Genomic DNA, 144179 nt, shown 5'->3' with positions numbered 1-144179 from the left:
GTTAGGTAACAAGATAAGTTTATATATTTTCTTTTTTTTTTTTTAAAACTATGTTGTGTTCATTAACGATAACTATGTTCTACTACCATACTAATTTCCCTTACTCTGAATTGTCTACCCTTTTTTTTTGTACAGCTACTACTACTACGAGGATTTGGGCGCCCTGTGTTCCTCATCATCCCCCTCTTCTTCTTCTTCTGATGTCTCCCAATGTCATAGAATGGTAGTATTCTGCCTATGTGTACCACATCAGTTTTTTTGCCTCCCTCTTGCTTTACCTCGTAATTTACCTCGCTTATTTTTTTTGTAACTCTATATGGCCCAAACCACCTTAACAACAATTTCTCGCTCTTGCCCACTTTTCTTATTGGTATGAATATCTTTACTCTGTCCCCGACTTCATACTCCCCCTCTCTATGCTTAGAGTCGTAGAGCTCCTTAGGCCAATGCCCTTATTACCAACGCGTTTTCCCTTAGCTCCTTGGCATTCGTGCTCGTTTCTTTATCTAAGAGAGCTGCATCCAACGGCAGAGTCGGACTTCGTGCAAATATTAATTCAAAGGGCGTGAATTGCGTCGTCTCCTGTTTCGCTGTGTTGTACGCGAAGGTGACAAAGGGCAGGTATGAACACCAGTCCGTTTGTTCTGTGTTACAATACAGCGACAGCATGTCGGCTAATGTTTTGTTCAACCTTTCCGTTAGCCCATTGCACGAAGGGTGATATGCTGTGGTGAAGGTGCTTTGGACGCCCATTATTTGTTGAAGCTCTTGCACTATCTCAGACTGGAAAACTTTTCCCCTGTCGCTCAGAATAGTACGGGGTACACCGTGTATTAAGAGCACCTTTTCTAGCAAGAATTTTGCTACTGGCCCTGCCTTGCCGTTAGGTAGGGCCGCTGTTATCGCGTATCTCGTTGCATAGTCTGTTACCACCACAATGGTTGTTTTTCCCAGACTGCTTTTCCGAAAAGGACCCAACAGGTCTATCCCCAGCTGATCGAACACTTGTCCCACTTGAATAGGCTGGAGTAGCCCCAGGGGTTTCCTGTTTGAGGGTCCTTTTCTTGCTTGACAATCCCTGCATCCTTGGATGTATTTGTGCACGTCCTTCACCATGTTGTCCCAGTAGTATTTTGGGCTTAGTCTACTCACAGTTTTGGTCATGCCCATGTGTCCACTTGTGGGTGCGTTGTGGGCTTCCCATAGCACTTTCTCCCTTAGTGCCCGTGGTATTACGAGCGCATATTCTAAGCCGTCTTTATCTGTGGTGGCTTTGTATAATATGTTGTCCCTTAATCTGAAATTCTTTGCCTTCCGTCGTGTTATTGCGTCGCCGGTACTATTTTCAGGGTCCATGATTACTTCTTTTAGTTCCCTTAGATCCTTGTCTCTGTTTTGTAGTTCGTCTATCTTTACTGTCGAGATGGTGAAGGTGGGCACGTCATCTAACTCCTCGATTTCCATATTATCTATCTGTAGAGCGGGGTTGCGAGATAGACAGTCTGCGTCTTGATGCTTGCTGCCTTTCTTGTATACCACCGAGTAGTCGAACTCGGCTAGTTTTAGTGCCCACCGTGCTAACCGCCTAGAGTGGTCTTTTATGTTGTGTATCCAACAGAGTGCATGGTGGTCGGTGACTATTACCACCGGTCTTCCGTAAATGAGATGTCTCAAGTACGTCATCCCCCATACAGCGGCCAGCAGTTCCAGTTCACTTATAGAGTAGTTTTTCTCAGCTTTTGACAGTGACCTGCTTATGTATGCTATGGGGTGGTTTTGCTTGTCATCTCCTTCCTGCAATAGTATCGCCCCAATGCCCTCTGTGCATGCGTCTGTGTGGAGTGTGCACCCGATATTAGGGTTGTAGTGTTTCAACACCGGGGCTGTCGTCAGCCGTTCTTTCAGTTCCTGAAATGCCTTTTACTTGTTCTGTGCCCCAATGAAATTTGTTTTTCTTTGTGGCCTCATGCAGGGGCCGCGCCAACACTGAATAATTTTTTATGAATTTCCTGTAGAAGTTGCATAAGCCCAGGAAACTTTGGAGCTCTTTAGTTTTTCTTGGTGTCGGGAATTCTTTAATCCCTGTTAACTTCCCTTCTTCGGGGTATATGCCTTCCCCGCTTACTGTATAGCCCAGTATTCTTACTTGCTCCTGCAGGTACTCGCATTTGCTAGGTTTTAGCGTGAGGTTAGCATCTCTCATTCGCATGAATACTTTTTCCAGTTTTTCGATGTGATCATCTAAGTTTTCGGAGAATATTATTATATCGTCTAGGTATATCAGGATTTCCCTCCACTTAAGATCTCCAAAAACTTTATCCGCTAGCTGCTGGAAGGTGGCTGGGGCATTGCAGAGTCCGAAGCTTAACACGTTTAACTCGTAGGAGCCATGCCCTTGTGCCGTGAAAGCCGTATATTGCTTAGAGGTTTCCTCGATCGGAATCTGCCAATACCCTGAGAACATGTCTAGTGTCGTGAAATATCTGGCTCTCCCCAGATAGGTCAATATATCATCTATCTGCGGTAGGGGGTAGCAGGATTTTTTCGTCACCGGGTTGATGGTTCTCTTGTAATCCACACAAAATCTGGTGGACCCGTCCTTTTTCTTAACTAGGATTACAGGGCTTGCCCAGGGAGAATGGCAGGGTCTTATTACCCCACAGTCTAACATCTCCTGTATCTGGGTATCTATTATCTCCCTTTCGTTCTGTGAGACCTTGTATGGGCGGCATTTTACCGGCTTGTCCTCAGTTACCTCTATCTTGTGTTCGATAAGGTCTGTTTTTCCCATGAATTTGGGTGATTTGCAGAACACATCCTCGTAACTCGACAACAATTGTTTTAATTTTTCTTTAAAGCGTCCTTCTGGTATGTGTTCTAGCTTATGATACTCTAGGTTCACCCTTTCATCGTTTGATTGACGGACCGAGAATACCTGACTGGATGCCGCTTCTTTTTCAATTCTTGCTATGGTGTTGCCTTTATACACTATTCTTGGCGTTGGGCCGACGTTTTTGAGCTCTATCGTGGGGCTCTCTCCGTCTTGCCCGTAGTTGCCCAGCAGGTGGTTCCTGATTAACTAGTTTTCATTAGGTACCACGTGTGTTCCCTCTGTTGGGGTATTCTGCGGTCCTGTTGTTATTGTTCTTGTTTCGCCAGGCATGATGACCACGTCTTCCGCAGCCCTTAATTTAGTTTGTTCTGGCGGGATTTCCTCAAAGTAGTTAGGTAGGACTTCCCATCCTGTTTTTGCTTTGCTGGCGCGTGTTTTCCTCTTTCCTTTTCCTTTCGACATCCAGATTTTTATGTTAGTGCCCCTAAACGCGTCTGTTAGTATTTCCTTGCTGGTTAGCCAGCTTGTGGGATCGTCTCGTTGGCTTAATCTTGGTAAGGCGATGCTCCTAATCTCGTGTTGATTCGCCCATTGTTTCAGTGCCGTGCAGCATCTTCTGAAAGGTTCGATGGCGACTGAATGGGCGTTTTCCTCTTTGGCCGTCATCTGAACTATCTGTCGGCCGTTTTTTGAGAAGAAATCCAGTTCTCCCCGGTGGTAGTCATTTATTTTTTCTACCCCTGCGTGGCTTCTGATTACTCTAGCAATACCCCCGTCGTTGCAGGGTGTCGTGGACACTGTAAATGCCCATGCTGTGTTCTTGGGGAAGGAGAAAATCGATCTGGGCACCTCGTGTATGCTAGGCTCTGGTAAACGAGAATTTGCTTGCTTTTTCCTGTTTTTTCCTGCTTTTGCTTGCTGGGTTGCTTTGCTTGGGTCAGTTTTTTTGTTTTGCGGGTGTAAACGTGGGTTTTGTTGGGCTTGTGCTTTTTGCTTGATGGCTGAATTTTATGGTCAATCCTTCTTCTAGGGTTAACGTTTTCTTTGCCATGTCGATTGTCGCTTTTGTATCCACCAAAAATTCCATGCCCAAGATGAGTGGCTGTGGTGGGTTTCTTAGTATAGTTGCACGTATGTCCCATTTTCCTACGTAGCTCCCTACTATCTCAAGTGATGCTTTTGTTTCCCCCAGGCTGGGGATTTTCTGGCCCCCTGCCGTGAGAAGAAGTGTAGAGTGTCTTGTGCTTCTTTCCTTGTTTCTTATTAGGTGATCGCTTACTATGTTCAGCTCCGCCCCTGTATCTATTATTGCTGGTATGAAGAATCCATTTAGAATAACGTTGATTGTCAATACTGTATTGCGCGTTGGCCCCCAAGTGGAGAGGGTGACGGGACTCAATTTTGCCACCCTTCGAATTTTGGGTGATGCGGCCTGCTTCTGCAGACTGTGGCAAAGTGCCCAATTTTTCCGTGGCTCTGTAGGGGCGTTATCTATCGTGATGCATAGCAATTTAATTTCTTTTAATGATCTAGGTGGCTGATTGGGAAAATGCGTGAGCCAGTAGTACCTAGCCTTTGTTTCAGTTGTCAAACCGTTTTGAAAAATCTCTTGGAATTCCCCGAAATTGACTTCCCGCTTGTATTCTTCATAAAGGACCCTTAGATCGTAGAAATAGTTCTTCGTGGGTTCTAAGGGACCCTGTGTTCTTTCTCGAACCTTCGCAAGTAGTCGTAGGCTGCTGTTATCGTCGCAGAATTCATTTTTGAAGGCCTGACATATGAGGGACCAATTACTGTCAGGGTGGCCTTCCTTGTATTCTGTGTACCATATATTTGCAGCCCCCTGCAAGAAGGAGTGAAAGTATAGAATTTTTAGGCCATCATTCCAATTGTTGGCCACGGCCACTCGGTCGTATGTGGCTATGAATGATTGCGCTGAATCTGTGCAAGGGTTGTATGTCGGGGGGCTGATGAAGTGTGGCAAAGCGGGCGTTTTTTCTCCTGTTTCCACTGTGGAGATTGTGATGTTTGCCATTGTGCCGGTGTGCGCTTCTAATTCCTTGATTATCCTTTGTTCACGCATCGTTACGTTCTCTTCGTTTTCTGATTCTTCGTTTTCGCTTTGTCTTTCGTCTCTTTTTCCTGTTATGGTTGCGTCTTTTTGACGTACCAAGGTCAGGGTGGTATATCTCGGTGTTCCTTCTGTATCCTGACTCCGTATGTCCCCTACACTTGAGCTTCTGTGCCTTGGTGCAAATGGGCTGACAGTCTTTGCGGATCTCAAATTGTACCCTTTATTCATTCCCTTTTTCCTGCGCCGTTAACTGCGTCTGCGAGGGCGTGTCCACTAATGTGGGGATTAGCAGACGGGGATGAAACGAGGCGCCTCCACCATGTCACGTTAAGGGTTGGTTGAGGGGGAAGAATACACAGGATTCCACAAGTAACCCACTTTTATTAAGTTATAGAGCAGAGGGAAAACGGGGGGCGACGCTTTAGCGGTGATGAATGAACCCTAGACTTAGGTCCGAGGGCATTCACCGAGCCGGTAAAGTCGTTAAGTACCTAACAAATGGAGGTAAGTAGGAACGGCAACTTAAGCTGCTCGCCCACACTATTTCCTTTGCTAGGGCTGATCTAGGGTGTGGCACTTGGTCACCTACTGCTCCACGATACGTTACACAATAGGCATACCCAGACTAACCCAGAGATCAGTGATCTGTACGTGCTTTTGGTACAGTATTTATACTCATATCATGACCCCAATTCGCCAATCTTGCTGACACAAACATTGTACTGGGGGAGACCGGGGCAACTTAAGTTAACGGCACCTAGTGTAATCTTTATGTTACAATATAAAAGGAAGCTTACCTAGTACCGAGCTATAAAATTAAGCTGTCATTCTGTAAAAAAAATTTTTACAGAATGACAGCAGAATGCAAAAATTTCAACTCTTTACCTGCATTGTATAAGCGGTTGTCGAGCAACCGTATCAGCAACAATGACTTGTTTATCCGTTGCTCTACAACCGCTTTTACAATGCAGGCTAAAATATTACATTTTCTGATTTTTGTTCGTATTTTACGACGAAAGAGCTCAAGTTAGAGATTTGAAAAAAATCCAGAAAACTAGTCCGTGATAGGTAATACAACTTTCATTAATACCATTTTTCAATGAAATCAACTGTACAGGGTGCTGCATTTTCGATGGTTTTACGGGGTACAGAAAAAACGGTAATAGATAGAAAAAAAGTAGCATACGTGTTCTGATCTCTTTTTCTGAGCTGAGATGACTGGCGAAAAGTGGGCGGCGCAAACTTCTTTTGTTTCAAAGATACGGGGGGCTTTTGAAAATTGGTCATTTTGGAACCTCCTCTGTATTTCATTTGCTATTAAAGTTATCAAAAAAGGAAAAACGGTTTTCGGTAGAAGTTTTGACGTAGAATCCAATGGCGTAGTTTTTTTCTATTACGTTTAGTTTCTGACATATGAGAGTAAGTTATATTTTTTTAAATGGAACACCCTATATATTTTTAGTTAATTTAATTCTGTTGATTTTTACTTTTTCAACGGTGTATTAAAACATATAAGTTTGTAAACGTTAATCTTGGTAATTAGAAAAAAAGCGTTTTCTTAACAAAAGAGTACTAAATAATAAAAAAAATACCCACAGTCGAAACAAAATTTGGCTATGTTTTTATTAACATGTTACATGGGTTTATAAACAGTTTTTTCAACTTAACTACCTTAAAAATAGTAGAAAATAGAAATGGCCACTTTTCTTATTAACGTGACGGTAGAACTGTTTGTAACTTAGATTTTTAATAAGATTTATTAAAAATATTTAATTTTCTGATGGGTTAGTTTATATGATTTCCGATTTTGTTTGGTATTTTAGATATTGGCTTTTTTTCAGCTTAGCAAAGGTCTTTTTTTAAAATAACAGGATTAACCTCTACAAACTTATATGTTGTAATACACCGTTGAAAAGGTAAAAATCAACTGAATTAAATGACGTAAAAATATATAGGATGTTACATTTAAAAAAATGTAATTTACTGTCATATGTCAGAAACTAAACGGAATAGAAAAAAACTGACTACGCCATTGGATTCTACATGAAAACTACTACCGGGAACCGTTCTTCCTTTTTTGATAACTTTAAGAGCAACTGAAATACAGAAGAGGTTCAAAAATTACCAATTTTTGAAAACCCCCGGTATCTTTGAAACAAAAGAAGTTTGCGCCGCCCACTTTTCGCCAGTCATCTCAGCTCAGAAAAAGAGATCAGAACACGTATGCTACTTTTTTTCTATGTATTACCGTTTTCTCTGTACCCCGTAAAACCATCGAAAATGCAGCACCCTGTACAGGCGCAAAAAAATCAAAACCGATTTCCCATGTTAACCCTGCCTTAGTCTGGTGGAGTCTAGCAGACCCCAAGCTTTGAATATAGTGGCGCCCCCTTTTTATTAGACAATGCACTTTTCGCAATCTTTTCGCTCTATGTATTCCTGTGTCATGACACGAATTCACTGATCCAGTGTGTTGTGTACCGCTTTACTGTCCATATCGGTGTTATTCAGCGATATTGTCAGTTGAGACCCCAGCAGACTAAAGTCGATACTTGTTTTTACTACTAATATGTAAGTACATTTTCGCAAATTTGATAAGTACAATTCGTTATTAGATCGCTAACTTTTTGAATATTTTAAGTTTGCAGTTAAAACTTTTTTTCTGCTTTTATATATTGCTGAAATTTTACTTTTACATTTTCAAGATGTGCAGTGTAATAACTGCGACATTTTTTAGATTGAACATGGGCGATTTTGAACGGGAACAAGCAAGACTGTTAGCTCTTTATAAAGAAGTGGAATCGGAGACTATTAGCTCTACTTCCGAAATGGACGAAGATGAAAATTCTGAAATAGAACAATTAGAAGAAGATGAACTAGAAGAACGATTTGTCAAACACAGTAATTCGGGCGTAGAGCATGGTCGGACCGAAGCAGAAGAATATACTCATTATCCATTTTACTTAGAAAAGAACCAATCAACAAAATGGTTTAAAATTCCAATTTGTAAAACAGCCAAGACACGTTCTGAAAATATTACTCAACGGCCGGGTGTTCGAAAATCTTTCATAGACGCTAAATCACCTCTAGATTGTTGGAAGTTGTTTATTACTGACGATATGATGAGAGAAATAGCCTTGCAGACCAATAAAAAAATTCGAGGAAAAGCTTTTTTTTATGCCGAAAAACATAAATACAAAGTAAAGGATTCCGACCACCAGGAACTCTCTGCATGATTTGGTCTCTTGTATCTGGCAGGCTTTTACCGCTCCGGTCGACATAATCTGGACGATCTTTGGTCGACAGGAGTAATGATTTTTCGGAAGACTATGGCTCTCTACAGGTTTAGGTTTATATTGGCCTGCCTCCGATTCGATGACAGCGAAACTCGAGCCGAACGCAAGAAATTGGACAGATTGGCGCCTATTAGATCAATTTTTGATCAGTTTTTCTCTCACACAAAAGACGTTTATTCTCCAGGAGATTATTTGACTATCGACGAAAGATTGCCGTCATTTCGTGGGAGGTGCTCATTCCGTCAATATATTCCAAACAAACCTTCCAAAGATGGCCTAAATTTTTTGCATTACTGGATGCAAAATGTTTTTATACTGTCAACATGGAAGTTTATGTCGGACTTCAGCCTAACGACCCTTTCCAACAAAGTAATAAAAGCGAGGACAGAGTAATCCGTTTGATTTAGCCAGTATCTAAAACCGGGCGTAACGTAACATTTGACAACTGGTTTACCAGCTACAGCCTAATCAATAAACTTCTTACTGACCATCGTCTAACCGCTGTTGTTGCAAGTCGCAATACTCTTGTCAAATGTGAAAAACCCATATGTGTCCCGCACTCAGCTATGTTTTGCAAAATTGTATTAGTAACGGCTTGACTTCTGAATCTGACTAAAATAAGTAGTTAACGTAATTGTTGTTCTTTTAAATATATTTTCCACAGTTTCCTCTTTAGGCGAGTTTTAAATTTCAAATTTTTACACTTTTTTGTTTCCCAAAACTTGACTAGAATATTTTCCAATTTTGGCTTTGGAATCACCTAGGCTGATTGGGAAACCTGAATTGTATATTTAGAGAATGGCACCGCAAAATTAGGGTCGGCCAATTTACCTCCTTAGCACTTACCCATGAGCTGTATTCACCATAGTAGGTAAAGCGACTCCTAATTTAAATGAACCAGGTAAGCTAAACAGTAATCATAAAACCATTCGAAACGAGTTACATTTTTCCTAAGTAAACACGATAATGTATAGAATATGTTGCATCTGAGACGTATAGAAACTAATGTAGAATTGTATTGCTTTCAAGAATAAAGTACGAAAGAATATTACACAGCCATACCAGATAAACTGGACACAAAGTTATATACGGTAAACAACTATTAAAATAAATAGATCGGGCAGCTTGATCGACCATATAAAACCAAATTGAATAATTTCGTTTAGATACATTTGGAAACGATAAATTATTACCTTATTAAACCGGACATTCTATCCGAAATTCGGGATTCAGAAAACTGATAGAATACGATAAATATTTTTTCATCGTTTCCTATCTGTTTTTTTTTTAACAGGGATGATCTTGAGACAGGAATGAAACTTCCTACCGAGGTTTGTATACTATTTTATTTACAAACATCATATTTCTATCAAAATTAATAAATCTGTTTCGTTCTGAACATACCTAAAATATAACATACAATTATCGAAAAATTACCAAGCAGGCGTTTTTCTCAGAATAAACAAGTAGGTATATTGTTACCGTGGCTCTGGGGTAAACAACAGTCACCAATATAAATAATTATGAAATAAAGTCGGATGTTAAGTTGGTAAATATTCAATTAAAAGTGTCCTCCGATCAAGAATTAATGGATTGTTGTACACAAAATACCAAAGTAGTATAAAGTTGTTTCAGTTTTGTAAACGATATTATTCCTGTTCCGAATTAATCCAGATTATCAGGTCTTCACTCTGACGCTGACGTAAAGAACCAGCAAACAAAAAAACATCTGAAAATAAGTAGATTTGCATATTTGAATAACGACGGGAAATCGTGCTCGGCAAGAGTATTTGTCAAAATCCGCATCATCTAGTGACCAACTGACCGAGCATAGGAATTTGGTAAATGAGCCGCAGAGAAAGAAATTCCCCACAAATGTGAATACATCTCCGTCGTCATTTATGTATTGTCATCGCAGGATGAACCGGAATCGCTGCCATCTTAAGGGGTTTTTTGACTAAATTCCGGTGCAGATATGGGGTTGGATAAAACACGAAACCGGAATGATAAGTCGAAAGAGTCCTTTTTTATTTAGGGTCATCCCATCACTGTCTGATGGGCTATATAATGCATAATGCTTAAGACGTTAACTGCTGGTTTAAAACGCATCCCGAGAGGCCACTTTGGATGTCGCTTTAGATAACTGCCTACAAATAGCACTCACGTAACTGGGGAAATAAACTTTACTTGCTTTATTTGATATGGTTGACCCTCCGTTTTTCTTTGATTAATGCCTGATAAATATCGCCGCTATTTTTATTTTATTGTAATATTTTCAGCTTTAAATAAAAGAGAAATGCAATTAAAAAAATACAAAAATAATAAATTAATGGGTTGCGTAAAAAATGAAGGATTTACAACAGATTAGAGGATTATTCGTACCTTGTGATTTCGATGGTGTAAATTTTTTAAGCGGATAATTAATAAAAGAAACCGGGGGGCGAGAATTATAATGATTAAGATAGAGGGAAGCTATGTAGCTAGCAAGCATCAGAGAGAATTAAATATCATTTTTGTCCGAGAGCAAATAATGACGCGGCAAGAAGCCGAAATCATGATTTGTGAGAGATCTTAGAAACGCCCTTATCATGGATTTGTAATTAGTCGCTGTGTAGGTAGTCGATATAAAAAAGCGAACCGTCCACAAAGTGTCTACGGATTAAGGGTGACTTTTTTGACTTATGAGCTGGATCTTAATAAAATCGGTAGTACCTTTCCTTCTTCTTAGCTTTTTGGAGGAATAACGGGCAAACTTGAAAAAACTGAAAATCGTATCATATTCTAGATTGTTGTAGAATAGGTATTCGCATAATTACTATACCAAAAAATCATCTAGCAAGTGCAATATTAACTTCATTTTATTATGGATATGTATTTTTCATGTGGTAGAGAGAGCAAGATTTTTCAGCGGTTTTAGAGGAAGTTTTGAGCTCTTTCATTACATTTGCACTTGTAAACTCCAAATCTTCTAATTTGTGTCAAAATTACTTGCCAACTCCATACAGCCTCATCAGAAAAAGGTCCTAATAGGATGTGGTGCAGGCACGTTTTTGTATATTACAACCAGATCATAATTAATATTTTATCTCTCTCTAAATATCTGAGATTTTAGTGGTTGTTATGAGATGACAGTGACATTAACTGTCATATGAATTATTTAAATAATCTATTGATAATCAGCTTAATGAGACGAATTAAGCGGAAGTCTTACTTGTATGAAAAAAAATCGTTGCACGATACAGTTTGGGAAAAAACTTCGTTCTGTATCAGAATCACAAAAAATGTTTGCAGGGCAGTATTTGGTAAACGTAATTGTATCAAAAATGATTGAAAATAACTGATTATTACAATTTTTTCACACAACTTATAATTTGGGGTTATACCGCCAAGCCCAATTCAAATTGAAAACTCTTTATTGATCCTGCGGTTAAGTCAACATTTGTTTATCTGGGCAAGTGATTTTGGGGTAATGTTTAATTTAGATGGGATATTCAGCGAAGTGTTTGAAAACAGTGGTTTCGGGGTGCACCAGTTTCATCTATCTGATTTTCGTGGGAGCGTCAATTACAAGTCTTCTGGACCGTGACCCAATTTCGAAAACACCTGGCTCCTGCTTGTTTTCTTCTTGGTGTCCTTAATATGCAAGCCGTTTAATCAAGCTGGAAGTGACTAAAGTATTATCGACTCAGAATTGCGGAGAAAATGGTGATGATGTGTCCATTTAACCGCTAGAGGAACGAATGAAATATTTAAATATCGCTGGATTATGTAATTAAAATCCTAACGAAGTCGGCGCTGAGTTTATTGCTGATGAAGTTTTACTAATTCGACTTAAATGAGTCCCTTGCGGCCCTACTCGGATATTTAACAGTCCCCATTCTAAAGAAAGGATCTACTTTATATTTAAACCTATATACTAATAGGCTATTTATATGGCCAATAATGTCCAGTTGGTAATGTCCAGCACTAAGGACTGATATAGAGGGGGTCAAAGGGCTTAGAACAGGACGCTATTTGTTGAATATAATGCCATAGGGCTGATGTGGCGCTATCACTTAGGCAAACTGCCTTAAGCTTCGTCAATTTGCCGAACCATGAAGCAATCCGGGCAACACTGTGTACATAAGTTAACAGAATGCATTTGGCAGCATATATTTGATGCAGTTTGAAAATCAAACGATATCACTGCTAATTTAATTATTCATAAACTGTTCAATCGATTACAACAACATGAATTAAGCACTTTTTAAGCGCTATTAGTGAGGCACTTTGGATCAAGCTGCTTGTATTTACCGGGCGCTTTTAAAGTTAAATGAATCGTGGCAAATATACACAAAATCTATTGTATCTTATTTTGATACTCTTGTGGGTTCATCAATCACAATTTACACAAAGGCATTTTTATAATGGCCCCGGGCCATCTAAAAACGTTTTGATTTATTTCCTAAAGATCTAGCTAGCACAATGGAAAACGAAACATCATACAGATAAATTGACCAAATGATTCCTGTTTTGCACATTAGCTTCAATTTCGACGATGCACCAGACATAATAAACATGATGTACTCGAAAGTACGCATAGAATTACAATAAAAAAAAATACAATTTTATTGAGTACATTTTTTGGTTGGAATTGAGATGGATATACGAATTTTTTACGAAAAGTTTTGACAGTTTATTGTTGTTTTCCGCAATATTTACTAAGAGAAATATGGTTTCAAGTACAGGGTATTTTAGTCAAGTAAGTTGATATTTTAAGATCACATAGCTTGATTTGATATCAAGTAGTTTCATTCTAGATGGATATTTGAAATAACATTAAGAGGTTTTAAGTTATTTTGTTTGGATATAGTTACGAATACTCGATAGGAGCATCCTTTGTTATAAGAATAAAATAATACTAAAACTATATACAATTTTCCTTCTCAAAAAATGTAGAATCAAGGTCTCGCTATGTAGACAAATGATAGACATTACATACCACATGTAATTTGAAGACAAAAAACATAACAGAGTATCCTGACGTCAGGAAGTGATTATCTTTGTTTACAAAGCAATTGAATTTGGGCAGTCAAAATACTAAAATTATTAGGTTAATATAGTATGTAGGGCTAGATTTTTAATGGTTAGCAAAATAAGGAAGTATATAACAAAAGGGTACTACTATACAGGGTTTACTGACTGAAAATTGACATAGTCAGAAGTTCCTGACATCTTCCTCAATCTTTTAGGGACCTCAGACAATTTTAAAAATATTATTGAAGGTTTAGGACACTTTAAGAGGCATCTGAAAACTCTTAGAAGGTTTCAGTAGTATTTAGAGGTCTCTGCCAATTAAATAAAAATCTTTGAAGGTTTAGGATACTACTGGTGGCATCTGGCAGGTCTTGAGAGGTTTTTAGAGACCTTTGGCAATTTAAAAAGAAATCTTAAAGGTTTAGAACACTTTTAGAGACATCTGGCATCTCTTGAAAGGATTGCAGTTGTATTTGGAGACCTCTGACAATTTGAAAAAATTTTTGACACACGCACACACACAAGTTTAGGACACTAGTAAGGCATCTGACAACTCGTGAGCATATAGCATAAATTGGAATTACAAAATTTGTATCATCTAGCAAAGTAAAATAATTTTGGTTTAATTCAAAACAAACATACCCAACTGTTTTTGAAAATTATTTTCAAACTTATTGCAAGTCGGTCAATTGATTTAAATTTTGCATGTTAATAAGTTTCAATTTCGTTTGTTATCGCTTCTAAATTACATGGCAAATCTTATTATTAGTTTCAAGCCAATTTATACCCTGATGTATAAATCCTGTAGAGCATTAGTTAGGCGATTTGCTTCAAACAAATTTAAGCTAAAAAGATAATGTGTTTGCCGAATAATTTGTCATTAAGTGCAATTGGTAGGCAAATATAAAAAATACAAATTCAATTCAAAATAATTAACATTATCGAGGCTATGAAAGCAGGGAAACAAAATGGGTATTTATGTGTCCATTTAAGCTCGAATATTGTCACGAGGACGTGAAAGAATAAGCGCAAGTTAAAAAACAAAACGGGGTTTGTGTTTTATTATTAGAGCTGAGGGCGAATTGTCAGCAATCACTCCGCGGTGCGGTATTAAATTGCTTTCATTATACAAAATTTATGTCAATCATTACCATTGGATTTGACACCGGGATATGATATTTCACGATATATCGTGCGAAGGCAATGAACCACAGGTCAGATTAGGCAAAAAGGACGCATTGCAACGCCGAGTTTCTCCTTGTTATCGCCTGTTCCGGAATCCCGACATTTTGGTTTAATTCAAAACGAACATACCCAACTGTTCTTGAAAATTATTTTCAAATTTATTGCAAATCGGTCAATTGATTTAAATTTTGCATGTTAATAAGTTTCAATTTCGTTTGTTATCGCTTCTAAATTACATGGCAAATCTTATTATTAGTTTCAAGCCACTTTATACCCTGATGGCATATACAAATAAGTATATTGAGATACTGGTTTTCTTGAACCATCCTGTAGAGCATTAGTTAGGCGATTTGCTTCAAACAAATTTAAGCTAAAAAGATAATGTGTTTGCCAAATAATTTGTCATTAAGTGCAATTGGTAGGCAAGTATGAAAAATACAAATTCAAAATAATTAACATTATCGAGGCTATGAACGAATGGAAACAAAATGGGTAATTATGTGTCCATTTAAGCTCGAATATTGTCACGAGGACGTGAAAGAATAAGCGTCAGTTAAAAAACAAAACCGGGTTTGTGTTTTATTATTAGAGCTGAGGGAAAATTGTCAGCAATCACCCCGCGGTGCGGTATTAAATTGCTTTCATTATACAAAATTTATGTCAATCATTACCATTGGATTTGACACCGGGATATGATATTTCACGATATATCGTGCGAAGGCAATGAACCACAGGTCAGATTAGGCAAAAAGGACGCATTGCATTGCACGCCGAGTTTATTCTTGTTATCGCCTGTTCCGGGATCCCGACACCTGAGGCAGTCGTATACATCCCATAAACTGTCATTAAAAGCAGCCACTCTTGCAGCAAGACTGCTAATACTGTTTGCCGAAGCCCATCGAATGTCTTTTTATATTTATTTTTCACCAAGTTTTAAATTGCACCAGTTGAAATGAGCACCCCCTTGTTTCCTTGTTCTAATACCGGAAACATTTAATTTTAGCAGAACTCGTGGGGCACATTAGAACATATATCCTGACATTCCCCACACCCTAGCGGGTGTGGTGAGTATGTCACTCAAACTTGGCACCCAATAATATTGTCACGTTAAGGGGTAGCTCAGAGCGAAGAATACTCAGGTTTCCACAAGTACCCCACTTTTATTAGAACGTAATGAGTTAATGGCTAGACCATAATCTTACCCCCAGATCGCCAAGATGGCGGGGAGCATAATGTGGTCCGGTTTTAGGCAGGAAGAACAAGGGAGGCGACGCTTTATCGGGGATGAATGAACCCTAGACTTATGTCCGAGGGCATTCACTGAGCTGGTAAAGACGTGGAGAACCTAACAAAGGGAGGTAAGTAGGTACGGCAACTTATGCTGCTCGCCCACACTATTTCCTTTGCTATGGCTGATCTAGGGTGTGGCACTTGGTCACCTACTGCTCCACGTTGCGTTGCACAATAGGCGTACACAGACTAACCCAGAGATCAGTCAGTGACCTCCCTCTGGGGAAGACCCCAGAGTTCGGTGATTTAGTCGAGTTACGGTGCATCTTTTATATTCGTCAGCGACCTCATTATGCTAACCTTGCTGACTGTGCTGGTTACTGGGTGTGCACCGTAAAGTCTACATATGCTAATTTTAACCTTAAATGCTATAGGGTGTATGAAGGTGGTGGAACGAGTCCTTTATTTCTTCAGCAGATTACAATATGTTAGCTTAGTCCTATTCTTAATGCCTGCGAGAGATAGGGGTGTACTTTAAAACATCACAAATGTTACATTGGGTCACCTTTCAACCTTGCTGTTGCGACTATCTTATTGCCTTCCTTATTAAATTCACGTAAATTGCTCATTGTATCCTTCTTTGGCACCATCGTCTAAGTGGAAACGCTTCACCTAGGCTTCATCTCATCGTAGTGCCTTCTCTTGGCACTGTATTCTCTAAGGGGCAAACTTCATCGCTTAGCTTCATTTCTTCATACTGTGTCCTTTTGCGTGCTCCTTTAGCACACCTATCCTTGGACATGTATACTTCGTCCTAATTAACGTGAGCTCATTTGGAGATGCTTCTTCAGCCCGACTTATTAAAGACTTCGGGTGCACACGGGTGTAAGTAGAACCGTCCTGGCGGGACCCATCTGAAGATGTCAGCTTCTCCAAGACTTGCTGCTTTACTTCCTTAAAAGATATGGCAATTCGTTGATAGACGCAACAAGGTCGTCCGGTGGCCACTGAAATAAACAATATATATATTTTTTTAAATTAATAAACAAAGAATCCTATAACATGTACTTGCACTTGACCTAGTTTTAAATAAACACACGATACTTGCACTATTTTGCTGTCTCAGCAAAGAACCTAGGTCAGAAATAGCGTCACTGGCTTAGAAAATTGAGACAATGTTATTACTAAACTGCAACTTTATCAAATTAATACAAATATACATATTATTGTGCTCATCTGCACTGCATAGACTGTTGCTTTAGGGCGTCCTCCAGGTCGCTCTTGACTTTTCCCTACTCGATTCGGGCAAATGCGAGCCTGTAAACCGGTCCTTCAAAATCTTCAACATCTTCATTTTTCGGAGGGTCGTAGCGTCAGGGGCAGAGCTGGGGTGTGACTACTGATATGAAGATCAGTAGTCCGAGATCAAACGAGGCGCCTCCACCATGTCACGTTAAGGGGTAGCTCAGAGGGAAGAATACTCAGGTTTCCACAAGTAACCCACTTTTATTTAAAACGTACTGACTTAGTGGCTAGACAGTAATCTTACCCCCAGATTGCCAAGATGGCGGGGACAAAATTGATCACCGTAATTGAGGTAGTTTAGTTTGTTTAAGTATCAGATTGCTTCGTAATTAAAATTTGATTCTATATGTAATGTTACCCAACTTTGATGTTTTTAGCGTCAGCTTTCATATTGTGATTCAATTATATTCCCTAAATAGATAGTTGTGTAAAGGTACTACAAACTAAAATGGACTTATGACTTCTGAAACAGAAATCTAAGAATCTTACCCTTATATGGTCACTTTGTAAAGATACAACTTTAATTACTAGGAATATAAATTACATTCACAGGAACAATAGTTCAATGGTCTGAGGTTTTAAAATATTTCGCAACTGCGGTCAAGTGAACATGTTTATTTTACAGATCGGTGACCTTTTGGGGGCTACAAACCTTGGTACGCAAAAGTGCGAGAAAAACATGTAAGTCTTTTTATTAAACCTCCTGAAATGTTTCATAAAATTAATTTCGCTTGTTTTTTGTTCTCCGTTCAATTTCAGTAATCAGCTATTAAATTTACTTTTATATGCCTGCGGAAATGTAGACGATACGCAGAATTGCAGACTCAATTTCCGTGAGGCGGTAAGGGCTAACATTAACCAACCCTCTTTAAATTTACTGTCTTCATACAGTTCACAGTATTTTGCTGAAACAGAGTATAATGACTGTATAGACATGATCAATGTAAGTTTTTCTACTATCCATATTTATTACTTTTCAGACGTCAACAGTACTTCAAAATGCAGTTTGCGTGACAGGATATTGTAGCTTTGTTCGGTGTTTGCGAAGAATCAACTCGGAAAGATTAGTTAGTACCTTATATTTCTTGAATATAAAATCGATATTATTCACTCAGTTATGCAATTCGAGCTCGTGGCGAAAAAATCGTATATTGGTCGCAAATTTCACAGAAAATAAAAACATCATGTCAGACCAAACAACGATAGCCCAAAAATCTGAATATTTTATTACATAATTACAACACTTTGGTTAGCCGATGATAAGACACACATTTAGATATATTTTTGATTTCCTAATCGTTACTTGAATAACGCAAACATTTTAGAACGCGAATTCCCCAAAACACTAACTATGGCAGTGATAACAGAGCAATTCCGAACAATGTGATTTTCTTGGTAATTTCAACAAAACAGTGATTTTAGTATAATTTGTGTCAATGAAATTATCTTTGTGGCAACCTCTCAGAATTCTTTAGATATCGCTTTGTAACTTCTTTTTTTTCTTCTTTTCGTTAAATAGATCTGTTGATGTAGTCATTTAAAAACGTGATATTGCACTGTTTTTTTCTCTTAATGAAAAGAGTCAAAACTAGGGTTGACTATTAATAAGTTTGCCTGTTAAAGTACCGACATTCCCAAACATCGAAGAATCGTTATTTTTTGTGACATTTTCCAAATTTGGACACTTAATTAATTAGGATATTTATATGATACAATATTTTTTATTTAATTTATTTTAGACTTACACGGTAAGGATACAATGCCTACTTAACAAACACATTGATCAGACCGCAGTTAAACATTAATAATTACTATTATTAACGCTACTAATCATTAGTACATACGAATAATATACTTATCAAAAATTATGTATTACATAAATATGTAATATGTAAATTATCTTGTTTTCATAGCTTGACTGTTTTTATCATAATTTGTTACTTAAAATAATTATCAACCAAAAATGGTTGATAATTATTTTTATCAATCAAAAATGGTTGATTTTATCAACCAAAAATGGTTGAAAAAGTACCTAATCAATTTAATAATTAATGGAAATGTAAATTTTGCAGTTGGATGACTTATCGAAATTTACGGGTTTAATAAGGAATGTCAGTAAGGACGGGGATTTTCCTTTTTTTTGTTGAAAGTTTCCCTTTCATGGCGTGTAACTTCCGGGAAATTTTACAGTTGGAAAATTACCGCTTTTAGATCGCTGGTAATTAAAACCGGTTAACTGAACAATGAAGGAAGAATTAATTATTGTTTTTAAAAACTATGTTAATTTTATGAAAAGAACTTATGAAGAACTGGAGTAAATTAAAGCATTGATTTGAACAAAGCTTACTTAACATAACTCAACCACTCAAGCTTGTTGAGTGGTATTTAGATGCCCCTGGCATTTTCAATTTTTTTTTGAGGATTGTGGCAATTTTAGAAATTTCTTGGAGGGTTTAAAAAACTTCTAGAGACTTCTGGCAATTTTTGGGTGGTTTTCAGTAGTATTTAGAAGACTCTGAAAGTTCTAATATGATTTTATAGGCTTTTTATTTTGAAGGGTTACGTTGTTTTGAGTGGCTTACACATTTGCACTTTGTCAATCTTGCCAAGTTTTTCAGCTGTGACGTCATACTACTTTTGTTTGATTATCGGTATAAATTTAATAATTAAAAAAAACCGCCTTGTATATTGAACAAGAATGACATTGCAGCATGTTTGATGGTATTCTAATAATATCTTATCGCCTAGAATTAAATCCAAACAATACTCATGTTTCGTTAGTTTGTATATTATTATCTCTCTAATGCTTTCATTTTCAGATTAGTCAATGTTACTCTGAATCAAGCCAGGACAATCCTGCTGAAGAACAACAGGATCAAGTAATTCTTTATAAAAATATAAATTCGTGTATTTTGACTATCGCTAGATGCTCCTCTATCAACCCGATTACTGGTCAATCACAATCCAGTACTATCACTACGGTGAATTACAATTCGTATGGACAACCACGCTATTCAACTAGTTTAGTATCAAACGCTTTGCAGATTAATCCTTCAGGAGATTTAAGAATATTGGCTTTACCTGCCACAAGCACAATTCAAGACATTTATTTATGTCCATTTCAAGCTAATTTTAGAGAATCTACTTGGCCAGGGTACAACTGTTAATGTTTTATGATTATACATAAATATTAGGTCTTTGATTAGGGTTCGAAGGTGTAAACAACCCCAATCAAGGAACTGCTTTTGTGAGGTAAATTAGTTCAGATTTAGTAGAAAATCGAATGTACAGTGGCATCTACTGTTAAGAAATGGCGCTGAAATAAATACTTATTAATCTATACTGTATGGTGTTGTGATTTCCTATCTCAAAAGTATTAGATGTTCATCAGCTGAAGCTATCTACACTCAATAGATGGTGCCACGACTGGTTTTCTGTCCGTCCAGACGTCATTTTTACAACGCCATCTGTCACCCAGTACCCCAACATAAGATGGTGCTCTCTTTTCAGCTATCATATGGAGATGAAGATTGACCAATTGATCTTGACCATAGTTTTGACTATCGGTTTTGGTTTTTGGACTTTTGCGCATTTTTTTAGTTGGTGTTAGCAGTTAGCGCCCTTTTTTCGAAATAACGCAAACTACAACTTATTGACAGATCGATAAAACAGTTAATTTTAAAGAATATTTATTATTTGTAGGCTCCGCCCAGCTGCCTGCCAATGTGTCCAGATACCAACTTTCCAGCGGTTCACTTACTATATAGTTCATACATACAATAATAGAAGTTATTAAAAAAATATGAATGATCCTAAGAAATTTGTGAAAAATACTCTTTTTAGTCCTTCAGTGACTGGGAGTACCTACGAGGACTTCACACAACATGCTATTTTGCTCCCTGCTATGGAAAAACCACCACCAAAACCTGTAGTAAATATTGTTCCTGTAAATAATTTGAGTACTAATATTAAACTTTTTCGATTTAAATTAATTTTGCTATTTAGCTAGTTTTGTTTATTACTGTACTATGAGTAATAACAAGTTCCTGTGTGCCTTTTATGATTGCTCACTCAACTTGTCAAAGTTTTAATTTGAAAAGAAGAATCTTGAAACTTAGTATAACAATTCCTTGACTTAACAGGTGTTAAATCATTATTTCCATCAAAAGTAAAAGATTTGCAATTTATGGGTTCTTTGAGTTGCATAATCATCTCTTTCAGTATACCCTCAATCAATGCCATAGGAGATCATCATGCCATTATCGTGCTAGAGCAATATTTGTTAGAGAAATTAAGGTCATTGTAGAAGAAGTGAATAAATACTCTATATTAGAGATATTGATATTATTAATCAAATAACAAAATTATATTATTTATTTTCCAAAGTAAGATTCATTAGTCCTTTCACATAATTTTATTCAGTGACAGAAATTTTTGTAAAATACAACAAAATGCAGCTACAAATAAATGTGGAAATGTAATTATCAGGGTAACATGGATAACAAAAAAGCATAATTATTACTGTTTATTCTAATAATCTAGTATATTAGTTATTTGTACTAATGAGTAGTCAATGCAAGTCTCTTAGACCAACATCTCATCTTTTGTTGAAGGGATAATTGGTTATATTTTTGTCATTTCAAAAATGACCTGTGGTATATAATAAAAATATCCCACATCTAAGTAGCAGGCATGGTTAATACAAGAGCTAAGTGGAATAATCTACATGAAAAAACGGTTTTTTTTTTGCTTCACCAAAATGTCGGAATTTTGTAGGTAAATTTTGATTAAAACTACCCTTTTTTGATAGGGTATGCATTATTATATGCGTATGACCACCAAAACGTGCCACCCCCTCTTTTTGTTTGTTGTTTTCATTTTACTTACCACTCCCTTCCAACGTTTCAATATATCTTGGAAAACTGCCTATAATGCTCAACTCAGTGGTTTCAATTCTCAAATTAACATATGACCAATGAACCCTCTTACTTAGGTTGAAAGAATTATCATTTCTACCTTCTTTTGCCTTAAAATTAATCTAATTAAAGGGTAAATAATTTGTAATAAAATAAAAGCACCCAAGATTCTACAAATGTTATATCAAAGTAGTAAAATTTCTCCAAAAACATAAAACACATCGTCATTACGTACTGCTGCTACTTCTTCTAGCATTACTGGAACTGCGTAAACTATCAGAAAACTCCAGAACTAAAGTATCCCATAGATTCATCTGATTTTGCTCTGCTATGATAGTTTGAATTAATTGTCAGATCCTCCTCCCTCTGTAAGACCGCAATTCGTATGACCTTCTAGACTTGCACTTTTTTATTAGCACAATAATAAGCACTACTAGTAAAATAATGAAAAGTATTACTCCTAGTACTATGGCAGCTATTACTCCGATGCTTGGAAGAGTTTCTGCAAATGAAAACTGTTAAAATACAGAAGTTGGCTGTACAGGAAACTTACGATAAGCATTAACACTGTAGCTTTTCTGATTGCCTTGTCGATCAACTGCTATTAGTTGTAAATCAGGATTGCAGCAGGACTCACCTGCAATTGAATTTCCTGTAATTGAATTTTTAGTACCTACAGTGTATCCGTATGGGACGTATAAGCCTTTGGGGATTCTGTTTAGTCGCATTAAGCCTGCAGTAACAAAATCAATATTAACTGAAGTTTAAAAATTTAAAGTAATAAAATTTGAAAAACTTGAGTCTACATCTCTAGCCACAACCTCTATTGTCCAAATGCCTTTATAACACTGGGAAAAAAAGACTTCTGTGTAGTCACTTTTGTAATGATATTCCAATTCCGGAGCAGTATCATCCATTATTTGTACTCCCACATCTATCAATACTTTCTTTTGTACAGTTTGAAAACCGCTTTTTTACAATAAAACTGATTTCGTCTTGATAATTTCCTGAACGGGTTAGTATTGATAATATGACCATAGTGTGTCCCTGTGGCTCTAAATAGCTCCTAAGAACATGATGCATTTATTATTTATAATTACTAACAATTATAAGCTTACTGAAAGCTTGACAGTCTGTGTAAAATGGCTCTAGAATAAGTACATTGGTATGTAATATATTGAGCCGTTGTTCCATGGTTGGTGATTTCGAAATATATTTGGGCCCATGTTTGAGCATCTGTCGCAGTAAATAGTTTAGATCCCAGCCCAACTTCAATTGAAATTAACTGAAGTAGTGACCTGTGAATGTATTTATAGTTTCGACACTAATTTCGCTTTTAAAATACAGACCTTTAACATCTTTTCCTTTAATTAAAGTATACAAAGGCTCTGCGAGTCGCGATTTACTTAATATATCAATGGCATTTTTATTTCCAATATCCGTTGTGTTATCTCTATTTTCAGTGACATAGTTTAGATGGCCGTTGTTGAATTTATAACTTATATTTTTCAACAATGTCTCGCCATTACTATCTAACAAGCTGACGTCGGTTATATGACCTATATCGCCGGTAACGCCTAATTTCAACATATCCTTGTTTACTGAGTTATTCCCTAGAAAATATATTTATTTATTTCAAAATCTTTGCACTTTCTTTTATATACGCAGGGTACCAGTACAAAGTACATACTTTGTCCTTGACCGTGGAGGAAATGTTTGAAACCTATTTTTAAGTTTTTCACTACGCGGATCTATTCAAGTATTCAGCCTAAATTGCGCAACAATGTTTCGTCTGACACATTTAGAGCATTTTGATCTCGCAAGTTAAAGTAGTAAACAAAGCATTAACGCAGATTGTGTCTTTATTTTGTATATAACCCAAAGACTAAGTGCAAAGAGCAATAAGGTCGAGAATTTTTTCCGATCATTAGTTTGTGTTTGTGATGATGTGCTTACTAGTCAAAGTTAATATCATTTATTTAATATTGATAGTTCATTAATAGTCGTTGCCCTGGTAATCAAAGTGTTCCCTCAGTGTCTGTGGTTATTTCCATTGTAAGTTTTGTGCTTCCATTCACTTACTTACCTTTTTGATCATCAGGAAATCTTACTGTATCCAAGAACTTTTTAGTAAAAGCAAAAACAGTACATTATAAGCCTCTTGCTGGTTTTTCAATTTTAATCTCCAAGTTCCCGCAATTAATCTAGTAGTTGTCGAAAAATTCAAATGTATTTCCATACCTCCATCTATGTCATCAAAAAAAAGATCCTTTAGAGAATTTAATTGGGTTGCTAGTAGTTTCATTGACAAATAAGAGCCCGTAGCCTGTTGTAAAAATTATTAGGGCACAACCAAAGTATTGTTGTATTTAATTTATATTACCACCCGGAGATGTAAGCTCCCCTTTGATGTAAAATGAAGGCTTGATAGTGATGTGAATGACAGTAACAGCAGAATCTATAGGAAATGTGTACTTAACAAACACATTGATCAGACCGCAGTTAAACATTAATAATTACTATTATTAACGCTACTAATCATTAGTACATACGAATAATATACTTATCAAAAATTATGTATTACATAAATATGTAATATGTAAATTATCTTGTTTTCATAGCTTGACTGTTTTTATCATAATTTGTTACTTAAAATAATTATCAACCAAAAATAAATTTCCAGAAAAAGTACCTAATCAATTTAATAATTAATGGGAATTTAAATTTTGCAGTTGAATGACTTATCGAAATTTACGGGTTTAATAAGGAATGTCAGTAAGGACGGGGATTTTCCTTTTTTTTGTTGAAAGTTTCCCTTTCATGGATGAAGAAGGATGATGATGGACAGGTTCCGATCAGGGCTTCCTGAGGTTTTCTCTGTTGGTGTACCTAGACGATTTAATAGTAATATCGCCAAGCTTTGAAATGCATTTAAAGGACATCGAGGCAGTGTTTCAACAAGTTTAAACTTAAACTTAAGCGATCCAAATGCTCTTTTTGCTGTGTTTCAGTGCGATATCTTGGACATCGAATAACCCCACAAGGAATACGACCGGATGAAGAAAAAGTAGCTGCCATTAAGAACGTGCCACCTCCAAGAAACGTTGAACAGTTATTGACTTTTGTGCAGACCTGCTCGTGGTTTCGTTTCTTTATTGAGAACTTTGCACTGCTCTCACATGTTTAACTAAGAAAAATGCTAAATGGCTGTGGGGTCCTAGCCAATAAACTGATTTGGAGAAACTTAAGGAGCTGTTAAGTTCATCCCCAATACTCCGACAAGCAAATCCAAACCTGCCGTTCACACTTCGGACAGACGCAAGCAACTACGCTCTTGGTGCATGTCTGCTCCAGGGGGAGGGCACGGACGAACGACCTATCGAATATGCCTCCAGACTACTCACATCAGCTGAACGTAACTACAGTACCACGGAACGTGAGGCATTAGCAGTTGTCTGGGCAGTAGAGAAGTTCCGTGGCTATATCGAAAACTCTATGGTAAAAATTCAAAGCGATCGTCAACCACTGCGCTGGCTGATGAATCTGAAGACTCTAATGGGCCGTCTTGCCAGGTGGGCCCTTAGCCCGCAAGGATTTAACCTTCATATTGACTATATCTCAGGGAAAAGAAATGTCATAGCTGACACGCTATCGAGGCCACCACTCTCTGACATTGAAGAAACGGAGTTAGTGAACATGGTGTCTACGGACTTTCCAACCAAAGCAGCTAGCGACATCAGAAGAGAACAACTAGCAGACCCAGACGTAGAAAAGATTATCCTCGGATTAGAAGCCTTAGAAGAACCAGGTGTTGACCTTAAAACTTGGTGTAAACGTAATTATATTGTCACGAATGGAAAATCCATTAATTCAAAAGATGGACTTATTGACTTAAAAACATAAGAATATTTAAGGATTGCGAAATATTAAGCGCACGAGGCAAGGTCGCACCATGATGCACCGAGTGCATCATATCGGTGATGAGTTACCACCACCTGCTTTACAGGAATATGAAAAATAGGCGACGAACAATAACAAACAACGTCAGCCGATCAATCGGGTATAAAACACGCCGATTTCAGCAGTATAGGAGGAGTGTGAACCAATCGACAGTAGTGCGATCAGCTGAACCAGGAAGTCGAGATGTCGACTCTCCTCGGAAAAGAAGATCAAGTTAAGTAGTCCATTCTCCAGAATTGTTCCAACACGAAAGTGACCAAGCCAGACGCCAGAAAATGCTAAGTCCTTAGCTTATGAGTCTATGTAAGTACAATTGTTAAATTGTCAACTTTTAGTGTGTTTATGACCGTATTGTGCAGACCCATTTGTGTATACTATAATTAATAGATTTAAGTGTAATAGAAAACTCAGTGTTTGATTCCATCCTTAAAACTAAGATCCCGGCGCGACGTTTAACGTCGTGAGTCAGTTTAATTAATGAATCCAGAAGGGCTCATAAATTAAACGTGACATTTGGTGGAGGCGCCGGGTAGTTTTGAGATGGATGAAAAACAATAGTTGAGTTTTTTATTTTTATTTTCTTTTGGGGTATGATACAGATTGAGGAAAATAATGTGTGGGCTATAAAAGAAATTTTAGGTATTATTATCTTTTGGCTAGGGATAGTAACGTTAATGTATTTAATGATATTTTGAAAATTGAAGCGCTCATTTGATAAAATTTTGGTTTAATATGGGTGGTACATCTTTAAAAGAGGAAGAAATTATTATCTCTCAAGCAGGAAACAGTGGGGGATTATCAAATAAAAACAAAAACACTGTTAAAAAAAAAAAAGTGAATTTTTAAACCAGAAAAAATATTTTTGATTTTTCTCATCGTGGGTGAAAATTACCTCTTTAAAGCAAAAATATATATATTGTTACGATTTTCCCGTGGGTTCACACAAAGTCAGTTTAACTCAACTATTAATAAATTTATTACACTTCAAAACACTCCGTACAATAATTAACACAGCTACTAAAAACACTACTACAATTCCACAATTATTCCACTATTTAAACTTAACCGCGTTCCCAAATTCACTACTACACTACTACTACTAACTACGCCGTCGTCAACGCCGCTTCTTTTATATTCGCAAACCACGTTCTAGAATGACGGCGAAACGCTTCGCGATTTGCTTCGAACGTCCAAGATTCTTCCAGGTGGCGCCTGCTAACTGTGGCCTACTTTAACACGCGCCCGGCCAGATATTGCGGCGCATCGGTTTCATCCTGACTCGAGTATAGTAGGCCCAAACCGTAACACTGCCCCCCTCTTAAAGCTGATCGTCCCGATCTGCTTCATCTAGTCCCTGGTATTTCTTGAGTCTGTCCAGATGGACAATTTTCATCTTGCCTTTGGGGCTGCGTTGGACTCTGTACGCGACGTCATTTAACCTTTTTACCACATTGTAAGGTCCCTCCCAGTGTCGTTGCCATCTTTGACTTAATCCTTTGCTCCTCCTGGGTTGAAACATCCACACAGCATCACCTTCCTTATAATTGCCACCAGTTGGTCTGTGGTCCAGTGTCATCTTTATACGGTTGTTGTTTGGTTTCATCTTCTCTCTCTCAAGTTCCCGAATTGTGCTGGATCCCTTCTGTAACGAACACTGGTCACACCGTTTACACCATTCCTCAACGTCCTTTCTGAAGTTAATCCAGTAAAATCGATCTCTTATTCTAGCCAAAGTCTGGTTTACTCCAAAGTGTCCTCCTCCGCGACTGTCATGTAGTTCTCGCAGCACATTCTCTTTGCAGGAATTGGGCACTATTGTTTGGTAAACAAAGCGTTTTCCGTCTGGACTTTCCCATTTGCGAGTAATTAAGTCATCTCGCAGTCGAAGCGAATTCCACTGCAACCAGTAACCCCTTACTGTTGGTCCATATCTGGAAATCTGTTGCCAATCCGGTTTCAAATCCTTCTCCAACCATCTTCTGATTACTTTCAAATCAGAATCTGAGCGCTGTCCTTTTATTATGTCCTCCTTAGAAACGCTGCTCTTCATTCTTTTTGTAGCCTCTTTATCTGTCACCATCGCGATTTGACCAATCCTCCAACCATTATGAATTTGTCCTTTCCGGTACCTTAAGTCACTATCCAAAACTTGACGATCCTCTACATATCGCGGTAAATGTCCTTCCGGGTTCTTCATTTCCTGTTCGTGGTTACGCCAGTTCTGCGGGGTCGGTAAACGAGACTGCTGTCTGCAATTCCAGCGGTAATGTCCTTTACGTCCACAAATATAACACGTAATGTTTCTTTTAACAGAAGAGTTCCGGTGATTTGTTCTAATGTCCTGATTTCGTCGGCACTGTGGGTTTGGAGAACTAGACCGCTGTCTGCAATTCCTTCTAATGTGTCCTTTGCGTCCACATCGATAACATTCCACTCTAGTGATCGGACGTGACCGTTCTAACTGTCTGGACTGGCCATTTGCTGATGCTGCCATTTGTTGCACTAATTGGCCGACCATTGATTCAATTTTATTTATTGATGTAGCAACATGATCGGCTGGCGCTTCTCTTTCCTCTTGAATAGGCTCTGGCTTTAAATCATTGCACGCAGCTTCAATTTCCAGCGCTCGAACCAGTAATTCGCTGTTGTTGCTCCCTTTGAACATCTTCAGCCATTTCTTTACCTCCAGATCTCGAATCCCATCTACAAAATACTGTGCCACAAGTTCTTCTTGGATTTCATCCGTGACGGCTGGGTAAGCCAGATGCACAAGGCGACGAATTTCGGTTTCAAACTCTTCTAGATTCTCACCAGTTTTCTGCTGTCTTGCCATTAATTGCGTTCGATACAGTCCTTTCTTATGTTGATCCCCATAACGACGTTCTAATGCAGCTACTAATGCGTCATAGTTGCTTTGTTGGGCGATAGGCAGAGTCTGTAACAGCTCCAATGCAGGTCCTCGTAATGCCACCACCAGTGCTACAGCCTTTTCCTCGTTACTCCATCTATTTGCATTTGAAGCGGCCTCAAATTGGAGTTGGTACGTTGCCCATGAAGTTTGACCGTCGTATGTGGGAGGCTTGATCTTGTTGAGCCCGTTTCCGGTGATCACTGTAGAGCTGGCTCCTCTGCTGTCAATTTTCTGCTCTAAGTCACGTAACTTTATCTCGACATCATTCTGAATTTTATTAATGTCCTCCCGAACATCATTTAATTTTACCTGAACGTAATACTCCATCTTTTTGAGACTATGGGTTACATACTCTTGGATGTCTGTCTTGATCCCCGCTAGAACGTTCAATATTTCTACGTTACGCTTTTCTTGCCGCTCTCTATCTTCTTGTTGTCGAATCAAAAAGAGATAAACCATTTGAAGGCATTAGGAGATCAAGGGAAATGGCGGACATTACCATTTCGGCTGTAGAGGCAGGGGAAAAAACACCCGCATTACCTCAATTTATCAGCCCGCCGACGTTCAACCCTGGTAGCGATTCAGCACCCCAATTTATCGGAACGTATGAACGAACAGCGGTGGCCAATAGTTGGAACGATGCCCTAAAAATCCTATACTTCCACTCGTACCTACAGGGTGCTGCAAACATTTGGTATAGAGAGTATAAGGCAGCAAACCCCGAAAGCAATTGGCTACACATCTGTCAGGCATTTAGGACAGAATTTAGCGACGGTAATCACAGTCGCCATCTGCTGGCAAAGGTGAAGCAAAGGAAACAAAGGGACCTAGAACAGACAAAAAATGTCTTTTACGATCTACGGGTACTATACGAGGAGTACAGGGAAAACCTGGACCTCGACGAATTCCTGGATATTTTTCAGAATGGGTTAAGAGACATACCAAGAGCCAAATACTACTGGCTGACGAATTTTCCCAATAACCCACCCAGAAATTTGGACGAGGTCAAAAAACTTTGCGCTACTATAGACAACGCCCCTGAAGAGTGCTCAGCGCCACTTACCTTTAGACCACAGCGTCAGACAGAAGAAGGGGCCTATGGGCCAATAGCGCAAAGACAACCTCCATTTGACAATACCCGCTCGTACAGAACCCCGCCGCCGCCTAGGAAAGACTATGAGTCAACAGGGCAAAGACAGCCACCCTTTTACAACCCCCGCCAGGATAGAACCCCTCCACCACCCAGGAGAGTCTATGGCACAAACCAGGCCAGTAATCCTGGAAGACAGCACCAATCCACCAGAACGTACGATAATAGGCCTAGATGCTACAACTGCGGCAAAATAGGCCACTTTGCTGCTGTTTGCAGAAGTAGACAGCAACACCCAAACGCCAGGGGGTGGCAAAACTAAGCCCCGTCACCCTCTCCACTCGGGGCCCGACGTGCTACAAAATACTGTATATTAATACTGTTGTAAATGACTGTTACGTACCAGCGATCATCGACACAGGCGCAGAGCTAAATGTGATAAGCCATCTCCTAGTTGACAAAAAACGTAGAATCAGAGACCCACCCACGTTGCTTGTGACAGCAGGCGGCCAGAAAGTAAGAAGTCTAGGCGAAACAATGGCATCACTGGAGCTCAGAGGAAACTACATGAGAAAATTGGAAATTTGAGCAACAATATTAGAGAATACACCACAACCCCTCATTTTGGGCGTGGAATTCTTAAGAGAAATGCAGGCAGCAATTTGCTTAATATCTAATACACTCACCCTAAATCAGGACTTGGTGTTAACGCTCGGGGGAAAGCAAAATTCGGCACCCAAAAAACCATGTATAACACGAAGCTGGACAGAGGTGGTCCAGGAAATGCCGGGGTCCATCTTCAGTCTTCCAAGCAGCACTGCATGGGCCGTGGCAGTCTCCTCGGCTCCCAGTAGAGATAGAGGAGTGGGAAAAGCCATCAGGGACCATTTGGCAGATTACAACACAGAAAAACTACCCGTAGGGAGCGTGGTCAGTTTGTTTAAGAAAAACAGACATACCCTACAGATGATATTAAAAGAAGAGGGGAGCGAATATATCCCTACTCATACGCTCCAACAGTGCTGTAGGAAATTGAAAGATTGGGCAGTACAAAATAAAATAAGTAAGGTGGCTATACCTAGATTGACATCCGCAAACAGCGAGTCAGATTGGGAGAGGCTTAAAGACCTTCTGTATGAGACATTCAAGGAAACAAGTGTGACGGTGCTGGTTTCAAAAAATAAAGAACCCCGACCAAGAAAAATCAAGACACAAGAAACCAGATCCTGGGACACCCTACCAAACTACATAGAGAACGGTGACCACGTGATAATTAAGTTGAAGGCAAATGAAGATTACACCCTGAAGCCAGGAGAGGAAAAAACCATCAAAACGGCACCAGAAATACCCTTGTCTACAGAAATGGTAGTAGTACAAAATGAGGGATGGCTAGTACGCAACAACCTACTATGCAACCTAGAAAGAGCCGAAGACTCTATATCATTGACCCTCAAGAACTTAGGGCCAACTAGAAGGGTGATTTACAAAGACACAACGGCGGCACGGCTAGAAGAGCCCAGTGGCTTGAGCACAACAGCACTCTGTACAACTCAGAGAGTAGACGAAGAAGTGGTGACATTAGAAGACCACAAACTGGACCACCTGAGGGATAAGCAGTTCAAAAGGGAACTAGAGGACCTACTGGTTGAATATGAGGATGTGTTTTGCAAGTCACCAAAATTTATGGGCAAAACACAACTTATAGAGCACAAAATAGAAGTGACAGAAGACAAACCAGTAAAATGCCGCCCTTATAGAGTCTCACAATCCGAGCGGGAAATCATTGACACACAAATAAAAGAAATGCTCGAATGCGGAGTAATAAGACCATGCCACTCGCCATGGGCGAGCCCCGTTGTACTGGTGAAGAAGAAGGATGGCACCACGAGGTTCTGCGTGGACTACAAAAGAACTATAAACTCGGTCACCAAAAAATCATGTTACCCGATACCACAAATCGATGACATTCTCACATACATGGGGAATGCCAAGTACTTCACGACTTTGGACATGTTCTCGGGTTACTGGCAGATACCCATAGAGGATTCATCCAAACAATACACGGCATTCACGGCACAGGGACATGGATCATACGAATTCAACGTATTGAGCTTTGGTCTATGCAGTGCACCAGCAACCTTCCAACAACTTGCAGATAGAATATTTAGGGACCTAAAATGGAAGGACATACTAATTTATCTAGATGATATTTATTCAGAGAACTTAGAGGAACACTTAGCAAAATTACAAAAAGTATTCCAGAAAATGAGAGAAGCCAATCTGACCTTAAAACCGAGTAAATGCGAATATTTACAGGAAAAGATAAGGATCTTGGGCTACACAGTAAGCAAGGAAGGAATAAGCCCAGAGGAAGAAAAACTTGCAGGAATTAAGCAATTCCCACACCCAAGAAAACAAAGGACCTACAAAGCTTTTTAGGATTATGCAATTTCTATAGGAAATTTATAAAGGATTACGCGGTATTGGCACGGCCCTTACATGAGGCCACAAAAAAGAACAAATTCTGCTGGGGTGAAAATCAAGTGAAAGCATTTGAGCTACTGAAAGAAAAACTCACGTCATCCCCAGTATTGAAACATTACAATCCGAATGTAGGATGTACAATGCACACGGACGCCTGTATAGATGGAATAGGGGCAATTCTGCTCCAAGAAGGCAGCGACGGCCAAGACCACCCGATAGCATATATAAGCCGGGCCTTGTCAAAAGCTGAAAAGAACTATTCAATCAGCGAGCTGGAACTATTGGCAGCAGTCTGGGGGATGACCTACCTAAGGCACCTAATTTATGGTCACCCTGTAAAAATCGTAACAGACCATCACGCATTATGTTGGATTCACAATGTGAAAGATCACTCAAGAAGATTAGCACGTTGGACTCTCAAGTTGGCAGAATTTGACTACACGGTAGTCTATAAAAAAGGCAGTAAGCACCAAGATGCGGACTGTCTATCACGGAACCCGGTGGCAGGATGGAGCGAAGTCGAATTAGATGAATTGGACGATATACCCACTTTCACGATATTGTTACGGTCTGGGCCTACTATGCTCGATACTTCTTAACGAACGCTCGCTTCGGGATGAAACCGATGCGCCGTAATATCTGGCCGGGCGCGTATTAAAGTAGGCCACAGTTAGGAAGCGCTACCTGGAAAATTCTTGAATGGTCAAGGCAACCCGCGAAGCGTTTCGCGGTCATTCTAGAACGTGGTTTGCGAATATAAAAGACGCGGTGTCAACCGTAGTAGTAGTGAATTCGGGAACGCGGTTAAGTTTAAATAGTGGAATAATTGTGGAATTGTAGTAGTGTTTTTAGTAGCTGTGTTAATTATTGTACGGAGTGTTTTGAAGTGTTAATAAATTTATTAATTGTTAAGTTAAACTGACTTTGTGTGAACCCACGGGAAAATCGTAACAATTGGTGTCAGAAGTGCGATCAGACTTTAGTGCGACGTGAATTGGAACTAAACTTCGGGTTAAAGACAGTGTTCAGAACCGGACTAGAGATTTTCGAAACAGTGGTGTGTTAAATTTATTTTATGCCAATAACAAGACGTCAAAGTGCAAACATGGAGGCCCAACATGCAGCTATGATGGAAACGCTTAAACAAAATCGACAACAAGACAAGGAAGAACAAGAAAGAATTCGACAACAAGACAAGGAAGAACAAGAAAGGATTCGACAACAAGAGAAGGAAGAACAAGAAAGGATTCGACAACAAGAGAAGGAAGAACAAGAAAGGATTCGACAACAAGAGAAGGAAGAACAAGAAAGGATTCGACAACAAGAGAAGGAAGAACAAGAAGGATTCGACAACAAGAGAAGGAAGAACAAGAAAAGATTCGACAACAAGATATGGAAATGCGTCAAGAAGATAGAGAGCGTAACGTAGAAATATTGAACGCTCTAGCGGGGACCAAAACAGAAATCCAAGAGTATGTAACCCATAGTCTCCAAAAGATGGAGTGTGATGTCCAGGTAAAATTAGACGATGTTCGGGAGGACATTAATAAAATTCAGGTTGATGTTCGGGAGGACATTAATAAAATTCAGATTGATGTTCGGGACATTCATAAAAATCAGAATGATGTTGAGATAAAGCTACGCGACTTAGAGCAGAAAATTAACAGCAGAGGAGTCACCTCTACAGTGTTCACCGGAAACGGGCTCAACAAGATCAAGCCTCCCACATACGATGGTCAAACTTCATGGGCAACGTACCAACTCCAATTTGAGGCCGCTGCAAATGCAAATAGATGGAGTAACGAGGAAAAGGCTGTAGCACTGGTGGTGGCATTACGAGGACCTGCATTGGAGCTGTTACAGACTCTGCCTATCGCCCAACAAAGCAACTATGACGCATTAGTAGCTGCATTAGAACGACGTTATGGGGATCAGCATAGGAAAGGAGTGTACCAAACACAATTAAAGGCAAGACTGCAGAAAACTGGTGAAAATTTACAAGAGTTTGAGGCCGAAATTCGTCGCCTTGTGCATCTGGCTTACCCAGCCGTCCCGGATGAAATCCAAGAAGAACTTGTGGCACAGTGTTTTGTAGATGGGATTCGAGATCTGGAAGTAAAGAAAATGCTGAAGATGTTCAAAGGAAGCAACAGCAGCGAATTACTAGTTCGAGCGCTGGAAGTTGAAGCTGCGTGCAATGACTTAAAGCCAAGGATCAGGGCCGTGACTATTCAAGAGGAGAGAGAACCGCCAGCCGATCATGCTGCTACACCAATGAATAAAATTGAATCAATGTTCGGCCAAATAGTGCAACAAATGGCAGCATTAGCAAATGGCCAGTCCACACAGTTAGAACGGTCACGCCCGACCACTAGAGTGGAGTGTTATCGATGCGGACGTACGGGACACATCAAACGAGATTGTCGAGTAAGGATACCGTCCCGCTCTCCAACGAGGGACGTACAACCATCCAGGAGGGACCAGGAAAACTCCCACTAGTCAACATTACGGGGCGAATGTTGACTAGCGAAGACAAAGCCCCCAGAATTATCTCCATCAGAAGCCTGGGTAGATCAATGGGAAGCCTGAACGTAGATGGAAAGGTGGATGCGATGAACGTTACTTTTACTTTGGATACCGGTGCGGCAGTATTTTTGATCCGGTCAAACCTTGTGGATAAAAGTCAAATTAAGCCTTTACGAAGAAGTATTCTCCTGCGCACTGTGACTGGAGAATCGGCTAAAGTTTTAGGAGAAATAACAGTCAAGATTTGCCTTGGAAGGATTACGTTTTACCACACTGTGTTAGTAGCGGATATTGAAGATGAATTTATTCTGGGAATGGACCTGATTCGTCAACATGGATTTTCTTTTGATCCCGAACAAAATATCCTAAGGTTTGGAAGTGAAGAGTTCATCCTGTCAACCAGTCACCGCTGTGAGTCACCCATTAATGTTTTGTCATCTCAGACAGTAAAAATAAGCGGCAATTCCGAGCAAATAATTATTGGACAATTGGAGCAGAATTCTGGGAGCTGTGTTGGACTTGTACGAAACCCGGACCGACCAGGAAGATGCCTCATTGGGAAATCACTTGTAAATGGAGGAAGTGAAGTCCCAATAAGAGTTGCAAACATTTTTTCAGACGACGTAAAAATCAACAAAGGCGAAATTATTGCGGTATTCGAGCCTGTAGTCAAAATAACCAATTGCGATGGGTTACCAGAACAGGAGGAGCAGTTGGGGGAAAACAAGCTCTTAAATGAACTTGGAAAGACCTGGAAACATCTGTCAACACCACAACTGAAGAAGGCTCGGAAACTGATTTTGGACCATGGTAGCATATTTGGAACACCGAACAATATGGGAAAAACTACCATTGTAAAACATCGAATTAACACCGGCAATGCACAACCGATTCGACAACCACCTAGGAGACTACCAATAGCCAAACAACAGGAAGTGCAGGAATTAGTGGACAGGATGCTTGACGACGGAGTTATAGAAGAATCCTGCAGCCCTTGGTCATCACCTGTTGTTCTGGTCACTAAGAAAGATGGATCAAGCAGATTTTGTGTAGATTACCGAAAACTGAATGACGTGACCAAAAAGGACAGCTATCCACTTCCCCGTATCGACGACACACTGACGACTTTGGCAGGATCCTGTTGGTTTTCTACTTTAGATTTGAAGAGCGGGTACTGGCAAGTTGGCATTGAGGAGCAAGATAAGGAGAAGACTGCTTTTTCTGCTGGAAATGGGCTGTACCAATTCAATGTGATGCCCTTCGGACTTTGTAATGCTCCTGCTACGTTTGAAAGACTAATGGAAATTGTGCTTCGTGGCCTTAACTGGAAGACTTGCTTGGTTTATCTGGACGATATCATGGTGATGGGAAAAACTTTTGAAGAACATCTGGACAACTTGCAAGAAGTATTTGCTAGAATAGGTGGTGCCCATCTTCGATTGAACGCCAAAAAGTGTTGGTTCTTCCAAAAGCAAGTCGAATTCCTTGGGCATGTGGTGACGGTCGACGGAATCCAGACGGACGACAAGAAGATCCAAGCAATTAGAGAATGGCCAGTACCAAAGGATAAACATGAACTCAGAAGCTTTCTAGGACTTGCCACCTACTACAGACGGTTTGTGGAAGGATTTGCCAACATCGCAGCTCCGCTACATCAACTTACTGAGGACAAAACACCCTACTGTTGGAATACCCAATGTGATCAGGCGTTCAGAAGATTAAAGGCATCACTTTGCTCCAGTCCCATCCTCAGTTATCCACAACCAAAAAGAAAGTTCATTTTAGACACAGATGCCAGTAATTCTGGTATTGGAGCTGTATTGTCTCAAGTCCAAAACGGAGAAGAACATGTCATAGAATACTTCAGTAGGAAACTTACCAAAGCAGAACGGAACTACTGTGTAACGAGAAAAGAGCTACTGGCAATAGTAAAATCAGTCGATCACTTTCACAAGTACTTGTACGGACAGGAATTTTTGATAAGGACTGACCATGCGGCACTCAAGTGGCTCCTCGGAATGAAACAACCGGAAGGACAAGTAGCAAGATGGCTTGAAAAGCTCCAGCAGTATAATTTCAACATCAAGCATCGACCCGGAAAGCTGCATAATAACGCAGATGCTCTATCAAGAAGACCTTGCGCCGAAGAATGCAAACATTGCCAGAAAGCGGAACAACGTGAGGGAGTTGTGTCCATCAGAATGGTTCAGCTGAAGACCGATGATGAATGGAGTCCCGATGAGATTAGGAAGGATCAACTAGAAGACAGCGACATAGGCCCATTGTTGTTGAGAAAGGAACAAAGCGAGCCAAGACCAACATGGCAAGAAATCTCTAGCAAAGGCCTGACGTTCAAAGCACTTTGGGCTCAGTGGGACTCGCTTGTGGTTGAAGGCGGCTTGCTAAAAAGAGCTTGGGAGAGTGCCGATGGAAAAGAGATAAGGAAGCAGCTGGTAGTTCCCAGAGGAAGGGTCGACCACGTACTGGAGGAAATGCACAATGGAAAGACTGGTGCTCATTTGGGAGTAAATAAGACTTTGGACAAAATCCGGCAACGCTTTTACTGGGTGAACTACTGCCAAGACGTGAAATCATGGTGTCGACAATGTTCCATTTGTGCAGCTAGCCACGGACCACAGACGAGATCCCGGGGACCTATGAAGCAGTACAACGTAGGATTGCCGTTCGAACGTTTAGCCATAGACGTCGCTGGGCCTTTTCCTGAGACCAACAGAGGCAACAAGTACATTCTTGTTGCCATGGATTACTTTAGCAAATGGCCTGAGGTGTTTGCGATTCCAAATCAAGAAGCCAGCACAGTTGCTGATATTCTCGTCGAAAATGTCTTCAGTAGATTTGGTGTGCCGTTGGAGTTACACTCTGATCAGGGACGAAACTTTGAGTCCAAGCTCTTTCAGAGGCTCTGTGACCTGCTAGGCATTAGGAAGACCCGAACAACGCCGCTTCATCCTCAGTCGGATGGAATGGTCGAGAGATTTAATAAGACCATAGAGCAACATCTCTCAAAGGTTGTTGATCAGCATCATAAAGATTGGGACCAGCATATTCCGCTCTTCTTGATGGCTTATAGAGCAGCAGTCCACAACTCAAGGGGACAGTCACCATCTAAAGTTCTGTTTGGTCGAGAACTGCGACTTCCATGTGATGTGGTGTTCGGATCTCCAACAGGCCAAAGCACGAACATTGAGAACTACGTTGACGAGTTGCAAGACAGATTACTGAACGTCCATGATCTGGTCAGGGAAAGTTTGAATCTAACTAGCGACAAGATGAAAGCTCGTTATGATCTGAGGGCCAATTCGGGAGGGTTCCAGAAGGATGATAAAGTTTGGTTGTTTAACCCTCAGAGGAAGAAAGGCAAATCACCAAAATTAACACCTGTTTGGGAGGGACCTTACAATGTGGTAAAAAGGTTAAACGATGTCGTGTACAGAGTCCAACGCAGCCCCAAAGCCAAGATGAAAATTGTCCATCTGGACAGACTCAAGAAATACCACGGATTAGATGAAGCGGATCGGGACGATCAGCTTTAAGAGGGGGGCAGTGTTACGGTCTGGGCCTACTATGCTCGATACTTCTTAACGAACGCTCGCTTCGGGATGAAACCGATGCGCCGTAATATCTGGCCGGGCGCGTATTAAAGTAGGCCACAGTTAGGAAGCGCTACCTGGAAAATTCTTGAATGGTCAAGTCGACCCGCGAAGTGTTTCGCGGTCATTCTAGAACGTGGTTTGCGAATATAAAAGACGCGGTGTCAACCGTAGTAGTAGTGAATTCGGGAACGCGGTTAAGTTTAAATAGTGGAATAATTGTGGAATTGTAGTAGTGTTTTTAGTAGCTGTGTTAATTATTGTACGGAGTGTTTTGAAGTGTTAATAAATTTATTAATTGTTAAGTTAAACTGACTTTGTGTGAACCCACGGGAAAATCGTAACAATATCAACGTTAGACATAGGAGAATTGCAGAATAAGGATAAGGCCATACTAGAATTAAAAACAGCAATAAGCAACCCCGAATCAACAAACGTTGACGCACTGACACGGCGAAAAATAAAGAATTTTAGGCTGAGGGAGGGCGTTCTGTATAGAGCAACACAAACTAAGGAAGGACTGGAACACGCACTCGTGATCCCCCGGTCACTTAGGGAGGAAATTTTGTGGGAAGCTCACAACGCACCTACCAGCGGACATATGGGGGTAACAAAAACCATAAGTAGACTTACTCCCAAATACTATTGGGATTCTATGACTAAGGACGTCAGAAATTACATTAAGGGATGTAGGGACTGCCAAGCGAGAAAAGGGCCGACAAACGATAAGCCATTGGGGTTACTCCAGCCTATAAAAGTGGGCAAGGTATTTGATAAAGTAGGAATAGACCTACTGGGACCATTCCGGAGGAGTAACCAAGGCAAGACGACGATAGTAGTAGTGACAGACTACGCGTCAAGATACGCCATCACAGCGGCCCTGCCTAACGGGAAGGCAGGACCTGTGGCAAAGTTCTTATTAGAACGGGTAATACTAATTCACGGCGTTCCTAGAAGCATCCTCAGCGATAGAGGCAAGGTATTCCAATCCGAACTAGTGCAGGAACTACAACAGATTATGGGTCTGAAAAGCACTTTTACAACGGCATACCACTCCTCGTGCAACGGCCTAACTGAACGCTTAAACAAAACGTTGGCAGACATGCTGTCACTATACTGCAACACAGAGCAGACAGATTGGTGCACTTATCTGCCTTTCGTGACATTTGCATACAATACGGCCAAACAAGAGACGACACGTTTCAGCCCATTTCAACTAATATTCGCAAGAAACCCCACACTCCCACTGGACGCCACCCTTTTAGAAACTGAGAACGAATCGAACACAAACGAATTAAGAGAGAAAGCTTTACTGTTAAGGGCAATTGCTGTAGATAATATCCACAAAAAACAGGAGAAGGACAAGGACATTTATTATAAATTCCACAGAAATGGTGAATTTGATGTAGGAGATAGGGTGAAAATATTTATCCCAATCAGGAAGGTGGGAAAAAGTGAGAAACTGCTGCTACGATGGTTCGGACCCTACAGAATAATAAAGAAACTCAGTGAGGTTAACTACGAAGTAAAACAGGAAAAAGGGAAAAAAACGGATATAGTACACATAGGGAGGATTTTACCATTCTATGACGAATGGACGTTGGGGGACATATCCGATGGGGATTCGGACGTGGAATGCAATTAAGAGGAACAATGACTAGCACAAGTCGGTCGGCCTACATGGAACGGAGACAGTAATAAAAACAATTCTTGTAGGCCCGGCACGTCGGATACACAGCATGTGGAAGTATCGGCTGGAGCAACATGGAAAACACTACCAGAAACAATACTTTATGAGGGCACTATTCCATTGACTTACGTCATCCCATGGTTAGAACCTAAACTAAGCACAGAACCAGGGTTCAGACGGGCAGATAATTGCGAGAGCAATGGCCAACACATATACTGCAGGGCGAAAAAACACTTGGAGGAATTAGAATGGGCAATAGATGTGGAGATGGACAAATACAAAGCAGCCTGGTACCCGGAGTGGTCAGAGTCTGGGAAGACAAAACGTCAGAAACGAACGTTCTCACTAGGATTCATCGCGGACGGGCTTAATTACTGCTGCGGGGTAGCAACCCAGGAAAAACTTGACTCAATGTCCATGGAAGAGGGCAAACTAGAAGCACATATAAATGCCCTACATGGTACTATGAGTAATACGCTGAAACTAATCAGCACACATTCTGAAGAACAGAAACGCTGCCAGGAAGAAACCAACATGGCAATCAAGACAACAGAAAATAGGGTGCACATATTAGAGGAATTCCTAAACGAGGTTCGAAAAAGGGAAATAGCAGGAAGGGAATTAGCGACAGGGTCTCTGGAGGCAAACATACAAGCAAATCTGGGGATGGCAAGGAAAATGATCTTACTAATTAGAAGAATGCGGAGCCAATCCGCAATACAAGAATGTAGGCATAAACATATACCACTGTCACTAATTCAACCTGAGACGTTAAGGAGCGATCTAAATAAAATAAAAGACGAAATAGGAAAAGACAACATCGATTTGGCTTTACCTGTATCCAACTTAGCATCATACTTCCGTATACCGATAAGCGAGTGCACCTTCTCCGGAGAACAGCTGGTGGTACACGTCAAGGTACCAACAGTAACTAAAAATCACCAGTGGCAGGTATTCCAACTCCAGACAAACCCATTCGCGTGGCAGGGCCAGACATGCACATTAAAGCACTCACCACTGATGATGGCCGTAGCTAATAACCAGGGAACCACGGTCCTAAAAGAAATCACAGGCATTGCACTACACGAATGCAAACCATTTCAAGATAGGCTGTGCTACTTACCAAGGTTCTCGGGCGACCAAACGCAAGGCCCTTCGTGCGCTCGAAAACTGTTTCATGGATCCACAGTGGAAGACATAGCGGAACATTGCCCCATGCATTGCCACCAGTCGAACCTAATGATCATATCTGAAACGGGGTCCGAGGAATTCCTCATCACGCACCCAAAAACTAACACAACAATCAGCTGCCCTAAAAGCACCACTAAACTCGGGGAGGAAATGTTAAGACTACCAGGAGCATTAAAAATCAACTTACCATGCAAATGCCAGCTATTAGTAGACAAGGACATTGTCATCCAAAAACGATTTCCTTGCAAAGACGAAGAAAATCCAGCTTCCATACGGCACATACTACCAGCTGCATGGACTAACCTAAAAACATTCGTGTTAAAACCATCAGATAACCAGGCATTTTTACCTACCTTCCATAACCTGTCAGAATGCTTAAACAGTAACTGGACCACAAACCTGCCACATTTCAACCTAACCTCGGAAAAAGAAGTAAGGTTAAACATGGATATTGAATGGGAAAAACAGGAACACCTCGCCCACGTGGAAATACACCAGGGCAACCACTCCTTCATGTTCACGTGGAACATAGTCTTGTCAATAGCGGTAATTTACTTACTATTACGAAGACCAACATTACTCGCATTGGCACAGACAGCCCACACAGAAAACGGTGCCCCCCAAGCACCCGGGGGGGGCACGCAGGAATACTGGCTGGGCGTGACAACGTGGCTAATCGGAGGGATAATAATCGGCGTCATATTATACGGCCTGCTGAAACACTACCTTACCTCCCGTAAAAAACACAAATCACCCAGTCAGAGCACCGAAACTGAAGGTTTGAGACAGGAAAGCCAGGAAAGTTTAGAGATATCAAGCATGGCGGCAGAGGGACGCCATCAGATACCGAGAACCTTCGTGTTGAAAATCGACGAATCATCGGAACTAGGCAAGACATTGACCGAAGGTGTGGCTCATCAACTAGAGCGACAGTTGACAGGAAACGCGCGCACAGTGAACGAGCAATAAGTCAAGTCACACAAACTTAGCATAGAACAAACAAACGACTAGATAGGATATAGATATATTTAGTACCGGTATTAATAATACAAATGTATAACTGGTCGCCGAAGGCGAGGGGTAAATGAGATCAGACATATCTGACCACAAAAAGACCCTTCGCGAAGCAGAACATGGGTGTCTGGGTAGCTGCAGTCACCAAACTGCACCTTGAATATGTACACTTCCGGTACGATTCCCTTAAAAAGAAGGAAAGGAAAAGTGAAATGGCAGTCCCGATCTAACTCCAAGAATAACATACTGGTGGCAAGTCAGAACGGACAAAGTGCAGGAGACGTAGCAGCCGGGCCCTTAACCGCCGTCTGCTGCAGGGGAACCCTTGGTAATGCGAAGCTAAAGGAAAAAGAGAGAGAAGAAGAAACAGAGAAAAATAGAGAAAAGCGGGAAAAGTGAACTTACTTGACTCCATTATTCTGTTCTTACACTTCGACGGCCAGTTGAACAATAAAATAAGTTGTAAGGGTAACATTTTGCATAAGTAGGGTGCAAACTAAGTATATTTCATAAAGCTTACATAGTCTAAACAATTAAGTATAAACAATAAAACATAACTTACAAGATACATATTTAAATAGGTTGACCAACCGTCACGCCCTCTCCCGCCAGGATATCACAACCTAGGAACTCTCAGTTACTTATACTCTCAGTTGATTAAAAACTCTCCCAAATACTCGTCTATCAGGTATTCTTCGATTTGGAAACCGACGGCGGTATTCAACCACTGCTGCTCTACCACTTCCGTTACAATATCCGTATACTAGCAGCATGTCTGCATATTCTTCATTTGTGAAAACAAACATGACAATAATTTGTGTTTGCACAGATTAGTGTGTCAAACTGTCGCAACTACTGTAACAGAATAACAAACAAAAGAAGTATCCATGGCACTCGGCCTACTTGATGATGATAGAATGTCATACTAGAGATAATTATTATAGCATTGTAGTTTTCGGCACAATAACACTATTAATTTAAAAAAAATCATATCTTGGTAAGGAAGCATTTGCGGACCCATGTTCATAGGACATTTTCGACTCGAATTTACCTAAAGAACTCGTAGTAAAATTTTGTCCCTTACCTCGCGGGACACCCTGTATATAGTTACCATTGAAGGCGGGTGTTAAATTACAATGGTAAATATACTCTAGTTTGTTGTATATAAATATCTTTAATTAGAATATAAGAAGAATTTGACAGTATGTCATTTTGTCATGACAGCAGACAATGTCAGATGAGTTTGTTTTTTGTAAAAGAAGAGAAGTGTGCGTTTTTTAAGGTTAACAAGTAGACGCGAATTTGATTATCCATCCTACTTTATTTTTGTTAAACGTTATTTAAAACTTACTACTAATTAAACTTTCATTTCTTATTTCCGGTGTTTGAATTGATGCCAACATATTCCTTCATCAGATCGTTTTGAAATTATTGACAAATTAAATGGGTTTGACTGATATAAGATGTTATGGGTTGAAGTTGTAAAGCGTAACTTCAGTTCAATCAAACAACTTTATAGGCACCAATGAACTAATTATATTAATAAATTAGTATTTAAACAAAACCAAACATTGTTCTCTTTCAAGATGTTTGAATACCTGACCTCGAACAACTTAATCTAACTTAATTTATATTGCTTTAGCAGCTGGTGAGTACACACGACAGTTACAACACACGAGTATAACATAAAACAGATACACGTATTCATCTAAAATCAATGATAGGAAGTATTTAAACTTATTACTGCCAAGAGGCTTAGTAAACATATCTGCAATGTTTTCACAAGATGAAACATATTTTATAGACAACTTTTGTTGAATATTCATATCTTTAATGAAATTATATTTTATATCGATATGTTTACCTTGCTTTGAGTTCTCGAAAGTATTGATCATTGATATGGCACATAAATTATCAACCTTTGAGACAGGAATGTTACAGTACAAATTCTGATAAAACACCTTGTATACTAATCAGTTGTTGACATGCACTACAAGCAGCTAGGTACTCTGCCTCCATGGTTAACAATGCCACACAATTTTGCTTCTTGGAAAACAAAGAAACTGGATTTCCAGCATAAAATTCTATAAATCCACTCACACTTTTACGGGTTTGTTTATCTCCCCTCAGTCGGCATCTGACATAGCCTTTAGCTTATGTGGTCTTGTGGGCGACATGCCTTGCAACTACTGTCTCTTACAAATATGCAACCAGCAAAACAGCCCTAATTCTCCAATATCACGCCGTCATTCCAACACAGTAGATAAGTACTTATATGAGTTCCACGTCACATAATAATGTGTACATAAGGCAAGGGGCTGCTAAGCCTTACTGACAAGTTCAAAGGCAGCTCCTGGGACGAAACACACTTTACTACGTCATTCCCCTCTTCTCGGTTGATAATCTCCAAATTAAGGGGAGTACTGTGGGCGACATGCCTTGCAACTACAGTCTCTCACAAATATGCAACCAGCAATACAGTTGCAATTCATTCAATTCAACAATTCAACATTCTCCAATATTACGCCGTCATTCTAAGACAGTAGATAAGTACTTATATAAGTTCCACGTCTTAAGCATCTAATAAGAGTGGCTTGTTCCTTTTCTAAAGTAATAACATGTCCCTTTTCTACCGTTTTTGTAACATCTAACAGATTGTGTTTCAACCCTGGCACAATTATAGCTTCAATATTAATTGAATGTCCCTGACATTTAGTATGTAAAATGCCTAGCCTGTTTGACATCATAATTTCACCATTTGCGATATCTATATAAATGTGTTAGTATTTTGATATTAAACATGCAAAGTTCTAGGTTTTTTTGAGCAAAATCGTTATTTACCTCTGAATCAATAATGAAATTTGTACTTACAGGGCGGGTTTTACATGATTTAGCCGAATATATTGCATTTGCCTCCTCTGCTGCATTGGCTGAACTATTATTTGGGTTATGATGTAGATTACCATTATCGCTGTTTCCAGAAAACCTCTCAACAAACAAAACAATACCAAAGTTGAAAGTAAACCAAAAGACGAGGAACTAACATGTTTTAAAATACCATTCATACCATTATCAACTAAGAAACCGCAGACCACAAAATAATAAGTCACTGAAAAAAAAGTAAATTCTTTTTAAGACTCAAAAACCAAAGACCCACCGAACATCAAATCAAATGTTGTCTATAACATAACCTTGTAGCGAATGTAACAAAACATATATAGGCCAAACATCTCAATACCTTAAACAACGGATTAAAGAACACCAAAATGATGAAAAGAATTATAAAACTAAGACAAACCCAACAGCACTTGTGGAACACCAAATAAACCCAGGACATAACTTCAAATTCGAAGGAACGACAATTTTGGACACACAAACCAACTACAAAAAAAGGCTTATATCAGAAATGATCAATATTCGCAAACAAAAATAAACGTACAGACATAGAGGAGCTACACACAGCATACTTTAACATCATGAAAACTAAAACCAACCAATGACAAAAACACTAAATTAACTAATAGTAATAGTTATACCAGGTGTCCAATAGCACCCTGGACATAGGAGATTAACATGGGAAAACGGTTTTGATTTTTTTGCGCCTGTACGGTTGATTTGATTCTTCTTCTTCTTAAGGTGCCGTATCCATTAATGAATGTTGGCGACTATTCTGGCATACTCGCTACGATCTTGTGCGATTCTAAAAAGTGCGTGGGCATCTAGGTTTGTCCAGTCTCTTATGTTCTTCGGCCACGAAAATTTCTTTCTCCCGATGCCTCTCCTTCCTTCGATTTTTCCCTCCATAATCAACTGTAGGAACTGGTACTTGGAATTTCTGAATATATGACCGAGGTATGCGGATTTTCTTCTTTTTACTGTCTGCAGCAGTTCTCTTTCTATACCCATTCTGTTTAGTACTTCCTCGTTCGTTGCGTGTTCCGTCCACGGAATCTTCAACATTCTTCTCAGCACCCACATTTCAAACGCCTCTAGTCGGTTCATGACATTGGCCTTTATTGTCCATGTCTCCACTCCGTACAGCAGTACAGAGTAAATGTAGCATTTTGTTTGATTTGATTGAAAAATCGTAATAATGAAAGTTGTAGTACCTATCACGTATTGTATTTTTTTCAGATCTCTAACTTGAGCCCTTTTGTCGAAAAACACGAACAAAAATAAGAAAATTTAAACTTTTGGCCTGCACTGTATAGGCGGTTGTCGAGCAACGGGTAAACAGGTCATTGTTGCTGGTACGGTTGCTCGACAACCGCTTATACAGTGCAGGTTAAAAGTTAAAATTTTCGCATTTTTGTTCGTGTTTTACGACAAAACGGCTCAAGTTAGAATTCTGAAAAAAATACAGAAAACTAGTCCGTGATAGGTACTACAACTTTCATTAATACGATTTTTCAATCAGATCAACCGTACAGGCGCAAAAAAATCAAAACCGTTTTCCCATGTTAATCTCCTATGTCCAGAGTGCTCTTGGACACCTGGTATAACAGCCCAAATTGACGATATTATTGTAACATAAAATGGCCTCTTTCCTTGATTATACATATATTGTTTCCTTTACGATGTTTTAAAAAAATACAGTCTCATATTAATTTACAAAAACCGAAAAACAACACAATAAATAGCTAGCAGTATTCCTGGCCGGCCGTTTCAAATCATTTGAGTACGATTTACCAACCAAATCGTCATCAGTTTTTTAAATGTTTTATTTGTGTGTGCTTTGAATGAATGAACGAACGAATGAACTGAATTGAATGAATGAACGTTTTATTTAAGTTTAATATCCCCGTGTATGCCTCCAAATGAGTGCCAAAAAAGCAATGACACGGAATTATAAGAACAGCGTATAAGTAAATCCAAACAACTCATTAGAATACACGTTTAGATTTAACTCCCTTTTTTTGTAAACTATAGGTCCTAATGATGCAAAAATAAATTTGCGAAACGTCGGCTGAACTGTTGTAGTTTGATTATTCTACGTGAACCCGATCCAACTCCCAAAAAGAAAATGCTACTACATATTATTGATAATATTTGGTTTTTTCTAGGTTGATCATCGTCGATAACCTACTTTTTTTTAGCTTATCTCCTAACTTAGGAGGGGTCGTTACAATTTCTTCCTTAGGGACATACCTGGTGGTTTTCATAATTTTCGTCTAAATCTTCATTACATTCAAATTTTATTAAATTGTTTTGTTTACTACTGAAGTTTTGAAGTTAGGCCGTTTTATCTTAAATTTGAATTGGTTTTGTTTTCATTTTTATTAGTTTTGCAGTCAGTTTATAGCCTGGTTTATAGATGGCGTTGTGGGTCCTTTGTTGGCAGGTTAATTTCATCTTGCTGTTTTGTCATAGACCTGTCTGTCAGTTTCAGTCTGGCTGTCAGTGTCGTCAGTATGTTTGATTTCATTCATTTGGTTTCCGGTTTTTCCTGATTTTCTATAAGATAAAGTGATTTCTAGAATATTCTAGTTATGCTAATTCCCCACCTGGTTTCCGGTTGTGCCCTGGCTATTTAAGAGCAGGGATGCTATTTTGCGGCTCTCTTTGACCAGTGACTCCAGTGGTGCATCAATCACTCTCTAAGGCACTCTTAACTTAACTCATTGTTTGAGGATCTACTGAGTGTTTGGGAGTATTTAGCGGATCTGTGTGTGTTTTATTTGCAACTGGCTTAAGATTCTTTGTCTTGGTCATTTGTTGTAATCTTATTGAAATGTGCCCGCTCAGGTTGGAGCTAGTTGATTAGGGAAAACCGCCGTTTTCGACCATCTAAAAGGCAGCTATAGTTTTTTTGGGATAAAGCCAGCCGTTAACTTTTTTTGTGTATCTAAAAGGGTCGTTGGTTGGGACTATCCACCACCTCACAAATTCCTTGGTTGGGGCTAGAGACTCGACAAATTTCTTGCTAGAGACTGCGAACTCCTTGGTTCGAGCTAGTCAACAGGAGACAAGTTAGCATCCCGATACCGAACTCCAAGCGGAGCGGCCCTGCACATGGTGAAGGAATTGTCAGGCAAGCCCCTACCTAAGTAACTAACCAATATTCCCCTATTACCGTTAATTTTTGTGGCCATCGAAATTAGTAGCACTTTTGATGATTGTTTAACTAAATTACGGAGATTACTGATTACTTAAGTGTATTGTGGCTGATCCAGTCAGCTGACTTTATTACCTTTTTATCAATTGCCTAACGGTATTGTGGCCGACTTAGCCAGATTTTTTTATTTTGTTAATAAACATACTTGAATTTTCAACCAGTGTTTTAGTGTACAGGTCACACTATTCCTAAATAGCTAATTATCCTCACATAATCAGTTCACTATCATTCAGCTGCATTGTTCAGTAAGTATCTATATCTTTCCGGTGGTTATCATTTACTTTTATCGTACTTTGGATCAGGAGGCTATCAGGTCATCTGAAGGTTTCCGACTTTAGTTCCTGCTCTTTTAAACTCGGTGGCGCTTAGAACCCCTAAACTAGCCGAGTTTTTGCACACGTTTCAGAGAACTGGTCGACTGAGCTAAAGTTTGTCTGATAGATTTGAATTTCACGATTTTCTTAGTTATTGCTTTTAGTATTTTTTATATATTTTATCTCATGCTCTAATCTACTTTCACGTGCAGCAATTTGGCGCCAATTTTCAGCTCTTCTTAACTTAATTTCATCTGTTTTACTCACTAGCTTGTGATTTTTGTATGTAACTGTATTGTGGCCGATCAGGCTATTTGTCAATATTGTAACATAGTAATTACACTATGTTCCGTACCGGCATTTGCTTCGGTCTCCCCCAATACCAGACTTATGTAAACAAGATCGGAAAATTGGGGTCATGATGTGGGTTTAAATACAGCTTCAAGCACGTACTAATCACCGAACTCTGGGGTCTTCCCCAGAGGGAGGTCACTGACTGATCTCTGGGTTAGTCTGTGTTCACCATCTGTGTAGCTTTTAGTGGAGCAGGTGGTAACCAAGTGCAAACCCCCGGGAATCAGCCTGTTAAAGGAAATAGCACGGGCGAGCAGCATTAGTTGCCGTACCGGCTTATCTCCCTTTAGCAGTACCATAGCGTGTTAGTCGGCGTGGTGAATGCCCTGGGACACTAGTCTAAGGTTCTATTCACCACCGGTAAGCGTGTGCCCTCCGCGAACCTCAGTAACCACTCCCGCTGATACATCGTACATCATGATCCTCGCCATCTTGGCAATCTGGGAGTAAGACCATTGTATCAATTATCTTGAATAAAAGTGGATTACCTGTACACCTGGGGTTTCCTTCTTCAGAGCTACCCCTTGACGTGACAATATATTGAATTGAGTTTTACCTAGTGGTTATTTTTACCCCCTGTGTACTTTTGACAATGGTTTTACTTTAGGGTTATATGACAATTTTTCATTCAATTTCTTAGCCGCAATAATAGAAATTCGCTTGCTTTTTAAAGGCTAATTAAAATGATTAATTTAATTTATTCTTGCATTACTATAAAATTTCAGCCTGTAACTTAAGCCTGTACTTTGATGACATGAAGGATTTGATATAAATAATTTCAAGAGGGCAACATGTTCAGAATTACTTTGCTACGTTATTTCTTTTATGAATCTCTTAATGTTTGTTAAGTTATTAATTACACTTCACGCAAAACATCACGAAAACGCGAAAACCCTAGAGATACCTCTTAAAGAGCAAATTGCTCAGATGTTCGGCTATCCCAATCAGAGAGTGGTCATGGGTAAAAAAAGGTACTCCCTAAACAAAAGTAACAGTAACTAGATTATTTTAAAATGGGCGCCACCCGCTCTATGAGCTCACTATGCAAAATAAAGATATTTTGTTGTTAAGTTCGGAAATAAAACAGGGAATCAATAAAATTTGTGGCTTTGACGTTTGAACCGAAAAGAAAGTGAGGTTAGATTAGTTCAGGTCTTTGTCGAAAACTGTAAACAAACACAATACGTGCAACTCAAAGTCCAGTTAGAGTGAGAGGAGGTTTATATCGCACAAGGGTCAATCAAAAGGAGGGTGCTACAGTTAAAAAGGTCTATGCTATCTGTAATGCAGCGAAAATTTAGTTTAATTTTAGTCAGTAAATTAGACTACTACAAAGTTACTGACGACCAAATGATCACCATGTTCCTTCCGTATGCATACGTCTCGGCTGACAAAAGGTCACTGTAAAGGACCTACTCATATCGGTCATGTCCCGCGTGAGTCCATTTTGGAACGCAGCCCAGTGTCGAATTTGAGACGGATCTTGAGTCTGCGATTCGACGTAACCTAACTAAAACTAAAAACAAATGACTTGCAATTCTGACCTCGTAAACTCTAGCAGGGTCAATTTTAACTACCTTTATACTTCATAAAAGGGGGCTGTTTGTTGTTTGTAAATAGGTGTTATTAATGTTGTAGTGTTGAAAATCATTAATATTTATTAATACAGTTTGCTAGTCGCAGGAGGAGTTTTAATTCAAAAACACAAGAAGTAAACAACACCCAATCGTCTACAGTTACTTCTATCTTAAACAATCCCATTTGAAAAAGAAGTAGTAGTCCATTTTCTTTCAGTGGAGTTGTACAAGTACAAAGGAAGGGAATGACACGCAGTCGGTCTCCACAATACTTTATTACGACCTTCAAAAGGTAAGGCCTGCTCTACTAGTTTCGGACATATAAATGGCCATCTTCAGGAGCTACAAGAATAACTTACTCTACTTATGCGTAACAGGTGTTTAACAAACGGGAAAAAACCTACCTCAACTCGACAATCAATGCGCGGGCTGTCTTTTTGAGAAAGGGGGAGACAGTGAGACCCATGTTTGTAAAGGTTTGTGAATTTAAAGTTGTTAAAGGTGGGAATAAAGCTATAAAAAATTTTAACACGTGTAGTATAAATTAAAAGGGTTTTAAAAAATTGAATAATTACCTGAATGGAGGAAAAAAAAGAAAAACTGACACTACATCCTATTTAAAGACAAATACTTAAAATTAGACCCATTTAAGGGCTGGGTTAGACCCTATGGGGAAAAAGATAAATTTAAATACAATCCACCATCCACGGCAGTTTTATGCACGACTGCGTGTCATTCCCTTCCTTTTGTAATCCCATTTGAGTGATACATTTTTAATTCTGACTATCTAAGGGGAGTTCTTGACAGTTACTAAGTATACAGGGTGTCCCACGACGAAAGACGTCGATTGATATTGGAAAAAGTATAAATAGAAGAGTTTGAAAATTTGGTAGGATACTGGTGTGGGCATGCCCAATCCAACTAAAATATTTTCAAGATGGTTGCACTTCCGTTTATACCGGAAGTCGATCACAACTTTCTTATTTTAAATAGAACACCCTATATATTATTACATATTTGAATTCCTCACAAAATTCTGACCAACTTTTGTATAGAATGCTCTATGCCTATCTCTAGCCGGTTTCGAAATATTTGAGTGTTTTCCAAAAAGTGACAGTTGCAACGCTCAACATATTTTTGTACTATGTCAAAACCGTATTTCATTTTGCAATGAAACTTTGGTTATTGTAAATAAAAGGCTCGTTTTATTAAACTGAGGGTGCATAAGACTCATTTGTATACAGAGTCGTCAAAAAAAATCATAAACTTGCCACTAAAAAAAATGAAAAATCTCAAGTTTTTAAATAGAAACCCACATTTTCTTATAACGGATCATTTTGAGCATTAAAAATACTATAAGTTTCAATTTACTTGCCTATACCTAAATCCAAACCCATTTCGTTTTATTTGAGAATTAACCTTTTTTTTATTATGCTGCACGGTTGGGATTAGCTGGTACTCTAGTTAGTCATGCTGTTTGACACACGGTGATATTGGAGACCTGCAGGGCATGTTAATAACACTAGTTTTGCGTGTTTTGACAACTGCAAATATGCCGTCGCGGTTACGTTATTTAACCAAGATTACTTAAAATCTGTTATTATTTACGGAGAATGTGATAACAGTTGTAAGTAGAACATGTTAGGTATTTGCCGCTCGTTTATCCAGAAAAACAAAACCAATCCTTAATAATACAAATGTAGAAATTGCACATGTTTTGGGCTATTTTGTTGTCAAATCAACTTTGTCAATAAGACAAGTTTCCGTTAGAATCAGGCCTATCCAAAGCTCAATTCAGAGGAATGACTGAAAGAAACATCAATTTCACCCTTTTTCATTTAAACTTTAGTAGTATAACCACCAAAAAAGAGGTTTGACTTTCCGTAAGAGGAAGTGTTTTTAGTGAGTTTTTGTCGTTACCTATGGAGACGAATTGTTTTTGAATAATATTTATTTGGAGCGACGAGGCCAAATTCAACTAAAACTGAGAATGTTCAATAGACATAATTCTAAACTATTGGTGTGACATAAATCCACACGTACTTAGAGAGAGATATTTTTCAAGAAATCTGGAATTTGTATATAAAAAATGTTTATTCTCAAATAAAACGAAATGGGTTGGATTTAGGTATAGGCAAGTAAATTGAAACTTATAGTAATTTTAATGCTCAAAATAATTCCGTCATAAAAAATGTGGGTTCTATTTAAAAAACTTGAGTTTTTTCTTTTTTTTTAGTGGCAAGTTTTTGATTTTTTTTTTGACGACCCTTTATACAAATGATTCATTACGCACCCTCAGTTTAATAAACGATCCTTTATTTACAATAACCCAAAGTTTTCATTGCAAAATGAAATCCGGTTTAACATAGTACAAAAATATGTTGATCGTTGCAACTGTCACTTTTTATGGAAAAACAATCAAATATTTCGAAAACCGGCTAGAGATAGGCATAGGGCATTCTATTCAAAAGTTGGTCAGAATTTTGTGAGGAATCCAAATATGTAATAATATATAGGGTGGTTCTATTTAAAATAAGAAAGTTGTGATCGACTTCCGGTATAAACGGAAGTGCAACCATCTTGAAATATTTTAGTTGGATTGGGCATGCCCACATCAGTATCCTGCCAAATTTTCAAAACTCTCCTATTTATTACTTTTTCCAATAATCAATCGATGTCTTTCGTCGTGGGACACCCTGTAGAAGCCACTGTTAGATATATGAGCTATTAAAAAAAATGTGCTGTGTGGTGGTTATGTGCTGAACTGCTGCACCTCTTAGATGTGCTGTTTGTGTAAGTTCAAAAGTGGCAAATTCAACTGGCTAAGTAACCCAAAACTCTTTAACTTGGTGATCGTCAGCCTGCTAAGCAGTTAATACACTGCGGGTGATGGGTGTCAGTTGTCTGGTAAAAGTTTAATGTGTACAGAGTGCCGGTTGACAGAGCAGGAAAAGAGATGGGGTCGATAGGCAAAAACTCTGCATCATCAATCCGGACCAAACAGGCCTAAAATACAAGTTGGTGAGTAACCAAGACAACTGCTATTCATAACATATTCAACCTAGATTAGATGTTGTTGTGGCCTAAAACGTGTTAGAGAAAATCAACTCGGATTGGCAATTTTAACTGTAAGGGAACTGTGAAAACTTAAATCCCGTACTACCGTCTTGCATTTTATCACACAAAACTTTGCAGATCCCAATTGCCAACTCTTTTAAAATCCGTCAGAATACGTAATCAAAAGCAAGTCCTGAGCTAAGGAAATTTTACTTATTATTTTTTTGTGCATGGGGGTATTAATGCTTGTGTATTTTAGCGTTAAGAAGATTATTAGTTTGATGAATAAGCAAAATTCGCAAAGAAATTTGCTCGGAATAAATGAACTTGTGTTAAAAAATAAATTTAATAATATTTAAAAATAAAATAAATATGTAAATAAATAAATAAACGTAACACTTACATGAATTTAAATAGTCATTGGCATAATAAAAATTGTTCATGAGTGAATCGAGTGACAAAGATCGAGTAAAAACTCGCAGTAGGGCTCAAAGTTTGTCGGAAAAATAAAAATTCGTGTTACGTGAAGCTATTGCTAAAGGTCGAAACCCAGAAAAAGTGATAAAAGAATTAAAATATTTCAGACCCGAGCATCACAGTTGGACAAAGCTTGACAAACCCAGTTCAGTTGTTTGTTTGACAAGCAGTGAGGACGAAGAAAATATTCTTGACAAAACTGTCGTGAGCATTCAAGCTCAAACTCCCCAAGCCTCGGCTTCAACTTCTAAGCCCCAATCCACGGGAGTTTATTTCAAACCAAGAGATTCATTGAGTAGACTGTCGACAAAACCGCGGGAAACAGAAGGGCCTTGGCAAGAAAGTCCCTTAGAAGTGGTAGTGCCACCAAAGCTTACCTCATCCCGCCCCACAGACTTATTACAAGGTTGTAATAATCCTTGCCCACCCCCTGTAATTCGGGAGAGAAACCGTGTGATACGCCCTAACGATACTTCAGTAATGGCTAACATGACTTTACAGGCAGCTTTGGCTGAGCCAAAAACTCCAGCCACCCCAAAGTTTACATGTCCACCTACATTTAACCCTTCTATTGACTCTCCCATTATTTTTGTGAATAAATACGAAAAAGCAGCGATTGTAAATAGCTGGTCAGAAAATCACAAAATATCTTATTTCGCTAATTTTTTGGAAGGTCCAGCCCATACAAGGTTTGGTAATTATATTAGTGAGCCAGAAAATCAGATGAAAACATGGCTAAATATAAAATCAGATTTTTTGAAAGAGTTTTCAGGAGAACAGACACTCAGAAAGTTAAAATTTCGATTAAACACTCGCAAACAGCAAGACGTCGAGGATATAAAAAAGTACTATTATGATCTATTAGCAATCGCAAACGAGATTGACCCAGAAATGACTTTTGATGCGTTTGAAAATGGTTGAAAATGGTTTGCATCCATCGTATTATGAGATGTATTATTTGCTAAGTTCTAGCAACAGAAATTTTGACGATTTAAAGCAATTGGTGATTAAGCTAAGCCATATAAAAGAAAGAACATTAGTAAATCAAATGACACAAAGAACAGCTTTATTGTCAGTATCTGCGGCAGTGAACAGTCGAAATCAAAGTAGCAATAATAACCCAACAAACCGGCAAAGGAACGGGAATGACACCAGGCCACGAACATTTTTTAATAGAAATTTTTCAAATACAGTTCAAAATCAGACACGAAATACCTATGTTCCAAGGGTGAATAATTTTAGGCCAAATCAAAATGGTCCGAGGTACAACTCATTCAATAGGGGGCGACAATTTGTAAGAAACAGTTCGCAACAACCCCAGAACCCTGATACTTTTAATAGGGACAGAAATCAGTTTTCTAATCAAAACTGGAGAAATAATAATAATAATAATAATTATTATTATTTGCCTCATACGAGAACGCACGACGGCCGGGTTATTTGCATTGATTGCCGTAGGACCGGTCACGTGTCTTGTAACTCCAATAACAGGCCTTTTCAAAGGAATGCACCTCAAGGCCAGAGAAACCCAAACGACAGGTGTCTCTAAACAAACATTAATAGTACATATCACAGTTAACGATAAAGATAACGTCCCTGTTTTACTTGATACAGGAGCTTGTAAAAATGTAGTCGACATAAATTATATCAGTAACATGAGGCGGTTACAAGACAATATACAACTGATAACAGCAGGAGGTTATACAGTTCAACCTCTCGGCAATTCTGAGGTAATTATAAAAGTTAATGGCACAGTTGATTCCGTTGAGGCACTAGTGGTGCAAAGTTTATCAAAAGCCTTAATTTTGCGACATTACTTCTTGGCTAGTAAAAAATCATTAATTGACTATAATACCAATACTGTGACATTATACCATGAACTTGGCACATTGATTTTACATTTTAGTAAAAATGTCAACAACAACATGGGAAAAATAGAACAAATGAAAGATACTAATAAAGTATTTGCAAACGTCGAGATTGAGTCAACCGCGCGAAGTTTTAAGGTTGCACTTGCAACCGACTACATGGTCAAGGTTGGTCGCGAGATAACGGTACGACTGAACTGCGCCTTATCTTCGCACGAGTTCACAAAGTACTGCTTTATCGAGAACGATAAATACTTACGACCAAGAGGATTGATTTGTTTAAATATTTTTGTAAGAGATGACAAATGGTACATCAAAATTAACAATATGAGTTTTAAAGAAGTTCATATTAAAAAATACCACAATCGGTTATTTAGAGAAAAATACAGAAATGGATATAACAAAAATTCCAGTTCATTGTATTGATGAAACTGAAGATGATGAAGAAATGATTGCCATGAATGACCATAATCTAAGTAATATAACGAACCCAGAATTGTGTAACAAATTGCAGACATTACTTTCAGAATATAGTGACGTTTTTTCAAAAACATCAAAATATATGGGAAAAACCGATGTCATTGAACATGAAATTGATGTAGGGAATGCTAAACCTATAAAACAGAAAGCTTACAGAGTGGCACAAAAAGAAAGAGAGATAATAGATAAACAAATATGAGAAATGGAACAATACGACATAATAAGGCAAAGGAACTCGCCCTGGGCGAGCCCCGTTGTATTGTAAAAAAGAAATCAGGGGAAACTCGTTTTTGTGTAGACTATCGGAAACTGAATGGTGTGACCGTAAAAAATTCGTGGTCAGGATCTAATATTGAGGATATTTTAACTTATTTAAGAAACGCCAAATATTTCTCATCGTTAGACATGTATTCAGGTTATTGGCAGGTCAAAGTAAAAGAAGAGAGTAAGCTTTACAGCTCCAGGTCACGGGCTATGGGAATTTAATGTAATGGCTTTCGGATTATGTAACGCCCCGGCAACATTTCAACAGTTAGAAGATGTTGTGTTTAGAGATTTAAAATGTAAGGAAGTTCTGATTTATATGGATGACATCATATTTTTTTTCTAAAACAATGGAAGAACATTTGGAAAAATTACGTAGAGTTTTCAATAGACTTCGAAGTGCAGGCCTAACATTAAAACCTAAATATGTGAGTATTTAAAGGAAAAAATTAATATTCTTGGTTATACAATTTCGAAAGATGGAATTTTTCCTGATAAATCAAAATTAGTTTCAATTGGACTATGAAATACGAAAGAGCATTTCACAAAAATCTAAAACTGAAAAAAAGTAGTCCATGTAAGCAGAATTTTACCTTACCATGACCCATGGACACCAGAAGGAATCCCTGAGCTGAAGTAATACAAGCATTTTAGTTTAATAATTATTTATTGAAAAAAAAACAATTAAAATTTATGGTTTTGGCGTGGGCACCTATAGCGCCGACCGTCAAACGGGACGCCTCCATCGGTGGGGGAACGTTTTGTTCCTCTTCCTGTTGGGCCGACTCCTGCGGGGGATTAGGAGGTTCGGAGGGGACCTCCATCCCACTGGCCTCAGAGGGGCCAGCCTCGGGATCAGGTCCCATTCGGATGGTGGCCTCTTGCGCTGCCTCCCGGGCTCGTTTTGCGGCCAGTAAGGCCATGAGGGCGCGTCCACGGCGTCGTCCTTTTTCTTGATTTCCAGGCTCCATCTAGATCCATCGGATTTTATTCTGTTATCTGCGTCTAAATTTTTATTGCGCAAATTCTTAAAATTCAAGAACAGATATCAGTTTAATTTTCCCTATAAAATATAAATGGTTACATGCAATGAAAATAAAAATATTGAATGTTGTTATTGAAGATAAATAAATGGAAAAATTAATATTGTCGGTATAATAATCACCTTGAACATATAGTTGTTTATGCATTTTGCGAAGAAAGCAACTAATTCGCGAGCGATAAGACAAATTTAATTCATCGCTACGCGCAGTTATGAAGAATGACTAATTATCGGATTGGTTTAAATAGACCCAAATAGGAAAACAATTTACAGTGTAATTTTAGAAATCGGTCTTGAAGTAACACTCGGGTAAAGTTAATCTATAAGTTTCGCGAAAGTGCCAAAAATGGAATGAATTGTGAATTTTTTGTTTTATATTAGGTGTGTTACTGAGATAAACACCAAACTTTATTTATACAAATTGGCACTGTACCACTTGTAGGAACTGCAAGAAGACTTTAATCGAGTTGTACCAATACAACTATTAGGGATTACGAAATCTCTACTCGGCTTTTGGACTCAAATCATACATACGGAGTATACCATACTTCTACTTGACGAGAAGGTGCGTCATGGGGGCACTCCATTTCTGACATGTGATTGTGCAATATGCATATCACCCCAACAACCACAATATCGACCTGAGGATTTTTGGCGGGCATGGGAAGATGTATTTGTACAACGATGTCCTTGTGCTACATGTGTGTACGGGAGAACTCAATTTTTGAGTCAACCGGGTCATTCGCCATATCCGCATGCTTATATACCGGATATGACACATCAATTTCGGGTATCAACAGTACCTCTAACACAATATACGGAAGAAACATCAGAAATTGACACTGCTAGCGCATCCCTCTGTTATGGCAGGAAGTGCATATGGACGACAAACGTTTATGGGACCACCCGAATCACACGCAAGTCAGGTTGTCCGCAATCCGGCATCGTGCCCAAATCCGGATAACCTGGCGCAGGTGCAAGAAGGAGGGCCCATTAATCATCGACAAACTGAAGAAATTCTTGGACACGCAGTAACACAGCTGTTTATCACGCAATTAGAACCTTTTGAGAACATGGGGCCATATGCTACTTATCAGCAGCTATGAGGTCTACATCTATATTTATATTAGCTTATTATTGTTTTTGTAATACTTTATTATTGTTAATAGCTATGTATATACATATATTGATACAAGCATAATATACACATGTGGTTGAAATAAAAAAAATATTGGAATGTATAATGGTGTCATGTTAAACCCAAATAACGAGAATAATCTAGTCATGAAATTAATCCAATTATTTTTTAGCGCTATGAACTAATAAGGTACGATAAAAAATTTCGCTGAGGCGAATATTCCTGACACGACGCTCCGACAATCTTGTTGGTTGATGACGAACGACTAACATAACAAATAATGATAACAGTAAACGACCGTTCAAGTTGTTTACATGACTAATTTTGTTCGCGCAGTGCATATACGGAAATCCTTGCTTTACAGCATTAGGGAAATAAATTTCAGACGTTCCGTTTTTTATTTTTTAGGAATGGAAAATGGATCGTATATACTAACACATAAATAAGAGTTAAAAATGATGCTAAAAATAATTTTGTTATAAGACATGATGTTGTATATTAAGCCTTAAGTAGCACATATTAACCTTTGTTCTTATATTTCATGTAACACTGAGGACTATATGAGAAGGAAGCCAAAGCAGACTATGATGAGCTATTATCGTTATTGGAATTCACGATGGGCCTGAGAATGTACGTTGATGCTGAGGTCCAAGCTAGCCGAATCATCGATTAAATAATCGACCCACACCACAAACATTTATGGAACATTAATCATAATGGTGTTCAGTGATGTGAGATGTGAGGTTTGGCTCATAGGACTAAGCCTCTATTAAACTTTTCTCAGTGTTGAAGTATTTTTTTTGTTGTTCTGCCATTGCCAGAACCGGATGGATTTAGGGTAAATAAAAGTGCATAATGTTGTTTATGTATAGTTACTGGAAAGGAAAGATTTTGTTTGGTTTCTTGTTAGAATAAGTACTAACTTATTATTAAGAAATGATTGTAACCAGTGTCCTTGGACAAACTTAACTGAGTACTATGGAATACTCACATATGTAAACCTACTAACCATTTATTATAATGTCTTCGTATGTACACATGTAACTTTTAAATTTGTATTAGGCTAAATGATATATTTTTATTTTTGTTAAAATTTTAATTATTGTTCATATAAAACTGGCGACCAGTTTTTCTGGGGCGGAGGCATATGTCACGAATGGAAAATCCATTAATTCAAAAGATGGACTTGTTGACTTAAAAACATAAGAATATTCGAGGATTGCGAAATATTAAGCGCACGAGGCAAGGTCGCACCAGGATGCACCTAGTGCATCGTATCGGTGATGAGTCACCACCACCTGCTTTACAGAAATATGAAAAACAGGCGACGAACAATAACAAACTACGTCAGCCGATCAATCGGGTATAAAATACGCCGATTTCAGCAGTATTGGATGAGTGTGAACCAATCGACAGTAGTGCGACCAGCTGAACCAAGAAGTCGAGATGTCGACTCTCCTCAAGGAAAGAAGATCAGGTTGAGTAGCCCATTCTTCAAGATTGTTCCAACACGATAGTGACTAAGCCAGCCGCCAGAAAATGCTAAGTCCTTAGCTTATGTATTCATGTAAGTACAATTGTTGAATTATTAACTTTTAGTGTGTTAGTTTACGACTGTATTGTACAGATCCACTTATAAATGTTTGGTCAATAGATTTAAGTGTTTAATAGAAAATTCAGTGTTTGATTCCATCCTTAAAACTGAGATCCCGGCGCGACGTTTAACGTGGTGAGTCAGTTTAATTGATGAACCCAGAAGGACTCATAAATTAAACATGACATTATAACCTCGAATCTACGGCAGCAAACGACTCGATTAAATCGACGATGTAAATGTACACAATGAACCATAGCATTTGCAGATGCATATCCCAGACAAAAGCGTTAAGTGTTTTTTTAAAAAAAAAATTACTTAAAAAATTAAAACTTGTTTAATTTTTTTTTAAGTGAAAAAGCACCTCGAAACTGACCTGAAGAAAAGCAAACCAAAAGACGATAAACCACCAAAATCAAGAAAACACATGATGGGCGCCAGTATACCATTTGAAGGAGGCATACAACCTTTCAATGAAGCTCATCACAGCTATGAAGTAGCTCTGAAGAGGAAAAAAAAAACAAGGTACCAGTTGACTCGCTCCAGTCTCCCACTCAAACAATATTCCCAGGAGAAGTCGTCATGACCCTACAAATCTCTAACCGGTTTATGTCCAGAAAATTAAAACGGGGTTGAACATGAAACCAACGTTGTGTAAACCTCGTTATGTGAGAGGAAACCTCCTTTATTGGTCTCGGTAGAGATAAACAGAGACAGGACTCAACGCTCAGGAAAACCACAGAAAGAAAAACCAAAACAAATCACCTGGCAGGTGGAAATGAACTAAAGAAAACTAACAGGAAAGAGAAGACAATCGTCCACCAACAAAAGGAAAGGTTTTTGATAGGAACCCTCTCTAGAAACCCCGAAAAATACACCGAACGGTTAGTGTATTAGTAACCACACAAAAAAAAATAAATCTACTGGGGTTTTCCGAACGAAACCACTGACGCCAAATCCCACTCAACCAAGCAATTGGGGCTGAGGTCGAACACAGTAGAAAGTCTCCGTACTCCAGGGCCATTAAGGTACTTACAGGGACTCTAAGACTTTCCCCCCATGAACTACCCTCCCAAAAACCTTAGAGGTTAAGTGACCATGGCGGCACCCAATTCCGCTCAGCCCTTTACAACAAAGCAAAGTGGTTACAAAGTAAGTCAAATTCGGTAAAAGTCAAAATCAGGTAAATTGTCAAAACTGACAACAAGACAAAATAGAGAATAGGAAAAAAAACGAAATTCCCTACATGTACGCAAGATTAAACATTAACGCATACAAGTTGCGGGGAAAAACAATTGACAAAATCGAGCAAAAGAAAAATCGACTCCCTGACACTCCTAAATCGTCCCAAGAACCCTGACCACACGGTAACACTCGTTCCTGAACAAAAAACTAAGAGGAGTATCCAAAATGGGAAAAATCAATAAAGTCACAATTGAGGAAAAATATACTCCCTGACACTCCCAAATCATTCCAGGAACCCTGACCACACGGTAACACTCATTCCAAAACAAACAAATAAAGGGGAGTATCCAAAGCGGGAAAATCAATCAATTAAAGTCACAATCGAGAAAAAATTAAATCCAATAATAAACAAGTCAAATTAAATTAAATTAAAAATGATACACGATGTTAAAATGTGTTATTCTGGGTAATACGGTATCCACAGAATCTTTCAATTAAACATTTGAGAATATAAGTACCCGCCACTGTCCCTTAATAATGACACTTATTGAAAAAGGTGTTAGGTAACAAACGTCATTATCACCAAAACAAGAAAACACAAACTTGTTCATTATGGATTCAATCAATTAGAAAACATACGACCGACTCAATTCGTGTACACCTATTAAACCAACGGAATTGCATACAAAGTTAGAGTCAATCCTAACAAAAACTAAATCTCAATAATCAGGAGTTAGACGAATGAGCATCAGAATGCTCAGACTCGTCACTTAAAGTCACATCCGGTTTAATGTCAGATACATGCCAATCTCCCAAATTATTTCCATCCCTGTCAACCAAACGGTATACTAAATTAGAGAGGACTTTAGAAATAGTACACGGAATGTACCTAGGTGCCAACTTGGCAGCAAAACCGTCTACTGCTTTAGATAAAACATAATTTTTCTTCCAGACCTGATCTCCAACATGATACTTAACATCTCTCTTTCGAAAATCATAACATTGTTTACTTTGAATGTAAGATTTATGAAGTCGTTTCCGAACTTCTTCATAGATGTTAGATAATTCCTGAACTGTATTGGGGTTATGCACTTTATCAGAAATTTCCAAGGCCATACATATCCAATATTAGATTGGTCAAATTTAAAACTGCAACATCTTCCAAACTTCTCCAATTGCCAACACCCTTTCTATGCACAATATTAAATGAATACTGAGATAACTTAACAATCCATCTAGCTATACGAGCAGAAGGATTTTTCATGTTATTCAACCAAACTAAAGAGGAATGATCAGTATGGACCGTAAAATGTGTCCCCTCCAAAAAATATCGAAATTTTTCAATGCCAAACAAAACAGCTAACAATTCCTTTTCAGTGGTTGTATATTTACGTTGACATTTGTTCAAAGTTCTACTCGCATAGGCAATAGGGTTCGCACAGCCAACTCCTGTGTCAGAAGCATCACACATTAAACTAAAAGGCTTGGTATAATCAGGACTGGCAAGAACAGGAGCAGTAGTAAGTGCCTCTTTAATTTTAGCAAAAGCAATGTTTGCTTCAGGGGTCCAAACAATAGGTTGACCTTTTTTACGCCCTTTCAAAAGATCGGTAATTGGACTACATAGGGACGAAAAATCCTTAAGAAACCTACGATAATAACCTATCAAACCGACAAGTCTACGAATTTGCGTAGTATTTTTAGGAACAGGGTAATCCAAAATAGCATAAACTTTATCAGGGTTGGTCCTAAGCCCATCACGATCAACAATATAACCTAAAAATTTGAGAGACGACCTACAAAATTGACTTTTGTCCAAATTAATAGTCAAACCAGCATCCCTAAGACGCATAAATAGTTTCTTCAAAATCTCACAGTGTGTGTCAAAGTCAGGTGTGACAATAATAATGTCATCAAGATAATAAAATACATAAGGCTCTAAAGCCGGTCCTATAACCATGTCCATTAATCGACACATACTTTGGGGACTATCATTCAATCCAAAAGGTAAAACTTTATAATGGAAAAGCCCTCTACCATGCACTGCAAAAGCGGTTTACTCTTTTGAAGTGTCATCAAGTGGAATTTGATGAAAAGCTTGCTTTAAATCAATTGAAGACAGGAACTTCGCATCTCGAACCTTGGTGACAATAGAATCAATAAGAGGCATTGGATATGCACTAGGAATACTAACAGAGTTAAGCTTCCGGGCATCCAAGCACACTCTAAATGAGCCATCACTTTTTTTGACAAGCCACATAGGCGAACACCAAGGTGAATTAGAAGGTTCTATTATACCAAGTTCCAGCATTTCATCCACCTTCTCGTTAAGACACTTTTGCATTGCATATGACAATGGGTATTGTCTCTGTTTGACTGGCTTTTCATTACCGGTGTTAATGGTATGTTTAATTAAATGTGTTAAACCCAATTTATTTTTTGGTGCAATAGTTTTATACAGATCCTTGATCTTATTAAGTTCTTCAGTCTGTGTCAAAGTTAACTCTTCAGCAGACTGAATCTTATTTATAACAGACACTGAATTAAAGATTGATTGATATGACAGGTTTCTAAAATTTAATTGAATATTAAATGCTTTAAGAAAATCAATGCCCAAAATCAACTCATGTTTTAAAGAAGGAATAACTAAAATTTTCAAAAGTCTGGTAACATTACCTAAAGTTATAGCAGCCCAAAAATAACCTGACAAACTCTGTAAGTTTCCGTCAGCAGTAGTGTCGTGAAATGACGAATCTTCTGTCAAACATAAGTCTACGTCTTTAAGTATCTGCAGACCATCAAAACCCAAAATAGAGATAGAACTACCACTATCGATCAAAGCCAAAAACGAACAATCAGAAATTCTAACATTTAAATATGGACGGTCATCAAACGATTTTTTAGCACAAACAGGGTTAACGGAAATTTTCGTGGACAAAAACAACGCACCGTCTTCAGTAACTTGACTATCACCAACAATAGGAACTTTTTCAGACATAAAAAATTTCACTTGGTCCAACCATTTATGCCAATCCAAAAGATCAGTCACTACTGACTGTCTTTTTTGTTCTCTTTCTTTTGAGAATTTTTTGTCGACCTGACAGAAGGATTGTTGGTCTTCCTGCCAGGTCTTGTGACGTTTTTTGAACAATTAGGACAGTTGGACTTCGTAAAATTTTCTTTACCACAACCGTAGCAATACAAACTCCTTTCGGCAGTACATTCAGTGTTTATATGACCGCGTTTCCTACAATTCCAACAAACCACACTGGAGGAAACAGAACTAATATTTCCAGAAAAGCCTGGCCTACTAAGCTCAGGTTCCATTAAATTACCTCTATGTGTAGTTGGTCGGTACTGATTTGAAACATAGAGACTGTTCTCTATTCGTTTACACAAAGAAGTCAAGTCACTAACAGCGGTTATGTCATGCAATGCCAAAGTCCTAACATAATCCGGCATTAAATTTTCTCTGATAATGTCTACAACTTCTTTTTCAGAAGGAGCCTCAGTTAATCGATTAAAAAGACCCTCCATAGAACTAATAAATAAACAAACTGGTTCTTTAGGGTTTTGTTTCCTAGCTTTGATTTCTTCAAATAAGTTTCTATCATAGTGGTCACGCGTCCAAGCTTGCGAATCAAAAAGGTCTCCAGCAGAAGCAAAAACCTCATCTGTTGAACAGCCACGAGACATTCTAAAGATTTCTACCTTTTCAAGAAAAGCCATTAATGAACCCTCGCCAGTAAACTTTTGCAGTCCCCATTTATGTACAGGCACAGACTTGCTAACAACCTGACTAACTGCATTAGCATTAAAACTGACAGAACCCAAATTTGGGTCAAGAGGAGTTGAAGCAGCTGGAAAAACTTTAGCATCGAGATCACCTTCCAAAGTTAATATCTCAACATATAAATCATTCTGCCTTTGAGTTTCCTCATCAGAAGTATGATTCATACGATTAAGTCGGCCTGAGACATGCCAGAGCCGAGTTGAAATGTTCTTGTACGAAGGATCACTAGATGTACCGGTGAAACCTACTATTTTAACCTTAATTGATGCAATAGATAACACCAGCTCCTTTTCATCAAAATCAAATTCAAATGGGTTCGACACTTGACAAATACTACGATTGGCATTTTCTTGAGCCAACAGTCCCCTCAAAATTTTACGTCTCTGATCAACAGTACCCAATGGCTTAATAGATCTGATGGAAATTTCATAATCTAGCTCATGGGCTTGCAAGGCATTAATTTGGAGAGCCATAATTAAAATTTCTAGTTTAACCCCAAAAACTAAATAAACACAAGTGATATATAAATTTTACAGCTAAAGCGCAACAAAAACAACTGACTTGGACAACAATCAAAAACTTGATCACTACCTGTGATCCAAGTTACTCAAAACTGATCAAATAAATCAGTCAATCAATAATTAAACCCTTAATCAAATTAAGGAAAATTAAAATTGTCCAAATCAGTACAAATAAAATCTCTACCAAAAGAGAAAATTAATTCGCACTTTTAACTGCAAAACCCAACCACAATGTTATAGGTAAAACTACAAAAAAAACTTAAGATAACGGGGCAAACCTGAAACTTCGGTCTAAAAATAGATTGGCACGGTCACAAGCAAAGCAAAAGGTAAAAATGCAACGATAATACGATAAACCAGCAATTCCAAACTTGACACTCTTTAATTTAAGAATAAATATCTTAAACTATCAACACGTCTGGCACCGTGAAAAAATTAAGCAAATACTGTAGTCATGCAAAAATACACATGCACAAACAAGGCAGTCCGATAACCCACGATCCAAGCGTGTTCAATCCGCACCTCACGTTAATGAGATTTCAAAATTTTTTTTTAAATTGATTGCTCAAGGTCGTGAATTAATTGCATGAGTTCATAATTGGCTATAAATGAACACACTTGGATATACTGCAGGAAATCAAACGAACCATTTGTTGTATATGCACACGTGTACATTACAAATAAAAAAAAAAACAAAACTACAATATTTGCAATTTACAGAATATTTACACACTTTACAAAAAGTTGCCGGGAAAATTAAAAAAACAAAAAGAAAGTTAAATTTGAAATAAATTAAAAAAAAAACAGGAAAAGTTTTCCCAGTGCCAAACTGTAACTGCCCTTACCAGTTCTCAAAGACGATGTTCGGGTCCTGGAACCTCCAGTATCCTCTCCCCAGTAGTCAGTAGTGGACGCCGCTGATTTCCAGGTAGGAAATGGGGTCCAGAGACTGGTGACAGGTACCTAAGCCAGAAAACAGCAGAACACCAGGGAAAACGAACAAACAGCTTCAACACTTGTTCCGGCAACCAAAAAGATGACCAGAGGTGATGACAAGTGTTGAAGTTGTTTAGAGCAAACTAATATAAACTAAAAAATAAAAATAAAATAAAATTAAATAAAACTAAATCAAGTGAGGAATTGTGGTGGTTCGACTCTGACCTTCTGAAACTCTGTGGTCGCTGGTCGGCTTCTCCAACACGTGGGTTGGTCCGGAAAACTCTGGACGAAGCAGTCCCGGTTAGGCTTATTAAAAGTTCTCCGGTCGGGAAAACCCCTAGATCTCTGGTCAGAAAACCCTCAGATCTCTGGTCGGAAAGCCCTCAGATTTCCGGTCAGAAAGCCCTTAGATCTCCGGTTGGAAAGTGTTTGGATCTCCGGTTGGAAAAGTCTTTGAATTTCCGGTTGGAAAGTCTTTGAATCTCCGGTTGGGCCGAACACAATGCTGTGTTGGAAAATTGGGTTGATACAAAATAATTCAAAAGAACTAACAACAAAACCAAATTTACCTGTAATTCGGCCAGATGATCACGGATCAAAAATTCAAAGTCACACACGCGCCACACCGCTCAGAAAAAAAAAAGGCATATGTCGGCAGTTCGGGTGCTGTAGTGGTAAAGAGACCGATATCACAAAGTGGGGTGATTAAATAGGCCACATGGCACGTGACACAAACCGATGCTTCCCCGACAAAAATCGAAACCAATCACGTGACTACGGCACCTTATCAGGTCACGCACCCACATTTACAACAAAATGTGCACAAAGTGCAATTGGAGGATTTAAGCGATCGGAATCGGTCTACTAGTGTAACTAGGCCCAGGGACATTAAAAACACAAACCAAACGAGTTACGGACGAAAACTCTATTTCGTACGTAACAGAGCAACAAAATATGGATAATTTTCCATTTTAACAGAAAGTGTTTTGAATGTTTGACAATGACCATCCAAATTGTTCTTAAACAAAATACATAAAAACATAGTTTTACATAGATACTCGTCTTATCGGTCTAGTATTTCTCTTTTGATTCTGAGCTTCCAGCAAATCTGAATCACTAGTACGAGGTGAAGAAGAATAAATCTTTGTTCTTGCTATTTCCATAGTGTTTTCTTTTTTGGTGTGGTAAATTCGCACTCCGGCGTTTTTCCGCTTTTATTTCTTATCACCACAAAATACATTGTTTAGACAGAAATAAATTAGTAAAAAACTACATTTAGCTTTGCCACAAGAGCAGAAGGTCCTTTTTAATTAGGAAATGGGGGGCGGCTTCATTGAGAAACTTTGTCACCATCAACCTTAATTTAATGATTAAGTGTTCGCCCTCAAGAGCGTATCCGGCGTCAAACCCCTTCTAAGGCACTTTTTGTCGAACCAAATGTCCAAGCGGATAAGTTTTCTTCTGAGTAGACTTTTCTTGAAATAACGTACCAAGAATACTCGGCTAACAGTTTGTAAAGTGAAGTAGCAGTCCATTTTCTCAAAGTGGAGTTGAAAGCAAATTTACAAGGGAAAGTAACACAAAGCCTTCTCTACAAAACTTTTATTAACTCCCGAAAGGTAAATAAAGAGACGGCTCAACTATTTTCGGGTACAGAAATACCCATTTTCAGGAGCTAAAATGTTGAAAGTCTAAAAAATAATGCTTATAAATAACGTGGAACGTACCTTATAGTATGGTAGAACTGAGCGCCGGCTATCTTTTTACATGGAGAAGAGGAGCAAAACAAAATGGACGGTAGAGTTGTTGGGAATCCAAAAAAAAAAACGATCGAATGCAAAATCGTTCGTTTCGACTTAGTAGATAGTGTGTGTTAATATGTAAACAAAGGCCTTTTCTACCGGCAACCAAAATAATAGAGATGTGGGAATTATTCTCGTTACAGACTCCCCCTTTTTAGCAGGTAATAGCCCATGAACACCAGGCACATGTCCTTGGAGCCAGTCGTCGTCGGGGTCGTCTTTTCTCCTCGATATCGATATTTTGGCTATCCTTTGCCATTGGGCTGTCACTGGTAGTGGGAAGGTCGTCATCGGTAAGTTCATTTGAGAGGTATCAGGGTCTTCTTCGTCCCCTTGTGCGTCTGTTTCTTCCAACCTGGGGTTCTCTGCATAGTTAGTTTTGGTCAATGGTGACAGTCTACGGTGTCTCCCTCGAGGACGCAATGGCCGCTCGGGTTTAGGGTCTCCTTTCTTCTGGTTCTTTGTAAGGTACTAAATCACTTACATGGTATTTTTCCAGCGTAATTTCAGGAGCGTCAAGTGATGAAATGCAGTAAGTTGTAGGGCTGACCGTCTTCTGTATCAGGTAAGGCTCGTCACGTTTAGGAGCAAACTTTGTAGTATACTTCTTCAGCATTACTTAAAGTGTGCAGAACAAGTTAGACTTTGTCTCCTTCTCTGAAGCTGCATGATCGTCTTGTCTCATTTTGATAGCCATTTCTTGTAGCTTGATGTCTTTCCTGCTGGTCACGTGCTTCTTGTAATGTAAGGCTTAAGGTCCGTAGGTATGGTTTAATTTGCGGGACGAAGTTGTCGTTTTGAATCACTGCACATCTCGATGTACATAATCTGGTGTTCGCATTTCTCTACCAAAGGTGAGGTAAGCTGGGGTGAAACCAGTGTTCTCACACTGAGCAGTGTTCATGGAGAATCTGACGGTTTTTGGTCACCCACTGGGTGTGGTTCGAGGAGGTAAGCCTTGCTAGTTGTGCCTTCAAGTCTCTGTTCTTTCGTTCAACTGGGTTTGCCTCTGAATGGTAAACAGGAATCAGATTTTGTTGGAAACCCAGACAGTAGGCTACTTGCTGCATCACTGATCCAACAAATTGAGCTCCATTATCTCTAATACTAATGACTCTTCTTGGGACTCCAAATCTGAGTATAACTTCGTCTATGAAGCTTCGGACAACAGCTTCTGCAGAGGCGACCTTGAGAGGAATTAGCTCCACCCAGCGTGAAGCGATATCTTTAACGACGAAAATCCACCGGTATCCTTCTTTAGTCTCCGGCAGTGGGCCAAAGAGGACTATTGACATTACCTCAAATCTGTGACCATGGCAGGAGTCTGTAGTGCATCTGCGGGTTTCAGGTTAGTTGGCTTGAAGCGTTGACACACGATGCAATGTCCAATATAATCAGTAATAGTCCTCCTGATACTAGGCCAATAGTACCTTGCTGCTAATCTTTGGTAGGTACGTTCAATTCCTAGGTATCCGGCAAGTTCAGAATCATGATATTCCTTGAGTACATCCGGGATTTGTGTCTTTGGTACAACTTGTTGTGGTTCTTCCTCGTCGATCTCTGGGGCGTAGCAGTGCAAAATGCCATATACCATAATGTAACCACGTTTACACCAAGTTTTAAGGTCAACACCTGGTTCTAAGGCTTCTAATCCGAGGATAATCTTTTCTAGGTCAGCTAGTTGTTCTCTTCTGATGTCGCTAGCTGCTTTAGTTGGAAAGTCCGTAGACACCATGTTCACTAACTCCGTTTCTTCAATGTCAGAGAGTGGTGGCCTCGATAGCGTGTCAGCTATGACATTTCTTTTCCCTGGGATATAGTCAATATGAAGGTTAAATCCTTGCGGGCTAAGGGCCCACTTGGCAAGACGGCCCATTGGAGTCTTCAGATTCATCAGCCAGCGCAGTGGTTGATGATCGCTTTGAATTTTTACCATAGAGTTTTCGATATAGCCACGGAACTTCTATAATGAATATATGGCCGGCTACTTGAATACACATGTTAAGTCTTTTAAGTATATTTTGTTGAACGGCCCTTAGCATTTCAGGTGTTATTGTCATGCAGGCATTGCGTATCCTGTATTCCATATCTTCTGGTGTTGTAGGGGGATTCACATAAACGCGGTCTTTAATGTAGCCCCATAAAAAAAAGTCCAAAGGCGTTAAGTCACATGATCGAGGGGGCCACCCTATGAATCCACTCCTACCGATCCATTTTTGTGGGTAACGGTTGTCTAAAAATTCACGAACTGCCCTATAGTAGTGAGCAGGAGCTCCGTCGTGTTGAATCCACATTTGTTCTCTTTCATTGTTGTCAATTTCTTCAAGGAGCTGGGGTAATTCATTTTGCAAAAACTGTAGATATCTATGGCCGTTAAGTGGTTCGCGGAAAAAGTAAGGACCAATAACGCGAAGATTTTTGATCCCACACCACACATTAAGGGACCAATGGTTTTGATGTTGCACCTCTCGGACCCAGAAGGGATTAGTTGTTGAATAATAGTGCATATTATGTCGATTAACTGCTCCATTACTGCGATAAGTAGCTAACAAAAAATTCCGATCGACTTCTACTGCTTCATTTACAATATTACAAAAGTTTACTCGTTGTGCAAAATCACGATCTAAAAGTTGCTGATGTAGTTCCATATGGTAAGGATGGTATTTGTATTTTCTAGTTGTGCGATTAGCGGTAGATTGGGATATGTCACATAAATTGGCTAATTGACGGCTACTGACCTGCGGATTATCTTCTATATTAAGTAATACTTCCATTTCATTGTCCTCATTGGTAACATTGCGGTTTACCACTTTTCGTTTCTGATATTCAACGCTGCCACTAGCATCAAAACGTTCCATTAAGCATTGGAAGGACTGTCTAGATGGTAGGCGTCGATCAGGATACTTCGCTTTGTAAAGTCTTACTGCCAGCAGACAATTTTTTTCCGCCTCTCCCAATATATAAATCATATCAATTAATTAATTTTTAAGAAAATCCATAATTGTTCTATTTTTCTCCGTCACTTACAACAAAATTTAAACTTACTTATTTGTCATGTAAAAGTTTGACAACACTTGCATATCATGCAGGTGTTGTAAAAAAAGTTAAAAACTTAGTTTAGTTAAGATAACAAAAAACAAAGGTAAAAATGGAAAAATATAAATAAATCGCAAACTATTAAAATTAGGTATATGTCATACTTAATAAAAGTTGAAGTGTTTGGGAAAATCTATAAGAAAAAATAATAATACATAGGGTGTTCCATTTAAAAAAATCGAAATTTCTTAAGATGAATTTGTCAAAATAGATTTTAAAAAATTGAACGCCCTTTAGCATCTAACGCAAGTTTATTTGCATAAACCTTTTTTGTCGTCTCTATAGAACGTTCTTACCAAATATGAGTATTTTACTTTTAGAAACAATGTCGATACAGTCAATTTTCCGAAATAGTAAAAAGTAATAATTTTTTTAAAAAATTGAAATATTAGATAATCTTTTTTTTCTCCTTTGTTTATTGGGTCTTCTGTCTCACACAAAAAAGGTTTGTTGGGAAAATGGAATTTCGCACTATTTTCAACTAAGTTGAAAATAACATTAACCTAGTCGTCCCAACACAAGACCACTGACTTAGGCTCGGTCTTGTTACCTAAAAACGCTGACGTTTCGGTGGAAAATCTACCACCGTCTTCAGAGAATCTAAAAAAGAAAAAACACAACGGCAGAACACAGAAAACAACAACTTAATAAATATTAAACCTGATAATGTTCAATATGGAACTCTGAGAAGGGTTTTGTCAATAAAAATTGACATAAATTTTGACTTTTGTCATTCCAATAGGAAAAGTTATCTATTGTTGTAGTGAAAGGTGGGTTTTATAATGAAAACAAAATTACAAGAAATTTCAGTTACGTTTGATATGACCAAGTGTTACCTCCTCCTCTAGAATATTTAACCAAGTTTGGTCAATATTAATAGAGGATGTAGCAACACAGGAGTCATGGTTTAATCTAATATATGCACTTTCTTTTATTTTACGTCTTTTTGAAAAAGTTTCTTTGTCTATGATACTACATTCATTCCATTTGACTCTATGATCATTATCAAACGCGTGTTGGCATATATTAGATTTGTGAAAGTCTCCAGTTCTTAAATAATTTTGGTGTTCTTTAATACGTTTTTTTAAAGGTCTGGAGGTTTCACCAATATAAAATTGATTGCATTCGCAAGGAATTTTATATATCACGTTTCTTGTAGATTCATTTTCATTGTAAGGTTTTGTTTTAGTTAAGTGTGATCTTAATGTGTTTTGAGTTCTAAATATTGTTCTGATGTTATATTTTTTAGCTATTTGTTTGATTTTGTCAGAAATACCTGGAATGTAAGGAATAAAAAGGTTAGTAAAAGGTAAAATTTGATTTTGATTTCCAGATTGTTTTGGATGTTCTAAATCCCTAAAACATTTATTAATAAATGTTTCAGGATAGTCATTTTCTTTTAGAACATTTTTAATGAATAATTTTTCTTTATTAAATTGTTCATTATTGCAAATAATTTTGGCTCTATCAAATAAACTTTTTACAATACCTTTTTTTACCATTATTGGATGATTGGATATATGATTATTTACTTTTATCGGTCGTCTTTCATTAGATAATCTATTAGGTTTAGGTATATGACATTATTAACAAAATATTTGTAGAATTTCATGGAGAATCCAAAAATGTTTAAAAAAATAGGGGATGCTTTTTTAAAAAACTAATATTTTACATGCCACGCCTTTATGAACCACCCTGTATATGCAAAAGTAATTTTAAATTATGCATCTTAATATTCTCTAAAACTTTTGTACTTAACTTTTTTTTGTATTTCTCCAAACAAATGAGATAATGGACTTTACTCTATCGATGACTCACCCTGTACTGCCCAGACAACTGCTAATGCCTCACGTTCCGTGGTACTGTGGTTACGTTCAGCTGATGTGAGTAGTCTGGAGGCATATTCGATATGTCGTTCGTCCGTGCCCTCCCCCTGGAGCAGACATGCACCAAGAGCGTAGTTGCTTGCGCCTGTCCGAAGTGTGAACGGCAGGTTTGGATTTGCTTGTCGGAGTATTGGGGATAATCTTAACAGCTCCTTAAGTTTCTCAAAATCAGTTTATTGGCTAGGACCCCACTGCCATTTAGCATTATTCTTAGTTAAACATGTGAGAGCTGTGCAAAGTTCTCAATAAAGAGGCGAAACCACGAGCAGGTCTGCACAAAAGTCAATAACTTTTCAACGCTTCTTGGAGGTGCCACGTTCTTAATGGCAGCTACTTTATCTTCATCCGGTCGTATTCCTTGTGGGGTTATTCGATGTCCAAGATATCGCACTGAAACACAGCAAAAAGAGCATTTGGATCGCTTAAGTTTAAGTTTAAACTTGTTGAGATGTTGAAACACTGCCTCGATGTCCTTTAAATGCGTTTCAAAGCTTGGCGATATTACTATTAAATCGTCTAGGTACACCAACATGAAAACCTCAGGAAGTCCTGATCGGAACCTGTCCATCATCCTCTGGAAGTTTCTGAAGATGAGCATCTATATGCTCGAAACATGTAGGGCGTTATGACTGTTTCCACAATTTGAGGATCTAATAAATATATTGTGGAGAAAGTTGCGTGTTTATTCAGCACTTTTAAATATTTATTATTCAAGCCACAAGCCGTAGTGGCTCGCTCACAACTGTTGTCAATAGGTTCAAATTCACTATCCGGTAAAAAAAGATTTATAGTCTTTTTAATAAAACTGGAGTAATAAAACTTACGTGCACTTGTGTATAACTACGATTGTTAAACCGATCTACTGAAGCTTTGAGAGAGCACTCTTCAGCTTGGAAATTCCATGGTCTTGCATAAATGTATTATTTACATAACAACCTCTAAACGTGAATATACATACCGTTGCCGTAAGCCCAGTCGTCGCTAAGGCGTTGGCAAACTTTTTGATATATGTACTAATGGTTTTCTTGTTGGATTTACACCACTGTCTTCCCAAATATTTGATTTGCATCTTCAAAAATTTGAAAACGTAAAGTTACGTCAAATTTTTATGTTATACTTTAGAATTGGTGCCGGTTTAAACACACACAAGCATCTAAACGGAAAAAAAACAGTAAGTCAAATTTAATTGAAAAAATTAGCTGTCAATGTAGCAAATCAAGAGATATAATACAGATATCCTTAAGGTCACGTTACCATTTTTACCATAAACAGGAAACCTAAAAATGTTTCGTGATTTGTTTAATTATTGAATTCAGTTACAAAGGTCACGTGACTACTCTTAAGCGTCGAATGGAATCATGAAAGTCAGACGTGACATTTCTTAAGCTTTAAATTTCTTAAAAAAATATTGCATTCACTCCATCTTTAGTTTAAAGTGTTTTAATAATAGAAATGTTGTTTCTGTAGATCTGTTGACAACAAACGTCAATGGTCATTCTGAAAAAAAAATAGATTAGCGTGATAATTCAACATAATCTCAAAACCCTGGCAAAACGTCAGCCATAATGTTGATTGAGTCAGTTTCAGCTTTGGAAGTTGACGATGATTTTCAATTAAGCAATCATATATTGAGGTAAATTCGGCAACATAAGTACAAATTCTCAGTTGGATTGTCCTCCATTTCAAGCTCTGTAGTCGATATTGGATTTCTAGCTATATCCTCTTCTGTCTTAATTTGGAGCTCAGCTAGAGATGTGTACGAAAGCTAAAATATCTCTTGTTAAGTTTAGCATGCGATTCTTAGAGAGTTTGCACACCTCTTTCAAAATTCCCATTCTGTCGTGAATAGGCTGAATTAGTGGAATAACGTTTCAGAATCACCAAGTGATGTGTATCCTAAAAACTTTATCCTGGGGGCATCCAATAATGCTTCTATGTTTTTCTGTCAAACTTTCGGTTTGCAAGGTAGTCCTTTTGCAATGGGTGCATTATCTTGCGGAGGAGGTGATACTTGCACGTTGTACATATTTAAAATGTGACTGTTAAACGTTTGGCTAGCCTCATTATTATGGCTCGGTCGTCTTTTATCATACTCTATATCAGTAATTTCGTCGCCATTTTCGCTTGGCATGGGGATTTTCCATTCCATTCCCAAAGCTTCTTGATCGTCGACTGCTTTGTTTCATCAAACTCTGAAATAATACGTTTAAACATTTTTTTTTTTGCGATTTTCTAGTCGGCTTTTAATTTATTCTTGCATCACGTTCATTTTACTTAAAAAATGTAAAATCAAATTCTTGGCTGCAAAAATATATGAGCTTTTATAAATTTTGAATCCGCGCCTAAATAGCACACAACCAAGCACACAACGATCTGTGTTCAATAGATACAATAATGACACAATATTTGTATTCGTTTAAAACTACTATTTTTGTTTAATTGAATTATTGCAGAGTACTGCAAGTTGTCTTTTATCTTAATTTTTAAAGCTCTATTCCTTAGGACACATTAAAAAAAAACAAGAAAACACTAAACATTTATGTTCCTTTTTTATACATTTTAACTATGGTCTGTTCACGTGTTATGGTTCAATTTCCTCCTCACCTTGTTGTTTTCATAATTTTCCAGTTTCTTCTTTTTTGTCGCGGACACTGCCTCTTCCGGCCGAAAAAAAAAACTACGATCTTCCCCGGCAGCCAGTCCGAAATCCGAACCGGGGAACGTAATCGAACGACCGGCCGTAGCGGGCGGTACGTTGTCCATGTAGCAGACAGGGGGATTCTGTGTAGGCGGATTATCAGATTGGAGGGGGAATGCTACCAAGGGGTCGAGTTCATTGAAACTAATCAGAAAATCGTCCTCTTGGTCCATGTTCAGGGGCAATATACTGCGCAACACAATGCCAGTATTTAAAAAAATAAAAAAAGGTAAAAAGGGTGATGTCAGCTCTGGTTTGACCTGTTGAGTATGCACCCAGTTTAGAGAGTGAACTCGGTCAGTGTGTCATCATACCATCAACCCTTTACGACCGTGACCAGTTCTATGACTTTACTTTATGATAAAGTAAAAATAAAAAAACTTTACTTAAAAAAAAAACCCTTCCAAAAGTGACTCTACTTTATTTAACTCTAAATACTTTTTATAGTCACGGCCGTCTACCGGCCTCTGAATCGAAAACTAAAATAAAATAAAATAATTTTATAAAAAAAAAGAAAATTAAAATAAACACCGGGATGCCAGACTGTTTTTGGTCAAACAGACAAACCTTAAATTTAATTTAATAAAAAAATAAAAGGCAACCTGAACCAAGGGTTGCCGCGAACTTTGGCCAAGTGCCTTAAAATATTTACCCCAAAAAATTAATAATAAAAAATAAAAATATAAAAAATACAAAAAATAAAAATGAACTAAATCCCCAAGGTTAGGTTGGGATGGATTTGGGTTATTAGTTTAGGTAATGGGGAGCTGCTACTGTCGTCCGGACGCTCAGCACCCCCGGTTAAAATAAAACCTGAAACTAGAAAATTTTCCACCCCGTGAAAAAAAACACAACACCCAAAACCCTGAAAAAACCCAAAAAATAAACACGCCTAACCCGGATACAAAAAGAAAAAAATTAGGTTAATTAATAACCTAAAATTCAACGTGACTACCAACACTCAACTGAGCAGGCCTACAACCCCACAATTAGCAGCAAAAATAAAAAAAATAAAAATAAAAAAAATAAAAATAAAATAAAACTTGTTGTTATAAAAAAATTTTTAACCCAAAAAAAATTCAACTTCCCAACTCAAAACAATAAATGTGTATAACGACGATTGTTAAACCGATCTACTGAAGCTTTGAGAGAGCACTCTTCAGCTTGGAAATTCCATGGTCTTGCATAAATGTATTATTTACATAACAACCTCTAAACGTGAATATACATACCGTTGCCGTAAGCCCAGTCGTCGCTAAGGCGTTGGCAAACTTTTTGATATATGTACTAATGGTTTTCTTGTTGGATTTACACCACTGTCTTCCCAAATATTTGATTTGCATCTTCAAAAATTTGAAAACGTAAAGTTACATCAAATTTTTATGTTATACTTTACCATTTATTTTTACGTTACCAATTCGGTGCCGGTTTAAACACTCACAAGCATCTAAACGGAAAAAAAAACAGTAAGTCAAATTTAATTGAAAAAATTAGCTGTCAATGTAGCAATCAAGAGAGTATCCTTAAGGTCACGTTACCATTTTTACCATAAACAGGAAACCTAAAAATGTTTCGTGATTTGTTTAATTATTGAATTCAGTTACAAAGGTCACGTGACTACTCTTAAGCGTCGAATGGAATCATGAAAGTCAGACGTGACATTTCTTAAGCTTTAAATTTCTTAAAAAAATATTGCATTCACTCCATCTTTAGTTTAAAGTGTTTTAATAATAGAAATGTTGTTTCTGTAGGTCTGTTGACAACAAACGTCAATGGTCATTCTGAAAAAAAAATAGATTAGCGTGATAATTCAACATAATCTCAAAACCCTGGCAAAACGTCAGCCATAATGTTGATTGAGTCAGTTTCAGCTTTGGAAGTTGACGATGATTTTCAATTAAGCAATCATATATTGAGGTAAATTCGGCAACATAGTACAAATTCTCAGTTGGATTGTCCTCCATTTCAGGCTCTGTAGTCGATATTGGATTTCTAGCTATATCCTCTTCTGTCTTAATTTGGAGCTCAGCTAGAGATGTGTACGAAAGCTAAAATATCTCTTGTTAAGTTTAGCATGCGATTCTTAGAGAGTTTGCACACCTCTTTCAAAATTCCCATTCTGTCGAGAATAGGCTGAATTAGTGGAATAACGTTTCAGAATCACCAAGTGATGTGTATCCTAAAAACTTTATCCTGGGGGCATCCAAAAATGCTTCTATGTTTTTCTGTCAAACTTTCGGTTTGCAAGGTAGTCTTTTTGCAATGGGTGCATTATCTTGCGGAGGAGGTGATACTTGCACGTTGTACATATTTAAAATGTGACTGTTAAACGTTTGGCTAGCCTCATTATTATCGCTCGGTCGTCTTTTATCATACTCTATATCAGTAATTTTGTCGCCATTTTCGCTTGGCATGGGGATTTTCCATTCCATTCCCAAAGCTTCTTGATCGTCAAGACTGCTTTGTTTCATCAAACTCTGAAATAATACGTTTAAATTTTTTTTTTGCGATTTTCTAGTCAGCTTTTAATTTATTCTTGCATCACCTTCATTTTACTTAAAAAATGTAAAATCAAATTCTTGGCTGCAAAAATATATGAGCTTTTATAAATTTTGAATCCGCGCCTAAATAGCACACAACCAAGCACACAACGATCTGTGTTCAATAGATACAATAATGACACAATATTTGTATTCGTTTCAAACTACTATTTTTGTTTAATTGAATTATTGCAGAGTACTGCAAGTTTTCTTTTATCTTAATTTTTAAAGCTCTATTCCTTAGGACACATTAAAAAAAAACAAGAAAACACTAAACATTTATGTTCCTTTTTTATACATTTTAACTATGGTCTCTTCACGTGTTATGGTTCAATTTCCTCCTCACCTTGTTGTTTTCATAATTTTCCAGTTTCTTCTATTTTGTCGCGGACACTGCCTCTTCCGGCCGAAAAAAAAAACTACGATCTTCCCCGGCAGCCAGTCCGAAATCCGAACCGGGGAACGCAATCGAACGACCGGCCGTAGCGGGCGGTACGTTGTCCATGTAGCAGACAGGGGGATTCTGTGTAGGCGGATTATCAGATTGGAGGGGGAATGCTACCAAGGGGTCGAGTTCATTGAAACTAATCAGAAAATCGTCCTCTTGGTCCATGTTCAGGGGCAATATACTGCGCAACACAATGCCAATATATAAAAAAAGGTAAAAAGGGTGATGTCAGCTCTGGTTTGACCTGTTGAGTATGCACCCAGTTTAGAGAGTGAACTCGGTCAGTGTATCATCATACCATCAACCCTTTACGACCGTGACCAGTTCTATGACTTTACTTTATGATAAAGTAAAAATAAAAAAACTTTACTTAAAAAAAAACCCTTTCAAAAGTGACTCTACTTTATTTAACTCTAAATACTTTTTATAGTCACGGCCGTCTACCGGCCTCTGAATTGAAAACAAAAATAAAGTAAAATAATTTTATAAAAAAAAAGAAAATTAAAATAAACACCGGGATGCCAGACTGTTTTTGGTCAAACAGACAAACCTTAAATTTAATTTAATAAAAAAATAAAAGGCAACCTGAACCAAGGGTTGCCGCGAACTTTGGCCAAGTGCCTTAAAATATTTACCCCAAAAAATTAATAATAAAAATAAAATATAAAAATACAAAAAATAAAAATGAACTAAATCCCCAAGGTTAGGTTGGGATGGATTTGGGTTATTAGTTTAGGTAATGGGGAGCTGCTACTGTCGTCCGGACGCTCAGCACCCCCGGTTAACCTAAAACCTGAAACTAGAAAATTTTCCACCCCGTGAAAAAAAACACAACACCCAAAACCCTGAAAAAACCCAAAAAATAAACACGCCTAACCCGGATACAAAAAGAAAAAAATTAGGTTAATTAATAACCTAAAATTCAACGTGACTACCAACACTCAACTGAGCAGGCCTACAACCCCACAATTAGCAGCAAAAAAAAAAAATAAAAATAAAAAAAATAAAAATAAAATAAAACTTGTTATAAAAAAATTTTTAACCCAAAAAAAATTCAACTTCCCAACTCAAAACAATAAATGTGTATAACGACGATTGTTAAACCGATCTACTGAAGCTTTGAGAGAGCACTCTTCAGCTTGGAAATTCCATGGTCTTGCATAAATGTATTATTTACATAACAACCTCTAAAAGTAATATACATACCGTTGCCGTAAGCCCAGTCGTCGCTAAGGCGTTGGCAAACTTTTTGATATATGTACTAATGGTTTTCTTGTTGGATTTACACCACTGTCTTCCCAAATATTTTATTTGCATCTTCAAAAATTTGAAAACGTATAGTTACGTCAAATTTTTATGATATACTTTAGAATTGGTGCCGGTTTAAACACACACAAGCATCTAAACGGAAAAAAAAACAGTAAGTCAAATTTAATTGAAAAAATTAGCTGTCAATGTAGCAAATCAAGAGAGTATCCTTAAGGTCACGTTACCATTTTTACCATAAACAGGAAACCTAAAAACGTTTCGTGATTTGTTTAATTATTGAATTCAGTTACAAAGGTCACGTGACTACTCTTAAGCGTCGAATGTAATCATGAAAGTCAGACGTGACATTTCTTAAGCTTTAAATTTCTTAAAAAAATATTGCATTCACTCCATCTTTAGTTTAAAGTGTTTTAATAATAGAAATGTTGTTTCTGTAGGTCTGTTGACAACAAACGTCAATGGTCATTCTGAAAAAAAAATAGATTAGCGTGATAATTCAACATAATCTCAAAACCCTGGCAAAACGTCAGCCATAATGTTGATTGAGTCAGTTTCAGCTTTGGAAGTTGACGATGATTTTCAATTAAGCAATCATATATTGAGGTAAATTCGGCAACATAGTACAAATTCTCAGTTGGATTGTCCTCCATTTCAGGCTCTGTAGTCGATATTGGATTTCTAGCTATATCCTCTTCTGTCTTAATTTGGAGCTCAGCTAGAGATGTGTACGAAAGCTAAAATATCTCTTGTTAAGTGTAGCATGCGATTCTTAGAGAGTTTGCACACCTCTTTCAAAATTCCCATTCTGTCGTGAATAGGCTGAATTAGTGGAATAACGTTTCAGAATCACCAAGGGATGTGTATCCTAAAAACTTTATCCTGGGGGCATCCAATAATGCTTCTATGTTTTTCTGTCAAACTTACGGTTTGCAAGGTAGTCCTTTTGCAATGGGTGCATTATCTTGCGGAGGAGGTGATACTTGCACGTTGTACATATTTAAAATGTGACTGTTAAACGTTTGGCTAGCCTCATTATTATGGCTCGGTCGTCTTTTATCATACTCTATATCAGTAATTTTGTCGCCATTTTCGCTTGGCATGGGGATTTTCCATTCCATTCCCAAAGCTTCTTGATCGTCAAGACTGCTTTGTTTCATCAAACTCTGAAATAATACGTTTAAACATTTTTTTTTTTGCGATTTTCTAGTCGGCTTTTAATTTATTCTTGCATCACCTTCATTTTACTTAAAAAATGTAAAATCAAATTCTTGGCTGCAAAAATATATGAGCTTTTATAAATTTTGAATCCGCGCCTAAATAGCACACAACCAAGCACACAACGATCTGTGTTCAATAGATACAATAATGACACAATATTTGTATTCGTTTAAAACTACTATTTTTGTTTAATTGAATTATTGCAGAGTACTGCAAGTTTTCTTTTATCTTAATTTTTAAAGCTCTATTCCTTAGGACACATTAAAAAAAAACAAGAAAACACTAAACATTTATGTTCCTTTTTTATACATTTTAACTATGGTCTGTTCACGTGTTATGGTTCAATTTCCTCCTCACCTTGTTGTTTTCATAATTTTCCAGTTTCTTCTATTTTGTCGCGGACACTGCCTCTTCCGGCCGAAAAAAAAAACTACGATCTTCCCCGGCAGCCAGTCCGAAATCCGAACCGGGGAACGTAATCGAACGACCGGCCGTAGCGGGCGGTACGTTGTCCATGTAGCAGACAGGGGGATTCTGTGTAGGCGGATTATCAGATTGGAGGGGGAATGCTACCAAGGGGTCGAGTTCATTGAAACTAATCAGAAAATCGTCCTCTTGGTCCATGTTCAGGGGCAATATACTGCGCAACACAATGCCAGTATTTAAAAAAATAAAAAAAGGTAAAAAGGGTGATGTCAGCTCTGGTTTGACCTGTTGAGTATGCACCCAGTTTAGAGAGTGAACTCGGTCAGTGTGTCATCATACCATCAACCCTTTACGACCGTGACCAGTTCTATGACTTTACTTTATGATAAAGTAAAAATAAAAAAACTTTACTTAAAAAAAAAACCCTTTCAAAAGTGACTCTACTTTATTTAACTCTAAATACTTTTTATAGTCACGGCCGTCTACCGGCCTCTGAATCGAAAACTAAAATAAAATAAAATAATTTTATAAAAAAAAAGAAAATTAAAATAAACACCGGGATGCCAGACTGTTTTTGGTCAAACAGACAAACCTTAAATTTAATTTAATAAAAAAATAAAAGGCAACCTGAACCAAGGGTTGCCGCGAACTTTGGCCAAGTGCCTTAAAATATTTACCCCAAAAAATTAATAATAAAAAATAAAAATATAAAAAATACAAAAAATAAAAATGAACTAAATCCCCAAGGTTAGGTTGGGATGGATTTGGGTTATTAGTTTAGGTAATGGGGAGCTGCTACTGTCGTCCGGACGCTCAGCACCCCCGGTTAACCTAAAACCTGAAACTAGAAAATTTTCCACCCCGTGAAAAAAAACACAACACCCAAAACCCTGAAAAAACCCAAAAAATAAACACGCCTAACCCGGATACAACAAGAAAAAAATTAGGTTAATTAATAACCTAAAATTCAACGTGACTACCAACACTCAACTGAGCAGGCCTACAACCCCACAATTAGCAGCAAAAATTAAAAAAATAAAAATAACATAAAACTTGTTGTTATAAAAAAATTTTTAACCCAAAAAAAATTCAACTTCCCAACTCAAAACAATAAATGTGTATAACGACGATTGTTAAACCGATCTACTGAAGCTTTGAGAGAGCACTCTTCAGCTTGGAAATTCCATGGTCTTGCATAAATGTATTATTTACATAACAACCTCTAAACGTGAATATACATACCGTTGCCGTAAGCCCAGTCGTCGCTAAGGCGTTGGCAAACTTTTTGATATATGTACTAATGGTTTTCTTGTTGGATTTACACCACTGTCTTCCCAAATATTTGATTTGCATCTTCAAAAATTTGAAAACGTAAAGTTTTCAAAATTGATGAATTGGTGCCGGTTTAAACACACACAAGCATCTAAACGGAAAAAAAACAGTAAGTCAAATTTAATTTAAAGTGATTACACAAATGTCCAGATTCAAGTGTGTTAGTACCACTTTAAACGGTGACGGTTCGAAGACTCACTTTGTTGAGTTAGGTTTTGGATGGAGGAAGGCGGTCTTTGTAAACGATTCGTATCGCGTATCTGTAGACGATAGCAATAGAATTCGCGAAAAGTGATTGTCCTCGTCACGTTCCGAACGTGATGGATCTCTTTATCAAAGCCAAATTCTCCATTCGGAAATAGTTACCGTACACCATGGGGTCGGCCCATTTATTGAGGTTTTTAAGTTCGTGTCTACCCCGGCCGTCGCGTGGGTAGATGCACAAATCAACCTCGAAGGGTGGTTTGTTGACAAAAACGGCCGCAATTTCAAGGTCGCACGCGGGCAAACTGTAGTTTCTCACTTCGCGATTAATATTGTCCCTAAATCCGATCACTAAACTGTCGAGAATGGCGTTTCTTTCCTCGGGAGAGGTCGCGGCCGCCTGTTTTCTTTGAATTACCACACTGATGGTTTGGTAACTATGAATTATCGGATTGACCCGACGCAACATCGTTTCAATGTTACGTATAGTTAGGGGTGCGATGCGGTCATCCAAAAATTCCACCCTTCGATTGACAGCATTATTCGAGTCAACGAAATAATACAGTTAAGTTTGAGAGTAATTTTGTCGTCTCTAACCTGCTGGCTATTATTTATCGTTACTTGACCATTACTATTGTCTGCTGCAAAAAGTCGAACCGGAATGGCGTGAGTATAGTGGTAAATCTGTCCGCAAATCGTAAAACACCAATGACCACTCACTCCTTCCGGATGAACATCGGTAGGAACAGTCGATTTGAACGATGCCATTGCAAATAAACTGTTTATTGTACGGACGTTGTTCCGAAATTGAACGGCCATCGGTGAATCGTCCGTGAGATATTCAAACATCTCGCGGGGACATGAACCCAACGGCGCTAACACAACATCGCCACTCTTACCTCAGAACTCTTTGCCGACAGATTTTTCTTGATCAAAGCCGACGGCCGAACACAACAAACACCGTTTTGTTAAATCGCCCACATTGTAAACTGCAACACGGGACTCGGCATCGAGAGGCGTGCCCACAGTTATGGCTTGTCTATAAGTTCGTGTGATTGAATTGGGAGCGTAAACACGTTCCCGTCGTTGTTCCGCCGGTGTTGGTATGTGCAAAGCCGGTAAAAAAGGTGGCGACAGAGGTAAAGGGGGGAAAGCAGATCAAAATCCGCTGCAAAAACAGGAGACGCAGAAGAACCTTGTGGCGACGACGTTGCTGACGAAACTGAGGACAAAACTGGTAAATCAGGTGTAACAACAATAAACTCAACAGGTAAGACAGGAGATGGTGGTGGTGGCGATGATGCTGATGGTCCGGACGCGTCAACCAAAATCGGTTCCGTTGCTGTCACGTCGTCATCGTCAATTAGCATAACTACATTATTGTCATCATTATTTTGAAAAGAAAGCGGTCGAACCGATGAATTGGACAACACATCCGCACGATTTAGAATTACGCGTAGTTGACGCGGTCTTTCGACGCAACGTTCAAGTACCACGCGCAATTCCCTCATCAATCCCACATAATCGAGAGGCGTAATCAAAACATGCAACTCACCCGGCAACTCTTCCATCCGATGTAATACAACCTGGAGTTCTCGACGACGATCCCAATCAAATCGCTCCAAGGCCAATCGCAGGATGCGGCGCTCCCAATCGAAGCGCTCGAGCATCACCCTAAGTTGACTAAGGAACTGTTGTTGACGCTCATCGTCGTTGTTACTGTTGTTCATGATGTTTGTTGTTGGTCGTCTATTTCAAGAAAAACAAATCAAACATTTTTTAATTTCAAATTTTAAAATTTCCCAAAAATTCCCTCTTTTCTAAAAAAACCACTCTCAATTGAAAAATTACTTTTTTTTTTCGTTCCACTCAAAACAATGCCTAAACACGTTTCATTTCCGTAAAAAATAACCGTTCTGAAGATATCTAAACTAATTTTAAAATGATTTTAAAATTTTTCAAAATAAAAAAAAAAAACAGTCAAAATGACAGTTTTAATTGTGCAAATCAATTGTAGATGACTTTAAAAATTAAATAGAATTAATTTTTATCAAAAAAACACACTATTTGAATTTTTCAAAATGTTAAAAACAGTTAAAATGGCTGTTTTAATGGTGCAAATTGATTGCAGAAAACTTTAAAAATTAATTACAATTAATTTTAAAATAGAAAAAGTAATTTGAAATATTTGAAAAATTTTGAAAATTGAAAAAATTAGTCAAAATGATAATTTTAATAAAGCAGATCTATTGTAGAACACTATAAAAATTGAATAAAATCGATTTTTATCAAAAAACGCACTTGTTGTAATTTTGAAATTTTTTGAAAAAGTTAAAATGACAGTTTAAATGGTGCCAAATGATTGCAGAACACTTAAAAAATTGAATAGAATTTATTTTGATCAGATAAACCCATATTTTGAATTTTTGAAAAATTTTGAAAAATAAAAAAAAATTCAAAATGACAGTTTTAATAAAGCAAATCGATTGTAAAACAGTATAAAAATTGAATAAAATCGATGTTTATCAAAAAAGTCACACTTTAAATTTTTGAAAAAATTAGAAACAATTAAAATGGCAGGTTAAATGGTGCCAAATGATTGCAGAACACTTTAGAAATTAAATAGAATTCATTTTAATCAAAAAAACATACCAGGTGTCCAAGAGCACCCTGGACATAGGAGATTAACATGGGAAAACTGTTTTGATTTTTTTATGCCTGTACGGTTGATTTGATTGAAAAATCGTATTATTAAAAGTTGTAGTACCTATCACGGACTAGTTTTCGAGCAACCGTACCAGCAACAATGACCTGTTTACCCGTTAAATGATTGCAGAACACTATAAAAATTTAATAAAATCGATTATCATAAAAAAACCCACTTTTTGAATTTTTAAAAAAATTTGAAAATTAAAAAAAATATAAAATGACAATTTTAATGAAGCAGATCGATTGTAAAACGCTATAAAAATTTAATAAAATCGATTTTTATCAAAAAAACACACTTTTTTAGTTTTTGAAAATTATTAAAACAGTTAAAATGACAGTTTTAATGGTGCAAAATGATTGCGGAACACTACAAAAATTGAAAAAATTCGATTTTTATTAAAAAAATACACTTTTAATTTTTTGAAAAAGTAAAAAATAGTTAAAATAACAGTTTAATAGTGCAAAATGATTGCAGAACACTTTAAAAATTGAAAAAAGTCGATTTTTATCAAAAAAACAAATATTTTCAATTCTTGAAAAAGTTTAAAACAGTTAAAATGACAGAGTAAATTGAAACTTATAGTAATTTTTAATGCTCAAAATTATTCCGTCATAAAAAATGTGGGTTTCTATTTAAAAAACTTGAGATTTTTCATTTTTTTTAGTGGCAAGTTTATGATTTTTTTTTTGACGACCCTGTATACAAATGAGTCATTACGCACCCTCAGTTTAATAAAACGATCCTTTATTTACAATAACCCAAAGTTTCATTGCAAAATGAAATACGGTTTTAACATAGTACAAAAATATGTTGAGCGTTGCAACTGTCACTTTTTTGGAAAAACATCAAATATTTCGAAAACGGCTAGAGATAGGCATAGGGCATTCTATACAAAAGTTGGTCAGAATTTTGTGAGGAATCCAAATATGTAATAATATATAGGGTGTTCTTTTTAAAATAAGAAAGTTGTGATCGACTTCCGGTATAAACGGAAGTGCAACCATCTTGAAAATATTTTAGTTGGATTGGGCATGCCCACATCAGTATCCTGCCAAATTTTCAAAACTCTCCTATTTATACTTTTTCCAATATCAATCGATGTCTTTCGGCGTGGGACACCCTGTATACAGTGCGTTTTTTTTAACGCGCAACATAGGATTTTACGTGTTAAATTTTTAAACCTATGTTAGACCATGTTAATTTGGAACTACAAGTATAAAACTTGACGGGTGTGTCTTTAGTACCCTGAAGCTTATGTAAGTCTACCAATTTGGTCTAAAAAGTTATTTAAAACTGTAAAAAAATCTTTTTTTTTCGAAAAGATTTTATCCTTTCATACTCCATGTATGCATTGTTGTTCCTTGTTGTTTTTGATACTGGCAGGGACGGTAGCAGGTAAAGTGACTTATTTTGACTGCATCACGACCCGACATCTTTTGAACGTCAAAAGGGCATTTTACGATTGTTTGGAATATACTGTTTGGCTTCAAACGGAGGTCAATTTGAACAATTCACTTATAAAAATACTTCTTTTGTTCTTAACTTTCTTGATATAAAGTTAATGATCACCCTGTTTTACTTTCTACGCCAAATTTTACCTGCTACCTGCCGTGCCAGTATCAAACACAACAAAGAACAACAATGCATACAGGGAGTATGAAACGATAAAACCTTTTCGAAAAAAGATGATTTTTTGCAAGTTTTTTAACACTTTTTAGGCCGAATTGGTAAATTTACTTAAGCTTCAGGGTACGAAATAGCCACCCGTCAAGTTTTATACTTGTAGTTCCAAAATTACATGGTCTACCATGGGCTTAAAAATTTAACACGTGAAATCCTATGTTGCGCGTTAAAAAAAACGCACTGTATATATATATTAAAATAAAATTTTTTTAAAAAAGGTTAAGAACAGTTAAAATGACAGTTTAATTAAATGGTACAAAATGATTGCAGAACACTACAAAAATTGAAAAAAATTGATTTTAATTAAAAAAACACATATTTTGAGTTTTTGAATTTTTTGAAAAAGAAAAATAATTAAATTAACAATTTTAATAGTGCAAAATGATTGCAGAACACTTTTTTTAAAAAATTGCAGAACACAATTTTATAAAATCGATTTTTATCAAAAAAAACACACTTTATGAATTTTTGAAAATTTTGAAAATTAAAATGATAATTTTAATAAAGCAGATCGATTGTAGAACACTATAAAAATTGAATTAAATCGATTCTGATTAAAAAAACACACTTTTTAAGTTTTAAAGGTGCTAAATGATTGCAGAACACTAAACAAACTGAAAAAAAAAACGATTTTTATTAAAAACACATTTTGAGTTTTTGAAAAAGTTAAAATAACAGTTTTAATAGTGCAAAATGATTGCAGAACACTATAAAAATTGAATAAAATTGATTTTTATTAAAAAAACACACTTTTTAAATTTTTAAAAAATTTGAAAATTAAAATGATAATTTTAATAAAGCAGATCGACTGTAGAACACTATAAAAATTGAATTAAATCGATTCTGATTAAAAAAACACACTTTTTAAGTTTTAAAGGTGCTAAATGATTGCAGAACACTAAAAAAACTGAAAAAAAAACGATTTTTATTAAAAAACACATTTTGAGTTTTTGAAAAAGTTAAAATAACAGTTTTAATAGTGCAAAATGATTGCAGAACACTATAAAAATTGAATAAAATTGATTTTTATTAAAAAAACACACTTTTTAAATTTTTAAAAAATTTGAAAATTAAAATGATAATTTTAATAAAGCAGATCGACTGTAGAACACTATAAAAATTGAATTAAATCGATGCTGATTAAAAAAACACACTTTTTGAGTTTTTGAAAATTTAAAAAAAAAATTAAAATGACCGTTTTGTTTTAATAGTGCAAAATGATTACAAAACACTACAAAAATTGAAAAAAATAAATTTTTTACAAAACACAAACTTTTTGAATTTTTTAAAAATTTTGAAAATTAAAAAAACAAATAAAATGACAATTTTAATAAAGCAGATCGATTGTAGAACAGTATAAAAATTTAATTAAATCGATTTTTATCAAAAAAACACATATTTTGAGTTTTTATTTATTTTTTTTAAAAATTAAAAACAGTTACAATAACAATTTTAATGGTGTATTTTTTTTATCAATGCATATCGATTGTAGAACACAAAACAGTTAAAATGATAGTTTTGATGACGTAAAGCAATTATAAGTGACTTTAGAAATTGCAAAATTCCGCAGCTGCGTCTAGACACGTTTTAAATGTTGGGAAAAACGTAATTGTCCTGAGTTTTATCATAAAATCTCTTAAAAACTATAACCCTTGAAAACTTACCCCATTAAATAATAACTTATTATTGTACACCATCAGTGAAATTAAATTAGCCTACACTTGACTAATATTATATAGGTAGGTATAACCTATGTATAACTATAAATAATCATAATATATACTTAGGTAGGCGAGTAGGTAGGTATATGACAAAAATTGACTAACTGACAAACTAAAAATTGACTAAATAGAAAAGGAATATGAAAAAGTGGACAAAGGTAATCGGACATCTCTGGATTTTTTATTTGGTTTAATTTAATATTAAAATAATGATTTTTCCTTTGTTTGTAGTAGTTGAACTGGTTCTAAAAAGAACCATTAAGCTTTAGCAGCAGCATTGTAAGTAGGTAGTTGGTCGTTTTGGCAGGAAAACTTGGAATTAGGTTAGATTTTATGACACAATGTTTGAGGTTATGTGACAGGACAAATCAAATAATGACAAATTTACATTAATTACGTTAGATATTAGACTAATAAACACAAAACTGCAACTTTACTGACTTTGTTTACAACTAAATTGGATTACATTTAATCAAAACAACAATAACTACAGTGTTAACTTGCCTACAAACTGTCTAAAGCTATTCAAACTACTATTGACACATTTAATTTTGGTCAAACGGTTCGTGCACCCCCAAAAAGTCGAAAAAATGGCCATTAATTTAAAATCAAAAATCGCATCACCAACCTTTGACGAAAAAAACTAATCCAGGTGGATAATACAAAGGCACTACACTAATAATAGTTATTTATAAAAAAAAAAATTTATCGCTCGCTACCATTGGCAACGCGCGATAATGTAAACTCCTCAGTAAAGGGTAACTTTTCGTTGAGATTTGGAAGCGAAAAATGCATCATTATTGAATGTTTGTAGAAAAAACACTTTACGATACTAAACGCGCACTTTTTGCGGAAAAATCCCGGAAAAACCGAACCGAAATTCACGGACCGACGTGAACGCAACGTAAACCACGCCTAAACTGAAGAAAAACCGTTACGGTAACTGTCCGTTACAGTTCGTTAACGGCTTTTGTTTCCGTGACGTCGCTCGGACCATCTCGATGCACGTCGGCACCGCCCAATTTTGACTTTCTGTCCGACATAAATTTGTCATTTATTCGAAAACGGTGCATTTTTCGACAAAATGTCAAGAGTGAAAAAAGATTTAGCTCGATCTGTTTCACTGAATATGTGTCACTGTCACACGCAAAAATCATTCTATATACGATAAAAATCGGATAGACTACCTTCTAACTACGATTTTTGCACTTTTTTTCACACAAACCACTCATTTACTCGAAAACGGTGCACTTGTCGAAAAAATGCCGCGAGTGAAATACGTTCCATTTTCACGTGTTCCATACAATAGATATATTTTCCAGGCCAAAAAAAAAAAAACAGTGTTACACAGCACGCCGGTTTTAACCCCGTTTTAGCGAATGTCTAAACGTAATGCGAGTGGCGCGATGATACCGTTATGAAATCGTACGCAGTTTGTAGTAGGTTCAATACTGCACCATATGAGAACTTTTTTATTTTTGCTTATAATTTAAATTAATGTAAATTTACATTTTTTTTATACTTTAATATCTTTAAACAGCAAAACTTATTAAATTATCGGCTAAAATAACACATACACATGGCATGGCCTTTGATTTTTTATAATTTTCAGTTTATAATTTTTTATAAAAAAAACGATACATTTTTTAGAAAAAGTATACATACGAAAAAAGTTGCGTAATGTCCAGATACATGTACAGTAAAAATGTCAACCTTATCAGTTGAACCATTTCTAAAATAACCTAAAAATAACGATTTGAAAATTTTATAATTTTCAGTTTATATTTTTCATTATAATTTTCAGTGTATATTTTTTTACAAAAAAAACGGTACATTTTTCGGAAAAAGTGTACATACGAAAAAAGTTGCGTAATGTCCAGATATATGTACAATAAAAATGTCAACCTTATCAATTGAACCATTTCCAAAATAACCTAAAAATAACGATTTGAAAATTTTATAATTTTCAGTGTATATTTTTTTACAAAAAAAAACGGTACATTTTTCGGAAAAAGTGTACATACGAAAAAAGTTGCGTAATGTCCAGATATATGTACAATAAAAATGTCAACCTTATCAATTGAACCATTTCCCAAATAACCTAAAAATAACGATTTAAAAATTTTATAATTTTCAGTTTATAATTTTTTACAAAAAAACCGGTACATTTTTCGGAAAAAGTGTACATACGAAAAAAATTGCGTAATGTCCGGATACATGCACAATAAAAATGTCAACCTAATCAATTGAACCATTTCCAAAATAACCTAAAAATAGTGATTTGAAAATTTTATAATTTGGTATGGGTACTATCTTTATGAAATTCACATTATAAACTAATTCAAACCTGCTGAATCCAAATCTGACGTCACATTGACATGTGGTACCATTTCCGAGTTAACCTAAAAATAAACCATTTTTACGCACATTTTACGTCATAGCTCCTTTATTAAAGCCAATCTGTCACTTTGACAGTATATGTTATTTTTCTACTACCAATCCAAAGGTATTTGCACAGTCAAAGTCAAAATTAAAAATTCAAAATTTTTTCCGAAAAATTCTTAGGGGGCCCCTTTGAAAAATTTCATATTTTATTTTTTTATAAAAAACCGGTACATTTTACAAAAAAAGTGTACATAAGAAAAAAGTTGCGTCTCATCGAGGTCCACAACCAATAAAATTTTCAACTCCATCGTTTGAACCATTTCTGAGATATTTAGGAAAATGTCCGAAAATTTTAAGTCAACTTTGACGCCCTCTAGCGGCCAAACGGTATAACTTAGCGATGCGCAGTTTCCACCAATGGATAGCCCCATTCAATGGCTATCTATAATCCTATTATGTGTAAATGTTTCAAATAACTGAGTTATTCACGATTGAATAAACCGATGCACAACAATTTTGTCCAAATGAGTTTTTTTTTGACCCTTGGATGGGTTCCATATATGAGTAGCATAATGTTGGTACTATCTGAACGAAATTCACATCATAGACTAATTCGGACCTGCTGACTCCAAATCTGCAATCAGAAAAATTTTACCATCACTGTTCGATCGCCTCTGCCGTGGATGGTGGATTGTATCTGAATTTATCTTTTTCTCCCCATAGGGTCTAACCCAGCCCTTAAAATGGGTCTAATTTTAAGTCTTTGTCTTTTAAATATGTAGTGTCAGTTTTTCTTTTTTCTCCATAATCAGCTTTGTTCCCACCTTTAAGAACTTTAAATTCACAAAACCTTTACAACATGGGTCTCACTGTCTCCCCCTTTCTAAAAAGACAGCCCGCGCATTGATTGTCGAGTTGAGCTCCTGAAGATGGCCATTTATATGTCCGAAACTAGTAGAGCAGGCCTTACCTTTTGAAGGTCGAAATAAAGTATTGTGGAGACGACTGCGTGTCATTCCCTTCCTTTTGTAGAAAAATTTTAGTTTCCATAGGTTCCGAAATAAAAATCATAGCGACAGGTGCCCTGAACCATATCTCCGGAACAATTGGTACTAAAAATCTGATTTTTTAATCGTAGGTTAACTCGAACCTACAAATTCGAAATCGGAACTTAGATCTAAGCTGCAGCTTACGATGTGTCAAGTTTACTGGTACCCCACAAATGGATTCCTAGAGAAAGCGGCCATTTTAAATTTTTTAAAATTCACTTTGAGTATCTATGGGGTCCCTAGATACCAAATCTGCAATCTGAAGTTTTTTTTTCCATAGGTTCCAAGATAGAAAATCCTAGCTACGGGTACCATAATTTTTTCCTCGGAAACCATTAACGTTAAAAGACTGATATTTTAGACTTAGACTAATTCGGGCCTACCAAATCGAAATCTGGTATCAAATCTGGGCTCCGACTCACCGTTCGACAGGTTTACTGGTACCCAAAAACAGGGTTACTAATTAAAAAGACAGTTTGAATAATTTTTAATTTTTTTTTATTTCACTTTCAGTATCTATGGGGTCCCTAGAGACTAAACTCGCAATAAAAAAAAAATTTGACCTCGGGTACCATGATTTTTAACTCCGGAACCACTGCAGTTAAAAATGTGATATTTCCATCATAGACTAACTCGGACCTGCCGAACTCAAACCTGTTATCAACTCTGGTCCCCGACTCACCGTTTGACAGATTTACTGGTACCCGAAAAACGGGTTCTCGGGGAAAACGACCATTTTAAATTCTTTTAATTTTACTTTGGGTACCTATGTGGTCCGTAAAATTTTAGGTCCCATAGGTTCCGAAATACCGCTCCATAGCAACGGTTGCTATGGGCCTGTGGCCTAAACCGCCCGAGCTAAAAATTTGAAAAAACGCACCGGGGGCCTAGTCTGACCTCTAGATTCCAAATCCGGCGTCAAAAGTGCGATTTTACTTACCGTTTGACAGATACGGGTACCCTAGCAACGGGTTTTTCAAGATGGCCGCCATTTTGAAAATTGACATATACGTCACTTTACATGGTTGAGCACGTAGATTCTAATGGTTCAATCAGAAAAAATCCATCACTTACCGTTATCGAGATATCAAACTCAGCTACCGTTGCTAGGCAACCTAGGTGAAATTTGATTGGCTTAAAAGAATCAGCGGGGTCAAAAACCTAGGGTCTAACCCACAACCACGAGTGGCGGACTTTACCCGTTAACTGAGTAACGGGGGAGGACGCGCAGAAGTTACTCCGTAACTCCGTAGGGTTAAGACAAATAAGATATGACGTGCCAGCAAAGAAAATAAAGGACTCGTTCCACCAGATAGTAGTTAAGGGTAGAATTGTGAACGTTATGGATATATCTCGCTTTTAGTGTTCGGGGCGAACACTTTTGGGGGAGGGGCATGTAACATAGTAATTACACTATGTTCCGTACCTGCATTTGCTTCGGTCTCCGCCAATACCAGACTTATGTAAACAAGATCGGCGAATTGGGGTCATGATGTAGGTATAAATACAGCTTCAAAGCACGTACTAATCACTGATCTCTGGGATAGTCTGGGTTCACCATCTGTGTAGCTTTTAGTGGAGCAGGTGGTCACCAAGTGCAAGCACCCGGGAATCAGCCTGTTAAAGGAAACAGCACGGGCGAGCAGCATTAGTTGCCGTACCGGCTTATCTCCCTTTAGCAGTACCATAGCGTCTTATTCGGCGTGGTGAATGCACTGGGACACTAGTTTAGGGTTCTATTCACCCCCGGTAAGCGTGTGCCCTCCGCGAACCTCAGTAACCATTGGCGAGGAATGGAATAACCCGCTGATTGGTTGTATTGCTAGTATTAAGCTAAGCACTACTAAGTTTACTTTTTATTCTTTATTTAATGTGATTATCAACACACCTAAAATAACTCTACTACCCCGCGTCGTGCCACCATTACCAAATTTCCCTGGTCAGCGCCTCTTGCCGACAATAAAATTATTACTCTGCCAGGACCGTAACATACCGCCCCCCTTGGAAGCTCTCGCTTTCAACAAAAATATAAAAATAACTTACACTACTTATACTTTAACTTTATTTAGCAACTAATTCTCTCTCTAATTGACTACGAAACTACTTAAACAGAGATCATGCCTTAGTACAATGACTTAAGTTAGGAACATTATTCTATTAAAAACTATCATTATCCATAAGTAACACAGCTAATTTTGCCACAGCGCTCTAAAATTCACCTTGTTGTGTCTTTATAAGGGCAACTTTAATTACACCGTCACTACCAGGAAACACTTCCTTGACACGTCCTAGCGACCATTTCAGCGGCGGTAAATTTTCGTCCTTTAATACGACCAAATCTCCAATTTTAACTGCTGGTCCAGTTAAAGCTGGTCCAGGCATAAAATCTTTTGGGTCATTTGACAACGAACTTAATAGTCTGGAATTTATACATGCTTCGATTTGCGTAAAGACTGTCGTCAGTTCCTCAAACGTCAAGTTGGAATTCCCGACTAGGCGCCGCAAATGGTACTTGGCTTGTTTGACGTAACTTTCCCACAATCCACCAAAATGCGGGGAACGTGGAGGTATAAACTTCCAAGAGATATTATCTTGACTTAGAGAAGCGTTTACTTCATTTTTTAATTTCTCACTACATAAAAAATTTGAAAATTCAAGCCTTTCATTGGATGCGCCAACAAAATTTGATCTGCAATCAGAAAAAATCGTTTTACATTTGCCTCTTCGAGCGATGAAACGCTTAAGAGCATTCAAAAAACATTCAGTTGACAAATCAGTCACTACTTCTAAATGTACAGCTCGTGTTACCATACAAATAAAAACACACAAATACGCTTTTGTTATTTTAGCTCGTCTTAGATTACTAGATTTTATGTAGAACGGGCCTGCATAATCTATACCACTGTTATAAAATGCTTTAGTTGGAATGACACGATGCTCAGGTAATTCACCCATTAGAGTACTTGAAAACTTAGGTTTTACCCGAAAACAGATAATGCACCTACGCAGCACCTTTTTGACTGTATTTATGCCTCCCAAAATCCAAAATTTAGTTCTTATATTATTGTCACGATCTAATTTTTAGTCGTAACGCGGGGACGTGTAAGCTGGGGTAGTAGTCAAGTTAAACTCAAAGATTGGATAACAAAAACAACAACGTTTATTCATAGAGAGAAACTAGTAAAGTTGAAGACTTTAGATTTTATACACATTGTCAGACACAAGTTGGCTTATTCATAAATTACAGAGTTTGTACTTACATGATAATAAATGCACAAACCATTTTGGACCGAGGGTAAGTGTCATGGTAGAGTTCCCTTCACTCTCGCGGCCGAACCCTTTTGTTTCGCGGATAATTTCTGACTAACTTTTCTTTCCAAATTTCTCGGCTATATATTGTAAGGTATTGCAATCCCTTAGTCAGTTCAATTTCTTAATTGCTTGTCTAAGCACTTGGATCATTGTCCGAACAATTGATGACTTATTGCTGACTGGCGATTGCAACACCTTAGCTAGCTTCCGTTCTAAAAGGTTCGATTGCTTATTTTGCAACTCAAGTGGTCGACGACTTGTTTCGGTCAGTGGCCGATTATTTGCTGAATAAGTAATTAACGAAAATCTACTTGTGACACATTCCCCCGGCCGACAAAAGGTAGTCCCTAGCTTTTCACAATATTAATTATATTGACAGAAAGTTCACTATGCAAGTCTTCTAAACAAAATAACATTAAATTAATTATACTTTTAAGTTTTTAATCGTGGTGGCAATGTAACAGAAATTTGACACCACAAATTCTAATCTCTTTCTTCAAATCTTAATATAGAACAAAGAGGTAATATAAAAATATCCTTAATGGATTTTCCCCCTTATTACAACACAAACAAAATTTATCATAGTTACATGTAAACACTAATCAACAAAGTATAGCCCCTAGTTTTTCACAGAATTAAAATTAAAAATATCCCGATTCATACCCCAAACAAAATTATAAAAGAAAACATATAACAATCAGAATAAAAATAAATGTTTTTGTTATTTTCTTACCTCTAGAGTTTGTAAAAAAAACTTAATGTCTCTATGCTTTAACACTGAGGCGGGAGACTTTTCACTCGCGATTCACTAATATTCCGCGCACTATTGTTTGTTCGGGGATTCTATCTTCTTTTCGCGGCACTTCACTGCACTAAACACGGCTTCTGAAGACAATTGGGATGGTGTCTGGAGCCTGGAACTACATATCTGTTTACTGCTCTGGACGTGCAGGTGGAACAATTCCCAGAACTGTATTTTCACGGTTGCCTGGAACCGATGATGGTAAGATAGTACTGGCCGAGGACAAAGATATCACTAGAGCAACATATTTTCTGCCTTTCTGCTCTGCTTCTCGGCCTTTTGGCTAAGATCAAACTGTAGGCCTTTTGGCTAAGATCAAAGTGTAGACCTTTTGGCTAAGATCAAAGTGTAGGCCCTTTGGCTAAGATCAAAGTGTAGGCCCTTTGGCTAAGATCAAAGTGTAGGCCCTTTTGGTTAAGATCAAAGTGTAGTATATATTTCTATTTTATGGATACCACCAATAGACACATTGGGGTAAAGGTCACTGGTGAGAACGTACCTCAACCAATTTCAACGTTCGAATCTTCGGGACTGCGTTGAATCACAAGAGCCTCCGGTCCGAGATGGAAATACGTGTCAACCCAATGTTGTGGTGGACAGCCCTTTCAGGCAGTTAGCACAAGGGAGTTAGCGTCAGGAATTCCAGCAGCGTCTTATTGGTTGTATTGTCATGACCGGTTACAACATCAAAACTTATCGTATTGATGACAAAACTTGCCGGGAGCCGATTTGGGATCATCCCCCGCGGCAGGTCACCACGGCTTAGTGTGTCTATTCCTACCGCGGCCACGATCACAAACCGACTCAACTGTGGTCGCGGTCTGACGTCCCGTGGTTGGTTTTTCATCGTCAGCGTTTCCAGTCTCCTGTGCCCGTTGCTTTTAGCTTTTGCTGATTTCTGTTTCCATTTCCAGTGGCGTGTATTAGTTTTTACCGAGTCTGATCCCAAGCCTTGTTCGCTCTTGATTTGGTAGTGGCTTCTTCGCGTAGCTACTCCCGTCAGTGTTAAATGCAATAAAAAACGTATTACTACCTACTGCTATTTTAATCTTAATGTCTAACATTCCGGTTTGCGCAGGCTTATTGGTTAGTCATTTGTCTATTTTCTAGTCTACAAAAAGTCATATCATTGCATTTAAATTTTTTGAGAAAATCCATTATTTTGGTTATATTATCAAATAACGCCCTCTATCGGCGGCCGTTTAGGTCACAACTGTCATTATCAGAAGAAACCTATAAGCCCAAGAAATGCTCTTTTCAATGATACCAAATTTATCCAAATGTATTAAAGACGTTTCGAAGTTACAGGCATTTATTTAAAACAACATTCAAATACCCCCCACCACTTTATTTCGAAAGATAGAGAAAAATGTTTTTTTCAAAAAATGTTCGACTTTAAGTTAACATTAAAACGCAAATACGTTTTTGTTACATTCATTGGGGAAAATCACAAGAAACGTAACTTTATGTAATTCAAGATGGCGCAAACGCCCTCTGGTAGCCATCTTGGAAACTTGAAAATAATTTCCAGCATTTTCCCTTGCCTACTTATCCTATAAATTTTTTTACCGTAACTCTCTACGATCATTAGTTTCGGAGGTATAGCCGCTTACCTCGCTTATTTGCCCACCCTGTACATTATTTTGTATCTCGGCAACCCGATGAGCAACAAACGCATTCCATCTGGAAAGTTCCGAAGCTAGCCAAGACAACACAATTTTAAAGTCAGTCCAGCAATAAATTTTAGATATTTTTACACTAAGGGCTGCCACAACTTCTTTCACTAATCTCGATAATAACAATGCGCCGCAGAGCTCCAACCTTGGTAAAGTTAAAGTTTTTAGAGGGGCGACTCTTGATTTAGAACACAAAACAGATGTTTTGTACAATCCATTGCCAAGTGAACATCTTGTATACAAACATGCCTTATCAGAAGCATCACAGTATCCATGTATTTCCATTTCAATAGCCTGACAAATCATAGCACGCCTTTCAATTCTTAATTTATTTAACAATGGTAAATCATCACAAAATTGTCGCCAAAGGTAGAGTAATTCTGGAGATGCTTTTTCGTCCCAATTAATCCGCTCAATCCATAGCTTTTGCATTAACATTTTTGCCCTCACAACTATGGGACTCACTAACCCAAGAGGGTCAAAGATTTTTGATATAGTTGACAATATATTCCTCTTAGTTGACATCCTACTTCTGTCTAGTTGGATCACATATTGCAGTGTGTCTTCTTGAATATTCCACATCAGTCCCAAGGTTTTTGTCACCTCCTTGTTCACTAGACATTGAGTTATTTGACTGTCTGTCTCTAAACACCTAATTACTTCCTGGCTATTTGAGACCCACTTTGCTCAATACGGTTGTAATTTCATTTTTTAATTTTAATACTTCAGCTGGTGTAGCTCCACCTGTAAGTAAATCATCAACATAAAAGTTTTTTCTTTATCTCAGCACATGCAACTGGATACAAGTCTTCTTGTTCCTCTGCAGCTCTTTGAAGGCTTCGAATAGCAAGGAATGACGCCGAAGTTGTTCCATAGGTTACGGTGTTTAGGCGATAATGATTGATTGGTTTATCCGAACTAGGTCTCCACATTATTCTTTGCAGATCCCTTTGATCTTCACTAATCCAGACTTGACGGTACATTTTTTCCGCATCAGCACCTAGAACTATTTCATGTTGACGCCACCTCAATAGTATAGAAAATAGGTCATCTTGTATGGTAGGTCCAGACTTCAATTTTTCGTTCAAACTTATTCCTCTATCGGTTTTCGCACTAGCGTCGAATACCACTCGTAATTTAGTAGTGGCACTGTCCTCTTTTATAACTCCATGATGAGGCATGTAGTAGGTTAAATTTGAATTTTCAATTTCAGAAATCAATATTGTTACGGTTTGGGTCTACTATGCTCGATACTTCTGAACGAGCGCTCGCTTCGGGATGAAACCGATGCGCCGCAATATCTGGCCGGGCGCGTGTTAAAGTAGGCCACAGTTAGGAAGCGCCACACCTGGAAGAATCTTGGACGTTCGATGCAAATCGCGAAGCGTTATGCGGTCATTCTAGAACGTGGTTTGCAAATATAAAAGAAACGGTGTCGACTGCGGGATTAGTGAATTTGGGAACGCGGTAAAGTTTAAATAGTGGAATAATTGTGGAATTGTAGTAGTGTTTTTCGTAGTTGAATTAATTATTGTACGGAGTGTTTTAAAGTGTAAATAAATTTATTAATTGTTGAGTTAAATTGACTTTGTGTAAACCCACGGGAAAATAGTAACAATATTTTGGTCATATGTCCTAAATCTTCATATTATATTCAATTCTTAAATTTTCATTTGTCCGTAACTTCCGTTCTAATTTGAAAAATCTATTTTCCGCAATTTGCCTTGAATTGACCTGATTCGTCAACATGGATTTTCTTTTGATCCCGAGCAAAATATCCTAAGGATTAGAGGTGAATAGTTCATCCTGTCAACCAATCACCGCTATGAGTCACCCATCAATATTTTGGCATCTCAGACAGTAAAAATAAGTGGCAATTCCGAGCAAATAATCATTGGACAATTGGAGCAGAATTCTGGGAGCTGTGTTGGACTTGTACGAAACCCGGACCGACCAGGAAGATGCCTCATTGGGAAATCACTTGTAAATGGAGGAAGTGAAGTCCCAATAAGAGTTGCAAACAACTTTCCAGACGACGTCAAAATCAACAAAGGCGAAATTATTGCGATATTCGAGCCTGTAGTCAAAATAACCAATTGCGATGGGTTACCAGAACAGGAGGAGCAGTTGGGGGAAAACAAGCTCTTAAATGAACTTGAAAAGACCTGGAAACATCTGTCAACACCACAACTGAAGAAGGCTCGGAAACTGATTTTGGACCATGCTAGCATATTTGGAACACCGAACAATATGGGAAAAACTACCATTGTAAAACACCGAATTAACACCGGCAATGCACAACCGATTCGACAACCACCTAGGAAACTAACTAACAACAGGAAGTGCAGGAATTAGTGGACAGGATGCTTGACGACGGAGTTATAGAAGAATCCTGCAGCCCTTGGTCATCACCTGTTGTTATGGTCACTAAGAAAGATGGATCAAGCAGATTTTGTGTAGATTACCGAAAACTGATTGACGTGACCAAAAAGGACAGCTATCCACTTCCCCGTATCGACGACACACTGACGACTTTGGCAGGATCCTGTTGGTTTTCTACTTTAGATTTGAAGAGTGGGTACTGGCAAGTTGGCATTGAGCAATGTGATGCCCTTCGGACTTTGTAATGCTCCTGCTACGTTTAAAAGACTAATGGAAATTGTGCTTCGTGGCCTTAACTGGAAGACTTGCTTGGTTTATCTGGACGATATCATGGTGCTGGGAAAAACTTTTGAAGAATATCTGAACAACTTGCAAGAAGTATTTGCTAGAATAGGTGGTGCCCATCTTCGATTGAACGCCAAAAATTGTTGGTTCTTCTTGTTTTTCGATTTGGTTTTGAGACGTAATAATACAATTAGGCACAGATTGACCACGAACGAGTAAAATCCAGCGACCAATGTAGTCCCAACAGACGTAGAATAGCTCAAAAGTAACAAATATGCAGACTAGAACATCAGCGGAATCGATCTACGCCGGTTTTGAGACGTAATAATACAATTTGGTACAGATTGGCCACGACCGAGTGAAATCCAGCCACCAATGTAGTCCCAACAGACGTAGAATAGCTCAAAAGTAACAAATATGCAGACTAGAACATCAGCGGAATCGATCTATGCCGGTTTTGAGACGTAATAATACAATTTGGCACAGATTGACCACGAACGAGTGAAATCCAGCGAGCAATGTAGTCCCAACAGACGTAGACTAGCTTAAAAGTAACAAATATGCAGACTAGAACATCAGCGGAATTGATCTATGCCGGTTTTGAGACGTAATAATACAATTTGGCACAGATTGGCCACGAACGAGTAAAATCCAGCGACCAATGTAGTCCCAACAGACGTAGAATAGCTCAAAAGTAACAAAAAGCAAGTCGAAACACACTGACGACGCAAAAGTAACAAAAAGCAAGTTTGTGTCAAAAAGCAAGTCGAATTTCTTGGGCATGTGGTGTCGGTCGACGGAATTCAGACGGACGACAAGAAGATCCAATCAATTAGAGAATGGCCAGTACCAAAGGATAAACACGAACTGAGAAGCTTTCTAGGACTTGCCACCTACTACAGACGGTTTGTGGAAGGATTTGCCAACATCGCAGCTCAAGAAGAACATGTCATAGAATACTTCAGTAAGAAACTTACCAAAGCAGAACGAAACTACTGTGTAACGAGAAAAGAGCTACTGGCAATAGTAAAATCAGTCGATCACTTTCACAAGTACTTGTACGGACAGGAATTTTTGATAACGACTGACCATGCGGCACTTAAGTGGCTCCTCGGAATGAAACAACCGGAAGGGCAAGTAGCAAGATGGCTTGAAAAACTCCAGCAGTATAATTTAAACATCAAGCATCGATAACGCAGATGCTCTATCAAGAAGACCTTGCGCCGAAGAATGCAAACATTGCCAGAAAGCGGAACAACGTGAAGGAGTTGTGTCCATAAGAATGGTTCAGCTGAAGACCGATGATGAATGGAGTCCCGATGAGATTAGGAAGGACCAACTAGAAGACAGCGACATAGGCCCATTGTTGTTGAGAAAGGAACAAAGCGAGCCAAGACCAACATGGCAAGAAATCTCTAGCAAAGGCTTGACGTTCAAAGCACTTTGGGCTCAGTGGGACTCGCTTGTGGTTGAAGGCGGCTTGCTAAAAAGAGCTTGGGAGAGTGCCGATGGAAAAGAGATAAGGAAGCAGCTGGTAGTTCCCAGAGGAAGGGTCGAAAGGTCCTCCACGTACTGGAGGAAATGCACAATGGAAAGACTGGTGCTCATTTGGGAGTAAATAAGACTTTGGACAAAATCCGGCAACGCTTTTACTGGGTGAACTACTGCCAAGACGTGAAATCATGGTGTCGACAATGTTCCGTTTATGCAGCTAGCCACGGACCACAGACGATATCCCGGGGACCTATGAAGCAGTACAACGTAGGATTGCCGTTCGAACATTTAGCCATAGACGTCGCTGGGCCTTTTCCTGAGACCAACAGAGGCAACAAGTACATTCTTGTTGCCATGGATTACTTTAGCAAATGGCCTGAGGTGTTTGCGATTCCAAATCAAGAAGCCAGCACAGTCGCTGATATTCTCGTCGAAAATGTCTTCAGTAGATTTGGTGTGCCGTTGAAGTTACACTCTGATCAGGGACGAAACTTTATGGAACGCCGTTTTGCTCTTTAATGTAACGCAGAAATAATGTATTGTTCAAACAATAGAAATTTCGGCGATACATTTTAAAACGTTGGTTTGAAAATAAATGTCAATTCCTGCGTTAGTTTAAAAATCATGTACATATTTAATACCACCAAATAAAAACAATGCTTAATTTTAGCAGCGTTTGTTGAATTAAAACGTTACTTTCACTTTCCCCTCAGACAAACGAGTGTAAAAAATCATGGTAATTTGGCGATCCTTTAATTATTACGTTACTTGAAATATTTCAACCACAGCTTAAAATGAAACAATTGTAAAAATTCAGTCAATTTTTGCGTTCGATGATTTTAAACATTCGTTTAAAATATACAAACGATGTTCAAAATAAGCAATTGCAATAAATCCAGGAATTAAAACGTTGGTTGAATTAATACAATACATTTAACTACGAGTACCACATTTTTACGTTCGTTTCGCAATCTATTGTAAAAAATACGTGCTGCTGCATGTTGCATGTGGCGGAGTTTGGAAGTAGAAATAGTAGGAATCTGTACGATAGGCGTTGAAGAGTTGAGGTTGCTTTAATAGAGATGTTATGTGGTCCCGATATCGACCGGATGATCGATTCTTTTAATGCGTACTGCGTACACTACGATATTATACGAGGTTTCTAACCAGTCTGGAATATTGCAAATGTTTTGAAAAGTACTGATTTAATTTATATTATATTTTTATTTATATCGTTATAATATAAGATTTTATAACTTTAATTGAGGGAACGATATAAAACAAAATTCTAACAAGTAGTACCTATGTACCTAACTCCCTACTTAATTATTTTTCCGCTGACCGTATATTAACAGTTTTTTTAATGGACAATAACGGAAGCAAAATTGTTCATTAATGAGTCCCATTAATGCATGATTTTTCAATTGTTTTACTTTAATTTATTTTCTTTAATGATACGCTCGTAGAAGTTCTATCTTTTTTTAACTGTATTAAACAGACAGAAAGAGGCGTACTTTAATTACCGTTAGGTTAGTTCTCCATCCGCCATTTCCGACAAAGCTAACTGTGAATGTCAGTTATCATACAGGTTTTGTTGTCATTGTCAGTGGCGTGTATACAACTGACAATTAGTAGGTAAATATTAAATAACTTTTTAGGATTACAAACATTTATTATAGGTACCTATACTACAGTCGGCGGAAAATTGTTGTAACCAACTCTTATATTAATAAGCGATTAAAAATCTCAATTATTAACGCGTTTACTATCGTTTACGCGTTAAAACCTTTCGATTATTAATCGCATTCATTAATACACTCGTTGGTTAAATAACTATAAAAACTCTAACTTCAACGCATTCTGATGGGCTACATGTGATAGCCCATACGTTTTCCTAAGAAAAGTTTATGTGGATTTCTTTTCATTTTGCATAGTTTTCGTGCAAAAAGTTCCTCTTTTTTGTACTAGTGCAACAAAGTCTTTTTTGAACTACAAAATTGCACGTCTAATAGGTACCTGCAGGTAGGAGAAATTCCTGTCTAGTCAGACATTTCATATTTTAAAATTAACAACTAATGTACTTTTGTCATCAAATAAGTCGATTTTATAAAAAAAATTGTATGCAACACATGCAAAAAGTCCCTTTTTGCACTTACGTGTTGTTAAACTCGACCTTTGGTCTCGTCTAACAATTTTCACGTTGCGTTCAAAAAAATGTACTTTTTGCACTTGTAACTATTTTATAACGACACACCGCAAACAAGTAACCTGAAATACTTTTTTTAAGATTTCTCAAAATCGTTGGTCTGTCCTTTTCTTTAAATAAAAGAAAACTTACGTCAACTATGCAATGTGATTTTTGTTTTTAAAAACAAAAAGTTTCAGCTGATCAAAACGTTTTCAAAGTCATTAAAACGCACACGCGGTTTTGGAAATACATACCATTATCAATAACGATTTTAAAATTCTTTTGGGCATACCTATACTGAACAACCCGAAAGACCAATAAAATAATAAAGAAATTAAGAAGAAATCTTAATAACCTAACTTCTTCGTTTTCGTTTCGCGCCAACTTCCCTGAGCTGTTCCTCACTTAAGTTTGAATATTTGTCTCTAAACCTTATGCCTTCTTTGTAACAGTTACGGTAAACAACTGTTTTAGAACAATATAATAGTTTTGATATTTTTGATGCAGAAAAACCTTCATTTACTAAAAAAGCTAATTGTTCTCTAGGAATAACAACAGCTGGACGACCTTTTCCTACAACAATAATTGCATAAATACCTTCTAAATCCTTTAAAAGTGCTAAGTACTTGTACTAATATATACTAATATATCAGTAGACACATTAGATGATGAACCATATTTTGTGATTTTTGATTTTTGTATGGTTATGTTATGATTTTGACTGTTTGAAGTTGGTTATATCCAGTAACTTCCAATTTGCTATTTATTGCATTTCTTCTCTTTCTCTTCTTAATAGGTATTTTCAGTTTTTTTGTCTGTAATGAAGTTAATAGTTGTGTTCCTTCTAAAGCCGATTACACGTTATAAAAACAAATATGATTTCCATAGGTATATAATGTGCTATAGAAAAAATATTAACATTGAAACATCAATATCTCAAAAACCGTTGCTAAATTATGTTTTGCGAGAAATTCAAAGCCTTATAATATACGGGGCCAGAAAAAAATTAAGTGTGACATTATTACTATTACGTTGATCCCCTTGTATATACCGATTCTACATCAAAATGCGCAACAAAAAATAATAATAAACAGCGTGTTCGAGCACATTTTGAAAAATTATACCTTGATTTTTAAACGTTTGTGATGATACCTATCTATAAACAAGCGTAGTGCACTCAGTGCGGCAGTACGCATGCAAACAATCGATCATCCGGTCGATATCGAGACCAGACACATCTCTATCAACACGACCTCACTTTCTCGTTAGACGCATATAGTACAGTTTCCTACTATTTCTACTTCCAAATTCGGCCACATGCAACATGCAGCAGCACGTATTTTTTACAATAGATTGCGCGAACGAACGTAAAAATGTGGTACTCGTAGTTAAATGTATTGTATTAATTCAACCAACGTTTTAATTCCTGGATTTATTGCAATTGTTTATTTTGAACATCGTTTGTATTTTTTAAACGAATGTTTAAAATCATCGAACGCAAAAATTGACTGAATTTTTAAAATTGTTTCATTTTAAGCTGTGGTTGAAATATTTCAAGTAACGTAATAATTAAAGGATCGCCAAATTACCATGATTTTTTACACTCGTTTGGCTGAGGGGAAAGTGAAAGTAACGTTTTAATTCAACAAACGCTAAAATTAAGCATTGTTTTTATTTGGTGGTATTAAATATGTACATGATTTTTAAACTAACGCAGGAATTGACATTTATTTTCAAACCAACGTTTTAAATTGTATTGCCAAAATTTCTATTGTCTGAACAATACTTTAATTTTTGCATTACCCTTTAAGAGTAAAACGGCGTAATGTGTGTAACTTAAAAGCAATGTTTTAAATGACTAGAATTATTACAATAGTTATTTCGGACTTGGTTGATTAAAACGATTGTTTAAAAGAATGGTTCATCTAGTAGAAAATTTCCATAAGCCGTTGTACTCTTTAATGTCTTTCACGCAATCTAACGCCAAATAATGTATTGAAATAATCATGTAACGTAGAAAATAGTGTGGTTTAAAACTATTGATCATTCGAACGATACTTTACGCTTCGACTCATTAAAGAGTAAAACGGCGTTCCATAAGACTTTGAGTCCAAGCTCTTTCAGAGGCTCTGTGACCTGCTAGGCATTAGGAAGATCCGAACAACGCCGCTTCATCCTCAGTCGGATGGAATGGTCGAGAGATTTAATAAGACCATAGAGCAACATCTCTCAAAGGTTGTTGATCAGCATCAGAAAGATTGGGACCAGCATATTCCGCTCTTCTTGATGGCTTATAGAGCAGCAGTCCACAATTCAACGGGACAGTCACCATCTAAAGTTCTGTTTGGTCGAGAACTGCGACTTCCATGTGATGTGGTGTTCGGATCTCCAACAGGCCAAAGCACGAACATTGAGATCTACGTTGACGAGTTGCAAGACAGATTACTGAACATCCATGATCTGGTCAGGGAAAGTTTGAATCTAGCTAGCGACAAGATGAAAGCTCGTTATGATCTGAAGGCCAATTCGGGAGGGTTCCAGAAGGATGATAAAGTTTGGTTGTTTAACCCTCAGAGGAAGAAAGGCAAATCACCGAAATTAACCGATGCGCCGCAATATCTGGCCGAGCGCGTGTTAAAGTAGGCCACAGTTAGGAAGCGCGACACCTGGAAGAATCTTAGACGTTCGATGCAAATCGCGAAGCGTTTTGCGGTCATTCTAGAACGTGGTTTGCGAATATAAAAGAAGCGGTGTCGACTGCGGGAGTAGTGAATTTGGGAACGCGGTAAAGTTTTTTTTTTTAGTTTTTTTTTTAGTTTTTTTTAATTGTGGAGTTGTAGTAGCGTTTTTCGTAGTTGGATTAATTATTGTACGGAGTGTTTTGAAGTGTACATAAATTTATTAATTGTTGAGTTAAATTGACTTTGTGTAAACCAACGGGAAAATCGTAACAATATTTTGATCATATATCCTAAATCTTCATATTTCTTCATAAATCTGGTATATTCAATTCTTAAATTTTCATTTGTCCGTAACTTCCGTTCTAATTTGAAAAATCTATTTTCCGCAATTTGCCTTGAATTCCCAATATTCTCAATTCCTTTTGTAGGCAATCTGACAATAAATTTTCTATCTTTGTGATACGTCGTAGTTTATGTATAAAGTTCTTCACAATCTCTCTCCTCTTTTTTGAATAATGGTTTGATTTCTAATTCTTCGATTTTCCAGAATTGCTCAATCTGTTGATTGATATTTTCAATTCTGCTTAAATTGCAAATACTTTGATTTGAATAAGACTGGGAACTATTTTTGCCATTTTGTTCTTGGTAAAGGCTTCCAGTAATGATCCATCCCAAACGCGTTTTTTGTAGCAGAGGCATATTGTAACATAGTAATTACACTATGTTCCGTACCTGCATTTGCTTCGGTCTCCCCCAATACCAGACTTATGTAAACAAGATCGGCGAATTGGGGTCATGATGTGGGTATAAAAACAGCTTCAAAGCACGTACTAATCACCGAACTCTGGGGTCTTCCCCAGAGGGAGGTCACTGACTGATCTCTGGGATAGTCTGGGTTCACCATCTGTGTAGCTTTTAGTGGAGCAGGTGGTAACCAAGTGCAAGCACCCGGGAATCAGCCTGTTAAAGGAAATAGCACAGGCGTGCTATGCACGCACAACATTAGTTGCCGTACCGGCTTATCTCCCTTTAACAGTACCATAGCGTCTTATTCGGCGTGGTGAATGCCCTGGGACACTAGTCTAGGGTTCTATTCACCCCCGGTAAGCGTGCGCCCTCCGCGAACCTCAACAACCATTCCCACAGACACACCGCACATCATGATCCTCGCCTTCTTGGCAATCGGAGGTTAAGACCATTGTAGTTTTATCTTAAATAAAAGCGGATTACCTGTATACCTGTAGTTTCCTTCTTCTGAGCTACCCCTTAACGTGACATGGTGTCATGGTGGCAGTAGTCACACCTCGAGTCACACCGCAGCTCTGCCACTGACGCTACGACCCTCCCAAAAATGAAGATGTTGAAGATTTTGAAGGACCAGTTTACAGGCTCGCATTTGCCCGAATCGAGTAGGGAAAAGTAAAGAGCGAGCTGGAGGACGCCCTAAAGCAACAGAGTCTATGCAGTGCAGATGAGCACAATAATATGTATAATTTGTATTAATTTAGTAAAGGTAAAATTTAACTGAGTAATTGGGTATCGTAGAAATAAGCATATAATTTGCATAGTTGCAGTTTAGTAATAACATTGTCTCAATTTTCTAAGCCAGTGACGCTATTTCTGACCTAGGTTCTTTGCTAAGACAGCAAAATAGTGCAAGTATCGTGTGTTTATTTAAAACTAGGTCAAGTGCAAGTACATGTTATAGAATTCTTTGTTTATTTATTTAAAAAAAAAAAATATATATTGTTCCTTTCAGTGGCCACCGGACGACCTTGTTGCGTCTATCAGCGAATTGCCATATCTTTTAAGGAAGTAAAGCAGCAAGTCTTGGAGAAGCTGACATTTTCAGATGGGTCCCGCCACGACGGTTCTACTTACACCCATGTGCACCCGGAGTCTTTAATAAGTCGAGCTAAAGAAGCATCTCCAAATGGGCTCACGTTAATTAGAAAGAAGTATACATGTTACGTTAATTAGAAAGAAGTATACATGCGCAAAAGGACACAGTATGAAGAAGTGAAGCTAAGCGATGAAGTTTGCCGCTTAAAGAATACAGTGCCAAGAGACGGCACTACGAGGAGATGAAGCCTAGGTGAAGCGTTTCCACTTAGATGATGGTGCCCAAAGAAGTGTACAATGCAATGTGCAGTTGACGTAAATTTTGGCCAAAAAGGAGAGCAAGAAGATAGACGCAACACAAGGTTGAAAGCTGACCCAAGGAAAGGATTAATAATTTTTTTGTGGCTGAAAACATTATCTAGGAATCGAGAAGTAGTTTTAAGAGAAAAGTGTTTATATTTTTGGAATAAAGTTTTTCCCATACCCTCTCTAGCAAATAAGCAACATCGGTTAATTTTAAGATTCATATGAAAAAAGGAAAGCCGAGAAGTTGATTTTGTAATATGGAATTTTAGGGTTCGGGGCGAACACTTTTGGGGGAGGGGCATGTAACATAGTAATTACACTATGTTCCGTACCTGCATCTGCTTCGGTCTCCCCCAATACCAGACTTATGTAAACAAGATCGGCGAATTGGGGTCATGATGTGGGTATAAATACAGCTTCAAAGCACGTACTAATCACCGAACTCTGGGGTCTTTCCCAGAGGAAGGTCACTGACTGATCTCTGGGATAGTCTGGGTTCACCATCTGTGTAGCTTTTAGTGGAGCAGGTGGTAATCAAGTGCAAGCACCCGGGAATCAGCCTGTTAAAGGAAATAGCAGGAGCGAGCAGCATTAGTTGCCGTACCGGCTTATCTCCCTTTAACAGTATCATAGCGTCTTATTCGGCGTGGTGAATGCCCTGGGACACTAGTCTAGGGTTCTATTCACCCCCGGTAAGCGTGGGCCCTCCGCGAACCTCAACCACCATTCCCACATACACACCGCACATTATGATCCTCGCCTTTTTGGCAATCGGGGGGTAAGTGGAAAAAAAAAAACAAGAAAAGTTAAATTTGGAATTTAAAAACAAAAACAGGAAAAGTTTTCCCAGTGCCAAACTGTAATTGACTGCCCTTACCAGTTGTCAAAGACGATGTTTGGGTCCTGGAACCTCCAGTATCCTCTTCCCAGTAGTCAGTAGTGGCCACCGCTGATTTCCAGGTAGGAAATGGGGTCCAGAGACTGGTGACAGGTACCTAGGGCAGAAAACAGCAGAACACCAGGGAAAACGAACAAACAGCTTCAACACTTGTTCCGGCAACCAAAAAGGTGACCAGAGGTGGTGACAAGTGTTGAAGTTGTTTAGAGCAAACTAATATAAATAAAAAATAAAAATAAAATAAAATTGAATAAAACTAAATCAAACTAAACTGAATCGAGTGAGGAATTGTGGTGGTTCAACTCTGACCTTTTGAAACTGTGGCCGGTGATCGGCTTTCCCAACACGTGGGCTGGTCCGGAAAACTCTGGACAAAGCAGTCCCGGTCAGGCTGATTCAATCCCCGATTGAAATGTTCTCCGGTCGGAAAAATCCCTGGATCTCTGGTCAGAAAACCCTCAGATTTCCGGTCAAAGAGCCCTTAGATTTCCGGTTGGAAAGTGTCTTTAAATCTCCGGTTGGAAAAATCTCCGAATATCCGGTTGGAAAGTGTCTTTAAATCTCCGGTTGGAAAAATCTCCGAATATCCGGTTGGGCCGAACACAATGCTGTGTTGGAAAATTGGGCCGATACAAAATAATTCAAAAGAACTAACAATAAAACCAATTTACCTGTAATTCGGCCAGATGATCACGGATTAAAAATCAAATTCACACACACGCCACACGGCTCAGAAAAAAGGATCAGATGTCGGCAGTTCGAATGCTGTAGTGGTAAAGAGACCGATATCACAAAGTGGGGTGATTAAATAGGCACATGGCACCTGACACAAAGAAACACGACCACAAACCGACGCTTCCCCGACAAAAATCGAAACCAATCACGTGACTACGGCACCTGATAACTTATAAGGTCACGCACCCACATTTACAACAAATTGTGCACAAAGTGCAATTGGAGGATTTAAGCGATCGGAATCGGTCCACTAGTGTAACTAAGCCCATGTACATTAAAAACCCAAATCAAACGAGTTAACGGACGAAAACTCTATTTGGTACGTAACACACTCCCCTAAGTAACCAAAAAAAAATTAAACTTGTTCAATTTTTTTTTTAAGTGAAAAAGCACCTCGAAACTGACCTGAAGAAAAGCAAACCAAAAGACGATAAACCACCAAAATCAAGAAAACAAATGATGGGCGCCAGTATACCATTTGAAGAAGGCATACAACCTTTCAAACGAAAATGAAGCTCATCACAGCTATGAAGTAGCTCTGAAGAGGAGAAAAAAAAAACACAAGGTACCAGTTGACTCGCTCCAGTCTCCCACTCAAACAATATTCCCAGGAGAAGTCGTCATGACCCTACAAATCTCTAACCGGTTTATGTCCAGAAAATTAAAACGGGGTTGAACATGAAACCAACGTTGCGTAAACCTCGTTATGCGAGAGGAAACCTCATTCATTGGTCTCGGTAGAGATAAACAGAGACAGGACTCAACGCTCAGGAAAACCACAGAAAGAGAAACCAAAACAAATCACCTGGCAGGTGGAAATGAAATAAAGAAAACTAACAGGAAAGAGAAGACAATCGTCCACCAACAAAAGGAAAGGTTTTTGATAGGAACCCTCTCTAGAAAACCCGAAAAATACACCGAACGGTTAGTGTATTAGTAACCACACAAAAAAAATTAAATCTACTGGGGTGTTCCGAACGAAACCACTGACGCCAAATCCCACTCAACCAAGCAATTGGGGCTGAGGTCGAACACAGTAGAAAGTCTCCGTACTCCAGGGCCATGAAGGTACTTACAGGGACTCTAAGACTTTCCCCCCATGAACTACCCTCCCAAAAACCTTAGAGGTTAAGTGACTATGGCGGCACCCAATTCCGCTCAGCCCTTTACAACAAAGCAAAGTGGTTACAAAGTCAAATCCGGTAAAAGTCAAAATCAGGTAAATTGTCAAAACTGACAACAAGACAAAATAGAGAATACAAAAAAAAACCAAATTCCCTACATGTACGCAAGATTAAACATTAACGCATACAAGTTGCGGGGAAAAACAATTGACACAATCGAGCAAAAGAAAAATTGACCCCCTGACACTCCTAAATCGTCCCAAGAACCCTGACCACACGGTAACACTCGTTCCTGAACAAAAAACTAAGAGGAGTATCCAAAACGGGAAAAATCAAAAAATACACAATTGAGGAAAAATATACTCCCTGACACTCCCAAATCATTCCAGGAACCCTGACCACACGGTAACACTCATTCCAGAACAAACAAATAAAAGGGAGTATCCAAAGCGGGAAAATCAATCAATTAAAGTCACAATCGAGAAAAATTAAATCCACTAATAAACAAGTCAAATTAAATTAAATTAAACATGATACACGATGTTAAAATGTGTTATTCTGGGTAATACGGTATCCACAGAATCTTTCAATTAAACAATTGAGTATATAAGTACCCGCCACTGTCCCTTAATAATGACACTTATTGAAAAAGATGTTAGGTAACAAATGTCATTATCACCAAAACAAGAAAACAAAAACTTGTTCAATATGGATTCAATCAATTAGAAAACATACGACCGACTCAATTCGTGTACACCTATTAAACCGACGGAATTGCATACAATGTTAGAGTCAATCCTAATAAAAACTAAATCTCAATAATCAGTCAGACGAATGAGCATCAGAATGCTCAGACTCGTCACTTAAAGTCACATCCGGTTTAATGTCGGATACATGCCAATCTCCCAAATTATTTCCATCCCTGTCAACCAAACGGTATACTAAATTAGAGAGGACTTTAGAAATAGTACACGGAATGTACCTAGGTGCCAACTTGGCAGCAAAACCGTCTACTGCTTTAGATAAAACATAATTTTTCTTCCAGACCTGATCTCCAACATGATACTTAACATCTCTCTTTCGAAAATCATAACGTTGTTTACTTTGAATGTAAGATTTATGAAGTCGTTTCCGAACTTCTTCATAGATGTTAGGTAATTCCTGAACTGTATTGGGGTTATGCACTTTATCAGAAATTTCCACCTTATTGTCAGCATTATCACTAATTAAACCATCAACAGGTATATTCCTGCCAAAGTTTAAAAATGCAGGAGAGAAACCAGTAATTTCATGTTTAGCCAGTCTAATAGCCTGGGCAACTTGGAAAATAGATTTATCCCAATCCCTGTGATTTTCATGAATGTAGGATCTTATTGTAGTGATGATCACTTGGTTGACTCTTTCAGTATGGTTCACTTGTGCATGATATCTAGCGTTATACCAAATTTTCTGGACATTATACTTAGTCATGAGATTTTTAAAATCCTTGCTAGTAAACTGACTACCATTGTCACAAGAGAAAATTTGGCAAACCCCAAACAAAAGAAAAACTTGATTTTCTATGAACTTAACTATGGCCTTAGAAGTCGCCTTCGCCATAGGGTGCACAAGTACAAATTTAGTGAACCAATCCACCACAACAAGAACGTACTGGTTTCCCGATTTTGATCTTGGATAAGGACCAATAAGATCAGCTGACAATAACTGGAAAGGAAAATTAACATTTCGGTATTGACCCATAAGACCTGCCTGGGGTAAATGACTAGATTTACTAGCAGCGCAAATAGTGCATTTTCTAACATAACGGTAAACAGAATCTCGCATATTTGCCCAATAATACAGTTCAGCAACCCTAGACAACGTTTTAGAGATGCCTAAATGACCGGCTGTTTCATGATCGTGAAACTTTTCAAGAATTTCCTGTCTATGAGCCGTAGGTACAACAATTTTCCAATTGGAAACATTGCCATCCAAGTTGTACTTAGAAAATACATGTTTATAAAGACAGTTATTTTTCACCTTAAAAGTCGGAAATTTATCAGGTGATTCTTGAACTTTCATGTCACGATACCATTTATCCAAAATTAGATTGGTCAAATTTAAAACTGCAACATCTTCCAAACTTCTCTAAAGAGCATCAGCTACAGTATTGGCAACACCCTTTCTATGCACGATATTAAATGAATACTGAGATAACTTAACAATCCATCTAGCTATACGAGCAGAAGGATTTTTCATGTTATTCAACCAAACTAAAGAGGAATGATCAGTATGGACCGTAAAATGTGTCCCTTCCAAATAGTATCGGAATTTTTCAATGCCAAACAAAACAGCTAACAATTCCTTTTCAGTGGTTGTATATTTACGTTGACATTTGTTCAAAGTTCTACTCGCATAGGCAATAGGGTGTTCCAAACCGTCCTCCTCTTGATACAACACACAGCCAACTCCTGTGTCAGAAGCATCACACATTAAACTAAAAGGCTTGGTATAATCAGGACTGGCAAGAACAGGAGCAGTAGTAAGTGCCTCTTTAATTTTAGCAAAAGCAATGTTTGCTTCAGGGGTCCAAACAATAGGTTGACCTTTTTTACGCCCTTTCAAAAGATCGGTAATTGGACTACATAGGGACGAAAAATCCTTAAGAAACCTACGATAATAACCTATCAAACCGACAAGTCTACGAATTTGCGTAGTATTTTCAGGAACAGGGTAATCCAAAATAGCAGAAACTTTATCAGGGTTGGTCCTAAGCCCATCACGATCAACAATATAACCTAAAAATTTGAGAGACGACCTACAAAATTGACTTTTGTCCAAATTAATAGTCAAACCAGCATCCTTAAGACGCATAAATAGTTTTTTCAAAATCTCACAGTGTGTGTCAAAGTCAGGTGTGACAATAATAATGTCATCAAGATAATAAAATACATAAGGCTCTAAAGCCGGTCCTATAACCATGTCCATTAATCGACACATACTTTGGGCACTATCATTCAATCCAAAAGGTAAAACTTTATAATGGAAAAGCCAGTGCACTGCAAAAGCGGTTTTCTCTTTTGAAGTGTCATTAAGTGGAATTTGATGAAAAGCTTGCTTTAAATCAATTGAAGACAGGAATTTCGCATCACGAACTTTGGTGACAATAGAATCAATAAGAGGCATTGGATATGCACTAGGAATACTAACAGAGTTAAGCTTCCGGGCATCCAAGCACACTCTAAATGAGCCATCACTTTTTTTGACAAGCCACATAGGCGAACACCAAGGTGAATTGGAAGGTTCTATTATACCAAGCTCCAGCATTTCATCCACCTGCTCGTTAAGACACTTTTGCATTGCATATGATAATGGGTATTGTCTCTGTTTGACAGGCTTTTCATTACCGGTGTTAATGGTATGTTTAATTAAATGGGTTAAACCCAATTTATTTTTTGGTGCAATAGTTTTATACAGATCCTTGATCTTATTAAGTTCTTCAGTCTGTGTCAAAGTTAACTCTTCAGCAGACTGAATCTTATTTATAACAGACACTGAATTAAAGATTGATTGATATGACAGGTTTCTAAAATTTAATTGAATATTAAATGCTTTAAGAAAATCAATGCCCAAAATCAACTCATGTTTTAAAGAAGGAATAACTAAAATTTTCAACAGTCTGGTAACATTACCTAAAGTTATAGGAGCCCAAAAATAACCTGACACACTCTGTAAGTTTCCGTCAGCAGTAGTGACGTGAAATGACGAATCTTCGGTCAAACATAAGTCTACGTCTTTAAGTATCTGCAGACCATCAAAACCCAGAATAGAGATAGAACTACCAGTATCGATCAAAGCCAAAAACGAACAATCAGAAATTCTAACATTTAAATATGGACGGTCATCAAACGATTTTTTAGCACAAACAGGATTAACGGAAATTTCCGTGGACAAAGACAACGCACCGTCTTCAGTAACTTGACTATCACCAACAATAGGAACTTTTTCAGACATAAAAAATTTCACTTGGTCCAACCATTTATGCCAATCCAAAAGATCAGTCACTACTGACTGTCTTTTTTGTTCTCTTTCTTTTGAGAATTTTTTGTCGACCTGACAGAAGGATTGTTGGTCTTCCTGCCAGGTCTTGTGACGTTTTTTGAACAATTAGGACAGTTGGACTTCGTAAAATTTTCTTTACCACAACTGTAGCAATACAAACTCCTTTCGGCAGTACATTCAGTGTTTATATGACCGCGTTTCCTACAATTCCAACAAACCACACTGGAGGAAACAGAACTAATATTTCCAGAAAAGCCTGGCCTACTAAGATCAGGTTCCATTAAATTACCTCTATGTGTAGTTGGTCGGTACTGATTTGAAACATAGAGACTGTTCTCTATTCGTTTACACAAAGAAGTCAAGTCACTGACAGCAGTTATGTCATGCAATGCCAAAGTCCTAACATAATCCGGCATTAAATTTTCTCTGATAATGTCTACAACTTCTTTTTCAGAAGGAGCCTCAGTTAATCGATTGAAAAGACCCTCCATAGAACTAATAAATAAACAAACTGGTTCTTTAGGGTTTTGTTTCCTAGCTTTGATTTCTTCTAATAAGTTTCTATCATAGTGGTCACGCAAAAAAGTCTCTTTTAATTTACCCACTAAATCATCCCAATCAATAAAACGCTCCTTTTTATGATGATTATACCACCAAGTCCAAGCTTGCGAATCAAAAAGGTCTCCAGCAGAAGCAAAAACCTCATCTGTTGAGCAGCCACGAGACATTCTAAAGGTTTCTACCTTTTCAAGAAAAGCCATTAATGAACCCTCGCCAGTAAACTTTTGCAGTCCCCATTTATGTACAGGCACAGACTTGCTAACAACCTGATTAACTGCATTAGCATTAAAACTGACAGAACCCAAATTTGGGTCAAGAGGAGTTGAAGCAGCTGGAAAAACTTTAGCATCGAGATCACCTTCCAAAGTTAATATCTCAACATATAAATCATTCTTCCTTTGAGTTTCCTCATCAGAAGTATGATTCATACGATTAAGTCGGCCTGAGACATGCCAGAGCCGAGTTGAAATGTTTTTGTATGAAGGATCACTAGATGTACCGGTAAAACTTACTATTTTAACCTTAATTGATGCAATAGATAACGCCAGCTCCTTTTCATCAAAATCAAATTCAAATGGGTTCGACACTTGACAAATACTACGATTGGCATTTTTTTGAGCCAACAGTCCCCTCAAAATTTTACGTCTCTGATCAACAGTACCCAATGGCTTCATAGATCTGATGGAAATTTCATAATCCAGCTCATGGGCTTGCAAGGCATTAATTTGGAGAGCCATTATTAAAATTTCTAGTTTAACCCCAAAAACTAAATAAACACAAGAGATATATAAATTTTACAGCTAAAGTGCAACAAAAACAACTGACTTTGACAACAATCAAAAACTTGATCACTACTTGTGATCCAAGTTACTCAAAACTGATCAAATAAATCAGTCAATCAATAATTAAACACTTAATCAAATTAAGGAAAATTAAAATTGTCCAAATCAGTACAAATAAAATCTCCACCAAAAGAGAAAATTAATTTGCACTTTTAACTGCAAAACCGAACCACAAAGTTATGGGTAAAAACAAAAAAAACTTAAGATAACGGGGCAAACCTGAAACTTCGGTCTAAAAATAGATTGGCACGGTCACAAGCAAAGCAAAAGGTAAAAATGCAACGATAATACGATAAACCAGCAATTCCAAACTTGACACTCTTTAATTTAAGAATAAATATCTTATACTATCAACACGTCTGGCACCGTGAAAAAACTAAGTAAATATTGTAGCCATGCAAAAATACACATGCACAAACAAGGCAGTCCGATAACCCACAATCCAAGCGTGCTCAATCCACTAAAAATCAAAAAGGCCCCACGTTGGGCGCCAATTTGTTATGATGAAACCTCACGTTAATGAGATTTCAACTTTTTTTTATCAGATAGCTCAAGGTCGTGGATTAATTGCATGAGTTCATAACTAGCTATAGATGAACACACTTGGATATACTGCAGGAAATCAAACGAACCATTTGTTGTATATGTACACGTGTATATTACAAGTTAAAAAACAAAACTACAATATTTACAACTTTACAAAAATTTACAAAATTTACAAAAGTTGCCGAGAAACAAAAGAGAGTTGAATTTAAATTAAAATAAAAGAAAACAAAATTGAAGTTAAATTTAAATCAAATGGAAAAAAAAAACAAAAAAAGTTAAATTTGGAATTTAAAAAAAAAACAGGAAAAGTTTTCCCAGTGCCAAACTGTAATTGACTGCCCTTACCAGTTATCAAAGACGATGTTTGGGTCCTGGAACCTCCAGTATCCTCTTCCCAGTAGTCAGTAGTGGCCACCGCTGATTTCCAGGTAGGAAATGGGGTCCAGAGACTGGTGACAGGTACCTAGGGCAGAAAACAGCAGAACACCAGGGAAAACGAACAAACAGCTTCAACACTTGTTCCGGCAACCAAAAAGGTGACCAGAGGTGGTGACAAGTGTTGAAGTTGTTTAGAGCAAACTAATATAAATAAAAAATAAAAATAAAATAAAATTGAATAAAACTAAATCAAACTAGACTGAATCGAGTGAGGAATTGTGGTGGTTCAACTCTGACCTTTTGAAACTGTGGCCGGTGATCGGCTTTCCCAACACGTGGGCTGGTCCGGAAAACTCTGGACAAAGCAGTCCCGGTCAGGCTGATTCAATCCCCGATTGAAATGTTCTCCGGTCGGAAAAATCCCTGGATCTCTGGTCAGAAAACCCTCAGATTTCCGGTCAAAGAGCCCTTAGATTTCCGGTTGGAAAGTGTCTTTAAATCTCCGGTTGGAAAAATCTCCGAATATCCGGTTGGAAAGTGTCTTTAAATCTCCGGTTGGAAAAATCTCCGAATATCCGGTTGGAAAAATCTCCGAATATCCGGTTGGGCCGAACACAATGCTGTGCTGGAAAATTGGGCCGATACAAAATAATTCAAAAGAACTAACAATAAAACCAATTTACCTGTAATTCGGCCAGATGATCACGGATTAAAAATCAAATTCACACGGCTCACGCCACACGGCTCAGAAAAAAGGATCAGATGTCGGCAGTTCGAGTGCTGTAGTGGTAAAGAGACCGATATCACAAAGTGGGGTGATTAAATAGGCACATGGCACCTGACACAAAGAAACACGACCACAAACCGACGCTTCCCCGACAAAAATCGAAACCAATCACGTGACTACGGCACCTGATAACTTATAAGGTCACGCACCCACATTTACAACAAATTGTGCACAAAGTGCAATTGGAGGATTTAAGCGATCGGAATCGGTCCACTAGTGTAACTAGGCCCATGTACATTAAAAACACAAATCAAACGAGTTAACGGACGAAAACTCTATTTCGTACGTAACAAACAACACTTCACCTTCACTATTTGAACTTGTGTGCGTAACAACAGTACCAACAGAACTTTCATTACTAGTTTCAGTTGCAGAAAATAAGTTTTCAGGTCTTGGCTGATTGAAGTTGATATGCAACTATGTATTATGCGGTTTGCCACATTTTTGACAACCTTTCAGAGCACATCGAGTGCTCAGGTGATTAGTTCTAAAACAGTTCAAACATAAATGCAATTTTTTTATTCCATTTAACCTTTGAGTTTCAGATAAAGCCAAAAACCTTGGACATTGATAAATGTAATGTTTTGATTCCTTGCAGATTAAGAAATTACTATACTGAGGGCTAGGAATGCTATTATCTTCTTCAGAATGAGAGACAACTAGACCATGACTACTTTTTTGGCTTTTCATTCTAGAAAAATCACCCGAACCTTGATGTATTTGATTATTAACATTTTGATTAACTTGTTTATTTTGACTGACCTTATGTGCTTCTAGATTTTCCAAAATTTGACATCGTGACAGCTAAAAATATTAGAAATTCATCACAACTTACTTTTTCTTTTTTTATACACAAGCCCTCCCATTCTCGTTTTGAATTTAAGTCTAATTTATTGCTGAACATGTATAATAATAGCGTATCCCAACTTTCAACTGGCTCTTTAAGAGTTTTTAAAGCCTTTAGATTTTTGAATATTGTCAGAAAGGCTTCGCAAGTCATCAAGTGTATTTTTTCCTACTTTGCAAATCAAATAAACATTTTATGTGACTTTGGATGATAACTTTTTTATTTTCATATCTTTCTCTTAATAATTTAAATGCTATTTCATAATTTATATCATTTACTTCTATTGAATGAATAACCCGAGTTGCATCACCCCTTAAGCACGATTTTAAATAGTAAAATTTTTGAACGTCACTTAAAGAGTTATTTGAATGAATTAAAGCAGTAAATGGGTCGACAAACTGGAGCCATCCATCATAGTTACCCTTGAATGTGGGTAAATCTAATGGAGGTAATTTAACAAAATTAGAATTTAAAGCTTGATTACTGACCTCAGTAGTTGATGACTGTGCAGGCTCCTTCAAGAGGTCCTTAAACTTACAAATGGTTTCAAAATAGATATCCTCAAAAACTTGCCTTTCTTGATCTTCACTTTCTTCATGAAACTCAAGCTCAAGTTGAACTGAGTTAAAACTATCCCATAAAATCTCGCATTTCTTATATCTTTCAGATATACTCAGCTTGTTTGTTGAGGTACTACAATTTGAAACAAACTCACTAAATCTATTTAATTGCGATTCAATTTGAAAGGAAACAAACTCTTCAATTTTTTAATTATTTCTCTTTTAGACGACATGTTTATTTCTATTTGTACTTTCTATTAATTTAATGACAAATTCTTAAAACTAAATAAGCATATACATCAGTTGATTTATTTGTTCACTTACCGTTCTTATTACTAATTAATTATCGGACAACTAGGTACTGATAGTTAAAACAAGTACCATTTACTTACGACGGGATCAGTAGCTGCTTTTATAATTCAACTTTGTTGTAAATATTGTTAAGCCGGCCCTGTGGTATTATTCTTCCTCCAGGCGAGACGGACACATGGCCGCGACCGGTGTGTGACGTCAAAAATGGTTGTCCAACGAAATATTCGAGATCGGCTGATCGGCCGACGAAATTTCGTATTTGAAGACGATTATGATGCTCAAACAAATGTTATTTAGCACTATCTATTAGAATACCTGTGACTTTCGCTTGTATTATGTTCGATTGCTATTTGGTGGATTGATGACTGGATGACTGGATGACTTCTATTCTAACTTCTTGGCTTCTTGCTGTATTTGCAGTATTTGTACTGAATCGTACTTCGTACTCACTTTATTTTTATTAATTAATCCGGCTCGAAGGACCAACGATGGCGGGGAATGAAATAACCCGCTGATTTTTATTTATTTAATGTGATTATCAACACACCTAAAATAACTCTACTACCCCGCGTCGTGCCTCCATTACCAAATCTCCCTGGTCAGCGCCTCTTGCGGGCAATAAAATTATTACTCTGCCAGGACCGTAACAACCATTCCCGCTGATACACCGTACATCATAATCCTCGCCTTCTTGGCAATCTGGGGGTAAGCCCATTGTAGTTTTATCTTGAATAAAAGTGGATTACCTGTACTCCTGTAGTTTCCTTCTTCTGAGCTACCCCCTAACGTGACAAAATACCAGGTGTCCAAGAGCACCCTGGACATAGGGGATTAACATGGGAAAACGATTTTGATTTTTTTGCGCCTGTACGGTTGATTTGATTGAAAAATCTTAATAACGAAAGTTGTAGTACCTATCACGGACTAGTTTTCTGTATTTTTTTCGGATCTCTAACTTGAGCTCTTTCGTCGTAAAACAAAAATAAAAATGAGAAAATGTAAACTTTTGGCCTGCACTGTATAGGCGGTTGTCGGGCAACGGGTAAACAGGTCATTGTTGCTGGTACGGTTGCTCGATAACCTCTTATACAGTGCAGGTAAAAAGATAAAAATTTTCTCATTTTTGTTCGTGTTTTACGACGAAAGGGCTCAAGTTAGAGATCTGAAAAAAATACAGAAAACTAGTCCGTGATAGGTACTACAACTTTCATTAATACGATTTTTCAATCAAATCAACCGTACAGGCGCAAAAAAATCAAAACCGTTTTCCCATGTTAATCTCCTATGGCCAGGGTGCTCTTGGACACCTGGTATACCTTTCACGAGGCCGGAAGTCGTGTTTGCGCCTAAGTACCGATACTACTATTTGACGATTTAAAATACCCAGGCACCTCCTTTAAAAAAAAGTGTAACAAATTTGTGTACCCAGTGAACTAGGTTTCATATCTACTTAGAACCGGGTGAACGCGGTAACAACTGGCACAGTTACTTTCAAATTTGACTGTTTTTTGGCCACCTTGTATAAAGTGAGGACGCGCAGGTTGGAACAAATTCGTTTAAAAATAAAGATATGTTTTTTTTTGGAAATAAGCTCCACACGTCGATATTTATTTTTGTCTGCGGTTTTTTTTATGGTAAATAAATGTATACAGGGCGGCCCAAAAATAAGTTACTACCATCACCTTCATTTTTTCAAATAGAATTACCTATTTTTAAGTTTATTTTTGAATTGTGGATCAAATTCTAAGTAGGAAAAAAATTAAACTAAAAAAATAATTTAATTAATTTCTTAATAAAAAAATTAAAAAAAAAATATAATTTTTTATTAAAATTAACTTATTTTTCGGCCGGTAATTGTATACATGCATTTACCATAAAATAAAGCAGACAAAAATAAAAATCGACGTGTACGAGCGTATTTCCAAAAAACAAAACAATTAATTTTAAATATATTTGTTCCAACCTACGCGTCCTTACTGTATACAGGGTAATTCAAATTCGACCCTCATCATTGGGATCTCAGAAACCATAAGAGATACGAGAAAGTTCAAATTGGGGCAAAGTTGCGCAATTTAAAGCTCAATCAAATGCTGTTTTAAAAATTTTGATTTTCCGAGTACTTGATATACCGAAGATATCCGAAAAAAACTGAAAATTTAACTGTTTGTTTTTATTTATTTCTAACCTTATTTGAAGAGATATCCCAAAACTAAAAGCATCTTTTCATTGCCACTTTTTCCTAGCTATTCGATGATGGATTCAAATTTGCCACACGACGTTTCGTTTTTGTCAGTCATCATCAACTTTCTTTTTTCTTATGGGCACCATATTGGATTTTTAGCCCACCAAATAGTACGTTTTATTCTGATTTTAGTGATGTATAATAACTTATGATTTGCTTCATAATTAACAAAATAATTCAATAAAAACTAATTTTACCTTAGTTAGCTTTGAGTTAATGAGACGTTTTATGAATATTACTTGGTAGTACTTGTCACACGCAATTGGCCTGAACATACTTAGTCACAAAGGTGTACACGTGACTTAAACCGGTTTATTCAATCGATCGAAGAGCTTAGGCCATTCGCTACGCTCGTGGACCTAGTTGTTCTTTTCGTGAATAAAAAATGATTTAAGTCACTTGCTGTATAAATAACTATTCAATCACTCTGAATGACATTCGCCTATTTACATGTAAAGAAACAAACATCAATGTTACATCTACGGGGCGCGGTGCAAATTTAATAGAACTATAATTTTAGTTTTTTTTTAATATAAGAAGTCGAAATTTAATAAAATACTGTATAAAACACGTGAGTTAAACTGGGTTATTCACTCGAATAAATATGAATGAATAAAAAATGGTTTAAGTCACTTGCTGTATAAATAACTATAAACTTGTACTTAACATAAAAAAAAATTAATTTGGCAAAAAATAAAGTTTCTAAAATGATGATATTTATCTTGGAAACATAAATGTGCTGTTTAAGTTAGAGATAATGCTGACAAATCTCTTTTTCTGATTAACCTAAATAGTTCAGCAATGCTTGTATAATAATAACATTTTCTGTGGAGGTTTCTTTTCTAGATACATTTTTAATTATGATTGACTTGCTCTAATGATCGTCCGAATTATCGTGTTTGACAAGTACTGTCAAATAATAACATTTTATAAAACGGCCCATTAACTCCAAGCCAATAACTAAAGTAAAAATAGTTTTTATTGAATTATTTTGTCATTTATCAAGCAAATCATAAGTTATTATACATCACTAAAATCAAAATAAAACGTACTATTTGGTGGGCTAAAAATCCAATATGGCGCCCATAAGAAAAAAGAAACTTGATGATGACTGACAAAAACGAAACGTCGTGTGGCAAATTTGAATCCGTCATCGAATAGCAAGGAAAAAGTGGCAATAAAAAGTTGCTTTAAATTGCGCAACTTTGCCCCAATTTAAACTTTCTCGTATCTCTTATAGTTTCCGAGATCCCAATGGTGAGGGTCGAATTTGAATTACCCTGTATACATGCGGCTTTTAAAGGTAAATGCGCGTATACAATTAGCGGAACAAAAATAAGTTAATTTTAATAAAAAAATATTCTTTTTTAATTTTTTTGTTAAGAAAAAAATTAAATTATTTTTTTATTAAATTTTTTTCCTACCTAGAATTTGATGCACAATTTAAAAATAAAATAAAAAATGGGTAGTTCCATTTGAAAAAATGAAATTGATAGATAGTAAGTTATTTTCGGGCCGCCCTTTATACATGCATTTACCATAAAAAAAAACCACAGACAAAAATAAATATCGACGTGTAGGAGCGTATTTCCAAAAAACCAAACACTTTATTTTAAAAAAAATTGTTCCAACCTGCGCGACTTCACTGTATATTCAATCGTCCTTGTAACAATAGAATTTGCTAGATTGAAAATACGAACTGGAAGATTTTATTTTACAAAACAAGATTGGGTGGTCACGGGACCTCTTCAAGCCACTCGGTGAATGCCCCAGGCTAACTACTCACGGAGAGTGGTGTAGGTTAACAAGCTAAATTTCAATGGCGCCACCCACTTTGCACCGTCGTGTAGGTCTTGAGAAGAGCTGTAAACGAACGCTAAAGCGGGAAATCCCCAAACGCTAGACCAAATATCAGTAATGCAAAATACAAATCCTAAATAATACCACCAATTACCCCGTTTTATGGCAAAGGCCTCTTCTTTATTTAAAAACAAAATTAGCGACTGTCAAAAATCAAAAGTATACGTTTAATGTACTGAGTGACAATTCAGAACCTAACCTTAAAATGTCAAGTTTAAAAGCACAGCAATATGTACCACATGTTGTGTATGCTATTTATAATCAAATCAGTTTACAAAAGGGGAGATTAAATGGTTATTTTAATGATGGACTCAAAGTTGGGTATTTGGGAATACGGAACCTTAACTACGGTACAAGTCTGGATAGGTGAGTGTTAGATTGTGTTCACAGAAGGTTGGCAAAAGAAAAAGGTAACCTTCAATCAAATATTTTAGATCAAACTAGACAAACTTGTGCTTTCAAGCAGCACTGGACCCCAACTAAATGCATTTAGTGTGAGCTTACAAACCCAAAAATCTTAGTGAGCACACTCTCACTGGTAATGGAAGATGTCAAAGTTCCTTATTACTACTATATATCGACCGCTTGTGCTCAATGGTGAATCAGAGACCAGGAAACTTTGTTTGCAGCCTGCAGATCTGCTTATGACTAGACTGACCTTATTTCAAGATTGCTAATACTCCCTGGACACTTCAGTTAATGCTGCACAGGCAGGCCTAATGTGTCAATTAATGAGGACAGCTTAAACTCTCAACAAGGGCTGATTGCAAGTGTATGTGCTGGTGTTCGTTGAGTTGGTGATCGATTGTGTCAAGTGCTGTTTTCCTTGTGGAGCACCGGAGGTAAAAGTGGGAAAGGAAAAAGCCTAGAAAACATGTTCTAGTTACAATGACTGTCAAGCACGCTAGGATTGACAATAGCAACCTACATTAAGTGAGTATTTATAAGCACAATTGCAACTTAAACTTACCCGAGTTGTTGATGGGCTTTTCCTGGTAATACAAAATAGGAATTTACCAAAGTCTTTTCTTTAAATCCCCAAGAAGGTATTTCAGAAACTTAATTCTATAATATTTTTAACGACTGATGAACCTACTTTGATTTGAAAAATCCGCTCAAGCGTTAATGGTTAATGTCCACCATGTGGAATCAAAACCCAAAAAGAAAATGGCAGTTTGCCTAAACTAGATTCTAGACCATTCTTAAGTTAAGCTGCAATTGGTCAAAATAGACACCTGTAATAAAACTATTTTACCATTGGTCGTTAATTTGAACTCTAAATATGACAGAATACAAAACCACAAAATCAATACATCAATCAATACAGTCAACCGTCGCTGAACCATCATGTCAATGTCAAACCAGAGAATGTTTACATGTATTTATTTATTGAAATTAAAGTTTTATGTTATTACTATCTTTAATGTTAGATTACTTTAGAAGAAGTGAAACATTTTGCTTACTCGCTCAGATAGTGTGTGAATTAGTTAAAAAAAAGGTAATTTGTGACAGCCGGCCTACTGTAAATTGCAGTAGAATAGCAAAATGTAAGTACCCCCCCCCAAAATCAAAGAAAACAAACCTTTTGCCAAAAAAAAAACCGTAACATCCTACGGTTAGCAGGAAATAAAGGAGCAGTTCAAAACGAACATTTTGAGCTTCTTTCAGTCGCTGAAACCCCAAAAATGGCGGAAGTTCGAAATATTCAAAATGTTTAGCTTAGCTAAAGCAATTGAGAAAGTTGGTTTAACTCAAAGAATTTTTATCGTATTGCTAATTTAAGATTTAAACTTGAATATCTCAAGCTGTTTGAAAATTCAAACTTAATTCAATCTACGGCAACAAACGACTCGACTAAATCGACGATGTAAATGTACTCCATAAAACAAAGCATTTGCAGATGCATATCTTAGACAAAAGCGTTTAGTTATCTCAAACGCAAACATAAATAACAATACTGCTTCAATGAGGATTTATTAACTCACACCTGGCACAAGTAAAAGATGGGTGATTCGATTGCTAAATTATTATTTCAAAGTTCAGTGTTTCCTAAAACTTACAAGAGCAACAAAATATTGATAATTTTAAATTTTAACAGAAAGTGATTGCAATGTTTGAAATTCTAACTATGACCCTCCAATTTGTTCTTAACTTTATGGTTTATTAAGTGTATGGAAGTCAAAAAACATCCCAAAATAAATAAAAACATAGATTATATACTCGTCTAATCGGTCTAGTATTTCTCTTTTGATTCTGAGCTTCCAGCAAATCTGAATCACTAGTAGGAGGTGAAGAAGAATAAATATTTGTCTTTGCGATTTCCATACTGTCTTCTTTCTTGGGGTGGTAAATTCGCACTCTGGCGTTTTCCCGCTTTTATTTCTTATCACCACAAAATACATTGTTTAGACAGAAATAAATCAGTAAAAAACTACATTTAGCTTTGTCATGCCACCTAACGACATAAGTATGAGTTAAGCTTCAGGGCAGCTTCCTGGAGGGTTTGGCACTCGCGATTTATTATGGTTTACTATTTAATTAATTTGTAAACCCGGTGCGGGTTGCAGAATTCAGGACGACTACATTCTGTGGCGTGAGCGGAGTCTTCTGGCTAGGTACTGCCTTCTCCGACGTGGTGCACAGCAAAACTGGACTGACTGGAAAGAACTGAACTGAACCGAACCCCTCTCTAGGGTACAACTTCCTTTTTATAGCATTCCAGACACTGGTTCCACCAATCAAAATTCCCAGACCTGGTCTCGTCTAGCCGACAACTCGTGACGACCTTTCGACCCTCGGTACTTGGAAAACATTCCACATATTTCGCAATTCAGCAAATGCATCATAAGTGCAGTTGCACTCTGACCGCATTCCACAATTTTAATGTTTCCGCTCAAGTAATATAAATTCCACATTTTTTAATGTTTTCGTTCAAGTGAAATAAACTTGATTTATTATTCTTCGTGACATTTGCCCCTCCTCCATGAAACTGGTCTTCCAGTTTAAACTAAGAGAGGTAATTCCTACATTTGACAATTCTAATTACTAATCTAAGTTAACGCTAACCTTATATAAAATTCATCTTATCATAATATTATTAGAAAAATGGAGTAATCGAAAATTTTGATTTTAATTTTAATTTTTTTTATCATATATTTTCTAAAAAGCTTACTTTCTCCATTTTCCGTCATCGCTTCGTCGTACCTTAAAATTATAGTAATCCTAATCATTGAAGTAACCCTTAAATTAACATAACACATTTGAAAACTTGGGTAGCCCTTAAATACGCACCATTTTACTCTAATACAAGTAGTTCTGATTTTGCGATTTGTATTGCGCCACAGTCTGCACGAAAATGATTTGTCAAAATCACAAATTGTCCTGTCCATGACTTAACCCATTGTCCCTCACTGGTCACCAAATAGTACAGTAGTTGAAGTCTAGCAATGTCAATTTCATAGTTCTTCCTGCTTAGGTTCCATTAACATCACGTGGTTGACGTTGGTGATAAGGTTAAGTGTCATCTTTATTGGTCTTCCAATACTGGCTTTGCACAGCGTCACTTAGTACATTGGCTCCTTATGGCTCCCTCAAGTGGTTTGTTTACATATAATAAAAACAAGAACAAAAGTTAATATGTGTTCATTAAGGCCTAATATACTTATATTCAAATTCTAATTTGCATGCAGTCTTGCGTATTACTTTATAAAGTTAATTGACATGTAAAAATAATCAGGAATCCGGTCCTGAAACTAAAAAGTTTGAACTCCGTAAGTATAAGACGCTCTAGTTTTCATTTTATGGAAAGTAGAACGTATTTGCCTGTTTCAAAAAATACAAAAACATTAACCGTTTCTAATTAACTTCAAATCCTTTTGGAGAAGATTGTTTTATCAAAAATTGGACGTAATGTCCTCAATCAAATGCTTTTCCCTCATTGATTTCTGTAAAAATAAAAATATGTTATTAGTATGCAAACGCAAGTATTAAATGATTAACTTAAATCATTTCTGGCATATTAAAAATAACTCCACAAATTTGCAGTGTTGTCTTAGTTTCACTTTGCCTTACTAAACTTAATCAAGGCTAAAGTTTGTCATCATTCGGATTATCAGCCGGACGATAAGCAGCGATGTTCGCTTTTGCTTTAGTCCAAGAGCTGATGTATTTTTGTAACGCTTTATTTCGTGTGGTATAATTCAAAATATACCATGTATCTGTCTTACTATTTTCCAAATAGTATAAAAATCAGCATAGGTAATAAGTAGTCTGTTGACATTTTGACCGTGCAATCCAGTCTTTATTTGTCAATGTTCAATAAGTATTTAGCCCAGTTTTGTTAAATAAAGTCTTCAATCAATCGATTTACTCAAACAATGAAAAATCACGATATAAAACTCAAGTGTACACTTCTTAACTTTTATAATAACAATGGCCATTTTTCTTAATAATTATTCTCATATGCTAAAAATTTGCATGTCAAAATGAAATTACAATGATATTTATCCATACGCAGTTTTTGTTAACGAACGTACCGCGATGACTTAAATAACAAAGTGATCACCATCTGCCTGCGGCATAAGAAAAGAATTATCTAATCAATTGGTTAGGTTACGTACCTATATATCGCATTTTTTCATGTGCACAAAAAAACAAAATATATCCTACTGTAGGATAATTCATTTAAGCAAATAAAAATAAATCATTTTTATAACTTAATTATGAGCATTTTGACTATCGGGCTTGTAACTCTGAATTATTCAGCAGTTTAATATTTGTTTCAAAAAGTAGTCGTAGTCAGTCTGCTAGAAATTTGTACAACTTATTGTACATCGTAATGAGATGATCCTATAAACGAAATTAAGGTAACCGATCAAAGCAACTAATACGCAAATTTCCAGGATAACGTATAATCGGTTGCTGTCAGGAATAGGAATCTCCGTTGCCTGAAAATGTCGCCAAATTTAGCTACTTTATATGGACCTTTTTATATCCGAGTTTAAAGAAGTCTAGTATCGATTTGCTTCAAAGACCCAATTTTCAAAACTTAATAAACGTATGTATAAGGTTTAGCATACACACAATCATTTCAGCCTGCTACTAGTTTCGTATTCAAAAACACTTTTGGTTTGTTCTTTGAGAAAAATTCATGCACCGCCCTAACATCGATAACAGCAAACAGTATTGCTGTGTGGCACTAAAACAAATATCTCTCAACATGTACAGACTATTCTGTATCAGAAACTTCTCAACTGAAAAGGGAAAAATCAGAAGTAACTACTTTGAGAGCTAATACTCCTACCAACATTGAATTACACTGTTTTTCCTGTTGAATTCTTGAGTATTTAAATTACTCCTTTATAAAAGATACCAATATTTTTTCATTGGCAATTCAATATTTATTTCATTTAATTATGAATCTTGAGCTGGACATCTTCGTACAGATGCACCAAAAATAGTTCAACTGCATGTAATTCGAAACTTTAGTACTCACAAAATTCATTACAATGGGTCGGTTAAAGAAACAAACTCTATGTGCCACTTACATAATAAGGTATTACGCTCACCTAGCGTTTTTCACCTCAATTAAATAGCAGGTTAAAATTATTTAACAGGTTGAAATTCAGCAGAAATAAAGTAAAAATAAAATCACATTATTATGATGTGTGGATCCTATCGTCTCATTCGAGTAGTATGTGTGTTGAATGTGTTAAATATCACTTCAGAAATACTTTATTACAAATGTATCACTTACCATTCGTATTCAAAAAAATAACTTGGGTCACTTAAATCAGTTGTCATTTTTTCCATAGTAAAATCAAATTTAATTATTCATAGCCAATGCAACATTTCGACTTGTTATTTCATATAGGTAAAATATCATGTGCATTTAAAAAAAAAATATACCAGGTGTCCAAGAGCACCCTGGACATAGGAGATTAACATGGGGAAACGGTTTTGATTTTTTTGCGCCTGTACGGTTGATTTGATTGAAAAATCGTATTAATGAAAGTTGTAGTACCTATCACGGACTAGTTTTCTGTATTTTTTTCAGATCTCTAACTTGAGCCCTTTCGTCGTAAAACACGAACAAAAATGCGAAAATTTAAACTTTTTTCCTGCACTGTATAAGCGGTTGTCGAGAAACCGTACCAGCAACAATGAAATGTTTACCCGTTGCCAGACAACCGCCTATACAGTGCAGGCCAAAAGTTTAAATTTTCTCATTTTTGTTCATGTTTTACGACGAAAGGGCTCAAGTTAGAGATCCGAAAAAAATACAGAAAACTAGTCCGTGATAGGTCCTACAACTTTCATTAATACGATTTTTCAATCAAATCAACCGTACAGGCGCAAAAAAATCAAAACCGTTTCCCCATGTTAATCTCCTATGTCCAGGGTGCTCTTGGACACCTGGTATATTAAAACATTAAAATTCATCAATCAGCAGTTTTCTTGTCGACACATTCGCGGCGATGCGACTAGACGAGTGCAATAAAGCCAGTCGGTCACACCGTCACGCGGCGTCAAATAGAACTAATTAGTCTGCTTTACTTTATTTTCCACTAATGTCGCGATTTTTGCAAGCAACCAAATAATAACCTTCGGTTTATTATGTACTGTTCGTTTTCACCGGTGGAAACATATCGAAATCCTCTTTTAACTCTGCACTATGCTTTTATTTAAAGCTGGTACTACACATAATAAGAAAAAAATTATTTGTCGACAATTAGAAGTTTCATTTAGAGCATCGGCACATTTTTTGTCGTTATCGGGAATGCTTGACATCGACATCGAAATAACACAATCCGCTGTTTTACAGTGTGGATTTAATTTTTAACTTCCGATTTAGAAGACATGTAAAAATTAATTTAATAGCATGGTGCAGTATGTAAAATTCAATTTTTTCTCCAAACTGTTTGATTTTTTTTTTTTTTTTTTTAGCTCAACTTTTATACAAATTTCTACTAAATAGTAAGCTAAAAGCACACATTTTGCTTTGAATAATGTAATCCACAAAATTGGGATACAGGGAATGTTACATTTTGTAATTCGACTTGGTCAGCTGTGTCTCTATTTTGGTGTGAAGTTTTACGAGTTGATTTAAACATCGCAACTTTTCTTCGATAATCAATATTATCGATTTCATTTATGTTACTTGACTGCAAATTAGGATGTAACATTTTCGGTTGAATAAGAAAATCGGACTGAAACTTATTAGCAGTTTTTGATTTGCGTTTTCAGAAATGCAAAACATTGAATCCTTTGTCGTATTTGTATTGATTGATTCATTAACGTCGAATTTACCTATAACAGAATGCTTTAAAATAGGAACTGTTCTAAATCCCTTATTGACAATTTGAATGTATAAATTGTGCCCATTTTGCAAAAATGGTGTGCCTACACAGAGATTTCTTGAACATAAATAACTGTCTCTTTTAATAAAAATGCATTTCGTTAAATCAGGCACATTATTCGCGGTTGTCAATCTTAACGTTATTTGCGTATTTGGTTTTACAATATACTTTCGAGCAACTTTTAATTTTATTACAGGTTTTACTGTTTTTTCGACGTCAGAAATTTCTACACCCATTAGATACTCTTTCTGAACTTGGTTTTTAGATGTAACATTTAAATCAGGTCGATTGAGATTAACTGTTACTTTATTGTTGTTGTTTGTTGAAAAACTCAAAATATTTTTATTGTAAATCATTGCGTTAAAATTCGATAAAAAAGTATGTCCCAAAATTAAAGGTTTAGAAAGATTTTTCACTACAAATGCTTCAATATCCAACTTTATGTTGTTAATTTTTAGAGTTACTTTCGAAGTACCAACTGGGTTAAAAGTATAACCTCCTACTGAAGTTAATTGGATTTTCTCTGATGAGAAAGACATGTTAGTTATAAGATTTAAATCAAGTAAGTTTGGTTCACATCCTGTGTCTAAAATTACATCAAACAAATTGTCTTCGTTATTTATTGAAGCCTTGATTGACAATAAATTGCTATCTTTACTGTTTGTCGAGGTTAGAACAACTTCATCGACACTTAACATTGAGTTTTCACATTTACTAGGATTCTGATGTGTAGAAACATTCTTATTTTGTCCAAAATTGTAAAACTTGTTGCTACCTCGATTAAAATTTTTACATTTTGATGAATAATTATTTCTGGTATTACTATTTCTTATACCTCGATTTTGATTAAACCTAGAATAATTTTGCTTTTCTCGTGACACATTTCGATAGTAAAAATCATTTTTGTTTAACTTGGCCCCTTTGTAATTATTATTTCCACAATAATTGTTGGACTGAAATTCACAATTTTTACAATACTTATTTGGCCAAGTACGATTAGTACCGTATTTGTCAAATTTGTTTTTCAACCGATCATTACGAGACCGAAAATTCATTCCGTCTGAAATGTAAAATTTACTTTGCCGATTCATTTGATTAAATAATACACGCTCTTTAATATCAATTATTTTCAAGACTAGTTGGTTTAAATCACTCAAATTTTTATTATTAGAGCTTAGCAAATAATACATTTCAAAACACGACGGATTTAAACCGTTTTCAAAATAATCTCTAAAAGTTTCAAAAGACATGTCCGGGTTAATTTCATTTGCCAAAGTACGTAAGTCATAATAATAAGTTTTAATGTCTTCATTGTCCCGATGTTTACGCGTGTTTAATCTAAATTTTAGTTTAAGAAATGGCTGGTCACCTGCGAATTCTTTTAGAAAATCTGTTCGAATTATTGCCCAAGTATTCAAAACATTTTTTGGATCATTTACATATTTTTGATACCAAACTTGTGCTGGTCTGTTCAAATAATTATTAAAATATGAAATCTTTAAAGAATAAGTCCAGTTGTTTAATCTTGCGGACTTTTCATATTTATTTAAAAATGTAATGGGACAATCACTTGATGGATTAAACGTAGGTGGACACGTAAATTTAGGGATGGCCGGGGCTTTTTGTTCGGCCAGTGCTGTACGTAAAGTTATCTTAGCCATTAATTTCTTGACTTTTGTAACGTAAGACACGATCGTTTCAGTTATACTGACTTGCTTTTAACAATTTAGCAAACAAATATTCAAAATGACAATGTAGGACAGAATTAATCATGCAAGAAGAAAAATTATATTTTTGTTTTAAAGAGGTAATTGTCACTCACAATAAGAAAAATCAAAAATATTTTTTCAAAATATTTTTTTTTAACAGTGTTTTTCATCTACTTGAAACAACTCTACCAAACGGCGTTCTGAAATACGGCAAATTCTACCAAATGTCATTCTGAAACAAAATCGGCGCCTCCACCAAAGAATAAATAATGTGTTACTTTGGGAATTATGTTTGAAGGTTTTATTCCGATTCACTAAGTTGATAAACCAATCATCTTGTCAATTAGTTTTAACTGTCATTTAGTTATTAAATTATATTTTTCTACCAATAGGTTTAATTCTACCTCTGAAACAAGATCTCGGTAAAGGCGTTTATTAAAGTAATAACCGCACGTCTCGTTTAACTTGTTGGGCCAAAAGGCAACTCACCAATTTCAAAAGTAAACGAAAAAATGTCCAGGGCATATTTGCTTTCATTGTTCTTCATTTCAATGCGTATTACTTTGACAATAGTGTACATAACAGAAAGAATGACAATTACATCTATGGAATCGGCTAGGAAAACGGCAAGTTTGCGCATTGCCACGTGTGCAGTGCTATTGCTGCAAAACATAAGTAATAAATAATACGCTGAATAAACAAAATATAAGGTATTACTCTATTTCGAGATTAAGTAAGAGCGTAAAGGCATTGAACGTGTTTAAACGAAATAACAGAAGTGTATTCACTCTGCTCCAGTAAAGTTGTTCCGCGTCGGATTGGACTTCAGCTCAACAGCTTTGCTCAATGTAAGGGATACATCGTGCGCTCCTCATCCAGAGAAGCTTCTGAGTAGACTCTCATTGATCGAGTAGCTTCATTACTACACACTGATGCTTGTCTACCGATAGATGTTGCTATGTTGCTATATTGTCACGTTTAGGGGGTAGCGTAGGAAGAGAAACAAGATCGTAGCTTAAGTATGTCGTCTTTATTTGGCACTGTATAACTCTTAGCATCGAACACCGTCCAAGAGAGGGTTGTGTGTGGGTGTGTGGGTGTCGGGGTATGTGCGTAAGACCTTCTGATGTGCCGCCAAGCGGAACCCGCTCGATACGAGCAGGGTGCCCCTATGTCCGACACGCCCAAAGGATTTACTTAAGGCACTGCAAGGTAACGAGCCGTCCGGGCACTAGAAAGTTCGGACTGTCGCTCGTGACCTCCCTCTGGGGATGACCCCAGAGTTCGGTAATCGTCGATGGCTTGAGACGCTGATTAAATACCCACATCGTGACCCCAATTTGCCGGTCTTGCTGATTCAGACAGTGCACTAGGGGAGACCGGGGCCCGACTAGGTAACAGAACTTAGTGCAATTTATGTTATTCGTGACATCTCCCCCTTCCAACAAGTGTTCGCCCCGAACACTAAAAGTCCATGTTTACAAAATCAACTCACTTATTCTCTAATCTTACTTTAAAAAGCAGATGGGGATGTACTTTATTCAAACCAACTTCTTAAAGCTAACAGGTGTTACTTATCTTCTAGAAAAGGGGTGGGAAAAACTTTATTGAACAAATATCTTAACTACTTCTCGATTTTTAGACGTTGCCATGTTTGCATACTCTAAAACAATTATTCCTTTCATTGGGTCACCTTTCAACCTTGTTGTTGCGTCCATCTTCTTGCCTTCTCATTTAAGCGTAAATTGTCCCCTGCATCGGGCACCATCTTCTAGTACCTTCTCTCGGTACTACCTTGTCTAAGCGGAAATCCATCGCTTAGCTTCGACATCTTTGGTCCATTGCGTGCTCTCTTTTTAGCACACGTTGCTTTGGACTACTATACATCGTCATTTCTAAGCCCATCTGGAGAACCTTCTTCAGCCCTTCATTTAAGGGACTCTGGGTGCACGCTGGTGTAGAACCGACGATGCGGAACCCATCCGAAGATGCTGGTTTCTCCTAGGCTTGCTCCTCTTCTTCTCGCTTCTTTGATCAGGTCAATTTGTCGATAGACGCAACGAGGTAATTAGGTGGCCCCTAAAGTCAACAATTAATTAGCAAACAAGCCCGACTCCAGTAACATAAACAGACATAACATGTATTTATAAACAAAACACCTTATACTTGCGCGATTTTGCTACCTCAGCAAAGTACCTAGGTCGGGAATGGCGTCACTGGTCTAGAAAAAATTGTTATTTCATTAACTATACATACGCTTATTTTACGAAACCTAGTCATCAAAAAATTTAGTTTTATCTTACCCAATACTATACAAACTAATATGTGCTCCTATACACTAAAATGTTTAGGGCAACCTACAGGCCGCTCTTGATATTGCCCTACTCAGTTCAAGCAACTGCGGACCTGCAGGCTGGTCCTTCAAAACTCGCTTGATTCTTCTGGGGTGGGCATTGTTGTGACGTCTTCCTGATCTCTCTTTCTTTCTCTCTCTTTGTCTCTCTTCTGGTCTTTGCCTCTCTTCTTTCTTCTCTGTTATTCCTTCATCTTTTTCCCGTGACTTAATTGGCTTCAATTTGCGAGGGTGTGTCTATCAATATGAAGATTAATAGACGGGGATTGAACGGGGCGCCTCCACCATGTCACGTTTAGGGGGTAGCGTAGGAAGAGAAACAAGATCGTAGCTTAAGTATGTCGTCTTTATTTGGCACTGTATAACTCTTAGCATCGAACACCGTCCAAGAGGGGGTTGTGTGTGGGTGTGTGGGTGTCGGGGTATGTGCGTAAGACCTTCTGATGTGCCGCCAAGCGGAACCCGCTCGATACGAGCAGGGTGCCCCTATGTCCGACACGCCCAAAGGATTTACTTAAGGCACTGCAAGGTAACGAGCCGTCCGGGCACTAGAAAGTTCGGACTGTCGCTCGTGACCTCTGGGGATGACCCCAGAGTTCGGTAATCGTCGATGGCTTGAGACGCTGATTAAATACCCACATCGTGACCCCAATTTGCCGGTCTTGCTGATTCAGACAGTGCACTAGATCCAGATGGGGGCGCTAGTCAATAATACACTACGTTTATTTTGAGCAATATCGATCCGCTAATTCGGTTAAAATGAGGTTGAAGTAATTGAACTAAACCACTGCATTTTTTTAACTTCAAAGAAATAAAAACAAAAAAGCAGAATCTGGAGTTAAAACAAGAAATAATAACCTCACAAATAATAAAAAACAAACAATTCGGTTAGGTTAGCACTCAAATTTGTTTTCTCTTTTTAGTCGTTAAAGAATGTTGAAAAAAATTTGTTCAGTTGGACTGTGCATGATGTGCGAATTATACCCTGTTACGTACGAAATAGAGTTTTCGTCCGTTAACTCGTTTGATTTGTGTTTTTAATGTACATGGGCCTAGTTACACTGGTAGACCGATTCCGATCGCTTAAATCCTCCAATTGCACTTTGTGCACATTTTGTTGTAAATGTGGGTGCGTGACCTGATAAGTTATCAGGTGCCGTAGTCACGTGATTGGTTTCGATTTTTGTCGGGGGAGCGTCGGTTTGTGGTCGTGTTTCTTTGTGTCAGGTGCCATGTGCCTATTTAATCACCCCACTTTGTGATATCGGTCTCTTTACCACTACAGCACCCGAACTGCCGACATCTGACTTTTTTCTGAGCGGTGAGGCGCGTGTGTGAATTTGAATTTTTAATCCGTAAACATCTGGCCGAATTACAGGTAAATTGGTTTTATTGTTAGTTCTTTTGAATTATTTTGTATCGGCCCAATTTTCCAACACAGCATTGTGTTCGGCCCAACCGGATATTCGGAGATTTTTCCAACCGGAGATTCAAGGACTTTTCCAACCGGAGATTCAGAGATTTTCCAACCGGAGATTCAAGGACTTTTCCAACCGGAGAGTCAAGGACTTTTCCAACCGGAGATTCAGGGACTTTTCCAACCAGATATTCAAAGACCTTTCCGACCGGAATTTCAAAGACCTTTCCGACCGGAATTCCAAGGGTTTCCTGAGAGATCTGAGGGTTTTCCCGAGGAAGGAACGTTTCAATCGGGGATTGAATCAGCCTGACCGGGACTGCTTTGTCCAGAGTTTTCCGGACCAGCCCAAGTGTTGGGAAAGCCGATCACCGGCCACAGAGGTTTAGAAAGGTCAGAGTCGAACCACCACGATTCCTCACTTGATCACTAGTTTTATTTAATTTCATTTTATTTTATTTTTATTTTTTAGTTATATTAGTTTGCTCTAAACAACTTCAACACTTGTCATCACCTCTGGTCACCTTTTTGGTTGCCGGAACAAGTGTTGAAGCTGTTTGTTCGTTTTCCCTGGTGTTCTGCTGTTTTCTGCCCTAGGTACCTGTCACCAGTCTCTGGACCCCATTTCCTGCCTGGAAATCAGCGGTGGCCACTACTGACTACTGGGAAGAGGATACTGGAGGTTCCAGGACCCAAACATCGTCTTTGACAACTGGTAAGGGCAGTCAATTACAGTTTGGCACTGGGAAAACTTTTCCTGTTTTTTTTTTTTAATTTATTTCAAATTTAACTTTTTTTTTTGTTTTCAACTTTCTTGTGGCAACTTTTGTAAATTTTATAAATATTTTGTAAATTTTTGTAAATATTGTAGTTATTTTAATTTGTAATATACACGTGTACATATACAACAAGTGGTTCGTTTGATTTCCTGCAGTATATCCAAGTGTGTTCATCTATAGCTAGTTATGAACTTATGCAATTAATCCACGACCTTGAGCTATCTAATTGAAAAATGTTGTAATCTCATTAATGTGAGGTTTCATCATAACAAATTGGCGACCAACGTGAAGGGCCTTTTTGATTTTTAGTGGATTGAGCACGCTTGGATTGTGGGTTGTCAGACTGCCTTGTTTGTGCATGTGTATTTTTGCATGGCTACAATATTTACTTAGTTTTTTCATGGTGCCAGACGTGTTGATAGTATAAGATATTTATTCTTAAATTAAAGAGTGTCAAGTTTGGAATTGCTGGTTTATCGTATTATCGTTGCATTTTTACCTTTGCTTTGCTTGTGACCGTGCCAATCTATTTTTAGACCGAAGTTTCAGGTTTGCCCCGTTATCTTAAGTTTTTTTGTAGTTTTACCTATAACATTGTGGTTCGGTTTTGCAGTTAAAAGTGCGAATTAATTTTCTCTTTTGGTAGAGATTTTATTTGTACTGATTTGGACAATTTTAATTTTCCTTAATTTGATTAAGTGTTTAATTATTGATTGACTGATTTATTTGATCAGTTTTGAGTAACTTGGATCACAAGTAGTGATCAAGTTTTTAATTGTTGTCCAAGTCAGTTGTTTTTGTTGCACTTTAGCTGTAAAATTTATATATCACTTGTGTTTATTTAGTTTTTGGGGTTAAACTGGAAATTTTAATAATGGCTCTCCAAATTAATGCCTTGCAAGCCCATGAGCTAGATTATGAAATTTCTATCAGATCTATGAAGCCATTGGGTACTGTTGATCAGAGACGTAAAATTTTGAGGGGACTGTTGGCTCAAGAAAATGCCAATCGTAGTATTTGTCAAGTGTCGAACCCATTTGAATTTGATTTTGATGAAAAGGAGCTGGCGTTATCTATTGCATCAATTAAGGTTAAAATAGTAGGTTTTACCGGTACATCTAGTGATCCTTCATACAAAAACATTTCAACTCGGCTCTGGCATGTCTCAGGCCGACTTAATCGTATGAATCATACTTCTGATGAGGAAACTCAAAGGAAGAATGATTTATATGTTGAGATATTAACTTTGGAAGGTGATCTCGATGCTAAAGTTTTTCCAGCTGCTTCAACTCCTCTTGACCCAAATTTGGGTCCTGTCAGTTTTAATGCTAATGCAGTTAATCAGGTTGTTAGCAAGTCTGTGCCTGTACATAAATGGGGACTGCAAAAGTTTACTGGCGAGGGTTCATTAATGGCTTTTCTTGAAAAGGTAGAAACCTTTAGAATGTCTCGTGGCTGCTCAACAGATGAGGTTTTTGCTTCTGCTGGAGACCTTTTTGATTCGCAAGCTTGGACTTGGTGGTATAATCATCATAAAAAGGGGCGTTTTATTGATTGGGATGATTTAGTGGGTAAATTAAAAGAGACTTTTTTGCGTGACCACTATGATAGAAACTTATTAGAAGAAATCAAAGCTAGGAAACAAAACCCTAAAGAACCAGTTTGTTTATTTATTAGTTCTATGGAGGGTCTTTTCAATCGATTAACTGAGGCTCCTTCTGAAAAAGAAGTTGTAGACATTATCAGAGAAAATTTAATGCCGGATTATGTTAGGACTTTGGCATTGCATGACATAACTGCTGTCAGTGACTTGACTTCTTTGTGTAAACGAATAGAGAACAGTCTCTATGTTTCAAATCAGTACCGACCAACTACACATAGAGGTAATTTAATGGAACCTGATCTTAGTAGGCCAGGCTTTTCTGGAAATATTAGTTCTGTTTCCTCTAGTGTGGTTTGTTGGAATTGTAGGAAACGCGGTCATATAAACACTGAATGTACTGCCGAAAGGAGTTTGTATTGCTACAGTTGTGGTAAAGAAAATTTTACGAAGTCCAACTGTCCTAATTGTTCAAAAAACGTCACAAGACCTGGCAGGAAGACCAACAATCCTTCTGTCAGGTCGACAAAAAATTCTCAAAAGAAAGAGAACAAAAAAGACAGTCAGTAGTGACTGATCTTTTGGATTGGCATAAATGGTTGGACCAAGTGAAATTTTTTATGTCTGAAAAAGTTCCTATTGTTGGTGATAGTCAAGTTACTGAAGACGGTGCTGTTTGTGCTAAAAAATCGTTTGATGACCGTCCATATTTAAATGTTAGAATTTCTGATTGTTCGTTTTTGGCTTTGATCGATACTGGTAGTTCTATCTCTATTCTGGGTTTTGATGGTCTGCAGATACTTAAAGACGTAGACTTATGTTTGACCGAAGATTCGTCATTTCACGTCACTACTGCTGACGGAAACTTACAGAGTGTGTCAGGTTATTTTTGGGCTCCTATAACTTTAGGTAATGTTACCAGACTGTTGAAAATTTTAGTTATTCCTTCTTTAAAACATGAGTTGATTTTGGGCATTGATTTTCTTAAAGCATTTAATATTCAATTAAATTTTAGAAACCTGTCATATCAATCAATCTTTAATTCAGTGTCTGTTATAAATAAGATTCAGTCTGCTGAAGAGTTAACTTTGACACAGACTGAAGAACTTAATAAGATCAAGGATCTGTATAAAACTATTGCACCAAAAAATAAATTGGGTTTAACCCATTTAATTAAACATACCATTAACACCGGTAATGAAAAGCCTGTCAAACAGAGACAATACCCATTATCATATGCAATGCAAAAGTGTCTTAACGAGCAGGTGGATGAAATGCTGGAGCTTGGTATAATAGAACCTTCTAATTCACCTTGGTGTTCGCCTATGTGGCTTGTCAAAAAAAGTGATGGCTCATTTAGAGTGTGCTTGGATGCCCGGAAGCTTAACTCTGTTAGTATTCCTAGTGCATATCCAATGCCTCTTATTGATTCTATTGTCACCAAAGTTCGTGATGCAAAATTGCTGTCTTCAATTGATTTAAAGCAAGCTTTTCATCAAATTCCACTTGATGACACTTCAAAAGAGAAAACCGCCTTTGCAGTGCATGGTAGAGGGCTTTTCCATTATAAAGTTTTACCTTTTGGATTGAGTGATAGTGCCCAAAGTATGTGTCGATTAATGGACATGGTTATAGGACCGGCTTTAGAGCCTTATGTATTTTATTATCTTGATGACATTATTATTGTCACACCTGACTTTGACACACACTGTGAGATTTTGAAAAAACTATTTATGCGTCTTAAGGATGCTGGTTTGACTATTAATTTGGACAAAAGTCAATTTTGTAGGTCGTCTCTCAAATTTTTAGGTTATATTGTTGATCGTGATGGGCTTAGGACCAACCCTGATAAAGTTTCTGCTATTTTGGATTACCCTGTTCCTAAAAATACTACGCAAATTCGTAGACTTGTCGGTTTGATAGGTTATTATCGTAGGTTTCTTAAGGACTTTTCGTCCCTATGTAGTCCAATTACCGATCTTTTGAAAGGGCGTAAAAAAGGTCAACCTATTGTTTGGACCCCTGAAGCAAACATTGCTTTTGCTAAAATTAAAGAGGCACTTACTACTGCTCCTGTTCTTGCCAGTCCTGATTATACCAAGCCTTTTAGTTTAATGTGTGATGCTTCTGACACAGGAGTTGGCTGTGTGTTGTATCAAGAGGAGGACGGTTTGGAACACCCTATTGCCTATGCGAGTAGAACTTTGAACAAATGTCAACGTAAATATACAACCACTGAAAAGGAATTGTTAGCTGTTTTGTTTGGCATTGAGAAATTCCGATACTATTTGGAAGGGACACATTTTACGGTCCATACTGATCATTCCTCTTTAGTTTGGTTGAATAACATGAAAAATCCTTCTGCTCGTATAGCTAGATGGATTGTTAAGTTATCTCAGTATTCATTTAATATCGTGCATAGAAAGGGTGTTGCCAATACTGTAGCTGATGCTCTTTCGAGAAGTTTGGAAGATGTTGCAGTTTTAAATTTGACCAATCTAATTTTGGATAAATGGTATCGTGACATGTTAGTGAAAGTTCAAGAATCACCTGATAAATTTCCGACTTTTAAGGTAAAAAATAACTGTCTTTATAAACATGTATTTTCTAAGTACAACTTGGATGGCAATGTTTCCAATTGGAAAATTGTTGTACCTACGGCTCATAGACAGGAAATTCTTGAAAAGTTTCACGATCATGAAACAGCCGGTCATTTAGGCATCTCTAAAACGTTGTCTAGGGTTG

At 37.4% G+C, this 144179-nt stretch overlaps 2 protein-coding genes, 4 long non-coding RNA genes and 1 pseudogene across 9 annotated transcripts; 2 read left to right on the top strand and 5 right to left on the bottom strand.

Moving 5' to 3' along the window:
- Positions 1 to 17517: 17517 nt before the first annotated feature.
- Positions 17518 to 17998, top strand: LOC145738181 (uncharacterized). Its single transcript, XR_014180629.1, has 3 exons — positions 17518 to 17620; positions 17699 to 17882; positions 17920 to 17998. It is a non-coding gene; the product is annotated as an uncharacterized LOC145738181 (long non-coding RNA).
- Positions 17999 to 57492: 39494 nt separating this feature from the next.
- LOC145738209 (uncharacterized) lies at positions 57493 to 76005 on the bottom strand. Of its 2 annotated transcripts, XM_081993059.1 has the most exons (6): positions 75652 to 76005; positions 74659 to 75599; positions 67620 to 74600; positions 67273 to 67555; positions 66957 to 67200; positions 57493 to 57809 (listed from the first exon to the last, which is right to left on the bottom strand). In XM_081993059.1, the coding sequence occupies exon 3, from the start codon at positions 71819 to 71821 to the stop codon at positions 70700 to 70702; it is 1122 nt and encodes a 373-aa protein (XP_081849185.1). In that variant the 5' UTR covers positions 71822 to 74600; positions 74659 to 75599; positions 75652 to 76005; the 3' UTR covers positions 57493 to 57809; positions 66957 to 67200; positions 67273 to 67555; positions 67620 to 70699. The 2 variants fall into 2 exon arrangements, with proteins under 2 accessions (XP_081849185.1, XP_081849184.1); XM_081993058.1 differs by having other exon boundaries at positions 66957 to 67555.
- A 760-nt stretch (positions 76006 to 76765) lies between these two features.
- Positions 76766 to 80145, bottom strand: LOC145738203 (uncharacterized). Its single transcript, XR_014180639.1, has 5 exons — positions 79419 to 80145; positions 78633 to 79009; positions 77929 to 78580; positions 77765 to 77875; positions 76766 to 77351 (listed from the first exon to the last, which is right to left on the bottom strand). It is a non-coding gene; the product is annotated as an uncharacterized LOC145738203 (long non-coding RNA).
- Positions 80146 to 80247: 102 nt separating this feature from the next.
- On the bottom strand, positions 80248 to 128686 carry LOC145738100 (striatin-interacting protein 1-like; annotated as a pseudogene). Its single transcript, XR_014180589.1, has 4 exons — positions 128656 to 128686; positions 128439 to 128603; positions 81576 to 81952; positions 80248 to 81523 (listed from the first exon to the last, which is right to left on the bottom strand). The product of XR_014180589.1 is annotated as a striatin-interacting protein 1-like (transcript).
- LOC145738098 (uncharacterized) lies at positions 82692 to 85727 on the bottom strand. 2 transcript variants are annotated; one of them, XM_081992963.1, is made up of 2 exons: positions 83676 to 85727; positions 82692 to 83277 (listed from the first exon to the last, which is right to left on the bottom strand). In XM_081992963.1, the coding sequence occupies exon 1, from the start codon at positions 85697 to 85699 to the stop codon at positions 84998 to 85000; it is 702 nt and encodes a 233-aa protein (XP_081849089.1). In that variant the 5' UTR covers positions 85700 to 85727; the 3' UTR covers positions 82692 to 83277; positions 83676 to 84997. The 2 variants fall into 2 exon arrangements, with proteins under 2 accessions (XP_081849089.1, XP_081849090.1); XM_081992964.1 differs by having other exon boundaries at positions 82692 to 83264.
- Positions 119321 to 120685, bottom strand: LOC145738240 (uncharacterized). The gene is made up of 2 exons (XR_014180655.1): positions 120294 to 120685; positions 119321 to 120230 (listed from the first exon to the last, which is right to left on the bottom strand). It is a non-coding gene; the product is annotated as an uncharacterized LOC145738240 (long non-coding RNA).
- A 9934-nt stretch (positions 128687 to 138620) lies between the features above and the next one.
- Positions 138621 to 139964, top strand: LOC145738142 (uncharacterized). The gene is made up of 2 exons (XR_014180602.1): positions 138621 to 139016; positions 139080 to 139964. It is a non-coding gene; the product is annotated as an uncharacterized LOC145738142 (long non-coding RNA).
- Positions 139965 to 144179: the final 4215 nt, after the last annotated feature.

Source organism: Ips typographus, linkage group LG15 (genome assembly GCF_016097725.1).
Source record: "Ips typographus isolate SLU linkage group LG15, UJ_Ityp_2.0, whole genome shotgun sequence".
NCBI classification, from domain to species: domain Eukaryota; kingdom Metazoa; phylum Arthropoda; class Insecta; order Coleoptera; family Curculionidae; genus Ips; species Ips typographus.
The sequence above is the reverse complement of the archived record's forward strand: the minus strand, read 5'-3'. Positions and strand labels throughout refer to the sequence as shown.

Coding starts and splice junctions, on each gene's coding strand:
- LOC145738209 (XM_081993058.1), bottom strand. CDS start 71,821: ATGATTTATATATTGGGAGAGGCGGAAAAAAATTGTCTGCTGGCAGTA.
- LOC145738098 (XM_081992963.1), bottom strand. CDS start 85,699: ATGAACAACAGTAACAACGACGATGAGCGTCAACAACAGTTCCTTAGT.